We start from the raw sequence: 144,179 nt of genomic DNA on the forward strand, positions 1-144,179 counted from the left end.
GGCGGGTCGCGCCGTATGAGCAGTCAGAAATGACCGAGCGAAGTTACCATCCAAATACTGATGCAATTTTACACCCCCCACTCTTAAACACACAGTATGCCAATCCAGAAATGCAATGCAAATTCAAAACATGGGAATAAATGCAAATACTTTACTCAAAATCAAGGAAAAAACACAGGGTACAACACCAAGGAAAAGATAAATCACAAGGAAAAGAAATCCCGCTGATATGCAGCGGCAAAGATCAAGTAATTAAAGGACAGACAGGCGCCAAGACAAAACAGACAAGACAATTAAACGACCCACCCGGTATCCCTAGCTAGTCCCAAAGGGGAGGGAGGGAAGCAAAATAACAAAGAAATATTCGCCAGGATATAAAGAAAATAAAAGGTAAAATAAAACCGGGAGAGGTGGAGGGAAATTCAGGCCCGTTAAAGATGGCGTCCTGGCTGCCTTGCCCCAGCCAAGTGTTCCGAGGGTGGCACCTCCCCTCCACTGTTCTCTTTCTCAGTGGGTGTTGTTACGTGTTCCTTCCCGACCTCCTAGTCTCGGTATACCTCCTAACCCCGGGAGGAATCACGGCAGAAAAATATATATTTCCGTGTCGAAATCAATAAGGAAACAACACCAATGATGACGAACAAACCAATAATATCTATCTATAATTCCAGTAATCTCTGTGTGTCTGTGTGTCTGTGACCGCTGTTTCTCGACAACCACGGGTCCGATCTAATTGAAACTTGCCAGATATATTGCTGGGGACCTGAGGATGTGCCTTTTCAAGGTTTCATATTAATCGGAGAAGTAGTTACCGAGCTATGTCCAAAAAACGATTCAACCAATCAGAGAGCAGCGAGCTATCACGTGTGCCGAACGTGGCGAACAGACTCTGCCTCGGACGGCACATTTGAGAGCGTATTCATTTATTTCACGTTGGCAAACTATTTTGGTGCTATGTTGGCGTTAAACTATGTTTTAAAACTAATTAAAACTAATTTGCGATTCATCGTAACTGCGATATGCGACCCTCCGGACAGTCAAATGAGGACGTCACTTCCGGACTTACGGATAGTCATAGTGACGACGTACTGAATGCTGAACGTGGCGAGCAGACGCTGCCTCGGACGGCACATTTGAGAGCGTATTCATTTATTTCAAGTTGCAATCTGTGTTGATTGTTGTAAGGTACGATCGATTGTAGTACACGTTTATAATAATTCTGCCGATACAGGCCCGATTAACTGCAGCGCCATCCGAGCTGCGGCGTCGGGAGGATACATTCATTGTACGGTCACATCACGCACTTACGGTATTACAGGTTATTACAGGTTACAGGTATTACAGGTATATTGCTGGGGACCCGAGGATGTGCCTTTTCAAGGTTTGAAATTAATCGGACAAGTGGTTCCCAAGGTATGGTCACCGTACTCGCAAGCCGTTCGCTTTGGCTTTGCGAATGGACCAAACCATTTCATGTAAATAGAGGGGGGGTTCTACCGTACTCGCAAGCCGTTCGCTTTGGCTTTGCGAATGGACCAAACCATTTCATGTAAATAGAGGGGGGGGGGGTTCTGTGGTCGTTACTGCCACGTGGTTTCAAAGTTTTTTTTTGTTGTTGTTGTTTGCACGCATGTTTTTTTGCACCCACGTACGGGCACGCCCTAGTATTATAAATTACACAGGAATAGCATTACCACCAATGGCAATTAAGAGTGCACTCTCTATTCCATCAGCTAGCATGCATAAAGTAACTCACAGTGTTCCAAATGAGTGGAAAGAACCTTCCCCAATGTCTCTATATTCCCGTCTTCGAGGTCAGAGTTGGTCCCCTCCAATGATCAACGGAACGATGTCGACTCTAAACCAGAGTCTCGTTCCGAGGGCAGGCACAGACACGCCACCCAAAACGGCACCAAGGCGCATGCGACCCAAAGCGGAGAAAAGGGTCACGTGGTTAAAGTGGCACAAAGGCGCACTCACGGCGACTGGGAAATTCAAAGGCCCCCTCCAGGTACGAACTTTCACTGTTCATGGTCGGCGAGCCGCAAAGTAATCGTCAGAAGCCTCGGTGCACACACACACCACAGATACGTCTGAACGCGGTGGAAACGGTTGACGAAGCAAGGAAAGCCTGCTCGCCGTGCAAAGCGCACGAGTGAAAATGGCGGACGGCTCGTACTTGAGAAGTAATCACACGATGATGGTTCCTCCAAATCCAATGCCAACCTGACACGCAGGTTTGATCAGTCACAGCGATAACAACTCTATCACGGAATCCCTTTCCAGGAAACCCCAAAGTTCACTCGTCTCTTGCTCGACAACGGTCGATCCAGAATGCAAAGCAACCAGCTTCTTCTCTGACTTTTTCCACCACCTTCTCCTCCTCGCTCGTCGTTTTCTGGTGCACGATTTCCTGTGTCATTTTAAGTTAACCTTTTTAACTTTAGATAGCTGTTCCTGAATAATAAACCTTTTGAGAATAATAATAATACCTAATATCAGAAACATGTCAAGTGCGTGAAAACCCCAATAACGGAAGTTACGAATCCTTAACAGTGTCCTCAAACTCCACGAACGACTTGCCCAGAGCAGTTTATGCAAAACCATTAAGCCGCACATTGCCTCCGGTCTGCTCAGATGGTACTTGAAGAGGAGCAAACGCTTTGGCTCCCTCTCCCACTTTTCCTCACGATCCCACATGCACCAACAAACCCCTCCTCCACCCCATTCTCTCCTGCACCGACTGTCCCTCCAGCAGGCAGCCCTCAGCGAGATTAATCAAAGCCTCAAAAAGCCCACACAGGCCGAGTTTCTCATCAAACTTGGACCGCACGAGCTGCATTCGTTTTCGCCTTTTTCACCCACATGACGCACGCTTCTTCCTCCTCTCCTTTTCTTTCTTTTTCCCAGAGGTTCTTTCTCGAGGCAATTATGTAGAGTCGACATGGAGGATCTTTGTTTGTTTTTTAACAAAAGAATAAAAATAAAGTCGAAAGGGGAGGGAGAAAGAAAAGAGCAAATCTGGTTTCACAGCCGGCCCAGAATTTCACAAAAGATACACCCCAAACAATCACAGCTTCTCGTCATTGCAAGCCCAGCCCCACGAGTGTACCATCATTAAACAATCAACCCCACGAGTGTGATAGTATCCACTGATAAACCACATCTGGATTCGGACCTGAACCAAAATCGGACAGAGGCATTCAATTATTTAATTACATTTTAGACAAATTGGATCCATTTTTGGAAGCACACTGTTGTCTGATTATGACGTCACAACCATGCACATGGTGACGCGGCTAGCGGGATTCCCGTTGTCCCCCTTCACTCCCTTTGTCATTAGAGTAATGCAATATGAGTCGGGGAGACCGGGGCTATGTGTTATAGGGGTAATTTGTTACATCAGTGAGATCATCCCGGAATGTTTCCACCACAGTCACATCAAATACCCCGGACCCACGTGAGGTAATTTGTTACATCAGCGAGATCAGCCCAGAGTGTTTCCACCACAGTCACATGAAATACCCCAGAACCACCTGGGGTCATTTGTTACATTCTAAGCCTGTATGAAAGTTTTATTTCCTAAATTACCATAAAGAATGTGTCTTACTGCCAGATCAATGTGTCAATGTCGTTCAAACGTTCCAGAAAAGAACGAAAATGACACAAATTATGAAGGGGCTGACAATGCTTACCAAGAGCCATGAATTCCAGAACAAACCGGAAATCAATGTCCCGTGTTTAGACCAATTACCGGACCAAGTGAAGACTGCCCCAATGGGAGACCCTCCTCCCCAATTCCGAGTCCAAGCGAAGACTGCCCAAATGGGCGCCCCTCCTTCCCAATTCCCGGTACAAGTGGAATCCGCTCCAATGGAGACAACTCATTCTCCCAAATCCCAGTGAATGACTCGTCGAAGGATGGACCCAGTTGCACATCAACAACAATAACATCCACCTCCACCTCTGACAATTGCTACTCGTCCTGGAGGATGTCCAGTTGGCGACTTGGAAATGTGCTTTCACAGGAAAGATAATGGTAGTTACTGAGACCCAAAAGCTTGACTGACTGAACTTCTTCAACAGGATTGTTGAGAAAGTAGATAGCCTGGCATTGCCCCGGTATTGGATACGGCATTGCCCGGTATATCCAATGAAATATTTATTTCAATATTTCCTGCACGACAAATTGGGGAATGTTGTACCAAGGGAATACACAGTTTCTGTTATCAGCTTGCGCACATATGACCTCAACATACGATCATCACAATACATATTACTCGATCGTTCCCAAGAAAATATCAGGTAGCTGTTTGGGCACTTCGATTGTTGTTGTCAGGCGATGGCTTCAGATGACGGCGGTTCCAGGGTAGCGTGGTTCCCTACATGGTCGATATGTGGTATGAGCAGTGTTCCAGGCATATACCCACCAATTCGGACATATTCGGACATCCGGACATATACCCACCAATGAGCATTCCATATTTCTCAAGATTATATAATATTGTTATGTCTCTAATTACTTATACAAAGCAATATTCATGTTTCTGTGTTTTCCTGAAATAGGAAGAGGGTACGAACAGAATTGAAATTAGCTGCAAGTAAACTCACTCACAGGGATGGTCTCATCGTTTGAATTTTTTTTAGAAGTTGTACTTCTACACAGAGAACTGTTATGAAACAACAGAGATGGCTGTATCTTGTGGCTATTCTCCATTATTGAGAGAAGGTGCCATTCCCATGATAAAGTGGAAGAAGCAGCCGTCGCACTAATATCTAACACCTTCTTTGTGGAGCTACCAGCACATGAACACGAGTGATTTGAGTGGTGAATTGAACACCTGTGTTGGTCTGCCGGCGACCTGACTCACCTCGCTGGATGGTCTGCCTAACATCACCGCCACCTTGCACATCTGAAATTACACATCTGAAGAACTCAAAAGCCTACACACCATTGTCTCAGTCGCCATTACTCAACTCCGATATCCAATAAATACCACCCAAGGAAGATTTGAATTCAGTACGATCAGCATTCAATAAAAGAGAGATAATGAGGGTTATGTCAAAGAAATTCAGTTCTTCAAGTTCGGAGTTTGAAACATTTATTTATGCGTTAGGAGAAGAGGCTTAAACAATACAAAGTACGAGCAAATATCGCATGTGGTCCTCTTTCTGGTGTTATGCTTTGATCAGGATTTTGTACCAAAACATGAAGGGGTAGGGTGAAGTGGTGAGACATCTGGCAATAAAATAATCAATTACTGTGGGTTTGACAGATGTGAGATAAGAAACTGCACCATGGCCAGCTTTGGAGTGAAGGGAGGATGAGCACTCAATGCATTTCCCAGTGGTTATCCAAAAGTCAACCATTCAGGAGAGCCTGAAAACAACTTTACAACCAGAAGTAGGATAAGGGTGAAGGAAAACATGTGCACCTGTTACGGAGTCCTCTGCAATCTCCTGGTCTCGGTCACCTCTGAACTACGAAAGGAGCCCCGGCAGAAAGATATATTACCCTGTGTTGAAAATCAATTGTGAAACCACACCAATGATTAAAAATGAACAAAATTGTATTAGAAATCACACACAGGAATAACGGTATAACAGATGGCCATTAAGAGTGCACTATATATATATATATATATATAGATATATAGATATATAGATAAATATATATATCTCTACATGTATATATATATATATATATATATATATATATATATATATATATATATATATATATATAGTTACGGACCGTGGATAAGATGTTAATTTGCCGAGCGGATGGCACGAACCGTTGACAATTACTGGACCCGATTCTGAACGTTGGCCAAATCGTGCCACAGATATTCAATTGGGAAGAGACAACGACGACGCGGATGTGAAGAAGAAGAAGGACAAAAAAAAGGTTTTAAATACGATTATTATTTATTACTATTTACAGGACCAAAGAAACCAAGGAAGAAGGAAGGATAATAAAATAAAGACAGAAAGAGGGACGGACCAGAAGGACACAGTGAAAATTCTAGCTTACCTATTACAGTCTTAATTAATACCCTGGACAGAACAAACAAAGACGGACTCACACAAATGGGGAATTGGCAGGCAGGAATGGAAGGACTGGAATGGTTTGGGACGGCAGAGAAGGGGAGGAAGGCACGGAGCTGGCTGGAGCTTGACGGCCACCGATGCCACTGCAATCTGGTTCCCGCGGGGTAACGGGTCGAAGCTCCTGGTGGAGTCAAAATGGCTGGTGGAGCCGAACTGCTGGTGGAGCCAAACTGCTGGTGGAGCCAAACTGCTGGTGGAGCCAAACTGCTGGTGGAGCCAAACTGCTGGTGGAGCCAAACTGCTGGTGGAGCCAAACTGCTGGTGGAGCTGAACTGCTGGTGGAGCCAACCTGCTGGTGGAGCGCAACTCTTTCTTGACACTTCTCTTTAACGCAACCCTCCTTCGACTCTTTCTCATCACTCTCGCGCACTTCTGTCCACCGACAACACTCCCTTCTGACGCATGCGCACGCGTTTTATAGCGCGCCTCGCCCTCTCCCCGCGAGCTCTCTCGGCACGCCTACCGGGTCGCTTACTGCCGTGCCGGTTGGTTCGCACGGCCTCCTTTGGCTCCGCCCTTGATGACGATGGGCGGGCACGCCCAGGATCCGGCGGCTCCTCCCCCTTCTTCTCCAAGCCTACCTCGTGGCTCATGGAGTCGCGGTGAAAACAACAACCCACAGCTGCAGCAAATGCGGTTGGCAGGAAAGGCTTTCGGAATGGGAATGAAAGGGGATCTATTTATTTGAATTCGGTGCAATGGAGTGTCAATTAATGGAAAACAAATCCTTAGCCTACTACACAGAATAAGGAAATAACTGTCAACAAGGAGGAAATCTATTATTGGCTACGTGGGTGCTTGTGAAATAACTACGGGCACGACCTTTGACCTTCATACAACAACAAATGGAGGAAAGGAGGGTCCACAATAAAACAATTTTAAAAACACCATTCTCATATCCACAACAATATATATATATATATATATATATATATATATATATATATATATATATATATATACACATATATACATATATACATATATATATATACATATATATATATACATATATATATATACATATATATATATATATATATATATATATATATATATATATATTGTTACGGACCGCGGATAAGATGTTCGTTTTGCCGAGCGGAGGCCCCGCGGCCCTAACAGTTACCCCGACTAACCCAATTCCCGAACGTTGGCCGGATCGCGCCACAGATATTCAATATGGAAAAGACAAAAGCGACACGGATGTGAAGAAGAAGAAGACGAAAAAAAAGGTTGAAAATACTACTAAATTTATTCCTACTATATACAGGCTCAAAAAACCCAAGGAGAAGGAAAGATAATAAAATAATATACAGAAGATATTAGAGACACAGTGCAAATTCCTTATACAAGCTTAATTAAATACCCAGGACAGAACAAACAAAACAAACTCACGTACACAAGAGGATGGAAAGGCAGGAGATGGATGGCTGGAGGGAGAGGAAGGTCCAAGGGTACTGCAGCATGATCGGTGCGTTTGACCGCCGCCGTTCCTTTGCGGCCCTGCTCCGGAACTGCCATCAAGGCCCCACGCTGCTGTCGTTGCTGCTGTGGCTGCGGCTGCTCTGGGGACGTCGCGTGCTTTGCCAGGACTCGTCTGGTCCAACCACACAACTGAACAACGTGCTTGCTTCTTGCCCAACTCTCTTGCTTGGTCCAACTTTGGCGAGCAAGGCGACGAATAGCAGGCTTTGTGCTTCCCTGGACGGTCTCTTTTGGACAAGAATCGCTGCTGGATGATCTCTTTTGGACAAGAATCGCTGCTGGATGATCTCTTTTGGACAAGAATCGCTGCTGGATGATCTCTTTTGGACAAGAATCGCTGCTGGATGATCTCCCTTGGACAAGAATCGCTGCTGGATGATCTCCCCTCTCTTTATGCAGGACCTTGCACGCGTGCTTTTTATAGCGCCTCCGGCGATCATGCCGCCGGCCTTTAGGACACGCCCATCGGTGTGCTCACCTCGGCCCTGATTGGTCGGCACGGCCCTCTAGCTCTGCCCTTGAGGACGATGGGCGGGCACGCCTTTCTTCCCCGACCCGAGCACATGTTCAATGGTGGTTTTGGAGGGGATGTAATTGGCAATCGAGGCTTGGCAATGATGAAAGGGGAAAGTGAAAGGAATCTACTCTGTTTCACTTGGTGCAATGGAGTGTCATCTTAATGGGAGACAAGGCCTTACCCTAATACACATAATAAAGATATAGCTATCAACCAGGGGGAAATCTATGATTGGCTGACGTGTATGCTTTATGGACTAATTATGGGACGCCCTTTGACCTTTACACAACACTGGAGGCAGGAGGGTCCAGAATCAAGCAATATTAATAAAACACACAATAAAAAAAATACAATCCTCATATCCATAACAATATATATGTGTATATATATGTATATATATATAAATAAATAAAAAAATATATATATATCTTATATAAAGTCAAGTAACTCACTGCGTGGCCCGCGAGTGAAAGGACACTCCTCAATGTCTCTATAACTTTTCCCAAGGCGAATGTGATTCACTCCAGCGGTCGAAGCCCGAATCTCGCTCTCCAGTCGATATCCAAAGCGCATACAGTTGACAATGGGGTTCGCCCCGCCGAAACTGTACAACGGCGCCCTTCAGAGGAGCACCTTCACCGCTCACTCAGCGAACCGCAACGTAATTGGAGACAAAGCGGTCTCACCCACTCATCCCCGACAAACGGTAGGATGTTGGGGCGAAGATGACACGAGGCAAAACCTCTGTAGGTGTCCGAAGCGCGGGGTTCACAATGACTGATGGCCCTTACTTGAGCCGATGCGACCAGGCGCGGATTCGTCGAAATCTCAGTGCCCGAATCTGACGACGCAGATTTTCCCCTCCAGCGATAATTCCTGTCACCGGATGTCCCTTCAAGGAACTCAAAATTCCCTCGCCACTGTAGATAGACCTTGCTCGTTATGGAGCGCTGACGTCACGCCTTCTTCTCCGACTTTGCACGTGCCGCTTCTTCCTATTCAAGTCTTCCGGGTCGGTTTCCTGTATCATTTAAAGTTAGCCTTTTTAACTTTAGATAATCGTTCCTGAATAATAAACCCTTTTGAAAATAATAATAATACATAATATCAGAAACATGTCCAGTGGGTGAAAACCACCCCAGCGGAAGTGACGAATCCGTAACACACCGTAATCTAATCGCACATTCCATTGGCAGTGAAACAATGGCTTTTCAAAGCATCCAAGGTTCCAAGCCCCAGAATCTTTTAAACAAAGCCAGGCAGAGCTGGACACTGTCTCCATCCCAATAACAGAATCATTTAACATTGAAGTGATCCGCTGATATATATGGATGTACAGTCACGTCAAAAAGTAACCACACCCCATGTAAAGTTTTGACTTTTTCAACATATTTCAACATACAGCTATTTGATCTTCATTTCAACAATTTTTTTTTTTTTTTTTGGATACTGAATCGAGGCTCGTGAAAGAGCTGACATTTACCCCACAAACAAATCAACCAGACAAACAAAACATATAAAAAGAGGGAGCGGAAGACAAGATGGGGAGAGAAGGGGAAGCACACAAACACTTGAGAGCACACATTTGAGAGCAGGGAGATGTTTGGGAGGGAGAGGGCTTGGGGGGAGGAGGCGTGGGAAGGGTGGGGGGGGGGGGGGTTTGGGAGAAGTATAAAACACAAGGACACCAAGGACTTCCAGGACAGAGGTTGGTATTTCAAAAAAGTTGAATTGGGTTGAAATTAGCGGGGGAAGAAAAGATCAAGGTTTTGGATGGGGGAAGATAAGAGATGGTGGTGAACAGCTGTTTTAAAGACCTGGAGGGTGGAGTGGGATTGAAGAGAGTCAGGGAGTTTGTTCCAGAGGCGGGAGAAAAGAGGCATGAAGGAGTGAAGGTGAGCAGAGAGTCTTGATTTTGGCAGTTTAACCATAAGAGGGTTGCAGGCAGATCTTGCACGACCTGGAGGAATATTTGCGGGACAGAGCCCAGAAAGAGCTGGGGGGACAAGGCCAGAGAGGAGTCGGTAGAAGACGGAAAGACCACCAACCTGCCTGCGGTGAGTGAGTGAGAGGCCCTTGGAGTTAGCTTCATCACGGGAGATTCCAATGATTCTGAATGCTTTGGTTTCAACAGCGTGAAGACGAGCTAGGTGTGAGGCAGGAGCACCAGCCCAGAGGGGTGAGCAGTATTCCATTGAGCTGCGGATGAAAGCCTTGTATGTGGTGAGGAGATCAGGTGTGCCAAGGAAGGACTTCGCACGACAGAGGATGCCCAGTCGGCGACTGGCTTTGGAGGCCAGATTTGAAATGTGGTTTTCCCAGGAAAGATCATGGCAGATCGTGAGACCCAAAAGCTTGAGTGACAGAACTTCTTGGAGAGGATTATTCAGAAAGTGGATGGGAGGGTTGTCCAGTCGGTCTTTTCGGAGAGACATCGTAAGAGTGTGAGATTTGTCAGGATTGAAAGACATGTTCCACTTGTTTGACCAGTCTGTGATTTTGTCCAGGTCTGCAGAGAGTGAGGAGGCTGCAGACTGCCGAGCTGAGGGATGAAGAATGGAGCGACAGAGAGTTGAGTCATCAGCAAAGAGATAGAGAGGATTTTCAAGAGAGTCAGAGAGATCATTGATGAAGACCAGAAAAAGCATGGGGCCCAGAACACTGTCTTGGGGAACTCCAGCCTGAACAGGAAGAGGAGTTGAGAGAAACCCATTCAGGGCCACACGTTGACTATGACTAGAGAGGAAGTCCGCCAGCCATGCGTGGAGATTTCCATGGATACAAAAAGAGGAGAGTTTGCTGAGCAGAGCGGGGTGCCAGACCGTATCGAAGGCACGTGATATGTCAAGGGAGACAGCTCTAATTTCCTGTTTGGCATTGAGGACCTCCATCCATTGTTGAGAAAGCAGAAGCAGCATGTCCAGAGTAGAGTGACCAGGTCTGAAACCAAATTGATGATCAGAGATCAAGCCATTGGAGAAGAGGAAAGATTTCATATCTGAAGCAATGATGGATTCCATGACTTTGCTGATAATTGGGAGAAGGCTGATTGGTCTGTAGTTGCTGGGATCTGTTTTTGCACGTTTTTGTGCAAAGCGGTGATGTTGGCAGATTTCCAAGCAGATGGCAGATGACCATGAGCAAAAGAGAGGGTGAAGAGAACAGAGAGAGGGAGTGAAAGAGCGGCAGAACAGGATTTTAGGACCCGGGGGCTGATGCCGTCAGGTCCAGTTGCAGAATCAGACGAGGGTTTTTTTTTTTTTTTTTTTTTTTTTTTTTTTGTATACAACATCGAGGCTCGTGAAAGAGCGAACATTAATCACACAGAAAGACAAACCGACACATAAAACATATAACATCGGGAGCGGTAGACAAGATGGGGAGAGAGGGGGAAGGACACAAACACAACATTTGAGAGCAGGGACCGAGAGACATGGAGACATCGAGAGATCTGAGAGAGGGCGAGGGCTTTGGGGGGGTGGGGCATGGGAAGGGGGCAGTGGGAGAGGTATAAAACATATGGACACTGCCAGGACTTCCAGGAAAGAAGTTGGAATTTCAAACAAGGTGGATCTGGGGTGAATTAGCGGGGGTAGAAAAGATCAAGGTTTTGGATGGGGGAAGATAAGAGATGGTGGTGAACAGCTGTTTTAAAGACCTGGAGGGAGGAGTGGGATTGAAGGGAGTGAGGGAGTTTGTTCCAGAGGCGGGAGAAAAGAGGAATGAAAGAGTGAAGGTGAGCAGAGAGCCGAGATTTCGGCAGTTTAACCATCAGAGGGTTGCTGGCAGATCTTGTGCGACCTGTAGGAATATTTGGGGGACAGAGCACAGAGAGAGCAGGGGGTGCAAGGCCGGAGAGGAGTCGGTAGAAGACAGAAAGACCACCTACCTGCCTGCGGTGAGTTAACAGTTAACAGTAACAGTTAACAGAAAGACCACCTACCTGCCTGCGGTGAGTTAATTTCGGGTTAACAGAAACTTTTCCACCTTGTCATGAGGGAAGGACACAGAGTCCAGGAGCACCTGGGTACGACTGGGTACGGTGGGTACAGAGAGGGATGGGTTTTGGACACAAGGTTTAATTGGCAAACACAGAGTTGAGGCATTCAGGTTTTTAACGTGCGGAGTCAGCCGTGTGGCCGTTTGAGGTGAGGGAGGGGAGGGGGAATCCAGGAGGGGGAACAAACACCAGAAACAGATTTGACCAGATGCCACCAGGATTTGGGAGAGGGAGACAGATAAGAGAGTTCTGTCCTGAGAACGGAGAGATATTGTTTCCTGGCTCTCCTGAGGGTGGACACACACTTGTTTCGGGCTTTGTGGAAGGAAATGAGATTTCCTTCCGTTGGATTTGCTTTCCAGGAGACGAAAGCAAGTTGTTTCTGGGCAATAGCCTCACCACAAGATTCCGTGTACCATGGACGGGAGGAAGGGAATGACAACTGAAGACGAGATGGGATAAATCTGTGCATGAGAGAGAGAGAGCAATATACTTTGGAAGAATTCCCAGGATGAGTTGATGTCAGAGGCGGTAGAGATGGGAGAACAGTCCAGATGATTGATGGCTGCTTGAAGACCGTGCCAGTTGGCCTGAGTGAAATGCCAGACTCGTCGACGCTGAGGAGGCTCTCTGAGAATGGTCAGAGAGATGTCCACTTTAACAAGCACATGATCAGATGAGCCGATTGGAGCAGGAGAAGAGCAGCAGACATTTTCAGGGAAGTTAGTCATAACCAAGTCCAGAAGTGAAGATGCTCCGTTGACTGAGATCCGGGTCTGGAAATTGACAGATTGTGTCAGTCACAGTGAGTCACAGAAGTCCTTCGCTGAAGAGCCATGGCTGGTGAGAGAGGTACCCACACCCAGCCAACTGGCATGGTGACAATTGAAATCACCACATATGAGGAAGAGAGAGTTGGGATGGGTAGATAGAAGTTGGTCCATATTATCAGACAGCGAGATGTAGATGGAGTCATCACTGTTTGGTGGACGGTACAACACACATATGAACAAAAGGTGGGAGCGAAGGGGAAGCCATAGCCAAAGGTATTCCTGGGGGTGAGGTGGAGAGAGGGCAGTGCAGGGCGAGTGAGGAAGAGAGTTTTTTAAAATAAAGATAGCAACCTTTATATCACCTTTATATCAACATTATATCACCTTTATATTGATAGATAAAGGTGATATAATATAACAAATATCATGAAACATTTACATTTTGTAGTCCATTCTTGGGTGGTATTTATGGGATATCAGAGTTGAGTAATGGCAACTGAGACAATGGTGTGTTGGTTTTTGAGCTCTTCAGATGTGTAATTTCAGATGTGCAAGGTGGCGGTGATGTTAGGCAGACCATCCAGCGAGGTGAGTCAGGGCGCCGGCAGACCAACACAGATGTTCAATTCACCACTCAAATCACCCGTGTTCATGTGCTGGTAGCTCCACAAAGAAGGTGTTTGATATTAGTGTGACGGCTGCTTCTTCCACTTTATCACGGGAATGGCACCTTCTCTCAATAATGGAGAATAGCCACAAGGTACAGCCATCTCTGTTGTTTCATAATAGTTCTCTGTGTAGAAGTACAACTTCTAAAAATTAATCAAACGATGAGACCATCCCTGTGAGTGAGTTTACTTGCAGCTAATTTCAATTCTGTTCGTACCCTCTTCCTATTTCAGGAAAACACAGAAACATGAATATTGCTTTGTATAAGTAATTAGAGACATAACAATATTATATAATCTTTAGAAATATGGAATGCTAATAAAGATTAAGCTATAACACTTGGAGCAAACTGCATTTGAATCATAGAACATGTGTGCCCATTAAGCTAGAAATAATAATGTGAAAAGAGCTGTATTAATTCCAAAGTCCTGTGGAGTGAAAAATGCAATACTCTCTGTGGAGCTGGAAACTGCATACTCAGCGATTTCTTCCGAAGTAAGAATCTCCCCTCTGCGATTAAAACCAGATGTACTTCATCTACTTTGACTCTACTCCCCGCTGGGATCTGCAAATAAAATGATTGCCAGATGCTGCCAGATCAACACTTTACCCAAGAGAATGCATACCTCAGCTCAAAGCGGTAACCCCTCTGACCCACATCTTTCAGTTTGACATCTCAAAGCATACCTACCGGTTCTCATGGCTTGCATAATGTGAGACACATGTTCTGGCGCTAGGCTGACTGTGACCTTAGCGACCAATTAATTTCCCTTGCCCCCTTCTTCCCAACATCAAAGAGAAACCCAGCAAAAAAAGAACTGAACTCTCCAGGATCGAGAAGAGACTCACCCAATCTGTTGTTTTGCTGTGTATCTTGTATTGTAACTTGGTTTCAATCGAGTGAGCTCTTCCAGTGATATTAAATCTTTGCAAGTGGTCAAAATGTGTGGACATCTTGTTTATGGACACAAATATTTCTCTAACATCTGTAAAATGTTCTGACCACTTTGGAGGCCCCATCCACACTCAGGTATTTTGAGCAAACCTTGTCCAATTTCTGTCAACCCTGGAATCTTTTAGCCATTGGTGCAGCATTAAACCATCTCGGTGTGCATGACTACAACCACCAAGGACGCATCGACAACATATCTTTGTCGAAATTTGAAAATTATTCACCATTTGAGTTAAATCATATGTTGTTATTCGAAGACAATATGGAAGTGATGGTCGCTTTCACGAGGTGGCACCAATGTGAAGAAGAAGATTGACTTTTAATCACAAATATACCCACTTCAAAAATAGCAAATCAGAAAAAGACATCACATCTATTATGCAGGGTTTCAAGGGATAGATTAGCGTCGAGGTGGTCTGAGAGTCTGAGTTCCCCTTTCAGTGCTATAGAAACCTGAAATTCATGGGGGATATGGTTCTGAAAAATGCTGCGAATGTCGAATCTGCATTCTTTCAATGGTCGGGGCATTCTTTCAATGGGGAAAAAGGGGATAGATTCCCGGGGTTTGAGATTCATCAGGCAAAATTTCATGAACACGAATGCACATGGTTACAGTTTCATTTTAAATGCTTGCAGATAAAAGAACAACAGCATGTACTGTTTTCAATTTTTATTGAAGATACGGCACAGAACAGTGTGATGTAACGTTTTATGATGATGATTATTGAGAATGTATTAAACTCAAAGAACTCCTCTGAAGAGGACACAGGTGAAGGTGCTGATGAGTCCTCAATCAAAGGAAATGCAGGCGAAATGCAGGTGTTGAGGTGTAGGGGCCAGGGCGCAAAAAAAATGGGCCATTGTGAGCTATTTTGCCGAGTGCTGCAGGAATCTGTGCACCTCTTTGCATGGCAGTAGAACATCATCCAACACCCTCTTAAACTGGAGGTACCGCTCCATCATTGGGTCGGCATCTTGCAACCTGTCAGCGACTGACTTCATATCCTGCAGAACATGAGCGAAGAACTTGATGGTCAGGTTGGGCCTCGCCATCTCTTCCTGCTCTTCTCTGCCAGCCTCCTTCTCAGGAGCCTTAATTATGGCCTCCAAACTCCTCCTGTCAGCTCCTCACTATGCGAGGTGATGATCCCCTCCAATTCCTCAGGATGCATGTCGTCAAAGCCATTGCCTCCCATCTCCCATGCCAATCCAGCAATTGTCCTCCTCCGTTCCATGATGTCGGGAAAGACTCTGAAGTCTTTCACTGCCTGTGGCAATAAATTGTGCCAATAAGCAATGATGGTGGAGGCTTTGACCTCGTCCAAGGAGTCCTTGATGGTGCTGATACAGTGCACGATGTTGAAATCCTTCCAACATTTCCTGACGCCAAGTTCAGGGGGTGAGCTCAATAGCATCCAAGATGCGATGGAAAGTGTGGAATTCGGAAACGATACATCATAATCAGTTTAACCCTGCAGTCCCCTTTGGCATTGGAGCATAGGAGAAGAGATATCCAGTTCTTGGCAACCTTGAAGCCTCATGCTGTCCTCTCTCTCGCTTCGAGATGAGCTCCCTCATGGTCCGCTGAAGCCCACTCGCCTGTGAGCTTTACATTGCCGAAACCGTAGCACTGCTTAAAGTGGGTAAACCATCCCCTGCTGGCTTGGAAGGGCCTGGAGCCACTCGTACCTACATCACTCGTGTTTGCAACACAGCCCATGCCAGCCAGACGATCGTACATTTATTTGGCTTTTCACAAATCAGAGGTCTGCTTAAAAGAATGTTCCTCTGGGCATTGTCCTCTATCCACACAATTATTGCCTTCTCCATTTCTTTGATGTGAACATCCTTGGTCATGACTTTTGCTGCCTTTGGGGGCCTCCTGCACAACTCATAGGCTTCGGACCCATGAGCGAACGATGTGCACAAAAGTTCACGAGTGTTCGTAATCGCAGCATGTCAAAGGCAGCAGAATGAAAAGAAAAAAATGAAACACAGGACAAGCTGCACATTAGTAGTCGTGCAGGGGTTGTGGGTAGATTGGGGATGGGTGGGTCTTGTGACCATTGTTTATGGGCGTTGGTGGCAGGGCATGGTTAATGTGCAGTGCAGCTGCTTCAAGCACAACACATTTGTGGTTTATTGAAGATGCTTTTTAAACTGTTATGTGCATCGCTGGTGGGAGATGTTTTTGTGGTCACAAAAAACTGAATACGCGAAGCAGAGGACCGCAAATGTGTAAGCAGGTCAGTTTGCAAACCATAAATACGCAGATTCCGTGAATGTCGAACCCACAAATATCGGGGTTTTTACTGCACTCAGAAAGGGTTTTCCTTATAATTCATGTTGTCCTGAGGGGGCGTTCTTATATTTTGAAGTATTTGTGGGATGCTTAGTTTTCTGTTCCTGTGTTCTTGTACTCTGATAAATTGTGATGTTGTATGTGCCTTTTTATTTATGTCATATAAATGTGGATTTGACACATTTGTCGAGACCAAATTGATTTTGAATGTCCCCAGGGTACTGCTTTTCTAGTTTTAGTTGATTTCTTCCGGTTCCAGTCTCGAAGCTCTGGCCGTGCGATTTTCGTCTGTGCAAACGTCCTCAAAGACAAGCAAGTCTTCCTGGTCGTTTTTGCTGTGCTTTTGCTGTTTATTTTGTCCTCTCCGTGTTTGTTGTGTGCTCCGAGTTTGGCTTTGTTTTAAAATTTGTGCCAATTTGCGAGTATTCGTCGTACTTTTTGAACCAGATTATTTGAGGCATAACTTTTCCTAGTTAGACTCCACAATCGCTTTTTATTGTCTTTTCTGTCTACCACCTTCAGCCCTTTTGTTTTCTCCTCAATCCCCTTCTCCAATTCCTCTCAATTGTACCCCCTGTTTTGTGCCGTTAAAAAAAAAATTCAATAAAAAACTAAATTCCTGACCTTCAAACCTTACACCTTCCAGACCACCCCACTTCCTGCTCTCTTCAATCTTTGCAATTTTTAACTTTGCATTTAACTTTAACTTTGCAAAACCTACGAGAATTCACTCTTCTTCCTCTTCAAAAGTATGCTTTCAAATAAATCCTTCGATCATTCTAACCCTTACAGCTTTTCCTTTCGACATTCTCCACACACGCCTTTATTCCACCCCTCCTCCAGCGTGTTCAAACGTATCTCATATTTCATTATGGATATTCATATTTCATTAATTGTTCCTTTTGTACATTTTCTGTTCCCTCCTTCCTTCCACTTGCCTGTATCATACCAACCCTTTCTTTTACCAGCATCCCATTCCATATCCCCTTCCTCCACTCCCTCACATTCCATCATTACCTTCCCCCTACCCCTCCTCAACAAAACTCTCCCCTCACTGCTCCACTTCAAATCTCCCCCTCACCCTTGTGGATGTGACAAAATGCTGGCTTGGAAGGGCCTGGAGCCACTCCCCCTTCATATTATCTCCCCCTTTCAAATCTCCCTCTCAAATCTCAAATCTCCCCCTTTATATTATAGTAGAGGTATTGAAGTGTAATATGTGTGCAAAATTTCAAGATGATTGGATGTGCGGTCTGGAAGCTGGAAGTTATTATTGCGTGAAGCAGAAGAGTCTTCCAGAGTAGTAATGGAATTAATTATCACACTGCACAGGATGAGCAGTCAAAGTACGGAGCGACCTCACTGGGTCATTTTGACCTCAAATGAAATTCTGATTTCAGATTTGTCAATCGCTGAGGTGTATTAACACATGACCAAAACAGATTTGGCGAAATCCCAACGGTTTTTGATGAAAATATAACATTTGTGTCTGCATTTCAGTAAAGTAAAGTGTGTGCCGTCAGCATTTTAAAAATTGAAACGTGGCTCATTGTAAAGAACTCCATATGGGGAATAGGTGTTGTTAACGATGATGTCATTGGTGCCATAATTAGGCCATCATAATTCGACAGGGACAACGCTTAGTCTGATCAGTTTGAAATTTATTGAGCATGATCTATGCAACAATTATTTCGAGAATATAAATTTATGATGTCACCGCTCACGTGGTCTGGCAGCTATATTGGATAAAAACAAAAGAAACGTTCAAAAATAGAAGAGTTGGCTCACACCAAGGTGACTGCGCAGGGTAAGTATTCCATGAACACCATCTCGTGCCCTTCATGCAACCAATCCCACTTAGCTCCTCCCTGTCCCCCTCAGCCCCCATCCCCATTTCTCTCTTCTTCACAAGTATAAAAAAGGATGCTCTGGACTGCAGAGTAGTATTTTCACTTTAGGATTTTGACTTAAGATTTTGTTGTGTATCTTGCAGTGTGCCCTTCTTGATTTGCAGTGTGTTCTTCTTGGTTTGGAAAGGGTTTATTGTTTCTTACTGTGTATCTTCTTGTAAACAAAAGTGAGATCCTCTTCGGGAATTAAAATTTGTCAATCCTTCTTCTGACAAAAGGTTTGGACATTGAATTCTTGATTCATCAATTACTTCAGGTCTAAAAGCTACAACCGCGTCCACCACCCTTGGTTGCTACATTTCGCTCGTATGATTTACCAGCTAATTGTTTGTTATTCTGATGCTCGCCTTTGGGCACCTGCGGTTTGCATAAGATATCCGTTCTATGCTCGTTCTATACTTGCTCGAAATAATAATATGAAAACAAATTTGACGAAATTCATGATTGCAAAAGTTGTAGCGGTGACAGATTTTTCCCAGCTCGTATCTGGAGAACCACATCATCTTTTCAATGATGTTTTGTGGATTTGGACTTGATATGGGGACTCAATTTGGACTAATTCCTTTTTGGATTTGTTGGACTGCCGAAAACCTTCCTGGGTATGGGTGTGTCGAGTTGTCCCCGCCCACTTCACACCTGCTTCTTGTGAACCTTGGCCCAGTTCACACACGTTTGAGCTCCCGCTTTTCTTGAGGGGCACAAGAAGGCAGACAGAAAGACTAATCCACGATTTGATTTGAATTTGAGTTTTCTGCATAAAGCATGGGAATGTGGAGTCCACCACTATGCTCAACCCCAACTACTTCCGACTCACTCCCAATGCTTCCCGCATCTTCCATTCTTTCTTCCTCCATATAGCTCATCTCCTCCTCCATCGAGAGAAGATCGCTACTATGCGCGGATTTTATTTTCAGAATAAAATTTAAATTTTAACTGACGCGCTGTTCGCGTCCCACGCACCAATCGACTATTCAAATTTATCGCCTCCGACTAAAAAAAATTTGTTTCCAGGATGTCCACTCTTGACACCAATTTTTTTTTTAGGGTTCTATCTCACTCCTTGACAACAGTTGTCACACGGACCCTTCGGTTAAGACCAGGGACCCCGGATGGACCAGAACAGATTTACTGGAGGCGACGACCAAACACGGATTGTGCTATCAAATGCGGGAAGAGAAGAAGCGAAGAGGAAGAAGCGGGAGCGCGTAACTGTGGAAGGGTAACGAACTCAAACGGCACAAGATTTGCAGGGAACGGAAAATAATACAAGGGTTTATTTGCAATAAGGATCGGAACAGGGATACGCGACGATAAATCGAATTCCTAAATTGGATTCCCACACACCAGACTCAACAACAGGACACAGAGATGAATGAACAAAAGAAACGCCGTGTAATGGTGATGTGGTGTGCGGTCGTATCTGTCCGTCGGTTGCAGTGCAGCACGGCTCCAAACTCCGGCATGGAGGAACCCTCCATCCACCTCGCACGCTTCGCTAGGACCGAGCCAACGCCCTCGCCATTTGCACACAAGGTCCCGTTCACCACTCTAAGCTCCAGAAGCACCGAGCACCGCTCCAAGCACCACGAGCGAACTGTCAGCTGATGAAGAGAAGCGCAGGGACCAACATATCTCGTACAGTGCCAATAGATTCGCGAAGAAAAACGGCAAAAGGGGAGAGAGGGCCAAAGGAGTGCAATTGCGACTGCATGCTATGAAAACCCAAGAGAGCTGCTGCTCCGAGCCAAGCACGTGAATGTCGTGCAGCACCCCCTTTTATGACCTGGCCTGTGACGCCGGTCTCGGCGTGCCCTCCGATTGGTCGAGTGCTTCCCGCACCGGAACTGCTCGACCCCCTCCCTGCTCAGCCAACCGTCCTCCCATGCGTGGCCCCCGGCCTTGCCACGAGGCCGTTCCAGGCCAGCTGGAGGTGTAGCCGGCTGCGGCCCATGCGGCGGTGCCCCAAACTCGCCCCCTGCCCGTTTTCTTCTGAAGTCCGAGCGCCAAACTGTGTACGTTCTTCTATCTGTGTGTGGTAAAACCTTTGATCCACTGACATAATCCAACACATTGTATCCACATTAGGCCTTGATCATGACGTAATCGGCTGTGTGCTGGAGTATAAAAGCGAGACTGACTGGAGCATCCAGTGAGAGAGCATCCCAGCAAATTCCTTCATTGGCTCAATCGTGATTGGCAAAATGTAACTTAATGTGTGAGGTGTTTTCTCCTGCTTGTAGAAATTAACATTGAAATCTGTAACATCTCTTTGCAAGTATTAATAAAATCTGTTATGCTTGGAACTTGATTGGTGAAGACTAATTTATTTTAATGATTGAACTCTGGAATACTTTGAACCTGACAGAAGTGAGGGAAAATTCCCCCACAATGATCTTCAATTGTGGCCAGTTCATATTTACCCCACCATACTGGAATACCGGTACTGCAAGTTGGTCTATAGCTTTGATATTGTTCATCGGAAAGAGGGATTACTGCACAATTAGTGTTATTCTGCGAAATAACATTTTGCTGATTATTATACGCTTTTTTTTTTTTTGTTGCACCTGGGGACCTTCTGGGCTAACTCCCGCTCTAGTAGGGAAAATGGCCTTCAAAATGCATGTTGTGTTGTTGTTGTTGGGGACCTTCTTATATTCCAAGGTATTTTTGGGATGCTTCATTTTCTAGTTCCTGTATTGTTGTCCATCCATCGATTGAGAAATTGTGTGTTCTTTCTGTTTTACCATCTAGAAATGTGCATTTGACACATTTGTCAAGACCAAATTACATTTGAATGTCCTCTGAGTGGCGCTTTACTTGTTTGAGTTGATCTGCCAATTTATCATTTGGTGAAAACAGTTTTAGATCAACCATGTGCAGAAGATGTGTCACCTCTACAGGTTCTTTGGTCATTTATCTTTTGGATGTTAGATCGTATTTGTGTCCTTGCTCATTGATGACGATATTCAGTGGGTCCAGAGCTAGGCAAAGCAGGAGGAGGAAAGGCTGCAAGATATCGTGTAAGATTTGTCGTCTGTGTATTCTGTGATGTTGAGAAAAATATGACGAAGAAGCAAATAGCTCGCTGTGCACAAACACATTTAAAGCTTCTCTCCTGCATGTATTATTTTATGTCTCCTTAACTCTGATGATTGAGTAAAGGCTTGAGGACACAAAGAACACCTGTGTGGCTTCTCTCCTGTGTGTATTCTTTGATGATTCCTTAAATATGATGATTGAGTAAAGGCTTTAGGACACACTGAACATTTGTGAGGCTTCTCTCCTGTGTGTATTCTTTGATGATTCCTTAAAGCTGATGATTGAGTAAAGGCTTTAGGACACACAGAACACTTGTATGGCTTCTCTCCCGTGTGCAGTCTTTGATGAATGTGTAAATTTGATGATTGAGAAAAGGCTTTAGGACACACTGAACATTTGTGAGGCTTCTCACCTGTGTGTGTTCTTTGATGATCCCTTAAATTTGATGATCGAGTGAAGGCCTTATCACACAAAGAACATTTGTGTGGGTTCTCTCTTGCATGTATCATTTGATGATCCCTCAAATGTGATGAACGAATAAAGGCTTTTGGACACAAAGAACACTTGTGAGGCTTCTCTCCCGTGTGCCATCTTTGATGAATGTGTAAATCTGATGATTGAATAAAGGCTTTAGGACACAGTGAACACTTATGTGGCTCCTCACCTGTGTGTGTTCTTTGATGAATGTGTAAATTTGATGATCGAGTAAAGGCTTCAGGACACAAAGAACACTTGTGAGGCTTCTCTCCCGTGTGCCATCTTTGATGAATGTGGAAACCTGATGATTGAATAAAGCCCTTAGGGCACAGAGAACACTTGTGTAGTATCTCTCCCATGTGCAGTCTTTGATGATTCCTCAAATCTGATGATCGAGTAAAGGCTTTAGGACACAGTGAACAGTTGTGAGGCTTCTCAACTGTGTGTGTTCTTTGATGAATGTTTAAATTTGATGATTGAGTGAAGGCTTCAGGACACAAAGAACACTTGTGAGGCTTCTCACCTGTGTGTGTTCTTTGATGAATGTGTAAATTTGATGATTGAGTGAAGGCTTTAGGACACAAAGTACACTTGTGAGGCTTCTCACCTGTGTGTGTTCTTTGATGAATGTGTAAATTTGATGATTGACTAAAGGCCTTCGGACACAAAGAACACTTGTGAGGCTTCTCTCCTGTGTGTATTCTTTGATGAATGCGTAAAGTTGCTGACTGACGAAAGGCTTTAGGACACAAAGAACACTTGTGTGGCTTCTCTCCAGTGTGCTGTCTTTGATGAATGTGTAAATCTGATGACCAAGTAAAGGCTTTCGGACAGAAAGAACACTTGTGTGGTTTCCCACTTCCTTGTATATTATTGAGAATCTCTGTGCAACATTTACGAGACATGCTGCGAAATGTACCAGCATCTTGAGTAACTGTCTGTGTCATGTTATGATTGAAAACTTGTGCGTTGACCAACTGGGAACAGTTGGAACAAGAATCCAGTTTCATTTGGTTCTCTGTGAAGACAAGTCACAAAACGCAATCATTCACACAAATTTGTCCATAATTGATAAGTATTTTTCAAGAGCAGATATTATTCAAGTAAATTTGAATGTCATCCTTTTTTAAACATTTATTTTGGAGGGAGAGGGTCGAGTTAAGATTCAAAAAAGGAGGAGTTTTAGAACTGGCCAAATTAATCAAAAAGTTAATGAGGACACACAAACTACCTTCATAAAGGTTGTTCCGTCATTCTGGACAGCTTATAACAATCAGAGGTTTTTCGCTTTCGCTTTCACTCTCATTCTCATTCCACGAGCTCCAGCTCGTTCCGCTCCCCATCGCTCGCTCACCTGCTCGATGTCTTATCTCTGAACCCCCCTTTTTATACTACTCGTGGGGGAAAGGGGGTGGAGGAGGGGAAGGGAAAGGAGAGGGGTCGATTATTACAATGGTCTTTCACATTATTCACACCTATCATATTTTCATTATACTCGAACAGCAAATGAACGAATATTTGTTGATATTCTATTTTAGGGAATAGCTTAATTTTCTCATGGCTTTCGTTGCCGTCAATTATATTTACAAAACATGTGTTGAAACTTGGCTCTTGGTTTAAATATCGTTCCTGAGCAGAGATGATATCATAAACATCTTTCGATGTTCTGCTCTGAGAGCTTCCTCAGCCACATATCATTTCAAGATTGTCGTAAATTATTTTTCCATCGATCTCTTGACATCCATTAAATATTTTAAACTCCTCAATCTGTGTGGTTTATTCAGGCTTGTTTTGGTTATCTGTTCAATAAGATTTTTTTGATAATTACCACATTTGTTATGTTTTCAATTTCAATACCAAGACTGTGATTTTCTCCACTCTTTGGTTTGGTTATTGCTTGTTTGTTTGGTTGTGCTTGGTGGTTTGAATACCATGGGTTAAATTCATTTGGTTTGTGAAATCCCTTCAGTCTGGAAAAATAAAATGCTGCACACACCCTGCCAGTATAGTATTGTTCTCAGTTTTTTTTTTTTGTTTGTTTTTTTTACCAAAAAACCGCACACAGATTTCCCACAAACGAAGTCAGCGACAGAGCAGGCAGAGAGCGTGCCATTTCTCAAAAAAAGCATTTGCAGTCACGTGAAAAATTAAATACACCCCATGTAAAGTTTTGACTTTTTCAACATATTTCAACATACAGCTATTTGATCTTCATTTCAACAATATTGATAGATAAAGGTGATATACAAGAAACAAGATGCATTTTAAGGCCATTTTCCCTGCTAGAGCAGGGGTTAGCCTGAAATAACATAACATAACAAATAATATTGATATAATATAACGATAATATTGATATAATATAAAAATATCATGAAACATTTACATTTTGTAGTCCATTGTATAATATAAATAAACATAAATGCAAATTTCGCATGTGGAAAAAGTAAGTACACCCCAACATTTATCACTACTTCAAACACGTAAAATTTGAATCAGCTGCACCAGCTCAGGTGCAAATGATTAGAACATCATTAGAGAGGATCTTGGTGGAACCTGTCTCATTTAAACCTCAGACATTTAGTTTGGTTTGCTCTTTGTTGTTGAAGTGTGTGGCGTCACCATGCCGAGATCAAAAGAGCTCTCTGAGGCCTTCAGAAAGAAGGTTATAGATGCCTACGAGTCTGGGAATGGATTTAAAAAGATCTCCAAACAATTTGAAATCAATCATTCGACTGTCCGGAAGATCATCTACAAGTGGAGAAGATTCCAAACAACTGCCAACTTGTTCAGGCCAGGCCGCCCCAGCAAGTTCAGCCCGAGAGCAGACCGCAAGATGCTGAAAGAAGTCTCAAAGAACCCCAGAATGTCATCACAGGACCTACAGGTAGCTCTTGCCACTGTTGATGTCAAAGTGCACGAGTTTACCATTAGAAAGAGGCTGCACAAATTTGACCTACATGGGAGGTGTGCCAGAACGAAACCTTTGCTGTCCAGAAAGAACATCAGGGCAAGACTAAAGTTTGCCAATGAACACCTCGGTAAAGACCAGCACTTCTGGAACAATGTGCTCTGGACAGATGAGTCAAAGGTAGAGCTATTTGGCCACAGTACCAGAAGACATGTTTGGCCAAAACCAAAGACAGCATTTGACCACAAGAACCTGATACCAACTGTAAAGCATGGTGGTGGAAATAGTATGGTTTGGGGCAGCTTTGCTGCATCAGGGCCTGGGCAGCTCACCATCATTGAATCCACCATGAAATCTTCATTGTACCAGACGGTGCTTCAGGATAATGTGAGGCCATCTGTCGGAAAGTTGAAGCTCAACTGAAGGTGGACCTTGCAACATGACAATGACCCAAGACATACCAGTAAATCCACCAAGGAATGGCTGAAAAGAAAGAAATGGAGGGTTCTGGAATGGCCAAGTCAAAGCCTGGATCTAAATCCCATCGAGATGTTGTGGGGGGGGTTTGAAACGAGCTGTGCGTGCAAGAAACCCCTCAAACATCGCACAGCTGAAAGAATTCTGCATGGAGGAGTTCGGCAAAAATTTCTCCCAGTCCATGTCAGAGACTGGTAGACAGTTATAGGAAACGCCCACTTGAGGTTGTTTCTGCCAAAGGGGGCCAATACCACCTTTTGGAGCCATGGGTGTACTTACTTTTTCCACATGCGAAATTTGCATTTATGCTTATTTAAATTAAACAATGGACTACAAAATGTAAATGTTTCATGATATTTGTTATTTTATATCACCTTTATCTATCAATATTGTTGAAATGAAGATCAAATAGCTGTATGTTGAAATATGTTGAAAAAGTCAAAACTTTACATGGGGTGTACTTACTTTTTCATGTGACTGTAAATTCCTATTTAAACCCAGAGCCAGAGCCCAGAGCAAATAAGCATATTAAACCCAGAACCCAGAGCAGTTAAGCACATTTTGAGCATCGACAAACTCGCAATGATCCTGATTAAGGATTAACCTCTCTGATGAAGAAGATAATGATTTTATCTCTCAACAACAATATTGGTAAGTTTAATGTTCCTAATATGAGTCTCATACATCATTAATTGTGAAATGATAAACCTTGTACAGCAATACCCCGGTCTACGTCATTAATTGGTTTCATAAGCCGTGACGTAACTCGGTTTTTGACGTGAACCGGGCGTAATGCCTTAAAAATGCCTTAAAATGAAGACAAACACCATAACCATGCAGCATTGATGTTAAGCACTGCCTGATAGATGTTATAGTTTTTCCAAAACTGCCGGATGTTGATGCCTACCTCCTCAGACATTGCATCGACAGCCTGACGAAGAGTGCGGCGGAGATAGTAGCGCTTAAAAAGCGCTATCACACCCTGGTCCATAGGCTGGATGAGCGATGTGGTGTTGGGTGGCAAGTCCACCACCTTTGCATTGGGGTCGAAATCACCGAGGTTATTGGGATGGCCAGGTGCATTGTCCAAAATCAGCAGCAATTTAAATTGAATTTTCTTCTCTCGACAATAGCTCTTGACAGTCGGGATGAAATGATTGATGAACCATTCTTCAAAAATTATGACGGTTCCCCATGCCTTCATATTATTCATCCAAATGACGGGAAGAGACGCCTTCGGGATGTTCTTAAGTGCCCGGGGGTTCGCCGCATGATACACCAAAAGCGGCTTCACCTTGAAGTCACCGGTGCAATTACCCTCAAGCATTAGCGTTAGCCGCTCCTTTGCGACTTTGTAGCCTGGCATGGTCTTCTTCTCCTTCGTGATAAAGGATCTGTCGGGCATCCTCTTCCAAAAAAGGCCCGTTTCGTCGACGTTGAAGATCTGCTCGGGCAAGAATCCCTCGTCCTCAATGATCTTCAATGTGGCAGGAAATTCCTCAGCGGCTACGGTGTCGGCAGCTGCGGCTTCGCCCTGAATCTTGACGTTGTGCAAGCTGAAGCGCCGTTTAAAGCGTGCAAATCATCCAGAGCGTGCAACGAAGGTTGTGTCCTTATCCTCCGGGTACTTTTTCAGAAGATCCTGAAACAAAGACTTCGCCTTCTCCTGTATCAGCAGCTGGCTCGTTGGTATGCGTTCGTATTGGTATGTGTTGGTATTATGATGTTTGAGTGACGTAAAGTTGCACATAATGACGTTCGCTGAACTGAAATTTACCCTAGAAGAGTGGCGTAAAGTCGGATTTGACGTAGGTCGAAATGGCGTAAAACGGGGTATTGCTGTATATCAACAACTATTTGTATTTCTTTTTATTTACAGCATATCAAACTCACTTGAACAAGAGGTGAACTGCAAAGCCAACCAACCTCAAAAGCAATGCAGACATTTGAATGAGCTTCGAAAGGAATTCCATTCAATGTGTCAAAACCTACACAAGGATTTGAATGAGTGTGTTAATGAATGACCACCGAAATGGAAGCCTCAGGTTATCATACTAAAATATGCAAATTGGTGTCTGTCTGTCTGTCTGATGATTTTTTGACCCCGATACATTTTGTCGTTACTTGTCCATTCTCAACCAAATTTGACAGGATGACTAAGGGTTACATAATGAAGGTTCCAGAGCATTCATTTGTCCCCCTCCCTGAGGGGGTTTTCTCCACCATTTCCGTCAATGGGGTTGCGTGTTGAGGTGTATGTCGATGTTAAGTTAGCTTTATCATGGCGTTTTTCCAAACCCGCTTCTGATAACAAAACTAACGATTAGAGCATAGCATTAATGTTATTATAAAACAATATTAATACCAATAATATCCCACCTCCCCAGGAGGTTTTTCCTCCTCGAACAAACATCGAATCAACATTTATAAATAGCTTATCATGGCGTTTTCATGGGAGCAACGGCCTCTACCAGAAGTAAAAAAATATTATAAACCACAAGCACGTATGATTAGCTTTTTAAACAGTTGCTAATGCTGTTTATAACACCAAATGAAGAAATTTGGAGGAATCCCGACATCTGTGAGGTAAGTTTTACTTGCAGAACTGAGCGAAGATCTACAGTACTCTATATACCCCACAAGGGTTGGGTTAATAACATGACCCTTTCTGCCGCTACGGTGGCGTTTTTCGTTGTGAATTTTTGATTTGCGAAATTGCGAAACACGAAACTGAAATGGAGGAAGCCTGGGGTGTGGTCATTTGCCAAGCAGCTCGCTTGCGCTTGCCAAGCCAGCCGTTCCTTTATGGTTTTGAATGGAGTGCTTGGTCGAATGCTTAAACCACTTGGCGATCTCTCCACAAGAAACTTGGGAAATGAACACACTCCCAATGTTCTTGAGACCCCATCATCGATCGTCTGTAATCTATTTTCCCCAAAGAGGAATGACCCTTCCTGCCACGAGCGGGTGTACTGGTAAGTACAAATAAGGATTAACTAGAGAGGTTCCAGGGAACCTGAACTCAACTGGTCTATATCAATATGGTTAGAATATGCATAATAGAACCACAAACTATATCTCTGTATATAAAGGAGGAGTGTCTGTCTGTCTCTCTGGATGTCCGCTTATAACTCAAGAACTACACATCGGAGAAAAGTTTTAGACACAGATTCGGAATCAGCATAAAATTCCGGTGGTTATAGGCTACTTTTTATTTTAATATCGATGGTTTTAAAAACCGGGCCAGCTGCAATTCCATGGTGTAGTTTGTGGCGGCACTATTGCCCCTTTCCGATCCCATGACGCATTGCGGTTCCGATTCGCGATAAGGTCTGTGCGCTACTCACCGACACTTTTCCACCTTTTCCATACCTTTTAATCAGATTTACCTTATCGTCCATCGTAACCACATTACGCTTGGAAACACTAGCATTATCCATCTTCGGATCCATGGCTAACACAGACACAGTAAAGGAATACTGTACGTCGCCTGTTTTGAATGCGAATCAGCGGTTGTACAGTATACTGTACGTACATATTTATATATTTTTAATGTGCTTTTTATTGTATTTTAAATTGTTTTTTAGCTTATTTTATTGTTAATTTATGTACTATTTTATTTATTTTAAATATGTTTTTAAGGAAAACAAATGTTTTCACGTCCGTAGGAGTGACGTAAAGTCACACATAATGACGTTCGCTGCCCGGTCATGAAAGAAATTATGATTCTCTTGACAAAGTGACATGAAGATCAGGCAGTAAACCTCCCAACTGAGTTTCTCAACAGTCGTCAGCCTCAATTCTAAAATCCTTAATTTTCATCCTATTGACTTGAACTTTGAATAGGATTTACATATCGGCTTACTGAATTAAACCACCAACTATTTTTGAGATCGGCGTCGGCCAAAAGGTCAACGTAGGCCAAAGGTAAACCACTTTTTTTTAGTTTCTAAAATTCTCAATTTTCATCCGATTCACTTGAAATTTGAATGGGATTTACATATCAGCAAACTTAATTCAACCAACAACTATTTTTAAGATCACCAGAGGCCAAAAGAGCAACATAGGCCAAAAGTCAACAACAATTTCAAATTTCTAAAATCCTTAATTTTCATCCTATTGACTTGAAATGTGAAGAGGATTTGCACATCAGGTCACTGAAATTGAACCACCAATTATTTTTGAGGTCAGCATAGGCCAAAAAGTAAACATAGGCCAAAGGTCAACAACTTAAGGTGAAGTTTTTAAAATCCTACATTTTCAACCAATTGACTTGAAATTTGGATAGGATTTGCATATCGGGTCACCGAATTCAACCACCAATTATTTTTGAGGTCTAAAGGTGAAAATATCAATATGGGCCAAATTTCTAAAATCGTCAATTTTCATCTAATTGACTTGAAATTTGAAGAGGATTTGCATATCAGATCACTGAATTAAACCACCAATTATTTTTGAGGTTAACATAGGCCAAAAGGTCAACAACTTATTTCAGGAATATTTCAAGACATATTTCTGGCGCAGGGGCAATCAATGAAGGTTGTAGGCCTGAACTTCACAGAACAAGTGTTTGCCCATGGCCAGCTGTACGTGGGCTGCTCGAGGGTTGGAAAACCAAGCAATCTTTATGTCTTGGCACCAAGTAAGAAAACCAGAAATGTTGTATACCCAGAGGTTTTGAGAAATTGAAAATTGAAAAAACGTCATGTAGGAAATGTACTGTGATATTGCTCTAAAATATACATGTTCTTGGCACCAAGTAAGAAAACCAGAAATGTATACCCAGAGGTTTTGAGAAATTGAAAATTGAAAAAACGTCATGTAGGAAATGTACTGTGATATTGCTCTAAAATATACATGTTCTTTTCATCATATATTTGTATTATTCTTATAGCCCAGCAGATATGTGAAAAAATTGTGCTTTTGGTGATACAAGCATGAAATTTTGAACACTGATAGAGCATACTACTAGGAAGATTTTTGGATATAGGGGCATTCAAATCTTTTCCTAGGGACAAAATGGCGGCCATTTTAAAAATGGCCGTTTACGGATAATAAGATACACAGTACCGATGTCTCTAAAACTAGATTTACTTATTGCTCAAGCACACCTATGATGTTTTTTTCACGTAAACAGGTTGTAAGATTATAATTAAATGTCAACAAACTCACATAACATTTATTTGGTCCTTATTCTTTACAAAAATAATTACTTTTTGAGCTATTTTGAGCAAACTCCAGAAACACAATGGAAATGAAGTGAAAATGCCACATTAACGCTGTGGAAGTGACTTTCACTATAAAACAGTCTACAAAACAGTCTTCCACATGTTTGTGTATATGTAACAGGTGTGTTATTCCTCCTGTATACTATCGTGTGCACTCCCCTGCACAGTGACACAGAGCTGAGCACTGGAGTGCGGCCTTAACACACTTGCACTGTTTCCTGCAACCCTTCTTGCATCCACATCTAATCAATTGTCGGCATGCCTCAGTTGCCTCTGTGAGGGTTGTCCAATATATCCCCCAGCCGTTATTACTCTGTTTCCAACCCCATTCACTTGGCGATGGGAGCTCAGGTGCGCAAATCATCATCTGGCCCCAACAAAAGCCGGCTTGGTAGGCAGCTCTCTTGATGTGTTGTCTGAGGGCTTCTTGCGTTGGTGGGATAGCCTCTATTGATCTACCAGTCTGGGTGACGAGATGCTTGCGGGCATCGTTAACATGTTCCTGGCTGCTTGTTCGATCGTAGAGCAGAACAACAAAACGCTCCAGTGGATCCATGTTGTCATTTGCAGTTGAAATGGTTGGTGTGGCAGCCAGTGCGCAGAAAGCTGAGGTGACCTCATCATAGGCTTTCCATGTTTCCCATGCTGTTTTCTTCCCCCTTCCGCCGAAGCAGGACACGGTGTCACACCCAGTGAAGGCGTGGAAGAATGGCAACCCTCGGCACTTGTTTGGTCCCAGTGCCACAGCCATCTCGTGAGCTGCCAAGTGCCTGAAATTCTTCCCTGTGCCAAAAGCAACCCAGAGTTCATCGATGTCAAGATATCCAGTTGCTGCCACTGCAAGGATCAAAACATCTGTGTCCACTGTGCGGATTGACACCTTGGTATAGCCCTGTCTGACTGCATCTTGGACATGGAGTAGTATCCTTGTATCTGCCTCCTCGTGACTACACGGGGAAAGACCAGTAACATCTCGTGGCTGTGTACAAAAAACTTCTTTGTGGTTTGTGGTGACGATTTGCTTGTCAGTCTCAATGTTTGCTATCCTCGTTGCTAGAAAGTCAAACAACTCCACCTTGTTCTCGTCTATGCGAAGGAAGGCCTGCCAGTTTCGAGGGATGGAACTAGATGGCTCAACTCGTCTCCTGGTGCCTTTACCCCTCGTCTTCCTGGTGTCGGCTTTCAAACTGTCTGGGAAATATTCATCCCAGATAATATCAACCCTGCTCTTATTTTGTATCTGAGATGTGATGTATGGCAAGAATACTAGTGATGCATACTCAGAGAAGGTCTTCGCATTACGAGGTGCCAGCATGTTCACGATGGCTGCTCCATCCAGGATCATGACTTCAACAGGGGGGCTTACATCATCATTTTCCCGTGAGGTGATCAGATCTTCTAAGCACCCAACCAGATCAGACTTGGTTCCAAGCCGGATTTTGCCCATTTGTGACAATGCAGGGGGACAAGCTTGGTTTTCATGTGCAAAGAATTCATCAAGATCTCCATTCCGTGTCTGGGATGCAATAAACAGCCTGGAGAACAGAACGCAGTCATTCGTCAGAGATACCACCTTCAACTCTGTTCTTGACTTCTCTCTGACTGGGGGTCGGCTGAAGAGAGGGAGATTGTTTCTTTTTATTGGGTCAGTGATAGGCTTTGTCTGATGTACAAGCCTCTCGTTCACATATGTGTCATACTGTTCTTTTCCCAGCTTCTCGATCTGGTAAAGGGTGTTGATGACTGCTGGGTCTGCCAGGTCTCTGCTGTCTAGCACCAAGAGATCTTTGCTGTCGTCACAGAATGGGTTCCCCATCTCTCCTATGACACGGGTGAGTGCTCTCACATCTCGAGCAAAGGCTACCTGCGTGTGCTTTGTCTGTTCATGGTGTTTTAGTTCAGTTTTCCTAATTCTTTTTTCTGTTGTGGCCTCGAACTTATAGATCAGTTTGGCCATCTCTGGACCAGACACCATCCATCGGCGCAAAGCTGCAGCATTCTCCGTAAGACCTACAGCCCCTCCATCACCTTTCACCAATGCATTATTTTGCTTGTGTGCCTGGTCTAAGGCTATGGCAGAGAATGCACGTGTAGTCTTCTTCATGGTGAAGTTTCCTGCCAGAAACTGTGCGTATACAGTTGGATGCTTTGTTGCAAGTGTCACCATGTCGCGCAAGTGAACTGGGATCCACCTGGCATAGTTTGTATGTCCCAAGGCGAAGAACCATGGTACAAGCTTGGTCAGAGCATCAGTGTACAGTTGGAAGTTTCCTTCACGGACGGATCTCACATAGATCAGGACTGCCAGTTCTAGCTGCATAATTAGGAACCAGAACTGAAACTGTGGACTTGCATTGGCTTGTTCACCGCACCAGTCATCTAGTGGTATCGTATCCTGTCCCTCATCTAGTCCACTGGTGTACTGGCTGTAGGCTTCCTTCAGGAGAAGATAGAGAGTACTGGCTGTGACTTGGTGTGCTCGTCGTGTGCGTGTCACATGGGTCACTTTCAGGAAGGAATCAGCAGTACCACTTGTAGCAACCCCTGCAAGCATCAGAACGCCTGTCCACCCACTGCTATCCAGAAGGTCACCGAGGGTTTTCCATGCTGCCATCTCAATATGGAGTCCACCAAAGACCATGACGAAGTGATCTTCTCCGTGTGTTTCTGGCCATCTCCATTGGATCTGTTTGGCAAGTGTGTACAGTGGCTGATCAAGTGTGATTACAGGGATCTGACCTGGATTCAGAATATCGATTGCTTTCTTGATGACATCCATGGAGTGACGAATCATTGCCACAGATTTTGCCTGGTCATAGAAGAGAGGCAGCAATGAAGTTAAGGCCACACTACACTCTGGTTCTTCTGGAATAGACTGCTTGCTGGCATGGTATCCAGCCCATGATACTGTCTCGTCTCCCTTAAGTGGTGTGTCAGATAGCACTGTCTTCTCCATCTGCTCCAGCCACCTGTCAAAATGCAAGATAATGAACACAATTAAGAACAAACAAGTCCACACAAGTTAACAAGTCTTGGTTATTTAGGTACACATATAACTGTCCACAGTTCAAACACAATAATCAGTTACCTGTACTCAATCTGCATTGCTTCAGGGATGAGTTGGCAGTTGCTTTTGTTGGGACCCGCTAGCTTGGGTACAGGTGGGTCACATTTACCCAGAACAACAGGAGGTACGATGGTGTATGACTGTGGCAGGTGTGCATCTGTTGTTGATGTGTCATCTGGGTTTACCCGTTGAACTCCACGGCTATCGCTATTTGGGTGCTGGAAAAGTGAAATGCCAGTGCCATGGAAGGAGTCGTGGGCACTTGTTGAACTGGGGTTATGATCAATGTTATCCACTGCCCCAGTTGTGAAGAGGTCACTTTTTAGCTCAGGGGGGCAAACTGTACCCTCATTTTGGAAGAAACGGCAGATTCTGTTCCCCAAGTCCGTGGAGATGCTAAGCACCCTGTCATAGGAGATCGAGAGACCCAGGTTGAACATAGTATCAACCAGGTCTCTTTTTCGAGTCTTTGTGTGGATAAGGGTGCCCAGGTACACAGGCAGGGGAGTCTCCCGATTGTGACTGTGCCTCGTGGACGTGGTAGTACTGCTACTCTCTCTGCGGCGTGAGTAACTGTTGAACATAAGGAGTTGTGAGATTGTGAGAGTAGGTGTTGATACCGACGAGTGGCTTGACTGCTCTTGGATGTTAGGACCATTCAAGATCATAGAAACTAGTGATACAAGCGAATTAGGTACCGAATGTTCTTGGCAGTGGGCTTCAAATGAACCACTAAATGTTGAGTTCATTTTCAACATGTCTCTACGAACTATATTTGCGGCTCTAGCAAGACAAACTCCATCACTGTCAGTGTCGTGATCACATGCCTTCTGAAGGGCTGAGCCAACATCCTGGTTGAAAGCAAGCAGAATATCTCGACCGGACATGTGCTCCTCTAGGTCTGGAAAATATGTCATGATTCGATCTTTGAGTTTGGCGGAGTGGACACGCCTGGTCAAGACTGTTCCAAGCTGTTCCAGCCTGGTGGTGTATAGTCTTGCTAGGTCCACCACCTTGAACACTGGTGTCACAAGAGCATCTGTGCGGGCATCATCGATGTAGGACACTAGCTCTCCAAGTGCTATACCGTGATTGATATCATCTTGTTCATTCAGTGTTGTGCTTGTGGCCCTTGCTTTGTTATAAAGTGACACCAGACACTTCACGTGGTACTGTGCATCTTGTGCTATAAGGTCACCTGCACTCAGTTTAGCAAGAAGTGCCTGATCTCCTAGTTTCAGGGCAGCTGTCCTGACATGTTTATCGAGGTCGAAGGTGGAAGCTTTTCGCAGAGAATTAGTACCCGCTGGTTTGTCACAAAAGAAACACTTTTCAGGCTGTGGCTGTGTGTGGTCTACATGTACTCTGTGACGGGTGTACTTTCTTGAGACACTTGCGGTTTCTTCACTAGACGTTTCTCTTTTTTGTGCCCGATGCAGTTCAGTTTTGTTGTATTTCAGTCTGCATGAATCATGCCACTTAGCCTTGTGGCTCTGGAAGGTTGACTGGATACCTTCACCATCGTCCAGGCGGGACAGTTCTAGATATTTTGGCAGGCAGCCCATCTGGCTGAAGGTGAGGAGATAATCTGCAAGAGTTTGGTATCCGGACCCTGTGGTTCGCTTGGAATCAGCTGGACAGGCAAGGGCCTCATCGGTGACCTCCTGACATAACACACACTTCTCCCAATCTGTCAGATAAGGCATGTTTGTTCCAGATGTACTAGGGCTTTGGGGGTCTAATAGCTTGAAATTTTTGTTGGCCATTGTCAATTAAGCATTATCCACCACCACCATCCAATCAATATACAAATTGGGAACCAAATCTAGGTAGCTACTACAGTCAATGAGCGAAGGTGCAGTGCAGTCGAGTTATCATCTGAAAAAGAAATACATACATTATTATCATAAATATAGTAATTCGCTTTCGTAACTTTTCACTAGCCTTGCATTGTTCCTTATAGTCACCTAGTCTATGATAGGAAAGTTCATAAAGCTACATCAAAGTTGTTCATATAAAGGTATTGAACCAAAATTACACCCAGGAGAAATCAGATAGTCATGCAAAGTTAAATAATTAAACCGCTAGACCAGTCCTGTCTATTGCAATGGTAAACCATTTGTTCTGCCCCTTATAGGCCACCGTAGATTCCAATTTTGAACCCAGTATGAAGGTATTGCATAGCATGTACATGACAATTTATAATATGCTCATTACATTGTGTTTCAATAGCAGCACAAAAAACAAGTCTGAAATAATAGGTAAATATGTCCTTCTTAGCCGCCATTTTGTAAAATGGCCGCCATTTTGGACCAAGGAGAAATCTGGAATGCCCCTACATCCAAATTTCACTAAGGGTATGCCCTAACTGTGTGCCAAGTTTCATGCTTGTATCATCAAAGGCACAATTCTACCACAATTCTTCACATATCTGCCGGACTATTATTCAACCCCGGGCGAAGCCGGGTACCTCAGCTAGTAGTTTATATGGGCTAAAGGCAAAAATTGATTTTTCAATATGGCCGCCCTGCCGCGCCCATTTTTGGGCGTACAACGCCCAAATGCAATCCCAAACTAGTTTGTCTTAAAGATGCTGCATAACAAGTTTCATCAAATTTAATCAATATTTGTGACTTTTAGAGCGCAGACGTCGAATTGTTGACAGACAGACGTACGACGGACACTGGGTGTCGACAAAAACTCAGCTGGACATAGTCCAGTTGAGTTAATAAAAAAGGTGAGGGGTTGTGTTGCTATATAAAGGTTAGAACCAAGCAATAACCAAACTAAAGAGTGGATAAAATCACAGCCTTGGTATTTAAATGGAAAACATAATGAATGTGGTAAATATCAAAGAAATCAAATTGAAGAGATAACAAAAACAAGCCTAAGTAAAGCATACAGATTGAGGGGTTTAAAAAGATTTAATGGATGTCAAGAGATCAATGGGAAAATAATTTACTTCAATCTTAAAATGATATGTTATGTGGCTCGGGAGGCTCTCAGAGCAGAACATCGAGAGATGTTTATAATAGTGTTGCGGTTCTGAGAATGTACATATTTGATTAATAAAGGTTAAAGGTTTGCCCCCAAAGTTAGTCCACATGCAACACGTAGGCCACCTTAGAACATTAGTTATGTCATAGTATATTTGTAGAATAAGGCCATTCCCAATAGTGATACCTGCATTGTGTAAAAGAAATAAGAGTAGGTCCCATTCATTTTGCAGCCCACCCTCCAATCGACCTCGTTGGGCACCATCCAGTCTGCTCCCCATTCCCCATTGCGCCCATCCAGTCTGTGCCCTATTGCCCCTCGCATTAGGATGCTCAAACCAGCCAAATGCCACGAGGTAGGCCTGAAAAGGGTACGGAGTGCGAGGTCGGGGGTGTGGCCACGTCAAGCAGTACGTCAATGGCGGAGCCGGTAAGAGCCAACGACCAACCAGGGCTCAGGTGGAATGGTGTGAGGGGCGTGGTCAGAGCGCGGCTGGCAGATTCGAGAGGGTTTGCTGGGCGGCGCTATATAAACGTGCACGCAAAGCCCTTCCAAAGGACTGGCACGATTCGTGCATTGTAAAAGGGATTATTGAGAGGACTGATGAGCGAGGGGCATTGTAACCGGACTTATGCGCTTTATCAAGGAGGACTGATGAGAGGATATACGCGCTTGGCAAGAGGACGATTGGGAGAGGCGCTTTTGTCTAAAGGACTCGTTGAGGATTGCCTGTGTAAAGAACTCGCTGGGGAGCTTTGACTGTGAAAGGTCTCGTTGAGAAATGGCTTTGAAGGGCTATTGGAAGCGGCGCATTGCAGAGGACTTGTGGGAGAGGCGCTTCGGCATTGAACTGCATTGGGAGCGCAAATAGCGCCGGTACTTCTATTACATACATGGCTGAGCCGCGAAGTAACCGCCAGCCAAGCACACCTTTCCCCCCGTAATTGTCCGGTCCGCGTCAACGACACGCGAGGAACGCCGCCGTTTGCTCAACCCTTTTCGTTAGGGTGGTCCAAAAATGCAAAAAAATCACTTTTTTATCTGGATTTTGATGCTCTATTGGATTATTGTTAGAAATGGTCTAAATCATTCACCCAAAAAATATTTTGCATCCGAGTCATCTATAAACTCATACACACTCAACATATAAATTTGTCATTTTGGTCAATTTTAATGACTTACAAAGACTTTAGAAATATTTTTTTCCTAAATAATGTCATTGATGGTACATACCCCTGTGAAGTCCTCATGGTCGAAACATGAGTCAGACATGTATGAACATGTTTCAAACAAGTTTCAAGCATTGTCAAACATGTTTCGACCATGATGATTTCACACTCGCAAGCGCATGCAAAAAGTCATGAACCACAAAATGGCTTAGTACAATAGTGCATGTACTTTTTCCACCTAGGTTGCTATTGGATTGTTCTCATTTAGCCAAATTTGGTGAAAAACGCCATATTTCAATTGAAGTGTGTATGAGTTTCTAGATGGAATTGAGCGAAAATATTTGGTGGGTGAATGTTTTAGACCATTTCTAACAATAATCCAGTAGAGCATCAAAATCGGAGAGATCGATGTTTTTTGGACCACCCTACTCTTCGTCCCACCATCTTCTACGCGGGGCGAGTCAGGTACCGAAACGAGCTGTGGACATCATCCCTGGACCATCAACCCCAACCTTCTACCTCCGTGTGTGTGTGTGTGTGTGTGCGTGTGCGTGTGTGTGTGTGTCTGGGCCCGTTTGTCTTGGGATAAGTTAAGATTGTCATTAAGATAAGTTAAGGTTCTCATTAAACCTACCTTCAGGACAATGTCGTGGAATTAATTGATTTCCATTACATTTACCATCTGTAATAATTAACACCTCTCCTTTCTCCTCCCTGCCCCACCTCCCCCGTGCCACCTCCACCCCCCCCCCCCCCCCCCCCCCCGTGCCACAAGTAGTACAAAAGCGGGGTTTCTGAGATAAGACAGAGTAGGTAAGCGAGCGATAGTGAGTGAAAATGAGGGGCATGAGCGAGAACAAGCGGAATGAGCGAGAGCGAGTGAATTGCACAAGCGAGTGGAACGAGTGTAAGCGAGTGGTTCTGTGGAGATGTTTTCCCTCAGAACCCCCTTTTTGTACTACTAATGGCACTTGGTAGTGAGTTTCACTCCTCCACACTGAACGGTTTACGTTTTGTATTCCACTGATAGGCCGGATGTGCAGCTGGACTTCAACCACATGTAATTGGCTTGTACTTGTCACCGACCAAGCACATCCACCAAGTATTTTCAAAACCCATCCATAACTTCTTTAAATTTTGGGCCAATATCTCAATTATGAATGTAAATGCAGATTCAAAAATCAATTCAAACATTCTCAGATCTGAATCTGGATCCAGGTCTAATTTATTCTGGGCACACACACAACCTCTACACAAAGTTTAGTCCAAATCCGTCCATAAATCTGAGAAATCCTGACATCCAGAGGGGTGCAAATTGGTTGTGATCGACTTGTCTGATGTGATGAAACGACCTTGAACATGTGTATTTTATGTGCGACCTGTATTTTAAATGAAACAGGTATCCCTGTCTCGTTCACAAAGCAAGACAATTGAGTCAAAACAATTTAAATGGACGTCATTCTGCAAGGTTTGAAAGAAAATTATTTCATCGTGAAAGAATGAACGAAACAAGTAAACACAATGTGATGTGATCTCTTGAGAGTCCAGTTTACCTTCGAGCAGCTGAGTAGATTTGCTTGGCTCCATGGGTTGAGAATCACACTGTTCCTGCTTCACATGATCATTGCTCAAATAATCCTTGGATGTCTGAAGAAGCTTGTTTTTGTAAGTTTCTGACTTAACTACTTGAGCTTCACCTGCAAACCATGTGACAACAGTTCATCACAATAGAGGAAAGGATAAACAAGCAAATTGAAACCCAAACAATCATTCCAAGTAGTGAGGAGAAATGCATGGGGTCTCCAACAGAAAAACATATTTTCCGACTTAACAAAAGAGGTCAACAAAGGAGGGGTAATGAAAAAAAAAAACTCGTGAATCTGAAAAGGCAGAGTAGTCTGGAAATAGAGGAAGTACATGCTGAAATGACACTTTTGGTGTTCTCGCTGATGCAGAATAGCTGGCTGCATTCCTTTGCCTTATAAAGATAATTCTCTGAAACCTAAATTAGTGACCTGGGATTATTAATCTCAAAAAATTAAAGTCAAATTAAAGTTAAATTTAAAAAAATAAATCACCAGAACAATGCGACTGTCGCCAATATGCCTCCGCATTGTCCCACAATGGGCAGATGCCCTCGTTCACTGTCCTAAAATTAAACAAGGTTGATTTAAATCCCTTCAGCTGTTTTCAAGTATCACATTTTCACCAGCCATGACAGGTTTCACATCGATCGGTGAAGCGGTTTCAGAGAAGGGATTAAAAAAAAATATCGGCTTTCAAGCTGATGTGGCTGCCACACCACATGACATATGACCGTAAGAAAATATTTTCTCTGCATATGTATGGGCAGTGGATCACGTTTGTGAAGTTTTGTGTTGATTGGATAACGTTCGTTCAAAGATGGCTGCCAAACCACATGACCTACGGTCATCATTTTCAAACTACATGCAACAATGGTGTAAGATGATATTTGTAAAATTTCGCATCGATAGGGTAAGTGGTTTCAGAGATATAATTATTTAATATTTTCCTTCAATCTAATATGGCTGCCACACCATGTGACCAATGATGTTTTTGTGATCATCTTTTAATCACCATGCCTAGTCAATGACACGTAAAGTTTCAAATCAATCGATTTGGTGGTTTGGGAGAAAACGTTTTTTTAAAGGTTTCAGGTTAAATCCAACATGGCTGCCAAACCATGTGACTGATGTCATAAATTTAATATTTCAATAGAAATGGGTCAAAGATCATGCCCATGCAATTTCAGATTTTTAGGATAAATAATTTGATTAAAACATTTTTGGCTGGCATACCACTTCACCGATGATGTCATCATTATCATGCTTTTGTTCCCCATTGGGAGTACTTGACAATGTGCCAAGTTTAAAATTTTTCCATTCAGCAGTTTGAGAAATTTTTTTTATTATTATTTGCATTTATTCCAAGATGGCTGCCATACCACGTGACCTTTAATGTCACAATGAGGATAAAAACATTCTGCATGGATGTCACTCCCACCCTGAAAGTTTCGTCTCAATCAGACATGTGGTTGCTGAGAAAAACGAGGTTTAGCCCGTATGGGCGGACGGATGGACAACCCGAAAACATAATGGCTCCGGCCACCTTCGGGGAGCAGTGGCATAAAAATAAATTAAAGTCTCAAACATTAGCCACGGCCTGGTGAAACAAGGGGCCACTTTTGATCATCACCTTTTGACTTCTTCTGCAGGTGGTTACACCCTAAAACCCACCCAACAACCACATGTATTTTCTTCAACCGCTGCTGGATTATAGTCATTGCCAAGAAATTTCTCAAGAGCGTTGGGCAAAAAAGGTGGGAAAAATAATTGTCGCTCCTTTTTGCTTTGTTCATGGAAAGTCAGCCTTTCAATTTTTGTTACACTCAATTCCTCTCATACACCAATATTGCTTACCTCAAGTTATCATTGCATTATGATGTGGAAAGGTGGGGGTGAGGGGCGGTGAGCATGGGATGGGGTGAAATTCCACAGCAAAAATGTGGTAAGACAAGTCAGGAGACGACGATGGTTCACGAGCGAGCGGTATTCAATGACAAAGGACGGACGATACCCGAAACAGGCCCTGACAGGCCAGGCCAGGCCCGGAAATGTCAAAATGAAGGTTACTGACCTTGAAATGAGATAGAAAATAATATATAATCAGTTATGAGGTTAGTTAGCGACACAATACCGAAAATTCGGTGAAAAATGAAATGAAAAAAAATATGAAAAAAAATGAAAAAAAGGAAAAAGGAAAATCGAGCTCGATCGGGCAAGACATGTGACATTGGCCGAGCCAAATATCAAAACCCCTGTCAGATTCCACCAAACCCCTCGGAGAAGATATAGCTTGAACTCGATTACCCCCTAAAAAGACATATTTTTCGGGCGTCGCTCCGCCCACAATGGGCGCAATTTGCCCACTCGAGGCAGGACACAACTCGATCATGAGATCAACCTCCCACCCAAGTTTCATCAAGATCGGATGATATATCGGGTAGTTATGCTGCGGACAGACAGACACACAGACGCACACACATGACGAATATAGTGGCCACTTGATAACTCATGAACCAAATAGTATGGATTGCATGTTTGAGTGAGATAGAATTACACTTGCACGAGGAATCTGGCTGGGGTGCACTGTCAGCAATATGTTCACAGGCGGGGCAGTGATTTTAAACAATATAGCAGAATATGGTGAGGGGGTATGGTGAGGGTGTATCTTGCAAAACCTCCTGCAGAGGCGAGGCCAGGTGGAGAACTTGGGCACAATCGCATCAAGAAAGAGTTACTGTACGTGCTTTCAAAAGGCATTGCCGCAGCATCATTTTGCTTTGCTTTCCTTAAGTGAATACCCTTTAGCTTTGGTTTTATGGGGGTGTTTTCCGGTGCCGAGTTTCCTGGCAAAGGGCTTTTGTCAAGGTTTTATTGTTTTATAAGGACGTGTCTCAAAATCCCAAGCTCTCGGATCTCATTTCTTCCACGCTGAATTGGTGACACCAACGTGATTCAAAGGAACAGGTACTCAATGAGTCGCCGTGAAAAAACACTAAGTCATGCCCTTTACATACACTCAACAAGCTTCATTGTTGGCAGCGCTTTCCTTGAAGCTGCCGCACTTCTGGTCCAATAACTCGCAGCTGTGGTTTATGCAAGTCGAAGCCCAATTCGACACCGAAAACATTACCACTAAGTTGTTGCGGTTCAAATACATTGTTGGCTCCATGTCACTAAAGTATGCAATGATGTTGAGTTGAGACGTATTTTACTACATACAGCCTCCAATTAATGACCAGCACATGACTTTGAAAACTGTGCTCAAAGCATATGACTCTCTCTCTCTCGCTCTGAGCACTGCTGCTTTCAACAACTTCTTAGATCTTAGGATTGAGGAGATCGAAGACCCGCAACTACTATGTCACCTGCAGCAGCTTCTCGGTGACTGCCCTGCTACATTTGACCAGTCACTCCTTCCTGAGTTTTCTTGCAAATTTTATCAACACACATCCACATAAGAAATGCAGCGAAAGCAAAGCTCGAACAACCCACCGCTGTGGATCTCGCTGATCATCTCGACTGTGGCTAATGCAACACCTCCAGCAGAGCACATCACACAACTACAATCTGAAATAGCAGACCTCAAGAAGCTCTCCCTGGAGCTCCATGCTGCGAAACACCAGTCATGCCCAGCATCGTGTACCTCTTCAAAGGATGGAGAGAAACGCCATACATTGCGCCAACATTTCCCTTCACCTTCCGTAAACACTCCGGATTGGTGTTGTTGCCACGTGATCTTCAGTGCAAATGCTCATCAGAGGAGAGCACAGTGCTCGTACCGTCTGCAGAGAAATGATGACACCCTCAACCAAAGGTGACGAATTCACCTGTGCCACATGTCAGTCGCCTCCTCTTCCTCATGGACCATACGAGGGTGCCTTGTTTTCTTGTGGATACAGGGACAGAGGTGAGTATTGTTCCACTATCTGCCACTGAACGGACGTAGATGGAAGTCAAAGAATACTTACCCTACGCTATCAACTTGGTGCGAGGCAATTCTTCAGTCTTTGAACGTTTTTTTTTTGTTTGTTTTTCTTTGATCCAATATGGCTGCCAGACTACGTGAGCGATGACGTCATACATTTATATCCTCCAATATAATTGTTGCATAGATCACGCTCAATAAATTTCAAACTGATCAGACTAAATGCTGTCGCTGTTGTGGAAGTGTAAATTTATGAAGCAAGTAATTTCTCTGAGCCACAAACCTGCTTTCCTAGTCTGCAAGTTTTTTTTGTGGTTTCCATGCAAAATTTTGGATCTCATACAGTTGGCAAGTTATCTCCGACACTGACAAAATTCGTTCTGCATTCCACGTCATTCCATGCAGAATTTGGGATTTACTACAGTTGGCAAGTTATCTCCGACACTGACCAAGTTCGTTTGCTCGAGAAAAGTAAATTCTTAGTGGAGGCAATGGTGAACCACATATTGTCATGGCAAATGGTAATGTAATGTTAGATCGATCATGGTAATGTTAGATCGAGTACCGTATTTTCCAGTGTATCAACCACACCCGTGTATCAACCGCACCCCCGATTTTCGACTTCAAAAAAAATTAAAAATAAAAATCTGATTTTCGAGGAAAAAAAACAAAAAAAAAATCAGGAAAATTTAAAAAAGAGAAGAGAAGAAATAAATAAGATGGAAAGCGAAATATGATGAAAGGAAAGAGAGAAAATACATGAAATGAGTTGAAAGAGAATTTTTAAAAACATTATAATTATTCTTTCTTGCCAATGTGGGGCCCTGAAAAGGGCCGTTGGGTTTTGGCTCTTGCCAATGTGGGGCCCTGAAAAGGGCCGTTGGGTTTACCGGTAGTCTCTAAAATCCGAAGAAGTCCTCGTCATCAATTTCTTCAGTCCAATCCGAGTCGGGGTAGGCGAGATCCTCGTCGTCGTTATCCTCTTCTCCATCGTCGGAAAAGGGCCGTTGGGTTTAGTCTCTAAAATCCGAAGAAGTCCTCGTCATCTGTTTCTTCAGTGAAGACATTACGAAGATCATCATCCAAGTCTGGGTAGGCGAGATCATCGTTGTCATTATCCTCTTCTCCATCGTCGGTCACTGCCACTTCATCCTCCCAGATGATGTCATCTTGAGTGCCATCAAGGGCATTAGATATGCAGCACTTGAGGAAGGCCCGCTCCATGATGGCTGCCAGCAACTCCTCCCAGACCTTCAGTATCCAGCTACAGATCGTTGGGAGGTCCACCTTCCTCATCCTCCCAGTCTTGGTGAAGGTCTTGTCCCCGACAGCATCCACTCCGACCAACAGCGCCGCAGACCGTCTTTGAACGGCTTGTTGACTGAAACGTCTAGCGGCTGCAGCAGCGACGTCATGCCACCCGGGATAATCACCAGATCAGTGTTGAGCCCCCTCAGCGTTGACTTGGTCTCCTCTGTCTTGTGACAACAGAAGGCGTCGAGGACGAGCATGCTCCGTTGCCACGAAAGCCCACCAACTCGTCTCCCCCACACGACGCGGAGCCAGTCATCTACCAGTGCTTGGTCCATCCACCCCTTGGCCTGGGCACGAACGATTACACCCGGAGGAAATTTATCCTTTGGTGGCGTCTTCCTCGTGAAGATGATATACGGCGGCAGCTTTCCCCCATCAGCGGTGCACGCTAGCATAACCATAAAACGATCTTTCTCATGACCCGTTGTAGTGATGGACACCGACTTGTCACCTTTGGCCGAGATGGTGGTCCCTCGAGGCACATCGAAGGTCAGCGGCGTCTGATCTGCGTTGCCGATGCGGCTTAGGGGATAGTCGTGCTGCTTGCGGAACTTGATCGCGAACTTCTGAAAATTAGCAGTCTTCTCTGCTATGTCATCAGGGAGACTCTGTGCGATGTGGGTTCGCCGGCGAATGGAAAGGCCATGACGACCCATGAACCTGTATGCCCAAGACGTACTGGCCGTGAAGTCATCGACCCCTGTTTCGCTGGCGATGAGTCGGGCCTGGAGTCGCAACGCTAGTGTCGCGATGGCATGTCCCTCGGCTCGCTTCCCTCTCACCCACATTAGCAGTCTCTCCTCCAAGGCCGGCCACTGGGCTGCTTTGCCCCTCATCGCCTTCTTCTTCTTCGGCATCGTCTCCAGCGTCTGCTTGTTAGTCCGCCAGCGTCTAATGACAGACTCGTCGATTCCAAAGTGTCGGCCGGACGCCCGATTACTAAACTCTTCTGCAAACCTGCAGGCACTGAGCTTGAAAGCTGCTGTGAATGATCGCGGTGCCATCTCGTGGTCTTGGTCAGGATAGAAGCGAATGGTGAAGCTTGGTCTTGGTCAGGATAGAAGCGAATGGTGAATCTTGGTCTTGATAGCTCGAACAGGATAGAACGAATGGTGAAACTCCCCGTTGACCTCTCCGTTTTATACATTCGCCCAGCCCATGCGGCGGCATCAAAGCCGACTTCAATAGGTTAGGCCAGATTTAAAAAAAAAAAGAGTTGTTGATCGTCCCCGCCCGCCCCTACGAAACACACCCGACCCGAAACTTTTTTTATTTTTTATTTTGAAAAAAATCATAAAAAACGATCTTTTCACATTCAAATTTGGCGCCGTTCTGCACCGCATGCGCAGTGCGTGCTGCGCAGAGCGTCGCAAGTGTCTCAGGCAACTTCACCCATTTTACGTTGGCCATTCATGGCGGCTATTGTGTGAGATTTTTCCCGCTGAAATCTGTATTGATTCGTGCTAGAATCGGCTTGAAATGCCTATTGTGATCGCATCAATAGCCTGTGAGGGCTCTTCCAAGACGGTGAAGGACTGGTTTGCGTGCAATATCGAGTTGGATGTTACAATCTCGGACTTCTATGCAGAGTTCTCAGACGGCAAGTATGATGGGGATTGGGAGCCATTACCCGACGATACACGCGGTACTTTTGTCAAAGTATTCGCCGGCCCCAGTAAAACTGACATGACGAAAGTTTCACCAGCTTGCAAAGTTTCTGATGTGACAAAGACTCTTGGCTCATTTCTCAAATTTGTGTTGGCTGCAGACACGGCCACGGATCACAGGATGGAACCCGATGAATGAAGAAATAAAATCATTTTGAGGAGAAAGGAGTCTTTATTTCATATTTTTCCATGTCAACAAAACTCAATGGAAAGTAGGGGAAAAAAACCAAAAAAAAAACCTCCCTCCCTACCCGAACTTTTGAGAAAAAGGACGCTCAACAACTTTTTATTTTTATGTGGCCTTACCGCGGCGTTGGTTGGACAATAGGTACGGTACGTCATAATGTCCCATGCAAAACATCCTGTTTACCATGTTGACGCTTTTGTTTTGTGACTTAATCCTGTCTTTATTTAGCACACTCCATTCACTATGTGACCTGTCATTCAAAGAGGACTAGTGAAAGTACACATTTTCACAAACACGCATAGAAAAATCAAATATTACAAACTTCAAACTTTCTTGTATTTTGACTGGCAGCAGTAATCGGCGTTGAACCTACCTTAGTAACGTAATTGACGATCATTCATCATTGTATCCCCGCAACCCCAAAGTAATATAAAGATTACGTCCCGTTTATATGACAGTTTTTCAATGCACAAATTTTTCTGTTACTGTGTATCAACTGCACCCTCTTTTTTAGGGTTTTCCCGTCGGTAAAAAACCGCGGTTGATACACCGGAAAATACGGTATGTCTTATGGAGTTATATAAGCAAATTAGAGAAAAAGATATTGTTTTCTTGGTTAATAAATAAATAATACAACTGATGCCACAATGTCTACCCAGACTCTTTGAAGTAATTTCCTGGTTTATCAAGGCTTGCTTACCAATGCGCTCGGTAAACAAGCTTTCTTTGTGACTGAATAATCGACTTAGTACGAATGCAAGTACTTGGTAATTATTTTGCAGAGTCGAACAATGGGAGTGGATGAATCACTCTTCGCTGACCGTTGTTAAGATAAGCTCAGCGCAGGCTTTTTTCTTTTTCACTTGTAGTTTATTTAATAAATAGTTTTATGGAATTGTCAGTGTTCTCAGTGGAATCTTTCAAAAGAACGATAATAATTAAACACTGAATCAAATAGCTTATTAGTATTTGATGAAGGTTAGTCTAAAATATAAAAATCCTATAGAAAATCCATGTAGGCTAGCTCTCTCTGGCTCTCTGGTATGGGTTCATACCTCTTACTTATGAGGAAAAGATGAGTTTGCAGATTGGAAAAGGATGTGATTGTCATAGCTACTGAGTGACCTTTTATTAAATAATGACTTTCTTATTTAATGCCTGTTTGTATATTTTCTAAATATTAAATCATAAATGTCCCTGCAATGGCATTATAAAACGTTGCTGCAAAGTTATAATAAAGTTAAACGTAACGTTATGATTTATAGGGTCTTGGCGCCGAGAAGTCTCAACCAGACACATTCTTCTCATTAAAGGATTTGTAAATGCAGATCTGCTCCCAGCGGGGGGCACTCCCATCCCAAGATTTCACTCGACCGATCACATTGTATCCCCCGATCCTTGCTCCCTCCCACCCAAACTTTGCCCAACCAATCCTATTGCTCTCCTCCCCTCTCTTCGCTCCTCCCCCCTCCACTTGCTCCTCCCACTTGAAAATGGATAAAAATCAGAATGGATGTCCAAATAGCCACGATACTTCACGTGGCTGGTCGATTCTGTATGTTCATACTGTATGTTAACTGTATTCTATGCATGCTGGTGTTTGGTATGATATTTCTTTGTGCACCCCTACTGTACCAGGATTTTCACTTCGGACTTTGATCTAGGATTTGTTGTAAATCTTCCTTGTGTGCTTTCGTGAATTGCAGTGTGCTCTCCTTGGTTTGATAAAGGTTATTGTTTCCTTGCCCTGTATTTCCTTGTGTGCTTTTGTGAATTGCAGCATGCTCTCCTTGGTTTGATAAGGGTTATTGTTTTCTTGCTGTGTATTTCTTTGAAGACAGAAAGTGTTGTCCTCCTCGGGAATTGAAATTTGTGACTCTCTTCTGACAAGTTTATGGACATTGAATTTTTGGTTCATCTATTACATACCACTGTAGGAAAATATCCCCAACACTGTCAAATTATGACGTCATAATTACGACATCAATGACATTATCAACAACACCTATTTCCCATGCGGAGTTCTTTACAATGAACCACGCTTCAAAATCTTTCCATGGAGCAGTTTTGGAGATATAGAGGTGTAATGTTTATCAGTTTTTCCAAGATTGCGCCTGTACCACGTGACATATGACGTCATAATTATCATTAAAATAATCTACAGGAAGAGGTGCTCCTATGGTCAAAATTTTGTGCCAATCGGACCAAGAATTGCAGAGAAAAAAAAATTCATACTGATCGAATCAACTGTTGTGCTTGTCGAATTATGGTGTCATAAATAAGGTACTGATGACATCATCATTAACATATTTTATTCCCCATGGAGAGTTCTTTACAATGAGCCATGTTTCATTTTTTTCCATGGAGCGGTTTCAGAGATATGGAGGTGCAACGTTTTTTGATTTTGCCAAGATGGCGCCTGTACCACATGACTTATGATGTCATAATTATCATTAAAATATTCTACCAGAGGAGGGGCTCCTATGGTACAAATTTTGTGTCTATCAGACTAACAGTTGCAGAGGAAATATTTTTTTTCATACTGATCAGATCAAGCATTGTACTTGTCAAATTATGATGTCATAAGGAAGGCACCGCTGAAGTCATCATCAGCATATCTTATTTCCCATGGTGAGTAGTTGACAATGAGCCTTGTTTCAACTTTTTCCATTGAGCGGTTTGGGAATTACAGAGGTGTAACATTTTTCCAAGATGGCGTCCGTACCACGTGACCAATGACGTCATAATTATGAATAAAAAAATTTGCACAGGCAGAGGTGCTCCCATGGTAACATTTCAAATTTCATGTCAATCAGACCAACAGTTGACGAGAAAATGAATTTTAAAAATGCAGACACACCACACATGCGTACGCACGTATGGATCCAGCCGAATGGCTAAACCCGCTTTTCGCTTCGCAAGTGCAGGGTAAAAAAACAACAACAATATTCATTGCATGCCACCAACAACAGTGCCATGGCTACTTATGGAGATCTCCTCCACCTCAATTTGAGTTCACGTGTGTTATTTCTGTGGGTGTTTAATATTGTCCACAGGTGACCAACGGTTGCAGAGAAAACCCTTGGTACGGATGCATTGTGTTATTTCAATCTCCTCATAAATGTCAAACATTGCCATCTATTCGGTTCCCCCAACACAGCTTAGTGTCCTCGGTAAAGTTGTCGCATCCACTGTGTTGTCGCTAAATATGTCGCGCCTTCCATCCACACTGATGTGCCCTTTACAGAAAGTACCTGACTTCCCTTCTATTTATTATATTTTCCTGCTGCACTCCATGGTGCCAGATTATTCTCCAAAGTTGACCTCGTTCTGGCATACCATCATATTTAGATAACATCGCGAAGCCAGCAGGCACCATGCCTTTCAAGTTCTTTGAATGCCGTTCGGCCTACGCAATGGCCTTCAAAGCTTTCAATGTTTTATCGATCAGGGGCCCTGGGGATTACATTTCCACTGTGTGGAGATTTGTGCTGAGCGGATATCGGAACCGTTAATCGGAATAGGCAGATATCGGACATTTTTCGGTAATCTGTATTGGCAGATTGGAGTCAGTGCAGAATGCAAATTACCAATTACAGTTGTACCGCATGCAACCAAAAACCGAGTAGCTTTCACCCTTGTTTCGGGTGAATTTCAATAAACAAATAAAAGAAGAAGACGTCATGCAGAACACATTACTTGCAAAATCCATCCCTCCCCAAAATAAAAAGTTGCCATGGATAAATCAAATCGTCCATTTCTTCAAGGTTAAAATTGACGATATTAATCAAAGCTCGGGTCAATCGGATTAAAATTGATGATTTTTCAGATGAAAATTGATATTTAAAAGTTTGACCATGAGTTGGCCTTTGACCTTTTGACATGAAAAATATGTGGTTTCCCAATTCAGTAATGCACCTTGTAATTGCTGTTTAATTTTCAAGTCAATTGGATGAAAATTGATGATTTTGGAGGTTTGACCTCGAGTTGACCTTTGACCTTTTGACCTCAAAAAATACTTGGTTCCCCAATTCAGTGATGGACTGTGCAATTGCTGTTTAATCTTCAAGTTAATAGGATGAAATGGACAATTTTCCAGATGAAAATGGATTTTACAAGTTTGACCTTGAGTTGACCTTCGACGTTTTGACCTTAAAGTATTTGGTTTCCCAATTCAGTGATGTACGATGCAATTGCTGTTTAATTTTCAAGTCAATCGGATGAAAATTGATGATTTTGGAAGTTTGACCTTGAGTTGACCTTTGACCTTTTGACCTCTACAATAGTTGGTTTTTCAATTTAGTGACTCCATATGCAAATGGCATTCAATTTTAAAGTCAATCAGATGAAAAATGAAAATTTTAGAAATTTGAACTCAATGTGACAACGCAAAATGCCGATGCTAAAATACCAGAGAATAACCTCAGTCGATACAATGTATATAAACACAAAAACGTCTGTAACTGGAACACGCAAAATGTTCATTTGGTTCAGACCTTTCTCTTGAGACGTTGAATCATCCTCAAAGTCAGATTCAACCTTCACTTTCACAATCAAATCTGAAAAGAAAAACGTCCTTCGATGAGGAGACTCGGCAACGGTTGCTGGAGTGAGATGTGCATGGAAGAAGTTTCGGGAACTGAGTGGCGTGCTGATGAGGAGGGGCGTGTCGTTGAAGCTGAAGGGAAAGGTGTATGCTGCATGTGTGAGAAGTGTCATGATTTATGGGAGCGAGACATGGGTCATGAATGCAGAGCAGCAACGAAGGCTGGAAAGGGTGGAAATGCGAATGGTCCGGTGGATGTGCGGAGTATCGTTGAGAGAGAGGAAGACAAATGATGAATTGCGAAAGATGATGGGAATAGAGCCTGTGATTGATGCTGTGAAGAGGAACAGGTTGAGATGGTTTGGTCATGTGTTGAGGAAGGATGAAAGTGACTGGTTGAGAAGAGTGATGGAAATGAATGCAGAAGGAAGTAGAGGACGGGGAAGACGGAGAAATACTTGGCCAAAGATGGTGGAAGAAGAAATGCAGGCAAGGGGGTTAACAAGGGGAGATGCAGAAAATAGGGCAAAATGGAGAAGATTGTCATGGGGTCCGCAAGGCTAACCCCCGCTCGAGCAGGGAAAATGGCCTTAAAATGCATGTTGTTGTGTGTTGTTGATGAGGAGAAAAAAACAAAACAAACAAGGTTCAAAGCTTGGGCATTGTATGGATAGGAAAATTTGTCCTTCTTTTATGTCCAATTTTTGTAAAGCTTTTCCTTCCAGTTGCCTTGCATCACATAACTGCTTGGACACAGCAGGATAACATACCAGGGATTTTCATTTACAGTGATACTAAATCAAGTGGACAGTTACATGAACATTGGGAAACATAATAACTACCCGATTAACTGTCATAAAATCCAAGGTTTGCTGATTGATTGATGTCTAACTGTCAGATTGTTGGAGTCCAAACTTGAGTTTAATACAAAGATAAAATACAAGCCACAAGTAAACCCACCTGAATGACTCGGCACTGTGCTGCATCCTGATTTACTCAACTCAACTCCACTGCATTCTCCTCTTCTCTATTCTACGATACTGCACTCTGTTCTATACACGACACTATGCTACACTACACAATGCTACACTACACTGCACTGCACTGCACTACACTACAACACAAATGGTGACTGGCTCTCGTCTCTGCTCAGCTCTGTGTTTTAATTTCTGTCATTGATGAACAATCTTAAAAGTTCTTCCCTCGCAGAAACCACTTATTGATGCGAGGCGGTTTTATGTCGAGAAAGAACGAGAAACCGCTCAATGCTGAAAGATTGTTCCATATCCGCATCTTGCCATAACAATCACGATTTTTCGATGGGTTGGAAAACGAAATATAACAAGAAAGAGCAATCAGAGATTGCAGACCCTCACCCTGATGTGTTTATAGTGGTTTTTAAGGCTTTTGCGTTAAAACAAATATGGCGGCCGTACCACATGATTGGTTTTTTTTTCTCCACCAATTTATAACTACAGACTTGGCATTTAATATGGAATATTTTTTTGTGGGGGTGAACTTACTTTTCAAGATGACTTGGAACCAAAAGTTCATTGGAATTATGTTGAAATTATTCTAGATTTTGTTAATGTGAACTTTAAAAGAAACAAAAACCAGATTTGACATTTCGAGGCAAATGAATTGATCCTTGAAAGTGATGTCAACTGATATCGAACTCAATTCATGGACAGTACTGTGTTAAACTTCTGTGCGTTTCCCAGAAGTATCTCTTTATTTTGCACATTAGCCAAAAAAAATTTTAACAAAAACAAAAGTGAAAATTACGACCGATTACGGACAGTAAATTTACAGTTCAGTACTTCGTGTAACCCCCACGAGCATTCAGGAGAGCACATACACGTTGAGGCATGCTGTTCATGAGTTTTGCCAAGGTTTGGACAGGAATCGCTTGCCATGCAGTTACAATAGCCTGCTGCAATTCACGGGCAGAGGCAGGCTGCTGGTCCAAGTTGTCGATTTGACGTGTTAATTCTGCCCACAAGTCCTCTATCGGATTCATATCTGGGGACATGGCAGGCCACTCCATATGCTCTACACCACGGTCAGCAAGAAAGTGTTGGATCATGCGAGCACGATGAGGCAAATGTCATCCTGGAAGACAAAGTTTCCTCGAAAGGCTGCACGAACAAATGGAAGCAATGTTTCTTCCAGAATGGCCCTGTGCTTGAACTGGTTCAGGTTTCCATTCAGAACAACCAGGTCAGTTTTGCCCCCTGCATGAAAAGCAGCCCAAACGGTCACCCCGCCACCTCCAGCTTGGACTCTTGGCACTATACAATCTTCGTTGTCGGCTTCATGCACTTGTCTGTGCACTCGGACGTGGCCATTTTGACGATAGACCTGAAATCTAGACTCGTCACTGAAGATCACGTGATTCCAGTGTCCTGGCTGCCATTGACGGTGCTCTCTGGCCCACTGCAATCGGCGCTGGCGGTGTTGTCTGGTCAGACATGGCTTTCTCAGGGGACGCCTGGCACGATAGCCTGCTTGAACCAGTCGTTGGTTGACTAGCCTTCTGGATACAAGCACATTTGTCAGTTGCTGCCTCTCAGCCCCAAGCCGATTATCTGACTTGGTATGGCCATTGCGGACCAACCGGTGCAGCTGGCGATCATCCCTCCTTGTGGTTCTGCGGGGACGTCCTGGCCTCGGTATTGGAGTAGGGACACCCCTCTGAGCATTTCGTTTCAGGATATTTGACACCTGACCTTGTGATGCCATACTGCCAAGCAATAGCACGCTGTTTCATGCCGGAATTTCGTAAAGCCACCACTAAATGACAAACAGCATTGTCGAGTTGACGGACCATCTCCAGGGGAAGCGGCAATAACCTTTGTGGACGTGCAGCAGTTGTTTTCCACGAATATAGAACGCAACAACCCTTATATACCCGATTGTGAAGCCAATCGTCAAATGTACCTGTCCGTACATTTTGTCACGCCACCTGTGATACAATCCTGTTATTGACTTCTTGCTGCGACAGACAATCAGTGACATGGTTATTTTAACAAAGAAATCACCGAAGCGTAAAAGAAACTCACCAGATTGATATACCGAGTTCAGAAAGTAAACCGAAGTCAAGAAAAAAAAAATATTCCATATTAAATGTCAAGTCTGTAGAAGACGCTCAAGAAATTTCATCTTGATCGGATGAACTTTTGTACTTGTCGAATTATGACATCATAATGGAGGCACCTATGACATCATCATTAACATATTATATTCCCCATGGAGAATTCTTTGCAATGAGCCATGTCTCAATTTGTTCGATGCACTTCTTTCGGAGATATAGAGGTGCAACTTTTTCGGTTTTTCCAAGATGGTACCCACACCACGTGACGTCATAATTATCTTTTTTTTTTAATTATACAGGAGATGGTGCACCTATGGTGAAAATTCCTGTCAATCAGACCAACGGTTGCAGAGAAAATCATATGTATTCTGTGCAGACAAACAGACAGACAAACAAACAAACAAATGCACAAAGGGACTCAAATGCAATAACTCTCCTCTGGCGATGGTAATAATAATACTTGTCACTTTTAATCCTCCATCCAAATTTTAGAATCAAACAATTTGACTCAACAATATTCATATACAGCTTTCCCTTCTTTAAATGGGTTCAGTTTACGCTGTTTCAAGGTTACACATGTAATTTTTTTGTATACCGTTCTGTGTTGACGCGGGTCCGTTCTCGGCATAGATTTTCTCCCCATCCTTCCCCCCTTGTGTGGGTCGGCATTCTTCTTCCTCTGCCGTGGTAACTGAGACACACGGTACAACAAAGTACTGCACTGCACCTATCTCACTATCTCACTCTCTCTGGAACAATAATAAATTCCTTTATTTTCGGTTATTATTGCCTTTAATGATTTGTACCATAGCTCCCAAGACAAAAACTGTTGCTGGTGTGGAACCAAGTGCATAAAGGTCGAGGAAAGTCATGTCTTTGCGACAGAGAGTGGAGGTTTTGGATAAGCTTGGTTGGGGCGAGAGTGCTGCCTCATTGGGCAGACATTATGGTGTTAACGAGTCCATTATCCACCAAATAAAGATATTATGGTGTTAACAAGTTGTCTTACCCTTCCTCCCGTCCATGGTACACTGAATCTTGTGGTGAGGCAGTTGCCCTGAAACAACTTGCCTTTGCCTCTTGGAAGGCAAATCCAACTGAAGGCAATCTCAGTTCCTTCCACCAAGCTCGGAACAAGTGTGTGTCTACCCTCAGGAGTGCCAGGAAGCACTATCTCTCCACACTCAAGATTGAACTCTCAAACCTGTCTCCTTCCTCCAAATCCTGGTGGCGTCTGGTCAAATCCGTTTCTGGTGTTTGTTCCCCCTCCATCCCCTCCCTTACCTCAAATGGCAACACAGTTGACACCGCACGTGACGAAGCCGAATGCCTCAACTCTGTGTTTGCCTCAAAATCTTGTGTCCAAAACCCATCTCTCTCTGTTCCCACCTTACCCAGTCGAACCCAACTGCTCCTGGACTCTGTGTCCTTCTCTCCTGACAAGGTGGAGAAGTTTTTGTCAAACCTCGACTCTGATTCTGCAACTGGACTAGACGGTATCAGCCCACTGGTCCTAAAATCCTGCTCTCCCGCTCTATCTCACCCTCTCTCTGTTCTTTTCACCCTCTCTTCTGCTCAAGGTCATCTGCCAGTATCTTGGAAATCAGCAAACATTACCGCTTTACACAAAAAAGGTGCAAAAACAGATCCTTGCAACTCCAGACCAATCAACCTGCTTCCAATTATCAGTAAAGTCATGGAATCCATCATTGCTTCGGATATCAAATCCTTCCTCTTCTCCAATGGCTTGATCTCTGATCATCAATTTGGATTCAGACCAGGTCATTCTACTCTTGACATGTTGCTTCTGCTGTCTCAAAAATGGATGGAGGTCCTCAATGCCAAACAGGAAATCAGAGCTGTCTCACTTGACATATCACGTGCCTTCGATACAGTCTGGCACCCAGCTCTGCTCACCAAACACTCCTCCTATGGTATCCATGGAAATCTCCACTCATGGCTTGCGGACTTCCTCTCTGGTCGTCGGCAACGTGTGGCCCTGAATAGATTTCTCTCATCTCCCCTTCCTGTTCTTGCTGGAGTTCCAAGGTAGTGTTCTGGGCCCTATGCAAATTCTGGTCTTCATCAATGGTCTCTCCGACTCTCTGGAAAATCCTCTATCTCTTTGCTGATGACTCCACTATCTGCCGCACCATTCCTCATCCCTCAGATCGGCAGTCTGCAGCCTCCTCACTCTCTGCAGACCTGGACAAAATCACAGACTGGTCAAACAAGTGGAACATGTCTTTCAATCCTGACAAATCTCACACCCTTACCATGTCTCTCCGAAAAGACCGACTGGAAAACCCTCCCATCTACTCTCTCAACAATCCTCTCCAAGAAGTTCTGTCGCTCAAGCTGTTGGGTCTCACTATCTGCCATGATCTTTCTTGGGAAAACCACATTTCCAAGCTGGCCTCGAAAGCCAGTCGCCGACTGGGCATCCTCCATCGTGCGAAGTCCTTCCTTGGCACACCTGAGCTCCTCACCACACACAAGGCTTTCATCCACAGCTCAATGGAATACTGTTCCCCCCTCTGGGCCGGTGCTCCTGCCTCACACCTAGCTCCGCTTTACGCTGTTGAAACCAAAGCTTTCAGAATCATTGGAATCTCCTGCGATGAAGCTAACTCCGAGGGCTTTTCACTCCCTCACTGCAGGCAGGTTGGTGGTCTTTCTGGCTTCTACCGACTCCTCTCCGGCCTTGCTCACCCAGCTCTCTCGGTGCTCTGTCCCCCCAATATTCCTTCAGGTCGCTCAACATCTGCCTGCAACCCTCTTATGGTTAAACTACCAAAATCTCAGCTCTCTGCTCACCTTCACTCTTTCATTCCCCTTTTCCCCCACCTCTGGAACAAACTCCCATCAATCCCACTCCTCCCTCCAGGTCTTTAAAACAGCTGTTCACCACCATTTCTTATCTTCCCCCATCCAAAACCTTGATCTTTTCTACCCCGCTAATTCACCCCAGATACACTTTTTTGGAAATTCCAACTTCTTTCCTGGAAGTCCTTGCAGTGTTCATATGTTTTATACCTCTCCCACCCCCATCCCCTCCCACATTTCTCCTGATGTCCCTACTCTCAAATGTTGTGTTTGTGTGCTTCCCCCTATCTCCACATCTTGTCTACCACTCCCCTTATTTTTGTGTTTTATGTGTCGGATTGACTTTTTGGGTGATTAATGTTACCTCTTTCACGAGCCTCGAAATTGTGTTCAAAAAAAAAAAGAAAAGAAAAAAAGTCTATTGTCCACAAAATCAAGACATTATGGTGTTAAGTCCAGTGTCCACGAAATAAAGACATTATGGTGTTATGGAGTTCATTATCCACCAAATAAATGCATTATGGTGTAAACGAGTCTATGAACCACCACATAGACATTATGGTGTTAACCAAGTCTATTATCCACCAAATAAAGGCAATATGGTGTTAATGAGTCCATTCTCCACCAAATCAAGACATTATGGTGTTAACGAGTCCATTCTCCACCAAATAAAGGCATTATGGTGTGAACGAGTCCATTCTCCACCAAATCAAGACATTATGGTGTTAACGAGTCTATTCTCCACCAAATAACGGCATTATGGTGTTAACGAGTCCATTATCCACCAAAGACATTATCGTGTCAACGAGTCTATTCTCCTCCAAATAACGGCATTATGGTGTTAACGAGTCCATTATCCACCAAATAGACATTATTGTGTTGTCTATTCTCCACCAAACAAGCGTTACGCCTAGGTCCCGTCGTTGAAGTGATGCGAGTTGACAAAGTGGAAGACGCAAGGTGGCCATCTTGGATTTTGACGTGGCGACCAAATTTTCAATAGCGTTCTCCCTTATGCGTAGATACACCGACACACCAGATTAGAAGTTAGTAGTTCGTTAATTTTTCCAAGATATTTCGCTCATGAGGTTCAGACATATATATGGTGGTGGCCATCTTGGATTTTGACCTGGCGACCCAATTTTCAATAGCGGTCTCCCTTACGCGGAGATACGCCCACACACCCGATTAGAATTTAGTAGTTCGTTTATTTTTCAAGATAATTTCGCTCACAAGGCTCAGACATATATATGGTGGCGGCCATCTTGGAGTTTGACGTGACGACCCAATTTTCAATAGTGTTCTTCCTTATGCCTGGATACACCCACACACCAGATTAGAAGTTGGTACTACACTTATTTTTCAAGATATTCTGCTCACAAGGTTCAGACATACATGGCATCAGGCATACATGGCGGCCGCCATCTTGGATTTTGATGTGGGTTGCACCCACACATCAAATTAGAATTCGGTCCTTCGCTTACGCATGCACGCATGGATGCACGCATGCACGTTCGCACGCACGGGAAAACCATAGTCCCCCTTTCACTCCGCGGTGTGACGGGTGACAATAAAGGCATTATGGTTTTAACGTGTCTATTATCCACCAAATAGACATTATGGTGTTAACGAGTCCATTATCCACAAAAGAAAGCCATGCGCAGAAAACATATGGGTTAATGAATGCTCTGGTTTTACGACGAGTGACAGGGTGACTCTGGTAAACCGTTCCAGTACAGGGTGGCCCAACACCTTGCCCCCCCCCCCCCCGCCCCCTGCCCAGCTCTACTGGGTTGCCACTGTACAATGGCGGGCATATAGCGGGAAGGATCATTCATTTGACATCTCAAATACCAAATTTCATAATGATCTAATGAGCCTTTCTTGTTCTGTTGCAGATTTTGTGAAGTGATGTCGTGGTCGGGTGATTCCGAGAAGAAAAGGTGGATATGCCGCATCATGGCTATCGAGTTCCGAGTCGCCAGAGATCAGATCCCGATCCTGGGTTGCCAAGTACCGGAACAGTTCTGAGGACTTCGTCAAATGCAATTGGAACCGTGATCCCTTCGATTGCGAGATGGACAGCCGGCCCGAACAGACAGCACAATGTTTGTCTCAGGAAAGCAGGGATACCATCATTGAATCGCTTGCCAAGGAGACGAAAAGCATTCGAGGGCTCCAAAAGGAGATTGAACGGGTTCGAGGGAAGAAGAAGAGCTTATCAAGTATCCACAGGTTCCTTCAGTCCATTGGCGCAAAGGCTTTTCACCAAATTCCAGCACCGAAGCTGACGGAGAAGAACGTTGAGGATCGAATGAGGTTTTGTGAGTTTTTGAGCGAGTGGACCTCTGATGATTTTCTTTTCCTGGCCCCTTCTGATGAATTTTTCATTTATAAGGCTCGACTTCCCAACTTCCAGAACGACAGAATTTGGGCTCTTCACAATGATGACATTCCACAAGAACTCAAGATTCGAGAGGAATCGAAGACAGCACGGTGCGTTGGCATCTTCTTGATGTTCACAGCAAAAAGACTGATGTGGGTCATCAAAGAGCAAGGACAATCATGGGACGGCAAATACCTCCGAGACGTTGTGCTGACCCGGCATGTTATTCCGTTCTTACGAACCCAGAAAATGTCCTCAGCATCAAGGAGACCACGTTTCTGCATGACCGAGCCCCGTGCATGAGCGCACTGGCGACCCAGAATCTTCTGAAGGCGAACAAGGTCGATTTTTTTCGGAAACGATGAGTGGCCGGGAGCATCGCCTGACCTCAACGCCTGTGAACATTTGGGGGCGATACTCAAGGACAGAGTTGAACAACGCCTCCAGAACACCAGGGAAGAGCTTCTCACTGCTTTGACTAATGTCCTCGAAGAAATGGAGTTCGATCGTGACTTGTTTGTGTCTCTCTTGGAATCCTACCCCATGCGTTTGGGGCAGTTCGGTCAGCGGGCGGTGGGCACACCAAATATTGAAGCAAAGCTTTGAAACTGTGCACACGAGATGGCGAATAATAACGCTTTTTCCCCCTATTCGTGGTTTCTCCCTACCTCTCCTACGTTGGGCTGGGCAGGGGGGGGGGGGGCTAAGGTGTTGGGACAACCTGTACATGACTCAGAACCTAACTACCATGTTTCCAGGATCGTAGCGACGTGCGTGTAAAACAAGGATGTACTGTATCATAAAAAACTAATTCCACATCGAATCGCTGGAATAATTCGCATGAACATAGCATCAAAGTAATACATCGGCCAACAGTCTCTCATGAAGAAGTTATGATTGTCGTTTGGTCAAGACCGATAAGAAAGCTCAGTTCACAAAACAAATAAGCATATCATTCCCATTTTACAGTGGAGAACAATCAAGTAGAAATATAACATGGAGATTGTTGTCATTCACACCTTTGTCAAGCGATGAGGACTCGGCCAAGAACTCGGACTCCACCTTCACAGCCACAATAAAATCTGAAAATTAAATATCGCACAAAACATAAAACAGAGTGGCTGTTCAGATAGTAATCTGGATTAGTGAAAGAACGCACAGTATCAGTTCAGGTAGCTGACTAGATTGAAAACTGGATTAATGACAGGAAGCAGAGTGGTTGCGAGTGGGAGTATGTCAGGCCGGTAGGGTGTAAGTAATGGTGTACCTCAGCGATCAGTGAAGGGACCATAATTATTACTCCTTCTCAGAGGGGACTAAAGGTTTTCTCTCTGTTTGTCCATCCCACCTGTGATTTTCTGCACTTTTTTTTTTTTTTTTTATACAAGATCGAGGCTCATGAAAGAGCGAACATTAATCACACAGAAAGACAAACCGACACATAAAACATATAACATCGGGAGCGGTAGACAAGATGGGGAGAGAGGGGGAAGGACACAAACACAACATTTGAGAGCAGGGACCGAGAGACATGGAGACATCGAGAGATCTGAGAGAGGGCGAGGGCTTTGGGGGGGGGGGCATGGGAAGGGGGCGGTGGGAGAGGTATAAAACATATGGACACTGCCAGGACTTCCAGGAAAGAAGTTGGAATTTCAAACAAGGTGGATCTGGGGTGAATTAGCGGGGGTAGAAAAGATCAAGGTTTTGGATGGGGGAAGATAAGAGATGGTGGTGAACAGCTGTTTTAAAGACCTGGAGGGAGGAGTGGGATTGAAGGGAGTGAGGGAGTTTGTTCCAGAGGCGGGAGAAAAGAGGAATGAAAGAGTGAAGGTGAGCAGAGAGCCGAGATTTCGGCAGTTTAACCATCAGAGGGTTGCTGGCAGATCTTGTGCGACCTGTAGGAATATTTGGGGGACAGAGCACAGAGAGAGCTGGGGGTGCAAGGCCGGAGAGGAGTCGGTAGAAGACAGAAAGACCACCTACCTGCCTGCGGTGAGTGAGTGAAAGGCCCTCAGAGATAGCTTCATCGCGGGAGATTCCAATAATTCTGAAAGCTTTGGTTTCAACAGCGTGAAGCCGAGCTAGGTGTGAGGCAGGAGCACCGGCCCATAGGGGAGAACAGTATTCCATTGAGCTGCGGATGAAAGCCTTGTATGTGGTGAGGAGCTCAGGTGTGCCGAGGAAGGACTTCGCACGACGGAGGATGCCCAGTCGGCGACTGGCTTTGGAGGCCAGCTTGGAAATGTGGTTTTCCCAAGAAAGATCATGGCAGATAGTGAGACCCAAAATCTTGAGCGACAGAACTTCTTGGAGAGGATTGTTGAGAAAGTAGATGGGAGGGTTGTCCAGTCGATCTTTTCGGAGAGACATAGTAAGAGTGTGAGATTTGTCAGGATTGAAAGACATGTTCCACTTGTTTGACCAGTCTGTGATTTTGTCCAGGTCTTCAGAGAGTGAGGAGGCAGCAGACTGCCGATCTGAGGGAAGAGGAATGGAGCGGCAGAGAGTGGAGTCATCAGCAAAGAGATAGAGAGGATTTTCGAGAGAGTCAGAGAGATCATTGATGAAGACCAGAAAAAGCACGGGGCCCAGAACACTGCCTTGGGGAACTCCAGCCTGAACAGGAAGAGGAGATGAGAGAAACCCATTCAGGGCCACACGTTGACGACGACTAGAGAGGAAGTCCGCCAGCCATGCGTGGAGATTTCCATGGATACCAAAGGAGGAGAGTTTGGTGAGCAGAGCGGGGTGCCAGACCGTGTCGAAGGCACGTGATATGTCGAGGGAGACAGCTCTAATTTCCTGTTTGGCATTGAGGACCTCCATCCATTGTTGAGACAGCAGAAGCAGCATGTCCAGAGTAGAGTGACCTGGTCTGAAACCAAATTGATGATCAGAGATCAAGCCATTGGAGAAGAGGAAAGATTTCATATCCGAAGCAATGATGGATTCCATGACTTTGCTGATAATTGGGAGAAGGCTGATTGGTCTGTAGTTGCTAGGATCTGTTTTTGCACCTTTTTTGTGCAAAGCGGTGATGTTGGCTGATTTCCAAGCAGATGGCAGTTGACCTTGAGCAAAAGAGAGGGTGAAGAGAACAGAGAGAGGGTGAGATAGAGCAGCAGAGCAGGATTTTAGGACCCGTGGGCTGATGCCGTCGGGTCCAGTTGCAGAATCAGAGTCGAGGGTTGACAGAAACTTTTCCACCTTGTCAGGAGGAAAGGACACGGAGTCCAGGAGCAGCAGGGTACGACTGGGTATGGTGGGTACAGAGAGGGATGGGTTTGGGACACAAGATTTAGAGGCAAACACAGAGTTGAGGCATTCAGCTTTTTCACGTGCGGAGTCAGCTGTGTAGCCGTTTGAGGTAAGGGAGGGGATGGAGGGGGAACAAACACCAGAAACGGATTTGACCAGACGCCACCAGGATTTGGAAGAGGGAGACAGATAAGAGAGTTCGGTCTTGAGAACGGAGAGATATTGTTTCCTGGCTCTCCTGAGGGTGGACACACACTTGTTTCGGGCTTTGTGAAAGGAAATGAGATTTCCTTCCGTTGGATTTGCTTTCCAGGAGACGAAGGCAAGTTGTTTCTGGGCAACAGCCTCACCACAAGATTCCGTGTACCATGGACGGGAGGAAGGGTATGACAACTGAAGACGAGATGGGATAAATCTGTGCATGAGAGAGAGCAATTTACTTTGGAAGAATTCCCAGGATGAGTTGATGTCAGAGGTGGTAGAGATGGGAGACCAGTCCAGATGATTGATGGCTGCTTGAAGACCGTGCCAGTTGGCCTGAGTGAAATGCCAGACTCGTCGACGCTGAGCAGGCTCCCTGAGGATGGTCAGAGAGATGTCCACTTTAACAAGGACATGATCAGATGATCCGATCGGAGCAGAAGAAGAGCAGCAGACATTTTCAGGGAAGTTAGTCATAACCAAGTCCAGAAGAGAAGATGTTCCGTTGACTGAGATCCGAGTCGGGAAATTGACAGATTGTGTCAGTCCCAGTGAGTCGCAGAAGTCCTTTGCTGAAGAGCCATGGCTGGTGAGAGAGGTACCCACACCCAGCCAACTGGCATGGTGACAATTGAAATCACCACATATGAGGAAGAGAGAGTTGGGATGAGTAGATAGAAGTTGGTCCATATCATCAGACAGCGAGATGTAGATGGAGTCATCACTGTTTGGTGGACGGTACAACACACATATGAACAAGAGGTGGGAGCGAAGGGGAAGCCGTAGCCAGAGGTATTCCTGGGGGTGAGGTGGAGAGAGTGCAGTGCAGGGCGAGTGAGGAAGAGAGTTTTTGATAAAGATAGCAACCCCGCCTCCAGGACGAGGCTCAGGTCTATCATACCGGAGGAGGGAGTAGCCCGGGAGAGATACTATGGAATCAGAGACATCATAAAGGAGGAAAGTTTCTGTTAAGCAGATCACGTCTGGTTTGACAGAAGCAACCTGTATGGAGAGATCAGTTAAGTTTGAACGAAGGCCCCGGATGTTTGAGGTCCATACCGTTAATGAAGAGGAAGGGGGAGCATCAGATACAGAACAGGGGGGAGGAGGGGTAGGGTAAGATGTGGAAGAGGTGGAAGAGATAGGGAGAGCTGTTGAAGGTGTGTCAGAGATTTCAGAATAGCTCGGAGAAAGGGAAGGATGGGGCGGACAAAAGGTTTGATGGTGATTGGGTGAGCCACAATGAGGTGTTATTTGAGGAGGGGGAAGAGCGAGGCAGAAGGTTGGGGGAGATGGAGGTGAGAGTTTGAAGGGGGAAGAAGCGGGGAGGACGCTTTGAGGAGGGGGAGTGAGAGGGGGGAAATTGAGAAGCAATGAGGGTGGGGAGATTTGAAGGGGAGGGGTGAGGGGGGAGTTTGGGAGGGAAGGGACAAGGGGAGGGATTTGAAAGGGATGGGATATGGGGAAGATTTGGAGGGGAGGGGTGAGGCAGGAGTCTAGGAGGGGAGGGGCGAGGGGGTGTCTTGGCGGGGAGGGGTGAGGGGGTAGTTTAGGAGGGAGGGGGCAAGGGGGGAGATTTGAAAGGGATGGGTGATGGGGAAGATTTGGAGGGGAGGGGTGATGGGGAAGATTTGGAGGGGAGGGGTTATGGGGAAGATTTGGAGGGGAGGGGTGAGATTGGATTTTTGAAAGTGTATGATTTATGGGAAACGAACATTTATTGCAAAATGAGTTTCTTGTGACCTTCGAGTTAAAAATACGTTTAAGGACGCTGGATGGAGGATGGAGTGCAGGAGAGTTTAGGGAATGTAGAAAAAAGGCACTATAGGAGATGGATATTTTTTTGGGGATGAATTGATTTGGTGAGCAAGTCGAAAGCAGCCTTTTAAAGAAGAAGAAGAAAAAGGTGTTATAAAATATGACGGAATACATAACTTGAGGGGAAAGTGTAAACATTGAAGGTTAATGAGTGAAAACTATCTGGGGAAATGGGGGAGAAACACGTGGTCGAAGAACGAACGAACGAATAAGAATGAATAAACGAATGAGAACAGAGAAGGAAATGTTGTTGTTGTTTTTTTTTGTTTTTTTTTTTTTTGAGTTGAGATTTACACAAGGAAGTAGGCTATGGGTGAAAAGCCTGGGAATACAGAGAACGAAAGTTATTGGATCACAAACGACGGACCACTGAGAGAAAAACAAAGCCTCAAGGTTGTACAGTGCACACTGTACAAGGCCTCAAGACACGACACGGCAAACAGACGATCAATTTATGAAAGATAAACACCGAGAAACAACCAAAGTTGCACACAATAACTTCACACACCGAAAGATAAATACAGTTTCGACAAAATACAATTGTGAACAGACTTAACTTCGAAAAACGTAGAGACCGTGTGGAGCTTCGAAAATCCCTCCCACCGTCTCCGAGATCTCGCGAGATCTCACTTTTTTTCTATACTCAACATATTTAACTGAAAGGTAGTACATGGCTTTATTATCATAAGTTATTTATAAGTTAATATCATATATCATAAGTTAATATCACAAGTTATTATCATAAGTTATCAACTTACTATAATTCACCAAATGTCCGTCCGTCCATTCGAAGGTACTGCAAAAACGGCTGAAATGATCGCAACGATATTTTGGGTGGGTATTCCTGGGACCCCTTGGAGTAAAATAGGCTGTATTGTTTTTCCAAATTTTTTCCCCAATTTTCGAAGTTTTCCAATTTTCCAGTTTTTCCAAACACGATGGAATAATATTGTTACGGTTTTAGAACCCTCACTTTTTAAGTACTTGTAAATAATTCTCATCATTAAAAGGTCAAAGGTAGCAACCATAGATAGGCCACAGCAACACGTAGGTCACCTTAGAAATCTCAGTTATTTCCTTATTATGTGTCTAGTTAAGGCTGTGTTCCCAATAGTTGAATCTGCGCTGCATCAATTAAATAAGAATAGGTCCCAATCCATTCTGGCCATTTTGCCAACCTCTCTCTCCCAATTCTGTTACGCGCCTTGGTTAGCGTGCGCACAGGCGCCGCCATTAACCACGCGGTCAAGCTCGAGGAAGAAGGGGGCGGAGCGCCGGGAACAAGGTCTGGCTTGTCAACGAGCCATCAAAGGCGGAGCCGGTAAGCCCCGACCAGCCAACCAGGGCTGATGAAACATCACTGGCGGGCGTGGCCTTTGTGGAGTGCGTAGTGATCTGAAATAAAGCGCGTTATATAAGCGCGAGCGAAAAGCCCTTTTACGGACTTCTTTCGGGGACTTCTTTCCACGGACTGCGTGAGGGAGCTCGATTGTAAAGGACTGTGCTGGGGGACTCCTTTTTGCACGGACTGTGCGGAAACGTCTGATCGTGGAAAAGCCTTTTCATACGGACTGCGCCACGAACTGCCTTTTTAATACGAACATTGATCGAGAGAGAGAGCGCGTTTGGCACGATATACGTTTATTATGTACGCAGCCTCCCGTTCCCCCCCCCCCCCCCCCCCCCCCGATATATGTAAGGTCCGCTTGCGGTCAATGACACGCGGCGCGCTGCCGGCCTGCTGCCTTTTTCCATCACCACCACGGCACGAGTCGGGACCGGACGAGGAGCCTGGACATCTACCTGGACCTTCCACCCTACCACGACAATCCCGTGTGAGTGTGTTGTGTTTGTCTGGAGTCGTTTAGTTAAGACTGTATAGTTAAGCCTGCCCTGTGTCCTGCTCCTTCTTCTTCTTCCTTGTATATTCCTTTCGTTTCCTCTTCTTCTTGATTGTAAATAAACCACCTAGTTATTTCTTGGTTTTTCCCTAATACGATCGCCTCCGTCCTTTCTTTCCATCGAGTACCTGTGGCACGATTTCGGAACCGCGATAATCGGGTTTAGTCTCCTGGTTAATGGCTCGGGCCGCAGATTGCTAACCGCTCGGCAATTTCCATCTTATCCGTGGTTCGAGCGGGAGTTATTTCCCTGCTCGCGGTCGGTGTTGGTAATTAGGTATTTGGGACCCAAATTGACCAATCACCCGACCCAAGACCGACCGGGAGGAGCGTTGTAGCTTCCAGGACTCCGGACGGCCAGCTTAAAAAGACAAGGGGATTAACCCCCCCCCCCCTTGATAAGGGGAGAGCCGACCCCCGAATCCGCAACAATATTTACCGATATGAACAGTGATGTGGCTTTTGTTGAAATTCTACATACCAGGAGAGAGTAGATCGACTCCTCACGAACTCTTCTGATATAAACGTGCGGCTCAGAAGTAACATGGCAGCGTGTGCAAAGCGACTGAGAAACAGGTGTCGCGGCCACCTCCGTGTTACAGATTTGGCGTGCACTCTTCACACAAACGTGCGACTGAGAAAGACGTGTAGCGGCCGCTTCCGTTTTGCAGAATTCAATCTTTTTTCAAAATGGGCACCATGTACTGTTTAGATTTTGATGATTTGCGTGTGATATGATTCAACGGATGTTTATATGAATCGTTTAATAATAAAAAAAGCCTTCAATTGCTGATATTTTGCCTTTTCATTTGGGCTTCCCAATTGAAGCCCCGCCCATAGGACCGGTACGTTGCTAGTTAGTTTAATTGGCGCTTTGCCAATTTTCCATCGAGTTAGCCCTTTTTGCTTAGACATTCATTGGGAGCAGAAGGGGACATGTAATACAAAGCAATTCTCACTCTTATCATTGTAGATTATGTGGGACAAATTCATTTGTTTTGATCATTTTGTCATTTGTTTCATTATATGCAATGTCTAATTTTCACTCCATTGGATTTCTATGATGAGACAATCATTAAAACTAGAGCAATGCAACTGTCGCAAATATGCCACCACATAGTCCCACAACGGGTATATGCCCTCGTTCACTGTCCCAAAAAGAAACAAGGTTGATTTCAATCCCTTCATTTGTTTTCATGTATCACATTTTCACCAACCATGACAGGTTTCACATCGATCAGTGAAGCGGTTTCAGAGAAGGTTTAAAAAAAAAATATCGGCTTTCAAGCTAACATGGCTGCCATACCACATGACATATGACCTTCAAAAATACAGACTCTGCATATGTATGGGTAGGGATCACGTTTGTGAAGTTTCGTTTTGATCAGACAAGGTTCATCATTCTATCCAAGATGAATGCCAAACCACGTGACCCACGACATCATCATTTTCAAATTATTAGCAACAATGGTGTCAGACGATATTTGTGAAATTTCGTATCTTGCCCATTCTGATTTGGAACGAGCGGCCATGTTGGGACAACTTGCTGGTGGTTGTGCAGAGGCACAACCGCAGCCCGGGAACTGCGGTTTTTCGTGCAGAGGACGGGTGGATAAGCACGGTGTGGAAGAGCAGGCTGCATGCCTGTCGTACCCTTCGCGAGTAAGGCCTGTTTCGCGCCAGCGAGTGTGGCCTCGTGAATGAAGGCGGACTGAGGCCAAGCAGCGCGGGAGTGAACGGATTTCCCACCAACACCAGAGCCGCGTCCAGACTGCACGTGTTGTGGGTTTTCCTGAATCCCTTCAACCAGGATTCTCAAAGACTATTGAATAACCAAACACGTTTATTTTCAGTTATCTTTCCCTTTGTCTGTGCACTGCATCTGTGAGCGGGACGTCCCATTTAGGATGTTATTTACCGTGCATTATTTTGTATCACCGGCATTTCTTTTAATAAAGCCGGCATTTATTCTTGTACATTTTAAACGTGTCCGTTGAGATTATTTATCCAGGTGTGAAGACGTCAGGTGGAAGCAGTTCAAATAAGGCTCCAGTTTTTTCCCTCACTCTTGTTCCCCCACGCGCATTAACTCCGCTCTATTTTTTGAACTTAACGCCTCGGAGTAACAGCTTGTTTGGTCATCCGAGCTACCCTGAGGTGTTCACCAAGGGTAGTCACATGACATTTGGTGATAGGAGTGAGGGATTCGAACCTCGCAGACATTTTGTGTTTGAGGGTTGCGAGTTCAACACCTGCTGAGGACAAATTGCGCTCAGCTCTCGGAATCGAATTTTCATTGACGATTTTCTTTCTCTCATCGAGGGGGCGGTAATGGTAGTGCCGGGGTGTCCAAATTCAATAATAAATTGGTGTACGAAGTACAACATCGTGTTTTTCGGGACATTTTCTTTTATTTTCGGGAAAAAAAAAATCTTTTTCCTGTCTGAGGTAAAAAAAATATGTGCACGGAAGAACTGCTTTCTCACGAGTGAGCTAGCCGAGTGGGTTTGGGAGCACGGAGACTATGGAAGTAAGCCGGAGAAAGGGGGATCAGAGGTTAGGAGTGAAACCTCCCTGTCCCGAGCATGAGCCCATCTCCCTCCCCTATGGGGGAGCCGGGAACAATGGGAATGGCTGGGTGGTGAAAAACCAACTAGCAGTACCATTTTTCCAGTCCAGCTGTGGAATAGTAAACTGGCTTCAAGCTAAAATCAAAAAAACTAGACATCAAAACAAGGAAACTCCTCATGATCCGCAAAATGTTTCACAAAAATCAGTGCATCCCAATAATGTACCTGCCAAGGAAAGGAGGAGGTGGCAGCCTGATGGAACTCAATCAAGTGCACAGAGCAACGACTGTAGGACTAGCAGAGCACGTGAAAACAACTGACTACTGATTACAATTTGTGTACAAACATGAACACAACAAACCAGAAAAGGCATCTCTCAGGCACCTTGCAAAAAGCCTCCAAACACAAGTGTGTTTAGACTTTAGATGATGTCACATACCTAACCGAAACTGCAACAAATAAAGCCCCAACAATTGCAAAATAGACAAAAAAAAACACAAGATAAAATATCAGCTGATATAAAACGACAACTGGGAGAAAGACAACGGAGCAGGAAAATATATATATTTGGTGTTACATCACACTCCATACAGTCACGTGAAAAAGTAAGTACACCCCATGTAAAGTTTTGACTTTTTCAACATATTTCAACATACTTCTATTTGATCTTCATTTCAACAATATTGATAGATAAAGGTGATATTGAAGCGCGGTGCTACGCGTGCTACTTGTATAACAAGGAGGGAGCGGACAACGCGGTAAGTTCAAGAGTCTTTATTATAAGAGCTCAACTGTAGCACTGGATCGCACATGTGGTCGACGAAGGCCGTGAACGCATGGCCCTCGAACAGATGGCGGAAGTGCCTGACCGCCAGGTGAAGCCCGAGCAACTCGCGGTCGAAGGTACTATAGCGGCATTCGGGCGGGCGAAGCTGCCGGCTGAAGAACGCCAGCGGTTGCCAAGCACCACGCACCCATTGCTCGTGCACCGCGCCCACCGCGTAGTCCAAGGCATCGGTGGTGAGGGCGATCGGTGCATCGGGCGCCGGGTGCGCGAGCATGGTGGCGTTAGCCAAGGCGAGCTTCGCACCCACGAACGCCGCGTCCATCTGCTCGGTCCAGGTAACGTCACCTTTGCCCGGCTTGCCTCGGAGGGCCTCGTGCAAGGGGCGCAGGAGCTGGGCGATGCGGGGCAGGAACCGATGGTAAAAGTTTACCATGCCCAGGAACTCCTGGAGCCCCTTGATCGTGCGGGGGCACGGAAACCCCTTCACCGCCTCCACCTTGGCCGGTAGGGGGATGGCCCCATGCCTGGTGACGCGGTGCCCCAAAAAGTCAATGTCGGCGATGCCGAACCGGCACTTGGCGGGGTTCACGATGAGGCCATGCTGGCCCAGACATTTGAAGAGCGTGCGGAGATTGTGTCGGTGCTCTTCGCGGGACGCGCTGGCGACGAGGATGTCGTCCAGGTAGACGAAGACGAAATCCAAGTCGCGCAAGATGCTGTCCATTAGTCGCTGGAACGCCTGAGCCGCATTCTTCAAACCGACGGGCATCCGAAGAAATTCGAAAAGTCCGAATGGCGTGATGACTGCAGTCTTTGGGATGTCCTCCGGCCTGACGGGGACCTGATGGTAGCCGCGTATGAGGTCCACCTTCGAAAAGAAGGACATGCCCGCCAACCGGGCGGAGAAGTCCTGAATGTGGGGGACGGGGTAGCGGTCGGGGGTGGTGGCGTCGTTGAGGCGCCGGTAGTTCCCGCACGGTCGCCATCCCCCGCCGGGCTTTGGCACGATGTGAAGCGGCGACGTCTAAGCACTCTCGGAGTGCCGCACGATGCCGAGCCGCTCCAGCGTAGCGAACTCCGCTTTCGCCATGGCGAGCTTCGTCGGCTCGAGGCGGCGTGCCCGGGCGTAGACCGGTGGCCCGGCGGTGGGGATGTGGTGTTCCACCCTGTGCTTGATGGCCCCCGCAGAGAAGATGACAGCGTGAGGGCCGGGAAACCGGCGAGGAGGCGGGTGAATTTGTTCGCTGCCAGAAGCGTACAGATGAACCTGGCCGGAACCGAACCGCTCAGCAAGCCGCTCGGCGAGCCGCTCGATGAGCCGCTCCGGGAGCTGCTCAACGAGGCGGGCAGCGCGCACACGAGCGAGCTGAACGTCTCAGCCTGGACAAGCCTTCTGTGGTTTACGTCCACCAGCAGACCATTGGCACACAGGAAGTCCGCACCGAGCAGTGCCATAGGCACGTCGGCAGTGACGAACAACCACCGGAAAACCTGCCCTCCGAACCGCAGAGAAAGGCAGCGTTTTCCGTACGTGCGAATGGACGTACTGTTGGCAGCAAGCAGCGCGGGGCCCTGGCCCGCGGACTGCTTGTCAGACGTACCGGCGGGAATGACACTCACCTGCACTCCCGTGTCGCACAGGTAACGGCACCCGGATAAGGTGTCCGTGATGAACAGTAGGCTGTTTGAACGGCCGGCGCTCAGTGCCACTACCGAGGGCCGGCCCGGGCGTTTCCCGACCTGCCGAATGAGCACGGCGGGCGACATTGCCGAGCCTCGTGGCCGAACTTGGCGTGGAAAAAACACCAGGTTTGCGGCGAAGGCGGAGGAGGCCGCGGTTTTCTCCGCGGCGGCGGTGGTGGGCGGGGCGTGGCGGCGGACACGAAGTGCGCATCAGCCTCGAGATCCATGAGGTGTGGTGCATCAGCATCAGGGTCAGCCCCGAGAGCCGCGCCAAAACTCGCCTGGGTGTCCAAAGCCGCGAAGAACCTGTCGGCCTCGCCAGCGAGAGCTCGGGGTTCCGTCGTCGCAGAACCAGCCAACGCGAGGCGGACTCGTGCCGGCAGCTGGCATCGAAATAACGCCCGGAATAGAGCGTTCGGGGTTTCGTCGCCCATCAACGACAGCATATGGTCCATGCGGACCGACGGTCGTGTGTCACCGAGCTCGGGGAGGTCCAGGAGGCGGTCGGCCCGAGCGTCCACCGTGAGGCCGAACGTGGCGAGGAGGAGACGCTTGATCGCCTCGTACCTGCCGTCGGCCGGTGGGTTCCTCAGGACCGACACGACGCGGGCGGCCGTGCCGGGCCTGAGGGAGGCGACCACGTGGCAGTACCTGGTCTCGTCCACCGTGATGCCTCGAAGTCGGAACTGGCTTCTGCCTGCAGGAACCAAACTTCGGCTTGAGCCTCCCAGAACTCGGGGAGTTTGATTTGGACCGCGTTGGTTGCCATTGCTGTGGCGGGTTCGGGTGGTCAGCGAAGGCTGACCAGAACGTCGGAGGATCACCAATGAAGCGCGGTGCTACGCGCGCTACTTGTATAACAAGGAGGAAGCGGACAACGCGGTAAGTTCAAGAGTCTTTATTATAAGAGCTCAACTGTAGCACTGGAGCGCTCTGGGCTCCACGCCCGGTGTATATCCCGCGGCCACGCCTACCCCTCGGGCGTGGCCGCCGCCCACTTGGTGCGCGGAATGATGTCCTCACGCCAGTGAGCTTTCGTGTCCGCCACAATATAATATAACAAATATCATGAAACATTTACATTTTGTCGTCCATTGTATAATTTAAATGAACATAAATGCAAATTTCGCATGTGGAAAAAGTAGGTACACACCTACATTTATCACTACTTAAAATACCTACAATTAGAATCAGGTGCACCAGCTCAGGTGCAAATGATTAGAACATCGTCAGAGAGGATCTTGGAGGAACCTGTCTTATTTAAACCTCAGACATTTAGTTTGGTTTGCTCTTTGTTGTTAAAGTGTGCGGCGTCACCATGCCTAGATCAAAAGAGCTCCCCGAGGCCTTCAGAAAGAAGGTTATAGATGCCTACGAGTCGGGGAAGGGATTTAAAAAGATCTCCAAACAATTTGAAATCAATCATTCGACTGTCCGGAAGATCATCTACAAGTGGAGAAGATTCCAAACAACTGCCAACTTGTTCAGGCCAGGCCGCCCCAACAAAGTCAGCCCGAGAGCAGACCGCAAGATGCTGAAAGAAGTCTCTAAGAACCCCAGAATGTCATCACGGGACCTACAGGTAGCTCTTGCCACTGTTGATGTCAAAGTGCACGAGTCTCCCATTAGAAAGAGGCTGCACAAATTTGATCTACATGGGAGGTTTGCCAGTAGGAAACCTTTGCTGTCCAGAAAGAACATCAGGGCAAGACTAAAGTTTGCCAATGAACACCTCGGAAAAGACCAGCACTTATGGAACAATGTGCTCTGGACAGATGAGTCAAAGGTAGAGCTATTTGGCCCCAGTACCAGAAGACATGTTTGGCTAAAACCAAAGACAGCATTTGACCACAAGAACCTGATACTAACTGTAAAGCATGGTGGTGGAAATATTATGGTCTGGGGCAGGTTTGCTGCATCAGGGCCTGGACAGCTCACCACCATGAATTCTTCATTGTACCAGAGAGTGTTTGAGGATAATGTGAGGCCACCTGTCGGAGAGTTGAAGCTCAACCGAAGGTGGACCTTGCAACATGACAATGACCCTAAACATACTAGTAAATCCACAAAGGAATGCCTGAAAAGAAAGAAATGGAGGGTTCTGGAATGGCCAAGTCAAAGCCCGGATCTAAATCCCATCGAGATGTTGTGGGGGGGATTTGAAACGAGCTGTGCCTGCAAGAAACCCCTCAAACCTTGCACAGCTGAAATAATTCTGCATGGAGTGGGCAAAAATTTCTCCCAGTCGATGTCAGAGACTGGTAGACAGTTATAAGAAACGCCTACTTGAAGTTGTTTCTGCCAAAGGGGGCAAATACCACCGATTCGAGCCAAGGGTGTACTTACTTTTTCCACATGCGAAATTTGCATTTATATTTATTTAAATTATACAATGGACTACAAAATGTAAATGTTTCATGATATTTGTTATATTATATCACCTTTATCTATCAATATTGTTGAAATGAAGATCAAATAGCTGTATGTTGAAATATGTTGATAAAGTCAAAACTTTACATGGGGTGTACTTACTTTTTCACGTGACTGTATATCTTATTATCGATATTATAATTGGCGAAGGTGATTCTGTCTGTCTGTCTGTCTGTCTGGGGGTGTGGCTTACTCCGTTTACAGAGTAGCTCCACCCATTCTGGGAAAGGCTTCATGTAAACAAATATCCACCATTTTATTACCTCGAATAGCTTTGAGGCCTGTTTAGTTCGGCCCGTGCTGTCTTTCTCTCTCACACAGGTTCATTTCAACTCTAATTCGATATAACATTTCATTTTTAACAGTCGTTAACATAGTTTTAGACTCGGTTGAAAAAAATGGGAAGAGAATCCTATGAAAGTTTCCATTTATGGAACGAAATGATTTCTCAAAGGCCTGTAAAATAAAGCCCATTCCTTGAGTCACCCTCACGATTTTATCTCGAATTCACCATCCGATTTCCTTTTTATCGATTGTTTTTGACTCGGTGTCAGAAATAATTGAGAACATTCACGCACACATGGGAAAATGCAGAGATATATATTGTTGCGAATATGGAATTTGGCCTCCATATCCGCTTGTAAATATTCCCCTATTTTCTCCAATACTCCCCAACTTTCCCCAGTCCCCCATTCCCTAGTCCCATTGCATGTAAATAACAATCAGTAGAGCCGACCTTCCCCTTATTCCCCCATTAAATGTCGTGCCCAGGTCCACCGCACCACACGTAGACAACTTTCGGACATCTTCCTAGTTATTCTTAATCTATGTCAGTTAAGGCCTCGTTTCCATTAATTATGACTCTTCGTTGCACCAGAATGTGATTATATGGCACCAGTAGTGAGTTTAGGACCTTCCCATACCTCCTCCCATCTTCTTCCCCAAACAACAACAACAACAACAACTACAGCTACAACAACAACAACAACAACTACAGCTACAACAACAACAACAACAACTACAGCTACAACAACAACAACAACAACTACAGCAACAACAACAACAACTACAGCTACAACAACAACAACAACAACTACAGCTACAACAACAACTACAACAACGGCGCGCGCGGGGAGTGTGCGTCCTCCCTCCGGCTCGGTTAGCCGCCATTATCCATGCGCCCCACGGGGTTACCACGAAGGGGCTGGCTGTCAGCTCCTCGTCAAGGGCGGAGCCTGGTAAACCCCCCCCCGCACCCAATAAGAAGGGCGGACCGATTCCATCTGGGCGGAGCTAACGAGCCGAGGGCGTGTCACTCCCCGCCGGATATACGCAGCCGCTTGCCGGACGTGACGTCAGATGCGCCCCCAGCTTGAGACGACAAGACGCCACCTCGAGCGCTGAGAGACCTCCTGCATCTTTTGGGCCGCGCCATCCTGTCCCTGAGCACAAGGTGCACCTTGTGCTGGCCATCGAATACCCGCTTTCCTTGCCATCAATCCCCGTGTGAGTCAGTTTTTGTCCTGTTTCTCTGTGGTCTGTCGGGAATAATATAAGGTTGTGTCTAAGTGCCTGTCTTCCTATGATGTACCTCTTGTAGTTGTAATCTAACCTTCCGCCTTAATATAACCTCCTCCGGAGGTCTTGAGAACTGAACCCCTGGTGTCGTATTGTGTCATTATAACCCAGCCGGGTGTCTTCTCTTTCCTATTGAGCCAGCGTAGCGCGGCTTCGTCGACGTTCGAGTACAATCGGGTAATTTGTGCGGACACGACGGCCATTCCGCTCGGCCCACCTTAACATCAAAGTCGTGTCTGTAACAATTGGTGTCGAGGAGTGGAATTCGAACCCGGGACTAAATTAGTTAGGCCCAAATTTTGGGAGGGAAAATCGATTCGGAGCGCGTTTCCCGCGCGAAATTATAACGGCGAAATTTCAATTTGTTTTACGAAAATAAAAAATAATAACCGAATTTTGAAAGTCGCGCTATGGCGGATCAAGACAGCTGGGGTCCGGTAAAGGAGAGTGAGGTAGGGTCGATCCAGGACCAAAATGAGGGACAGGAGGAGAGCGAAGCAGTGAGGGCGGCAGGTTCGCAAAATAGCGCCGTCACGCACGAAGAAGCGGGCGCGCAAAATGGCGCCTCGCTGGTCACCGTGCCCGCGACCGAAGTAGCGCCGCTGGGAAGATTGGAACTTTTTTTTATACAAATGACGGCCCTTATGGAAAAGAATAGTGAGCGATTGGAAAACCAAATGGGGGTAATGGGGAACCGGATGGATGCTCAGAGTGAGCAATTGGGAGTAATGAGGGACGAAGCGAGGGGTACTGGTGAGAAGGTAGACAAAAATTTTGAGGGGTTAGACAATGGGATAAAAGAGGTGAGAAATGGGTTAATGGGGGTAGAAAACAGAATGGCCGCTCAAGAGAATCAAATGGAAGGGATGCAAAAGGGGTTAGAGGGGGTAGAAAATAGAATGGCTGCCCAGGAGAATCAGATAGAGGGAGTGAAAAATGGGTTAGAGGGGTTAGAAAACAGTATGGAAGGCAAATTGAGGGACATGAGGGACCAAGCGGAAAGGGAAGTTAAACAAATGGAGCAGCAGATAGAGGGGGTCAGAATGGGGGTAGAAACCAAACTGGATGCTCACAGGGAGGAAATGGAGCAGATGAGGGTGGCATCTGGGCAGGAGATGCAAGTGATGGGAGAGGAGATCAGAAGAGGAGTGAGTGAGGAGGTCGGAGGAGTGCGCGAGGAGGTGAGGCACTGTGAGGAGCACATGGAAAAGGAGGTGAGAAAGGGGACTGTAAAGTTACAAGGGGGCATAGAGGACCTGACGCAGGAGGTGGAGCAGCTGACGGTGGGACAGACGGAGTTAGTGGAGCAGGTTCAAAGGAACACTGCGGTATTAGGAGGGTTAAAAGCGACACAAAACGACATAAAAAACGACTTGATAGCGACAAAGAGGGAATGTCAGATGGTACGTGAGGGACTGACAACGAGGTTGGACGAGGTGATAGAGGTAATGGAGACGAAGGACCGGCAGGTGAGGACGCACCTGGAAACGGTCAAGGTAGCCTTAGAGGATGAGCTTGAGGAGACGTACCGGGGAATAAAAGAGGTGAAGCACAAATTAGAAGAAGTGGAAGAAGGGATGAGCGAAATTAAGAAGCGACGGAGAGGGGATAAGAAAGAGATAAAAGAGGAGATAAAAGAATTGGTCCAAAGTCTGTGTTTGGATCGTGATGATGTGCTCATTAACCGGATGAGGGATTCGCAGGTGATGGAGGAGAAGCGAAGAGGAAGAGGACCCGGTGTAAGTGGTGACCAATATGGTCGTGCGTATGATGCGCCAGGGGATTTAAGAAGCTTGGGGGTCGAGATAGACCCGGGTGTTCGTGAGAGGCCGTTGGTGAAGTGTGCGACAGGTCTGGTGTGCGAAAAAGGAGGTGTGCAAGAAAGTCCGACTCTGGGGTGTGTGAGGAAAAAGTGTGTGCCAAGGAGTGAGGGTGCTGGCGAGAATGAGTCGGTCGTAGCGTGTGTGCGAGGGAGCACATGGAAGCGCGGTGTGGTGAGTGTTACAGAGGGTGTAACGGGAGAGTGTGCGCGAGAAAGGTGTGTGACGGACAGGTGCATGAGGAAAGAGTGCGCTGTCAGAAGTAAGGAAGAGTGTCCACCTGTGGTGAGTGTTACAGAGGGTGTAACGGGAGAGTGTGCGCGAGAAAGGTGTGTGACGGGCAGGTGCACGGGGAAAGAGTGCGCTGTCAAAGGCAAGGAAGAATGCACAGCTGTGGTGAGTGTTACGGAGGGTGTGACGGGAGAGTGTGCGCGAGAAAGGTGTGTGACGGACAGGTGCATGGGGAAAGAGTGTGCTGTCAAAAGTAAGGGTGAGTGCGTTGTCAGGAATGGAGGTGGAAGTAGTGAGAGTGACATGGAGCGTGAGTTAGTTGTGACAGGTGAGCGAGGATGTACACCTGGGATGGAAGGATGCACACCTGGAATGGTAGAGCGTGAGTGGGAATGCACGCTGGAGTTGGTGGTGAGGCACGTGGTTGGGTGTGCGAATGAGAGCACACCTGTGATTGTCACAGAGGAGGTGACAGAGGAGGGGGCGCGAAGCGGTGTTTTGGTGAGGTGTGCGACCAACGAATGTGTGCCAAAGTGTTCGGTGGTCAGGTGTGTGACCAAGGCTGTGAGTGGAATGGGTGTACCTGGGTGTGTAAGGAAAGGTACGAGGAGCATGGGCACGGCTGGATGTGTGAGCAAGGAACGGGCTGCGGGGTGTAAGCGTCCAGGTGAAGCATCGACGTTAGACGGGGTAGAGTTTAGAACGACTTATAGCCGAGTCGGGCCCTCGGTGCGTGCCGGGCCTCGCTTTGAACGGCCGCGTCCAGGCTCCACTAGGCGGAGCTGGCAGCCCAATAGAAAGGGTCGTCATGGCGACCACTTTTTGGTGAGACGTGCCGGCAGGTCTAGATCGGGGCATTGGATGGCTCCACGCCGAGGTGGTGTGTGGGATCTCGGCACGGGTAAGCCCCCGTCCCTGCACCGAGTGCCGGACGTATCCAGCCGCTGGCACAAAACAACCAGCATCCATTGCTTGGCTTCACGAAGCCGGGCTTTGGACAGGGATTGGCGCACCGAGAGGTATTAGTGAGTAGACTGGGTGATGAGGTTAGTGTTTTGGACCCAAAATTAGAGAAAAGCAAAATTTGATGATTGGCAAGGGATTGGCAGTAGTGATTGGCAGATGATGGGCAGTGATTGGCAAATTTTTGATTTATTGAAATTTGATGTGCAAAATTGGTAGTGAGAGACCCCCGATGTGGTGGGATGGCAAATCCACCATCCTTCCCATGTGGGGGCAAAGGAGCACTAGATTATGGGGTGTATGGCAGTGAAAACTAGCCCGGGTGGGTTAGGATATGGTGTGTAGGGATCTAGCGAAGATTGACATTAGGTAACGTTAAGATTAGTTAGTGACTGATACCTGTAGTGGGGACGCAGGTAGATTAGTGTGGATTATAATGACGAGGGAGCGCAATAGTTAAAGGGACGACTGGGAAGCGCAAGTTTCAGAAGGGAGTAGTTAGCTGAGATGATGCCGTGTGTGTGAGAATTGAACAGGTGTGATTGCACAGGTGTGCAACTGGACAGGTGTGTGGAGCCGTGTATGAGTAGTGAGTGTGTGGATCAGCGCGAATGCGCTTGGGGAGAGAAGGGTGCAGGTGGCACCAGGTGTGAGAGCACAGGGTGCAAGTACAGGTGTGTGGAGAGAGTTGGAGTAAGTGGTATGGAGTGGTGTGCGTGGTGCGAAGGTGTGGATGGGGGAAGAGTGGACCCCTTTCACGAGTACCCGGGGCGGGTAGTGTAAGTGTTAGGTAGAGGATACAGGTAAATTGTGGTTGGATATTGGCATTTGTGGTGCGGTTGCAGAATGGTGTTGTGGATGGGTGCATTAGTGTTGTGGAAATGGCTGGGCGTGTAGCCTGTTAGTGTGTGTAGTTGGTTGGGCACTCCACCACTGTGAGGATGTCGGCCAGGTGAGGCCGCAGGTGGGCTCTGGGAGCCGGTAGAGTTGTGGATGGGGCCCGAGGATCCGGAGGATGGACCCGGGTAGCCCAGTGCCAGAGAGGGCACCGAGTGGGGAGAGTGCCAGAGGGCCTTCCCCAGGTAGTTAGGTTAGGGCAAGGAGCAGGTAAGCTCGGAGGCAACTGCAGTGGTGGAGGTGTGCAGGTGGGTAGACCCACTGGGAGAGGTACACGCCGCAGCCCAGAAATTGTGCGAGGGCACCGGGAGAGGAATCGGGGGAGTGAGACCCCAAATTGAAGAGCACCACAGTTTGGCCAATGGGAATTGGTTTTTAGAACCCATAGAGTAAGAGGGCCAATGGTTTGGCCGGAGAAAGACCCCGGGTAGTGTAAAGTTGTTAAAGTCATTTAGGAAATAGTTAGGATTGAAGAACCTGTCGCACCATACGCAGCCACTTACCTGTGGTGATGATGATGACTCCACACCTGTGTTTTCTTTGTTTTGTTGCAGGAGATGAATCGCTGTGTGGATTTGTGAGACGCATCACGACGTGGATGAGACATTGGGGTGATTCCATCTCTCCCTCCCTAGGAGGGACTGATGATGAATTGGTAATGGCAAATTATGATGTTGAGTTGGAGATGGCAAATTTTGATGAGAGTTGAAAATGGCAAATTTGATTGGTTAGGAGGGAGAGAAGACGAATTTGGTTTATGGGAGGAACGGGGAAGACAGTAGGGATGTTTGTTGATTTGTAAAGTAGATGTTTATGGGTAGTGTTGTGTTTTGTGGATACAGTAAGGGGTAAGGGAGGGGCCATGTAGGTTACCTGGTGGGGGGGGGGGCGTACGATAGGAACGTACCTGTCTCACCTGGTTCCCATGTGCCCCCAGTGTGCATTACCTTATATTGCGTGCACTTTTGCGCCCTTACCACCTTACTCACTTGTTTCTTCTTTTGTCTCCCACCTCCGAGGATCTGGCTTTGGGGTAGAGAGAGAGGAGAGAGAGGTGCTGGCTACGCAGTTGTGGGCCTGCACTTTCGCTGTTGGCTGCCTGGATCGATACACCATATGGACCGCAATGTTTGTGGCCACCCACAATGGACCGCAGCTCTTTTGCGGCCAAGCACCACCCGTGGAAGGACCTATGGGTCAACGTGGCACCTATGCCATAAAGGTGAACCACTGTTAATTAACACCAAGTGCACCACAAGAAGAGCAAGAGACACCTGCAGGGTTAGGGGTTGTCGAATTTATTTTTATTCCAATGAACAATGGTGACTGCACCGATTGGTGGTGGGGTGGTGCTTTTGATGCTCGGGAAGGGTGCTCTGCACGTTATTAAAGGCCGTCGGCCACAGAGCACTCGTGGGTTGGTGTATCGATGCTGGCAAGCGCGCTCTCTCTATGCATAACATCTGCATGTGTTCCTCCAAAAACAGGTCCTGGATCGTAGTGTAAATAGCAGCATAGTCTTGTAAATAATGCTCCCTACCGGCTGTATGTTTAGTTTGAGAATTCTTTCCGGATTCGGTTATCCTGTGGGTGTGTTTCTGTGAGGAGAAGGGTGCAACGTCGCAGGGGGACATATTTACTCATTTGTGAATATCTGTAAAACTGTCGCACTCAGGGTAGAGTTAATAGTAGAGGGAACTACATTGCGTGCCACACTAAAGTAGGTAAAAATTTATCGGGTCGGGACGCCCCGAGGGTAGAGAAGGGTGCAATGTTGCGAATATGGAATTTGGCCTCCATATCCGCTTGTAAATATTCCCCTATTTTCTCCAATACTCCCCAACTTTCCCCAGTCCCCCATTCCCTAGTCCCATTGCATGTAAATAACAATCAGTAGAGCCGACCTTCCCCTTATTCCCCCATTAAATGTCGTGCCCAGGTCCACCGCACCACACGTAGACAACTTTCGGACATCTTCCTAGTTATTCTTAATCTATGTCAGTTAAGGCCTCGTTTCCATTAATTATGACTCTTCGTTGCACCAGAATGTGATTATATGGCACCAGTAGTGAGTTTAGGACCTTCCCATACCTCCTCCCATCTTCTTCCCCAAACAACAACAACAACAACAACTACAGCTACAACAACAACAACAACAACTACAGCTACAACAACAACAACAACAACTACAGCTACAACAACAACAACAACAACTACAGCAACAACAACAACAACTACAGCTACAACAACAACAACAACAACTACAGCTACAACAACAACTACAACAACGGCGCGCGCGGGGAGTGTGCGTCCTCCCTCCGGCTCGGTTAGCCGCCATTATCCATGCGCCCCACGGGGTTACCACGAAGGGGCTGGCTGTCAGCTCCTCGTCAAGGGCGGAGCCTGGTAAACCCCCCCCGCACCCAATAAGAAGGGCGGACCGATTCCATCTGGGCGGAGCTAACGAGCCGAGGGCGTGTCACTCCCCGCCGGATATACGCAGCCGCTTGCCGGACGTGACGTCAGATGCGCCCCCAGCTTGAGACAAGACGCCACCTCGAGCGCTGAGAGACCTCCTGCATCTTTTGGGCCGCGCCATCCTGTCCCTGAGCACAAGGTGCACCTTGTGCTGGCCATCGAATACCCGCTTTCCTTGCCATCAATCCCCGTGTGAGTCAGTTTTTGTCCTGTTTCTCTGTGGTCTGTCGGGAATAATATAAGGTTGTGTCTAAGTGCCTGTCTTCCTATGATGTACCTCTTGTAGTTGTAATCTAACCTTCCGCCTTAATATAACCTCCTCCGGAGGTCTTGAGAACTGAACCCCTGGTGTCGTATTGTGTCATTATAACCCAGCCGGGTGTCTTCTCTTTCCTATTGAGCCAGCGTAGCGCGGCTTCGTCGACGTTCGAGTACAATCGGGTAATTTGTGCGGACACGACGGCCATTCCGCTCGGCCCACCTTAACATCAAAGTCGTGTCTGTAACAATATATTTAAATCGCGCCACGATGATACACGAAAATACACCGCCTAAAATAACAGTCGGGGAAAATGTAGACATATATTAAAAATTCGCTTTTTCTTTTCCGTTAAGATATATTACTTTTACTTTTGATGGCAGTCGTCACAAAACGTCAAATATTTATTCGTTCTTATTTCATTCAACATTATTATCCGGAAGTAAAAACGAAAATATGTTTCAGGAAATTACCGAGAGATTTTTCTTCGTTTTTTTTTATTAGTTATGTGTGCATACACTTTAAATAGGTTTATTTGAAACCTTTAATTTTCACAATGTAATTTACTTGCCATTTGATGATTACGAGACACTTCCTCTTGAAGATCGTGACAATTCATGCGTTGCGTGGAAACTTCCATTTTCAAAATGAATGAGATGGGAGAGGAGCGAGGAGCGAGGTGTTGGAGAGCGAGGAGCGAGGGGTTGGAGAGCGAGGAGCGAGGGGTTGGAGAGCGAGGAGCGAGGGGTTGGAGTGTGAGGAGCGAGGGGTTGGAGTGCGAGGAGCTAGGGGTTGGAGAGCGAGGAGCTAGGGGTTGGAGAGCGAGGAGCTAGGGGTTGGAGAGCGAGGAGCGAGGGGTTGGAAAGCGAGGAGCGAGGGGTTGGAAAGCGAGGAGCGGGGGGTTGGAGAGCGAGGAGTTGGAGAGCGAGGAGCGAGGGGTTGGAGAGCGAGGAGCGAGGGGATGGAGAGCGAGGAGCGAGGGGTTGGAGAGTGAAGAGCTAGGGGTTGGAGAGCGAAGAGCGAGGAGTTGGAGAGCGAAGAGCGAGGGGTTCGAGAGCTGAGGGCTAGGGGTTGGAGAGCGAGGAGCTAGGGGTTGGAGAGCGAGGAGCTAGGGGTTGGAGAGCGAGGAGCTAGGGGTTGGAGAGCGAGGAGCTAGGGGTTGGAGAGCAAGGAGCGAGGAGTTGGAGAGTGAGGGCCGATTGGAGCGGAGAGTGAGGAGCGATTGGAGGGGAGTGTGAGGAGCGATTGGAGGGGAGTGTGAGGAGCGATTGGAGGGGAGGGTGAGGAGCGATTGGAGGGGAGTGTGAGGAGCGATTGGAGGGGAGTGTGAGGAATTGGAGAGGAGTGTGAGGAATTGGAGAGGAGTGTGAGGATTTGGAGAGAGGAGAGTGTCAGGTGGAGAGGAGTGAGGAGTCACATATTTTGTGAAATAAATAAATTGTGTGCATTGCACCATTTCTGGATCTGATGAATTGCCAGTAACCATTTTGTAAAATTTATAAAGTGCAGTATCTAAATCAAGATGTCCAAATGTCACACACGTCCACGCCCGTGAGATTTCCACGGGTGACCCCACGATACTGCAGCAAGAAAAAGACCGAGACGGGAGAACGAGACCCTCGACGAACGTGATCACAGACTCGCACAGGATGCTGCTGCAACAACGATGAGGAGGGTTGGAGAGGAGCGAGGAGTTGAAGAGGAGTTAGGGGTTGGAGAGTGAGGAGCTAGGGGTTGGAGAGTGAGGAGCTAGGGGTTGGAGAGTGAGGAGCTAGGGGTTGGAGAGTGAGGATCTAGGAGTTGGAGAGTGAGGAGCCGGGGGTTGGAGAGTGAGGAGCCAGGGGTTGGAGAGTGAGGGGCCAGGGGTTGGAGCGTGAGGCGCGAGGGGTTGCAGAGCGAGGAGTTGGAGAGTGAGGAGCTAGGGGTTGGAGAGTGAGGGGCGTGGGGTTGGAGAGTGAGGGGCGAGGGGTTGGAGAGCGAGGGGCGAGGGGTTGGAGAGCGAGGGGCGAGGGGTTGGAGAGCGAGGGGCGAGGGGTTGGAGAGCGAGGGGCGAGGGGTTGGAGAGCGAGGGGCGAGGGGTTGGAGAGCGAGGGGCGAGAGGTTGGAGAGCAAGCCGCGAGGGGTCGGAGAGCGAGGAGCGAGGGGTGCGAGAGCGAGGAGTTGGAGAGCGAGGAGCGAGGGGTTGGAGAGCGGGGAGCGAGGGGTTGGAGAGCGGGGAGCGAGGGGTTGGGGAGCGGGGAGCGAGGGGTTGGGGAGCGGGGAGCGAGGGGTTGGGGAGCGAGGAGCTAGGGGTTGGGGAGCGAGGAGCATGGGGTTGGAGAGCGAGGGGCTTGGGGTTGGAGAGCGAGGGGCTTGGGGTTGGAGAGGAGCGAGAAATTGGAGAGTGAGGAGTGAGGAGTTGGAGAGTGAGGGGCTAGGTGTTGGAGAGTGAGGAGCTAGGGGTTGGAGAGTGATGAGCTCGGGGTTGGAGAGAGATGAGATAGGGGTTGGAGAGCGAGGAGCGAGGGGTTGGAGAGTGAGCAGCGAGGAGTTGGAGAGCGAGGAGCGATGGGTTCAAGAGCGAGGAGCGAGGGGTTGGAGAGCGAGGAGCTAGGGGTTGGAGAGCGAGGAGCGAGGGGTTGGAGAGCGAGGAGCGAGGGGTTGGAGAGCGAAGAGCTAGGGGTTGGGGAGCGAGGGGCTAGGGGTTGGAGAGCGAGGGGCTAGGGGTTGGAGAGCGAGGATCTAGGGGTTGGGGAGCGAGGATCTAGGGGTTGGAGAGCGAGGATCTAGGGGTTGGAGTGCGAGGATCTAGGGGTTGGAGAGCGAGGATCCAGGGGTTGGAGAGCGAGGATCTAGGGGTTGGAGAGCGAGGATCTAGGGGTTGGAGTGCGAGGATCTAGGGGTTGGAGAGCGAGGATCCAGGGGTTGGAGAGCGAGGATCTAGGGGTTGGAGAGCGAGGAGCTGGGGGTAGGAGAGTGAGGAGCAAGGAGTTGGAGAGTGAGGAGCAAGGAGTTGGAGAGTGAGGGCCGATTGGAGAGGAGAGTGAGGAGCGATTGGAGAGGAGAGTGAGGAGCGATTGGAGAGGAGAGTGAGGAGCGATTGGAGAGGAGAGTGAGGAGCGATTGGAGAGGGGAGTGAGGAGCGATTGGAGAGGAGAGTGAGGAGCGATTGGAGGGGAGTGTGAGGGATTGGAGAGGAGTGTGAGGGATTGGAGAGGAGTGTGAGGGATTGGAGAGGAGTGTGAGGGATTGGAGGGGAGTGTGAGGGATTGGAGAGGAGTGTGAGGGATTGGAGAGGAGTGTGAGGGATTGGAGAGGAGTGTGAGGGATTGGAGAGGAGTGTGAGGAGGTATTGGAAGGGAGTGTGAGGAGGAGTGAGATTGGAGAGGCGTGAGAGTGGAGAGAGGAGAGTGTCAGGTGGAGAGGGGTGAGGCGTCACATAAGTGTTCATTGCACCATTTCTGGATCTGATGAATCGCCAGTAACCATTTTGTAAAATTTAATGTGCAGCATCTAAATCAAGATATCCAGATGTCACACACGTCCATGCCGTGGGATTCCCATTGGTGACCCCACTAGTCTTTTTGTAAAAGATCAAATGTATATGGTCATGCCGTTATGTCGTTATGTATATATGCGACTAAAAGGTATTCTTCTTCTTCTTCACATAAAATTAACACCCTCTTAATTACGTTAAGACTGCTGAGACCCCTCAGACCTTTGACGACCCTTTAATTCCCCCAAGAACCTTCAAACCACCAAGACCTCTGAAGAACCCAAAACGCCCCGAAGAACCCAAAACGCCCCGAAGAACCCAAAACGCCCCGAAGAACCCAAAACGCCCCGAAGAACCCAAAACGCCCCGAAGAACCCAAAACGCCCCGAAGAACCCAAAACGCCCCGAAGAACCCAAAACGCCCCGAAGAACCCAAAACGCCCCGAAGAACCCAAAACGCCCCGAAGAACCCAAAACGCCCCGAAGAACCCAAAACGCCCCGAAGAACCCAAAACGCCCCGAAGAACCCAAAACGCCCCGAAGAACCCAAAACGCCCCGAAGAACCCAAAACGCCCCGAAGAACCCAAAACGCCCCGAAGAACCCAAAACGCCCCGAAGAACCCAAAACGCCCCGAAGAACCCAAAACGCCCCGAAGAACCCAAAACGCCCCGAAGAACCCAAAACGCCCCGAAGAACCCAAAACGCCCCGAAGAACCCAAAACGCCCCGAAGAACCCAAAACGCCCCGAAGAACCCAAAACGCCCCGAAGAACCCAAAACGCCCCGAAGAACCCAAAACGCCCCGAAGAACCCAAAACGCCCCGAAGAACCCAAAACGCCCCGAAGACCCAATGCACCCCGAAGACCCAATGCACCCCGAAGACCCAAAGCACCCCGAAGACCCCCGAAGACCGAAAGCGCCCCGAACACCCAAAACGCCCCGAAGACCCAAAACGCCCCGAAGACCCAAAACGCCCCGAAGACCCAAAACGCCCCGAAGACCCAAAGCGCCCCGAAGACCCAAAGCGCCCCGAAGACCCAAAGCGCCCCGAAGACCCAAAGCGCCCCGAAGACCCAAAGCGCCCCGAAGACCCAAAGCGCCCCGAAGACCCAAAGCGCCCCGAAGACCCAAAGCACCCCGAAGACCCAAAGCGCCCCGAAGACCCAAAGCGCCCCGAAGACCCAAAGCGCCCCGAAGATCCAAAACGCCCCGAAGACCCAAAACGCCCCGAAGACCCAAAACGCCCCGAAGACCCAAAGCACCCCGAAGACCCAAAGCACCCGAAGACCCAAAGCACCCCGAAGACCCAAAGCACCCCGAAGACCCAAAGCGCCCCGAAGACCCAAAGCGCCCCGAAGACCCAAAACGCCCCGAAGATCCAAAACGCCCCGAAGACCCAAAACGCCCCGAAGACCCAAAACGCCCCGAAGACCCAAAACGCCCCGAAGACCCAAAACGCCCCAAAGACCCAAAACGCCCCAAAGACCCAAAACGCCCCAAAGACCCAAAACACCCCGAAGACTCAAAACACCCCGAAGACCAAAAGCACCCCGAAGACCAAAAGCACCCCTAAGACCAAAAGTACCCCGAAGACCCAAAGCACCCCGAAGACCGAAAGCACCCCGAAGACCCAAAACACCCCAAAACACCCTGAAGACCCCAAAGACCATTTCGACCCAAAATACCCTTAAATACCCTGAAGAACCAAAATACCCCAAATACTCGACAAGACCCAGAGGAAACAAAAGAGCTTTAAGACCCAAAAGACCCAAAAATACCCTTAAAGGCCCTGAAGACCCAAAACATTATGAAGATCCAAAAGACCCAAAAGACATTGAAATGGTCAAAGATGCCGATCCCTCGAAGGCACGCTCGTTATATTTATATATTTAAAAAAAAAAAAAGAGTTGGAGAGATTGGGGATAGACAAAAGAAGGATCACTGGAAAGGATAAGAGGTCAACTCAACGGGGATGGAGAACGAATCATTATTAATGCTCAAGAACAAGGACACGACACCAATGGATTTTAAAAGATGGCAGGACTGAATCAATCGGACAAGTGTAGGTTCTGCAAGGTGGAAACAGAAAGCACGAGCCACCTCCCATGGAGGTGTAAAAAACTCATGTCAGAACAGCTGTACACCCAAAGGGACAACAAGGTAAGTCGAGCAATCCACTGGCTCATCTGCAGAAATTTCGATATCCCAGTTCCACAAAGCTCATGGAAAGATGAACTAAAAACATTCATTGAAAACAAGGACATAATGTTCACGTATGTCCTGATGATCCCATCCAGCATAAACATGGAAAACAGAAAACAAAGCACTGCGACCGGACATCGTACTCAGGAACAAAAAGGAAAAGACAACATTGCTGATTGAAATATCAGTCCCCAGCGAGTTTGGCCCAAGTTATGCAGAAATCAAGAAAATTACCAAATACCAAGACCACAACGATGGTGAAACCTGGAAGAACCTGGAAGCTGAAGAGTGCTGAATTGTACCAGTGATAATTGGAGCAACGGGAATGATAAAGAAGAACCTCACGGGGATCTTAAAAACCATCCCTGGGAATATTACCACAAACAAAGTACAGTTGGAGGCGGCTGTTTGGGGCTCAGTGACGATCCTGAAAAGAGCCCTCGGAACAAAACCCTGAGAACAACAAAACTTCACAACTTTGTCCATGAATCAAAATTCTTCACCGAACCGGGGGAGGGGGGAAGGATACTTCGAGTCCTGGAAGAGCTTCGTTCAACCTTCCAAAACCGGCACTCTCCGGCACTCTCCGACACTCTCCGGCACTCTCCGGCACTCTCCGACACTCTCCGGCACTCTCCGGCATACGTCTGTTCCGCGGGCTCAACTCGTACGACTCCAATAATGACTTCAACCATCTCAATAACGACTCCAATTAATCGTTAAAGTGATTAATAAAATCAAACACGATAATAAACTCGTTGTATTGAAGTTTTAAAACGATTCAAGAACGAGAAGAACGAGAACTGGCGCTTCTGGAATAAATTTTACTTGGAAACAGCGAAACTCGTCCATTAATAACGAATCTGCTCTAAGGAATAAAAATGGCTGTTCGAGCTCCGATTACAACGAACTGGATCGATTCACTGGTTGAGGAGATCGACACGATCTTGTCCGTGGGAACCCAATCAGGACATCGACACGATCTTGTACGAGGGAACCCAATCACGACATCGACACGATCTTGTTCGAGGGAACCAGATCAGGACATCGACACGATCTTGTACGAGGGAACCAGATCAGGACATCGACACGATCTTGTACGAGGGAACCAGATCAGGACATCGACACGATCTTGTACGAGAGAACCCTATCAGGACATCGAAACGATCTTGTTCGAGGGAACCAGATCAGGACATCGACACAATGTTGTACGAGGGAACCAGATCAGGACATCGATTGGATATTGTACGAGGGAACCAGATCAGGACATCGACACGATCTTGTACGAGGGAACCCAATCACGACATCGACACGATCTTGTTCGAGGGAACCAGATCAGGACATCGACACGATCTTGTACGAGGGAACCAGATCAGGACATCGACACGATCTTGTACGAGGGAACCCTATCAGGACATCGAAACGATCTTGTTCGAGGGAACCAGATCAGGACATCGACACAATGTTGTACGAGGGAACCAGATCAGGACATCGATACGATATTGTACGAGGGAACCAGATCAGGACATCGCCACAATCTTGTATGAGGGAACCTGATCAGGACATCGACACGATCTTGTACGAGGGAACCAGATCAGGACATCGACACGATCTTGTACGAGGGAACCAGATCAGGACATCGACACGATCTTGTACGAGGGAACCAGATCAGGACATCGACACGATCTTGTACGAAGGAACCAGATCAGGACATCGACACGATCTTGTAATTGTATGAGGGAACCCGATCAGGACATCAACACGATCTTGTACGAGGGAACCAGATCAGGACATCGACACGATCTTATCCGAGGGAACCCGATCACGACATCGACACGATCTTGTACGAGGGAACCCGATCACAACATCGAAACGATCTTGTTCGAGGGAACCAGATCAGGACATCGACACAATTTTGTACGAGGAGAACCAGACCCGTACATGGTTTGATTCCCACATAAACTATGAACGTACATAGTGCACAGCACGGAACCGCACGGGAACAAGAACGTCACGTACCGGGTCCGAACTCCTTATCCGCGGCAGATTCTCCCGGCCCGAGCAGGTTCCTCCCATCGGACACCCTCGTGGATCCCGGAGGGTTCACCTTGTGTTCCTCATCTGAGATATCTCCGTTCATCAGACACAGCTCCGTGTTAGTAACTTCGGGACAATTCATTCCGGTATACCATAACTGACTGAGGGACAACGAAACAGAGAAACACGTGCTCTCTTCCGTTCTCGCCTCTTCCTCTTCTTTAACTGTGACGGAGTTTTCACCGTTTCTCGGATCTCCGTAGACCACGCCCCAAATGTAACCTGGACGACTCGTGAGTGACGATGTTCGTTCTCGAGATTTTAAAACAAGTTTAACAACGACCTTGCGGTTTCTGTCCTCGCACTGTACAAGTTTAAAAGTTGGACATTCGGACCATTTCGTCCTGTTTCATATTAGTAATAGTTACCAAAGAGGTTCCGCCATGTTTTCTTGTTTACGTGAATCCCAGCTGTCACGTGATTAGGAGGAACCCAGGTTCAAATCTCGTGTTCCACATGTGTCTATTTCTCTAAGTCCTCCTGTCCTTTTAATTATCGATGTCCTCCTGTCCTTGTAATTCATGTAAATGTACACTCATGTCTCCTAACCTTCTGCACACAATGGAAGTGTAATTAATTAATATACGGAGCACACAGGTGGTGGGGGTTGGGGGTTCAGGTGTAAAAAAAATCGACGATATTTCCATGCCTAACAAGAACGGATCTCGATAGAGCGCATACCTCCACCTCGCTGAACCGTTTACCTTTTGTATTGTTCCGACCTGGCCCCTGCGTGAAGGGCTCGGGGTACTGCCTATTGCTCCGGAGATCCTAATCCATGTGCTCGGGAGACCAATACGTTCCCCATAGGCGGGTCGCGCCGTATGAGCAGTCAGAAATGACCGAGCGAAGTTACCATCCAAATACTGATGCAATTTTACACCCCCCACTCTTAAACACACAGTATGCCAATCCAGAAATGCAATGCAAATTCAAAACATGGGAATAAATGCAAATACTTTACTCAAAATCAAGGAAAAAACACAGGGTACAACACCAAGGAAAAGATAAATCACAAGGAAAAGAAATCCCGCTGATATGCAGCGGCAAAGATCAAGTAATTAAAGGACAGACAGGCGCCAAGACAAAACAGACAAGACAATTAAACGACCCACCCGGTATCCCTAGCTAGTCCCAAAGGGGAGGGAGGGAAGCAAAATAACAAAGAAATATTCGCCAGGATATAAAGAAAATAAAAGGTAAAATAAAACCGGGAGAGGTGGAGGGAAATTCAGGCCCGTTAAAGATGGCGTCCTGGCTGCCTTGCCCCAGCCAAGTGTTCCGAGGGTGGCACCTCCCCTCCACTGTTCTCTTTCTCAGTGGGTGTTGTTACGTGTTCCTCCCCGACCTCCTAGTCTTGGTATACCTCCTAACCCCGGGAGGAATCACGGCAGAAAAATATATATTTCCGTGTCGAAATCAATAAGGAAACAACACCAATGATGACGAACAAACCAATAATATCTATCTATAATTCCAGTAATCTCTGTGTGTCTGTGTGTCTGTGACCGCTGTTTCTCGACAACCACGGGTCCGATCTAATTGAAACTTGCCAGATATATTGCTGGGGACCTGAGGATGTGCCTTTTCAAGGTTTCATATTAATCGGAGAAGTAGTTACCGAGCTATGTCCAAAAAACGATTCAACCAATCAGAGAGCAGCGAGCTATCACGTGTGCCGAACGTGGCGAACAGACTCTGCCTCGGACGGCACATTTGAGAGCGTATTCATTTATTTCACGTTGGCAAACTATTTTGGTGCTATGTTGGCGTTAAACTATGTTTTAAAACTAATTAAAACTAATTTGCGATTCATCGTAACTGCGATATGCGACCCTCCGGACAGTCAAATGAGGACGTCACTTCCGGACTTACGGATAGTCATAGTGACGACGTACTGAATGCTGAACGTGGCGAGCAGACGCTGCCTCGGACGGCACATTTGAGAGCGTATTCATTTATTTCAAGTTGCAATCTGTGTTGATTGTTGTAAGGTACGATGGATTGTAGTACACGTTTATAATAACTCTGCCGATACAGGCCCGATTAACTGCAGCGCCATCCGAGCTGCGGCGTCGGGAGGATACATTCATTGTACGGTCACATCACGCACTTACGGTATTACAGGTTATTACAGGTTACAGGTATTACAGGTATATTGCTGGGGACCCGAGGATGTGCCTTTTCAAGGTTTGAAATTAATCGGACAAGTGGTTCCCAAGGTATGGTCACCGTTCTCGCAAGCCGTTCGCTTTGGCTTTGCGAATGGACCAAACCATTTCATGTAAATAATAATAATAATAATAATAATTCATTTATTTTGTATAGCGCTTTTCCAGAAGCCCAAAGGCGCTTTGACAGAGTGGAAAACATAATGCATAACAATACATGAAAACAACAATTGCAAAAAGACAAGAATCAAGAAAACAAACAGCAGCGATATACGGCATATATATAAGACAAGAATCAAAAAGACAAGACAAGAATCAATAGGGAAATATTTAAAGCAAAAGGAGGGAGAAGGAGAAGAGATAGTCAGGGGTTAAATGCTGTGGGTTGAATGTTGAATGCAGCGTTGAACAGGTGGGTCTTTAGTGATGTTTTGAATGTGGTGAGTGAGGAGGAGTCTCTGATGGTGTGAGGTAGTGAGTTCCAGAGGGTGGGAGCAGCGATGGAGAAGGCCCTGTCCCCCCAGGATCTGAATTTGGTCCGGATGGAGGGGGTCAGGAGGTTGGTACCAGCAGAGCGGAGGTTGCGGGTGGGAGTGTGTCTGGAGAGGAGGTCAGCCAGGTAGGATGGGGCCAGGTTATGGAGGGCTTTGTATGTCAAGAGGAGGATTTTGTACTGGATTCTCTGGGGGATGGGGAGCCAGTGAAGCTTGTAAAGGACGGGGGTGATGTGGTCACGGGTCCGGGAATGAGTGAGTAGACGGGCAGCGGAGTTCTGAATGTATTGGAGTTTATTGGTGATTTTTGAGGGTGAACCATAGAGGAGGCTATTGCAGTAGTCCAGACGGGAGGTGATGAAGGCGTGGATGAGGGTTTCTGCAGCCGTGGAGGAGAGGGATGAGCGGAGACGGGCAATGTTTTTCAGGTGAAAGAAGGCTGACTTTGTGATCTGTTTAGTGTATTTGTCGAAGGAAAGGGTTTGGTCAAAGATGACGCCAAGATTCCGGATGTGAGGGGAGGTGGATACTGGGATACCGTCGATGTTGAGGGCAAAGTTATGGGTGGATTTTGTGAGCGTTTTTGGGCCAATGATGATTATTTCAGATTTATCACAGTTAAGCTTGAGGAAGTTGATTTGAAGCCAGGATTTTATTTCAGTGATGCAGTTTGTCAGGATAGAGTGGGTGTCGGTGGAGACGGACTTGGTGGAGATGAAAAGCTGGATGTCATCGGCGAAGCAGTGGAATTGGAGACCATGACGGCGGATTAAGTGACCGAGCGGGGACAGGTAAAGGATGAAGAGGAGGGGGCCAAGAACTGAACCTTGGGGGACACCTTGGGGGAGGGGAGCAGTGGGGGATTTGCAGTTATTGATGGAGATGAATTGGCATCTGTCAGAGAGGTATGATTTAATCCAAGAGAGGGCAGTGCCGGTGACGTTAAAGGTGGATTCAAGTCGGGTGAGGAGGATAGTGTGATCGATGGTGTCAAAGGCAGCGCTGAGGTCGAGGAGGACGAGAATGTTGAGGTTGCCAGCGTCAGAGGAGAGGAGAAGGTCGTTGGTGATTTTGAGGAGAGCAGTTTCAGTACTGTGGTTGGAGCGGAATCCGGATTGGAATGTTTCATACAAGTTATTGGCAGAGAGATGATGTTTGAGTTGAGTGGCTACAGCGCGTTCCAAAACTTTTGACAGAAAGGGTAGGTTGGAGATGGGTCTGAAGTTGTTTAGGGTGTCAGGGTTTAGACCAGGTTTTTTTAGAATGGGGGTAACAGCAGCAATTTTGAGGGAAGGTGGGACGATGCCTGTAGACAGGGAGGAGTTTATTGTTGCAATGATAAGTGGAGAGAGAGCAGGGAGGGAGGCTTTGACAAAGCTGGAGGGGATGGGGTCAAGAGTGCAGGTGGCAGTTTTCATTCCTATGAGGAGTTCAGAGAGGTCAGTAGGAGAGATTGGGGAGAACCGAGACAGGGGATGGCAGGACAAGGGGGGGCAGGTGGTTGGAGGGGGAGCGGGTGCGGCGGTGGTCAAGCTGTTGTAGATGTTGTCAATTTTGCGTTGGAAGAAAGAGAGGAAGGAGATGCAGTTGAATAGAGGGGGGGGGGGGGGTTCTACCGTACTCGCAAGCCGTTCGCTTTGGCTTTGCGAATGAACCAAACCATTTCATGTAAATAGAGGGGGGGGGGGGTTCTGTGGTCGTTACTGCCACGTGGTTTCAAAGTTTTTTTTTGTTGTTGTTGTTTGCACGCATGTTTTTTTGCACCCACGTACGGGCACGCCCTAGTATTATAAATTACACAGGAATAGCATTAACACCAATGGCAATTAAGAGTGCACTCTCTATTCCATCAGCTTGCATGCATAAAGTAACTCACAGTGTTCCAAATGAGTGGAAAGAACCTTCCCCAATGTCTCTATATTCCCGTCTTCGAGGTCAGAGTTGGTCCCCTCCAATGATCAACGGAACGATGTCGACTCTAAACCAGAGTCTCGTTCCGAGGGCAGGCACAGACACGCCACCCAAAACGGCACCAAGGCGCATGCGACCCAAAGCGGAGAAAAGGGTCACGTGGTTAAAGTGGCACAAAGGCGCACTCACGGCGACTGGGAAATCCAAAGGCCCCCTCCAGGTACGAACTTTCACTGTTCATGGTCGGCGAGCCGCAAAGTAATCGTCAGAAGCCTCGGTGCACACACACACCACAGATACGTCTGAACGCGGTGGAAACGGTTGACGAAGCAAGGAAAGCCTGCTCGCCGTGCAAAGCGCACGAGTGAAAATGGCGGACGGCTCGTACTTGAGAAGTAATCACACGATGATGGTTCCTCCAAATCCAATGCCAACCTGACACGCAGGTTTGATCAGTCACAGCGATAACAACTCTATCACGGAATCCCTTTCCAGGAAACCCCAAAGTTCACTCGTCTCTTGCTCGACAATGGTCGATCCAGAATGCAAAGCAACCAGCTTCTTCTCTGACTTTTTCCACCACCTTCTCCTCCTCGCTCGTCGTTTTCTGGTGCACGATTTCCTGTGTCATTTTAAGTTAACCTTTTTAACTTTAGATAGCTGTTCCTGAATAATAAACCTTTTGAGAATAATAATAATACCTAATATCAGAAACATGTCAAGTGCGTGAAAACCCCAATAACGGAAGTTACGAATCCGTAACAGTGTCCTCAAACTCCACGAACGACTTGCCCAGAGCAGTTTATGCAAAACCATTAAGCCGCACATTGCCTCCGGTCTGCTCAGATGGTACTTGAAGAGGAGCAAACGCTTTGGCTCCCTCTCCCACTTTTCCTCACGATCCCACATGCACCAACAAACCCCTCCTCCACCCCATTCTCTCCTGCACCGACTGTCCCTCCAGCAGGCAGCCCTCAGCGAGATTAATCAAAGCCTCAAAAAGCCCACACAGGCCGAGTTTCTCATCAAACTTGGACCGCACGAGCTGCATTCGTTTTCGCCTTTTTCACCCACATGACGCACGCTTCTTCCTCCTCTCCTTTTCTTTCTTTTTCCCAGAGGTTCTTTCTCGAGGCAATTATGTAGAGTCGACATGGAGGATCTTTGTTTGTTTTTTAACAAAAGAATAAAAATAAAGTCGAAAGGGGAGGGAGAAAGAAAAGAGCAAATCTGGTTTCACAGCCGGCCCAGAATTTCACAAAAGATACACCCCAAACAATCACAGCTTCTCGTCATTGCAAGCCCAGCCCCACGAGTGTACCATCATTAAACAATCAACCCCACGAGTGTGATAGTATCCACTGATAAACCACATCTGGATTCGGACCTGAACCAAAACCGGACAGAGGCATTCAATTATTTAATTACATTTTAGACAAATTGGATCCATTTTTGGAAGCACACTGTTGTCTGATTATGACGTCACAACCATGCACATGGTGACGCGGCTAGCGGGATTCCCGTTGTCCCCCTTCACTCCCTTTGTCATTAGAGTAATGCAATATGAGTCGGGGAGACCGGGGCTATGTGTTATAGGGGTAATTTGTTACATCAGTGAGATCATCCCGGAATGTTTCCACCACAGTCACATCAAATACCCCGGACCCACGTGAGGTAATTTGTTACATCAGCGAGATCAGCCCAGAGTGTTTCCACCACAGTCACATGAAATACCCCAGAACCACCTGGGGTCATTTGTTACATTCTAAGCCTGTATGAAAGTTTTATTTCCTAAATTACCATAAAGAATGTGTCTTACTGCCAGATCAATGTGTCAATGTCGTTCAAACGTTCCAGAAAAGAACGAAAATGACACAAATTATGAAGGGGCTGACAATGCTTACCAAGAGCCATCAATTCCAGAACAAACCGGAAATCAATGTCCCGTGTTTAGACCAATTACCGGACCAAGTGAAGACTGCCCCAATGGGAGACCCTCCTCCCCAATTCCGAGTCCAAGCGAAGACTGCCCAAATGGGAGCCCCTCCTTCCCAATTCCCGGTACAAGTGGAATCCGCTCCAATGGAGACAACTCATTCTCCCAAATCCCAGTGAATGACTCGTCGAAGGATGGACCCAGTTGCACATCAACAACAATAACATCCACCTCCACCTCTGACAATTGCTACTCGTCCTGGAGGATGTCCAGTTGGCGACTTGGAAATGTGCTTTCACAGGAAAGATAATGGTAGTTACTGAGACCCAAAAGCTTGACTGACTGAACTTCTTCAACAGGATTGTTGAGAAAGTAGATAGCCTGGCATTGCCCCGGTATTGGATACGGCATTGCCCGGTATATCCAATGAAATATTTATTTCAATATTTCCTGCACGACAAATTGGGGAATGTTGTACCAAGGGAATACACAGTTTCCGTTATCAGCTTGCGCACATATGACCTCAACATACGATCATCACAATACATATTACTCGATCGTTCCCAAGAAAATATCAGGTAGCTGTTTGGGCACTTCGATTGTTGTTGTCAGGCGATGGCTTCAGATGACGGCGGTTCCAGGGTAGCGTGGTTCCCTACATGGTCGATATGTGGTATGAGCAGTGTTCCAGGCATATACCCACCAATTCGGACATATTCGGACATCCGGACATATACCCACCAATGAGCATTCCATATTTCTCAAGATTATATAATACTAGGGCATGCCCGTACTATATCTATATCTAAAATTATATCCCCCCCTCTATTTACATGAAATGGTTTGGTCCATGAAATGTTTTGGTCCATTCGCAACGCCAAAGCGAACGGCGAACGCTTTACATGAAATGGTTTGGTCCATGAAATGTTTTGGTCCATTCGCAACGCCAAAGCGAACGGCGAACGGCTTGCGAGTACAGTGACAATCCCCCCGGGGTTTTAATTAGTTTTAAAACATCGTTTAACGCCAACATAGCGCCAACATAGTTTGCCGACGGGAAATAAATGAATACGCTCTCAAATGTGCCATCCGAGGCAGAGTGTGTTCGCCACGTTCGGCACACGCGATAGCTCGCTGCTCTCTGATTGGTTGAATCGTTTTTTGGACATAGCTCGGTAAGTAATTGTCCGATTAATATGAAACCTTGAAAAGGCACATCCTCGGGTCCCCAGCAATATACCTGGCAAGTTTAAAGTATATCGGACCCGTGGTTGTCGAGAAACAGCGGTCACAGACAAACAAACAAACGTACAAACAAACAAACGTACAAACAAACAAACACACAGAGATTACTGGAATTATAGATAGATTGTTATGTCTCTAATTACTTATACAAAGCAATATTCATGTTTCTGTGTTTTCCTGAAATAGGAAGAGGGTACGAACAGAATTGAAATTAGCTGCAAGTAAACTCACTCACAGGGATGGTCTCATCGTTTGAATTTTTTTTAGAAGTTGTACTTCTACACAGAGAACTGTTATGAAACAACAGAGATGGCTGTATCTTGTGGCTATTCTCCATTATTGAGAGAAGGTGCCATTCCCGTGATAAAGTGGAAGAAGCAGCCGTCGCACTAATATCTAACACCTTCTTTGTGGAGCTACCAGCACATGAACACGGGTGATTTGAGTGGTGAATTGAACACCTGTGTTGGTCTGCCGGCGACCTGACTCACCTCGCTGGATGGTCTGCCTAACATCACCGCCACCTTGCACATCTGAAATTACACATCTGAAGAACTCAAAAGCCTACACACCATTGTCTCAGTTGCCATTACTAAACTCCGATATCCAATAAATACCACCCAAGGAAGATTTGAATTCAGTACGATCAGCATTCAATAAAAGAGAGATAATGAGGGTTATGTCAAAGAAATTCAGTTCTTCAAGTTCGGAGTTTGAAACATTTATTTATGCGTTAGGAGAAGAGGCTTAAACAATACAAAGTACGAGCAAATATCGCATGTGGTCCTCTTTCTGGTGTTATGCTTTGATCAGGATTTTGTACCAAAACATGAAGGGGTAGGGTGAAGTGGTGAGACATCTGGCAATAAAATAATCAATTACTGTGGGTTTGACAGATGTGAGATAAGAAACTGCACCATGGCCAGCTTTGGAGTGAAGGGAGGATGAGCACTCAATGCATTTCCCAGTGGTTATCCAAAAGTCAACCATTCAGGAGAGCCTGAAAACAACTTTACAACCAGAAGTAGGATAAGGGTGAAGGAAAACATGTGCACCTGTTACGGAGTCCTCTGCAATCTCCTGGTCTCGGTCACCTCTGAACTACGAAAGGAGCCCCGGCAGAAAGATATATTACCCTGTGTTGAAAATCAATTGTGAAACCACACCAATGATTAAAAATGAACAAAATTGTATTAGAAATCACACACAGGAATAACGGTATAACAGATGGCCATTAAGAGTGCACTATATATATATATATATAGATATATAGATATATAGATAAATATATATATCTCTACATGTATGTATATATATATATATATATATATATATATATATATATATATATATATATATATATATATATATATATATATAGTTACGGACCGTGGATAAGATGTTAATTTGCCGAGCGGATGGCACGAACCGTTGACAATTACTGGACCCGATTCTGAACGTTGGCCAAATCGTGCCACAGATATTCAATTGGGAAGAGACAACGACGACGCGGATGTGAAGAAGAAGAAGGACAAAAAAAAAGGTTTTAAATACGATTATTATTTATTACTATTTACAGGACCAAAGAAACCAAGGAAGAAGGAAGGATAATAAAATAAAGACAGAAAGAGGGACGGACCAGAAGGACACAGTGAAAATTCTAGCTTACCTATTACAGTCTTAATTAATACCCTGGACAGAACAAACAAAGACGGACTCACACAAATGGGGAATTGGCAGGCAGGAATGGAAGGACTGGAATGGTTTGGGACGGCAGAGAAGGGGAGGAAGGCACGGAGCTGGCTGGAGCTTGACGGCCACCGATGCCACTGCAATCTGGTTCCCGCGGGGTAACGGGTCGAAGCTCCTGGTGGAGTCAAAATGGCTGGTGGAGCCGAACTGCTGGTGGAGCCAAACTGCTGGTGGAGCCAAACTGCTGGTGGAGCCAAACTGCTGGTGGAGCCAAACTGCTGGTGGAGCCAAACTGCTGGTGGAGCCAAACTGCTGGTGGAGCCGAACTGCTGGTGGAGCCAACCTGCTGGTGGAGCGCAACTCTTTCTTGACACTTCTCTTTAACGCAACCCTCCTTCGACTCTTTCTCATCACTCTCGCGCACTTCTGTCCACCGACAACACTCCCTTCTGACGCATGCGCACGCGTTTTATAGCGCGCCTCGCCCTCTCCCCGCGAGCTCTCTCGGCACGCCTACCGGGTCGCTTACTGCCGTGCCGGTTGGTTCGCACGGCCTCCTTTGGCTCCGCCCTTGATGACGATGGGCGGGCACGCCCAGGATCCGGCGGCTCCTCCCCCTTCTTCTCCAAGCCTACCTCGTGGCTCATGGAGTCGCGGTGAAAACAACAACCCACAGCTGCAGCAAATGCGGTTGGCAGGAAAGGCTTTCGGAATGGGAATGAAAGGGGATCTATTTATTTGAATTCGGTGCAATGGAGTGTCAATTAATGGAAAACAAATCCTTAGCCTACTACACAGAATAAGGAAATAACTGTCAACAAGGAGGAAATCTATTATTGGCTACGTGGGTGCTTGTGAAATAACTACGGGCACGACCTTTGACCTTCATACAACAACAAATGGAGGAAAGGAGGGTCAACAATAAAACAATTTTAAAAACACCATTCTCATATCCACAACAATATATATATATATATATATATATATATATATATATATATATATATATATATATATATATATATATATATATATATATACATATACACATATATATATATATATATACATATACACATATATACATATACATATACACATATATACATATATACATATATACATATATACATATGTCAAGTCGTAGATTCGTTATTGCTTAGAATTCTGTATAAGACGTCGGTCGAATAATATGTTATGATTTAAAATGTTGCTTAATGTTTTTCATAAGTAAATAAAGGTGTTTTCGCTTTGCTGTGGATAAATGGGAAAGTACTCGATGCATTTCGTGCTGGACGGATGGCTCGTCCTCCGTGTGCCCTCTCGATGCAAGATAAGCCCGGTCATAAACTCTCTCCATTCGGTCCGCAGACGGCGCCTCGAGCCGCGGATGGAAGGCGCTTGGAATGTGTAGCTTCATGTAAAATGCTCGGATTGTATACATAAACCTTTGAATAATGGTCTTATCTGGGCCAAGCATGCACTCTTCTCTCTGTGAGTTACATTTTCTGTCACCTCAGAGCTTTGAAACTACATCTGGTCCGAATGATAAGGTGCGTGCTGCACTCCCCCGAATGACAGAGCGGATAACGGTGGGGGCTAGGGATAACGGTGGGAGGAACTCTCGCCAGTTCCTTTGTTCTCTCGGAGATTTTCTGATAAACGTGTTCCTATTTAAGTGAACTGTGAATCAATGCATTTTAGGAAGGGCTGAACGTGGCATGAGGGCAAGTCGTGCTGTAGAAAGTTCGCTTCCTCCGGATCTGTATAAGTTGGTATTAATAAAGATCGTCATTCTCAGGCTGTTGGTGGAACTTCTTTTAAGAGCCAAGAGTTGTTTCTTGACAATTGGTACCAGGAGTGGGGTGCAGCAAGACAGTGACAGTCGAGGTGAATCCTGAACGACCCGAGGGGGGCTGCCTGAGGCCGGGACGCCGGTACGCTGATTTGTTTAAGGTGAGCATTGTTTTTTTATCAGAGGGCAATCCAAATTCGTACCCCCCTCCTCGAACAGGCACAGTTCGTCCCCCCTGTCACCTGTATTGCCTGCACTCCGAACAGAAATTGTAAGTAGAGGCTAATTTTCAGGCCTCAGAATGACGTGTCTTTGTTAAAATCACCAGGATAAACATTAAGGGTAAAGCTAAGGATAGATTTTGCGCAGGATATCAGTAAGGATTTAACAGTAAACTTAACGTTACAGTTAGCACCAGGAGGGGAAAGTGAGGTCGGACAGCCATATAGGTTGAAGCCAAGTGGCCAAGATCTTTCCAGGAAGGAACAGCCCAGAGACAAGATGGGGTATGCCATTGCATGCCAGGGAACGAAGGGCTGTGGCTAACTTAGAGGGCCATAAGAACATGGCCAGTAAAAGGATAACGCGCAGGTACTAGGTAGGCTTGACAAGAAGGAAGCAAGCAACAGAGGTCCAGATAGAAACAGGCCAGGACCAGGTGAAAAAGAGAAAGGGGCCAGGTAACCACAGGTAATAAGGACAGGAGTGGTTTTTGAAATATTGAAATTTTAAGCATTGCAGCTATGGTTATTGAAGCTACAAGGACAGAGGACAATTAAGTAAGCAGTTAAGCAAGTAAATCAGCGGTTGATGCCGCTGGACCAGATGCCAGACCAAGACCCCCCACCCCCCCAAGACCTGAGCTCAGTCCCGGGGCTCTAGGCAACACCCCCCACCCCCCCAAGACCTGAGCTCAGTCCCGGGGCTCTAGGCAACACCCCAACACCCCCGCCCTGCCTTCCCTTTTTTACCTCAACCCACCCCGTCCAACCCGTCCCAAGAGAAAATCCTTTTCCTTGAATGAGAGACGTAACATGAATGAGCAAAGATTGTACATGGGAGTGGCTGGAGAAAGGCATGATTTGAGTCGATCTGATTTTCGCGCGAAGTCTGGGAGACTCACTGGTATATGAATGAGGAATGAATGTATATTGGGATATTAATTGACGTGTGTATCTGGCCAATGTATTTGTCTGTATGACATATGCAAAGCAGAGGGTTTCGGTGTGAAGCATTGTAAGTGGTCTGCTTGACGTGCGGGAAATTCAGGCCGGGAATGTCCATTTTAGCGTCTATCCGAGGGAACAGGTGAGGTCCTGAACCGAGTCCGGATTTTCATCTGTTTGGGAGTTGTTTGGGAAGCGAATTGATATAAATCGGGTCAGGAAAGCACTCGGAGTGCCCTTGTCGACCTACTGTTGATATGAAGCGGTTTCTTGGAGATGGTTACAAGATGGGCTGCTTTTGTCTTTCGAGCGGCAGTCGGGCAGAAATTTGGATTTGAATCGAAATGTGTGTTTGACTTGAATCGAAGAGTTCATTCAATGGCAGATATTGTGGATTGTATGTGTGGGATATATCCCTGAGGCAGCTCACCTTTAGGATGATGATGTCATGTAGTGCATTTTGGGTCAGAGAGGCAAAGCGTCAGAGATCCTTTTTTTTTGCGATGTTTACGAGCTAGGGATGAGTTCTGACAGCTCAATGTTCTGACAGCTCACTGTTATGACAGCTCAACAAGCCGACTGCATGACAACAATCTGTTATGACAGCCGACTGCATGTCCCGACGTGAGGTAAACCCCGCCGTGAACGCGAATAGGGCGGCGTGCAGTCTGGTGTTGGGATTCGTGTGGAGGCACGAGGGTGCGCGCCGGGACGGAGGGCGGCGTGGCGTCGCCGCGTTGAGATGGTTGTGCCAGGTCGATCGGCGATCTCTGAATTTAAATCGGATTTTTGTCGTGTGTGTTGTGAAATTAACGTCTATCCGAGAATCCTGGCGATGTTCGTTTAATTAAAGTGTGGTACGAACCTGTGGTTTCCGCCGTGCGGCTCCGTGGAAGTTTGGGTAGAGTTATTGTGCGTTCGGGCAGGAGCCGAGCGAACCGCGAGTCACGTGTGCGCTGTATGGGGGGGGCTCTCGGTTTTGGGCAGTTGTGGTTGAGTTTGTTGAATTGGGTTCAGAGCATGAGATTTGCTCAGAGTGCCGGCGATAACTCGCCCACTCTCAGAGGGGATGTGTCCCGCACAGGGGGAGAATACTGCTATGAGGTTGCTCGGAGGATGTGTGCCCAAATGCATTGTGGGTCATTTCGACTTTGCTGGATGTCGGACGTTCATGTCAGACGTTCGTGTCAGACGTTCGTGTGTTTCAGGTAGAGTGCTGTGAGCCATTTGCCCAGCACATTCATGTCAGAATCAGACATGAGTCATGAGCCATGTCAGAATAGTGGGCGCCTGCGACATACATGCCATGCAATGTCACAGGAGGAATACGTTATTTAAGATGGATTTATATAAGGGGAATGCTAAACAAACGGTGATGGTACGCGAAGTATATAAAGGAGGTGATTGTCGTAGTCAAATGAAGGATTTCAAGACAGAGTAATTAATTTCCGGTGCCAACAGGAAGTCTTGTCCATACAGTAAGTAAGGTACAGTGCGAATGATGAGATTCAGAGAGATCTCTGATTGAGGTAGATTAGGTTGTCTAGAGCAGTGAGCAGATGAAATATATATATTGTTGCAAGATCAAGGTGCGGAGTGGCGGCTGGAAGGTGCATCGATGCATTTGTGTTGATCGATGCGCCGGACAAAGGGTTTGCTGGCGAGCGATGCTGATAAGGTTAAGTTATTAAAGTGCATATGGGTCTGGGGGCAGATAATGTGAGACAAGCTGCCTCACGGGCGCTGCAGGGAGAGTATTGGAAATTCAATAATTCGAGCAGAAATGTCACGTTTTCAACATAACGCTTATCCGAGGAAGGAGGACGGTCGAGGTTTCAACTGTCGGTATGTGGTGTGGCTTGTGCCAAGGTATGGGCGCGAGGAGGTTGTGGTTGTGTTTGTCTGTCTGTGGAGTTATACGGTTGTTGGATTCGTAGAAGCTAGCATTTTGCGATGTGGAGCCACGATAATGGTCGTGTGTCTGTCCGGATGTGGAGTTCTTGCAAGGACGGGAATGTCGCCGGACTTGTATTAGTTGTGGAATGAAAACGCTGGTTACCCCAATTCGACGTTTGTACCACCTCTCTCCGTTTGAAGTTTGACCTTTTAAAGTTCATTTGACCTTTGTTCGAGATTTGTAAGGGAAAGAGGTCGGAGATAATTCACTAACCTTGGAAGAACGACAGGCTGTCAGTCTACTGGAGGTTGCTTTAACGGCAGGATATATAGGACTTAAATCTGGAGAATATCGGGACATTATATTGTGGGTTAAAACTGAAATCATGTACGTAATTAGTGAACAGAGAATATCGGGACATTATATTGTGGGTAAAACTGAAATCATGTATGTAATTAGTGAACAGAGAATATCGAGTTCTGTTTGTCGTTGTAATTGTCGTTGATGTCCCGATTCAGGGGTCTCAAGAAATAAACAGACTTCCGGTGCCGACCGGAAGCGTCAGGTACAGTACGCTTGAATTTAATTTAACCGGGCCGAGCACAGTGACGTGTGTGATCGAGCAATGGGGATAGTCATGGTAAATGGAGGATATTTGGGGTGATGAAAAGTTATTTGTTTTAGTGTGAAGTAGGTTGATTGCTTATTTGTCACAGTAAGGTGAGAGTTGTGTTTTTAAGCTTGGTTGCTGATATCGAGCTGGACTTGGTGTCAGTGAACTGCTAAAGGGCATAAAATCGTGTTGTGTGCATGGTAAATTGCATTTTCCCTGAGTTGATTTATCTGGTATGATTTATCTGGTACATTGGTGTTGAAATAATTGTGGCTTTGAATGAATTGTTGTTTGGAATGTGTTGATTGGAAAGTGATTTCTGATCGCTGATCCGATCTGGTTTTGAATTGTTTGATTTAATTTTGAGTTGATTGGAGGTAATAAGGATTTGTGTTGATTTCTTGATTTGAGTTGATCTGGAAATGTACAAATTCTGGTTGGGTTTACAGTTTGCGTTTTGGTTATGCGATTTACTGGTTCTGGTATGTGTATTATTGGTCATAGATTTGCGATTCGTGGAATTGTTTGCACGGCATTGGTTGCATTGTTGTAAGTAATTGCGTGCGTGTCTTGAATTGTCATAGGAAGAGTGGTTTCAACAGTAATGGTGAAAATGGCGTGCTTTGAAAATGGTGTGTAAGTCATGGGTAAATGAGAATTGATATGTGTGAAATACATTCGACGTGATTGATGTTTGCAGACGGGCTGACAGATACAATCCACGCGGATTGTGACCGACGCAAACAAATGTATATAAAGCATGGGTTTATGTAAAGTGACGGTGCAGCTGCCTCAGTGGGATGGTATGTTTAGTAAACAAAGACAGATGGGATTAATGTGTATATCAGGAACATTTTGGAAAAGAAATATGGATATATGACATTACTAAAATATAACCAAGCAATTGAGAGTTCTTGGGTTAATGGGATATAAATAAATGCATCTACAAGTTGATGGTTTATAAAAATTTAGTTCTGGATGATACTTAAACGATGAACAATGTTGGCAATATACAAAGAAGGTGACTTGGTTTTTGGGGGGAAAACATGTGGTTTAAAAATGGTTGGCTAAGTTTTAAAGATGGAGATGTTTCGCAGAACTCTTATGATTATTTATATGAGTGGTGGACTATTCCATGGTGAGAGAAAATGGTTGATATTAATAGAAAGGAGGGTATAAATGTAATGAATTTGAGGATAGTTTTAGCCCCAAAAAGGACTGGTTTGCTATTTCGACCTCTAAATCGTGAAAATTGTAGGAAATACCTGAGGTAAGTCTATTATGAAATTTATTTTCACCATTCTAAATGGTTCCTGACATGGAGTGGAAGTACGAAACGTGTGTGTTCACAAATTCAAAAGCAATGAAAGATATGTCTTTGGGAAGTTTGCAAAATTTGTGATGAATCTTGCATGGGTCCAGCAAAGCATTTTTCAGTTTATTGAAAGTTGGATTTTGTAAAATAATGGTTTAATATAACCACAGTAGAAAATAATATACAGATTTGGGACATTTTGTAAACTTTCGAATAATGAGAAGATTCATAAAATTCATTTTATTTATTTCATGGAAAATATTTGGGTTGCAAGTGGAGAAGCATGGTTGAAATTACGATCCAGTGGATGATATATATCCCAACACCATACATTTTGATAACGCGTGACATCTTCATACCGGTGCCATTTGTATTCACTGGTGAGAGTGGAAATATGAAAATTGTAAATGTGATGATAAAACGAGGTTATTTTTATTGTAAAAAATAATAAAAATAAAAATAAAAATAAAGAGGGAGTATCCAGGAAAAGGATGTTCAAGTGAACTTTGTGCTGTGAAAAGAATGTCGAGTTAATGGAAGTGTTTTGTTCAATTTGTGTTCAAATGATCAGTTTATCACAATTCATAAAAAAAATGCATCGTGCTCCAATTAATTGAATAAAATGAGTAATCTTGAACCAGAAAGGAAAGGGATGGACAGAGACGGGCAATGTTTTAAGGTGAAAGTAGGCTGTCTTTATGATCTGTTTAGTGTATTTTTCAAAGGAGAGGGTTTTGGTCAATGAGGATGCCAAGATTCCGGATGCGAGGGAAGGTGGATACTGAGAAACCATCGATGTTGGGGGCAAAGTTATGGGTGGATTTGGTGAGTGGTTTTGGGTAAACGAAGATTAATTTAGATTTATCATAGTTAAGTTCGAGGAAGTTGATTTGAAGCCAGAATTTTATGTCAGTGATGCAGTTTGTCAGGATAGAGCGAATTGTGGTGATTAAGCTGTTGTAGATGCTGTCAATTTTGCTTTGGATGAATGAAAGGAAGGAGATGCTGTTGTCTACTCTGAATGACAGGTGGTGGTATCCAGGGCGCTGAGGAGTTTGTTCGCGTTGTAAAGTTTGTTTATTTATTTGTTTATTTAGTTTGTTTATTGTAGAGAAGAGTGCTTTTGGGATTCCGGAGCCAGAGTGGATAATTTGAGAGTAGTAGGCGGAGTAGAGGGCATCTTTGTAGTGCTGTAGGTGGTCCTTGTGGGCTTGGGAGTGAACTGATTTGGGTTTAATAGGCACAAGCTGGTCTAAGCAGGGTGAGGAGGATGGTGTGATTGATGATGTCAAAGGCGGCGTTGAGGTGAGGAGGATGAGAATGTTGAGGTTGCCGGCGTCAGAGGAGAGAAAAGGTCGCTGGTGATTTTGAGGAGAGCAGTTTCAGTACTGTGGCTGGAGCAGAATCCGGATTGGGATGTTTCATACAGGTTATTGGCAGAGTGGTGATGTTTGAGTTGAGTGGCCACAGCACGTTCCAAAACTTTTGACAGAAAGGGTAGGTTGGAGATGGGTCTGAAGTTATTTAGGGTGTCAGGGTTTAGTCCAGGGTTTTTCCAGAATGGGGGTGAAGTTTCACGAGTTTTTGGGGAAATCGGTATGTGAAGCTGGATTAAGTTGGAACTGCTTGATGAGCCATGGAGATGGATTGGGTTTTGTTGTTGGTTGTCTGGGAGTTCGGTTGTTGCATTGCCAAAGGTTTCTGTGTGGTGGACACACTCGTTGGCTGTTGTCTTGTGTGACGTGGGTGGAGATGTATGTGGCTGTGTGTGGCTGCCTGGAGTCGGGAAGGCGGCTACAGTGGTTGATATTGGTTGTGGATTGTCCGGGGTGCTTCGATTTGCATAGGGGGTGAAGATTGGGATATTACATTATTTTGAGTAAGTATTGGCATGAGTAATTACATACAGTGGGGAGAACAAGTATTTGATACACTGCCGATTTTGCAGGTTTTCCCACTTACAAAGCACGTAAAGGTCTGTAATTTTTATCATAGGTACACTTCAACTGTGGAAGACGGAATCTAAAACAAAAATCCTGAAAATCACATTGTATGATTTTAAAGTAATTAATTTGCATTTTATTGCATGAAATAAGTATTTGATCACCTACCAACCAGTAAGAATTCCGGCTCTCACAGACCTGTTAGTTTTTTCTTTAAGAAGCCCTCCCATTCTCCACTCATTACCTGTATTAACTGCACCTGTTTGAACTCGTTATCTGCATAAAAGACGTCTCCAGACCGTCTCCGACCACAAAGACCGCAAAGACCGACCGCAAAGCCGTCTCCAGACCTGTCCACACTCAATCAGACTCCAACCTCTCCACAATGGGCAAGACCAGAGAGCTGTCTAAGGACATCAGGGACAAATTTGTAGACTTGCACAAGGCTGGGATGGGCTACAGGACAATAGGCAAGCAGCTTGGTGAGAAGGCAACAACTGTTGGCGCAATTATTAGAAAATGGAAGAAGTTCAAGATGACAGTCAATCTCCCTCGGTCTGGGGCTCCATGCAAGATCTCACCTCGTGGAGCCTCAATGATCATGAGAAAGGTGAGGGATCAGCCCAGAACTACACGGCAGGACCTGGTCAATGACCTGAAGAGAGCTGGGACCACAGTATCAAAGAAAACCATAAGTAACACACTACGCCGTCATGGATTAAAATCCTGCAGCGCACGCAAGGTCCCTCTGCTCAAGCCAGCGCATGTCCAGGCCCGTCTGAAGTTTGCCAATGACCATCTGGATGATCCAGAGGAGGAATGGGAGAAGGTCATGTGGTCTGATGAGACCAAAATAGAGCTTTTTGGTTTAAACTCCACTCGCCGTGTTTGGAGGAAGAAGAAGGATGAGTACAACCCCAAGAACACCATCCCAACCGTGAAGCATGGAGGTGGAAACATCATTCTTTGGGGATGCTTTTCTGCAAAGGGGACAGGACGACTGCACCGTATTGAGGGGAGGATGGATGGGGCCATGTATCGCGAGATCTTGGCCAACAATCTCCTTCCCTCAATAAGAGCATTGAAGATGGGGCGTGGCTGGGTCTTCCAGCATGACAACGACCCGAAACACACAGCCAGGGCAACTAAGGAGTGGCTCCGTACGAAGCATCTCAAGGTCCTGGAGTGGCCTAGCCAGTCTCCAGACCTGAACCCAATAGAAAATCTTTGGAGGGAGCTGAAAGTCTGTGTTGCGCAGCGACAGCCCCGAAACCTGAAGGATCTGGTGAAGATCTGTATGGAGGAGTGGGCCAAAATCCCTGCTGCAGTGTGTGCAAACCTGGTTAAGAACTACAGGAAACGTCTGATCTCTGTAATTGCAAACAAAGGTTTCTGTACCAAATATTAAGTTCTGTTTTTCTGATGTATCAAATACTTATTTCATGCAATAAAATGCAAATTAATTACTTAAAAATCATACAATGTGATTTTCAGGATTTTTGTTTTAGATTCCGTCTTCCACAGTTGAAGTGTACCTATGATAAAAATTACAGACCTTGTCGTGCTTTGTAAGTGGGAAAACCTGCAAAATCGGCAGTGTATCAAATACTTGTTCTCCCCACTGTAAGTAATTATGAGTTATTATGAGTATTAGTTATGAGTAAGTGATTATTTTAGTAAAGTTACATGTTTCGCTGTGTTGTGGATCTGGGGACTAGCTAGTTTGATGGGTACCCTGGGGTCTTCGGCGTGTCTATGTGTTTGTCTGTCTGTTACACCGGACTCTTGAGTGGGTTTTCATGAGACGAATTTCAGACATAACAGTGAGAATCTATTTTGAGCGAATCACAGTGGGTGAGGAAAACATTGTGTGTGACCAGACACCAGAACGGACCATAATTGGAATTGGAATTAGACCAGGTTATTTCTATTATTTGTTTATTCGTGAAAATAAATAAATAATAGGGGGAGGTTCATGGAGGTTAATGGTGGTTTGTTTGTGTTAATGGAGGTTAATGGTGGCTTGTTTGTGTTAATGGAGGTTAACGGTGGTTTGTTTGTGTTAATTCTAGTTGAAACTCTAGCTGAAGTAATTTTCGTTTATTTTTTATTTTTATTTATTATTGATGTTGGAAACAGGTAATGGGATGCTGAGAGATGGATTGAATTTAAAATTGAATATTGGATAAAATTGGATCCACTGGGAAAAAGTGGATTAGGAAATTGGAGACAAGGTGTTCTATGAAACTATGAATTGAATGAATTGAATCTATGAATTGGAGACCTGTAGACCAGGTGTTCCCAGGGCGCTTGTGGACCAGGTGTTAGTAGTGTAATAATGTTGCTTCTGGGACACCTCCGTTTAACATGGGAAATCCCTATCTAATGTCATTTACCCCCTTGTCTTTTTCAAAAATCATAAACACCTCTATTTCTCCCACCCTCATCTTTATGAACCTTTTGTCTGTAGTACCTATCCTTAATGTTGTTCATTAGACCACTCAAACACTACAAATATTTGTTTTCTCTTATAGACCTATCATCCTTCTTCTACATATCATCTGGCAGATTAATCTTTGACCCACTCAAACATTGACCCATTCACTTCCATATTAATTCTTTCCCTCCCTCATTGCCCCTAAACACCTATATTTCTCTCACCCTGTTCTTTACGAACCTTCTAACCTTTTGACATGTTATCCTTATTCATTAGACCACTTAAACACCTGTGATCCTTCTGACCTTATGGACCTTTTAACCTTTTACTCTTAATATCATCTGGTGAATATAACCCACTCAAACAACGACCCTACAAATATTTGTTTATGCGTGGGAAATAATTTAATTCTCCTACAACTCTCTTCACCATCTAATATATTAACAAAAAATATGTTTGAGTTTGGTTCTTTATTAAGATATTTTAACTGAGCTAAGATAAAATGGTAAACCTCCCTCAATGTTCTTGCTTGAGCGCCTCCAGTGCCACATACCATTTTTAAATTAAAGTATATATTTTCCTGACAACCATCAAAGTTTTCCGTCCACTCAAAAATATTTCCATCTTTTTTACCCAATTCACCGGTATTTAAATTAATTCTCTTATTTGTTTTGTGAACTTTTTTACCAGTTGCCTTTTCAATTATACCTATTTGATATTTTTCACATTCATTATGTTTTCCATTTATATACCAAGGTTGATTACACCTCCACTCTTTAGTCTGGTTGATACTTGGTTCTATCATTTATATGATAGTAAAAAAGGCGGCGGTAGCCCGTTAAAATCCCCAACCCCCCCCTTTTTAACTTATCACTTATATATATCTTATCACTTATATATATCTTATCACTTATGTATATCTTATCACTTATATATATCTTATCACTTATATATATATCTTATCACTTATATACTTATATAACCATAAGGGAGACTATCAATTCCATTTTCTAAAATAAACCTCTTATCATCAAAAGCCCCCAATGCTTTCTTATTTATCTCTTCTGAATATAATTGATGTTTATAACTTCTTATTCCATTAATCTTTCTAAACTCTTCTTTCTTTGTTGTTAAACAGTTATAATAATCCTTAAAGTTTATTGTTTCTTTAATAACATTTTTCTTTACACCTTTTAACTTCTTATCAGTCTTTTCAACGTTATTCACAATGTATTTATAAGCATAAGCCTTTGACCTCAATCCCACAAATTCACTCATAACATTTCCTCCTAATTCATCCTTGAACTTTCCAATCACCTTTTTATTTTTAGAAGAGAACAACTCACTCTCTGGACTGTAATTACTCGTGTCATAGATATTAATGTCTCTTTTCATGTCTGAATAAACATCGTTGGTATTAATTTTCAAAATAAAACTATCTGTATCCATATAAAGTAGATTAACATCATTTTGATATTTCTTCCTCAAGTTATTATAAAAGTAATCATACATTAATGACTTTGATAAATCAAGAATTGTTGTTCCAATATAAATAGGTTTGTTCATTTCAATACTCTCTTTAATCAAATGGATCGCACAAAAGTTCTCAGTAAAGACCTCAGCTCGAGTAAAACTCGGTCTATTAATTAATTTTGATGCTTGTTCCCAAGATGTTGATAGTCTGATATTTTGTCTTTTCCTCACATTCTCCATAGTCTTACCAAAGACCGCATTATTCATCAATTTATAAAAGTCTTTCTCAAAATCTGTTTTTGACTCTGTTCTTCTTTGTGTATTAAAATCAATGTACCCCTTTAACCAATGACTTTGATTGAACTTTAGAACCCTATGGATCTTCTCTACTCTTAGACCTTTTGATAAATATTGTCGCAAATTTCTTTGGTGTAGAACATAATTTTTCTTGTTATATAATGTAGTAAGTAATTTTTCTGTTGATTCACCTATATCAAACGATCGTTGATAATCACTCAACCATTCTTTCTTTGGACTTGCTTTCTCACAAGCAAATGGGAGATCTTTGTGTAGGTTATGGAGTTCCTCTGGATATTTTAAATCAATTTCAAAATAATAACCAACTTTTTCTTCATCCAATTCTTTTTGTGTAGAGATACATACATCTTGTAAAACGTTTTTGTAGTCTTTTTCCTTTACCCATCTAAGTTTTCCATAAGGAAGAGCCTGAGACATTGCCCAGCCATACAGGTTGTTCGCGTCATAGTACATCAAGTAAGAACTCTCTTTTGTTGGATCATAATTTGGAAGATATTTGTTATTTGCTTTTGCGTATCTACTCGAGCAGACTTGTGAAATTCCACCTCTTTTTGCCTTTTCAATCATCAAAAGCATATCAACATCGGTTATCAAATCCAAATCTTGTTTTGTCATTTTCAACATCGCACTCCAGGCCAATCCAGGTGCTGTGTAGTAGTGAGCAGGATCCAATCCATATCCAGTGCGACAAACAGATCTAAAGGCTTCAAATACATCGGCCAATAAAAGCACATCAGTTTTGAGATACAAATCGTGATACTCGCCAAGATTCTTGATGTTATATTTTTCCCAAACATTTTGTGCGTGTACATAATCTTTATCAGATATATGACTATTATTTAATTTGTTATAGAAATTTTCTTTTGAAGGAAGTTGTGTTTCATTGAATCTCTCAAATGAGTCCATATAGTCATAGGGGTAAATTCCCTTTTGTGTTAGAAAATCTTTATCTAAAAAATACTCTGAAAGACATGGAAACTCTTTTAGATTTTGAACCAAGTTAACCAATGGACTTGCCATGAATTTAAATGTATCAAGAAATCTGATATGAGTAATAGGAGATGTGTGAATTGTTTTTGTGAATGAAATGTATTTCTGATCCGTGTTTGGAATTGCTGAGATACTTCCAGAAGTCTTTGAGAGTTCCTTGATAAATAGATGTGTATCATAATGAGCGTTGTTATGAAGAAAGACAGGAATGAAAGAGGGGAGTTGATAATTAATATTACAACTTTGATGAGCCAGACCTCTATATTTACCAGTGAGATGACAATGGTCTCTAACCTTTAGACCTTTACCAATTTTCTCCTCACAAATATGACAGACATTGTTTTTTATAAATTCCCTTTTTTCTTTACTTGTTAAGGACATTGGTTTATTGGTTTCTCTCATTATCTTGGTTAATCGAACACAGTCTTTTTCTAGTCGTTTCACAAACTCCTCTGGGGTATTTGAGCCTCTATACATCTCTAACTTGTTATATTTATCACCAACGGATGATTTGATATAATAACAAAAACCACAAGGAGTATGTTTTTGATATTTATTTGTGTATGATTCTTTTGGATCTGGAGAAGCAGTATCAATTTTTTCTAAAATACTTTCAAAATCAGCATATATAACAAATGGATGTTTGATCTTTTTATTTTCATCTTTGAATGTGATCTTTGAGCCTTCTTTAGGCATATTGATTACCGTTGATTTATGTTCGCCACAATAATTTGAATGTTTATCTAATCTTTCTTGTGAATTGAAGAAGTTAAGACAACGCAAACAAATATATATTTTATTTGTTCTCTTACAGACTTGTGGTTTTATTAATTTAGCAATATCTTTGATGTATGTATAATGTGAATTTTCGTCTGAATTAAAATATAGAAGATTAATATGAGTTTGTTTACAATTGTCAGAAAGCTTTAAAACCTGAATGTTGTTTGTTTCTGTTAGACCATAAACATTAACTGATAAATTATTCATCTTTTCAAATTTAGGAATATCATTTAAAGTCATCGGAAACTTTAGATCTTTCGTATTTAATGTATTCTCATATTTTTTATAATGAGATACTCTTTCATCATGAAAATGTGGAGGATGTAAGTGTGCTAAAATAGACCAGAGAAAACATTTATTGTCTTTATTTTTGATATTGATAACTGCTTTTCTATTTTTGATAACACTGGGTAAATCAATGTAAGAAGAAGCTTTTAGAGGATCTGATTTAAGAATATGAATGTCTATGTAAATAATTTTTCCTATATTGAATCCACTTCCTACGATTGAATTATCCACATCTTGCTCTTGTTTAATAAGTTCATCATAGACTCCTGATGTTTTAAAATCTTGATATGAAGATATAAAGTGTGGCTCAGTTCTCATGTATGGTGCATCTATAACTCCTTCATCCTTTGTCATTTCTAATTTTACTCCCATATAAAATTTAAGTGGTTTCATTTCCTTTAGTGTTTTTTCAATCAACGTTTGAACAGCAGGTTTAACTATTTCTACAGCATCAACTATAGACTCTGGTTCAGGAGGTTGGAAGTTAAAGACTCTTATTTTAATATGTCCTTTGAATGCTCCATCAGAGTTTTTAGTTGTGATAAAATTTGATAAATGTAGATTTGTTTTAAGATGTATTTTGAAGCCTTTCTTGAGGATATTTTTATTACATGTAGAACAGTGTTTTGTTTCAGGTGGAAGAGGGGAAAGTTTGTTTAAAATGTTGTATGTATGTTTTGCGGTGAGAATATGTTGTTTATAATATTTTACTTCCTTCTCGCAAGTATCACAATAAACCATATTTATAGCGTGAGAAAACGTGGTGTTTTATATATATCACTGTGCTTAAAATAAAACACTTTTGAGCTTTACAGCTCCGTTTTATATATATCGCTGTGCTTAAACTAAAACACTTTTTCACTCAGAATCATCTAAGTCATAACTATCACATGAATACTCAGAATCATACTCAGAGTCATCAATAAAGCTACTCTCATAACTATCATTTGAGCACAAACTATTAGTATCATAACTATCATCACCATCGTCCAAGTTCAATGAAATACTATCATCACTATCGTCCGAGTTCAATGAAATAGTAAAATCTTCACTGCTGTATTGACTCATATTTAATTAGCAAGAAAAATATTCCCATCAATATCTATATACTTTCTTTCATTAACAGATTCAATCTCTACAATTTTTATATCAAAAGTTATCTTTAAATAATCTCTAACTATCATAGAACGAAATGACATTTCACCAGAAATATTAACATCATTCATTTTACTTAGATCTACACCCTTTGGATTATTAAAGAAAATACAAATGTCTCCTCTAGAATTATTAATGGTCTTATCATTCTTTTTCAAAGTATCGTGGTCAATCACTTTTTCAAGCTTTGAATAAATTGCCAGGAGTAGAGGAGAAACTTTTGTTAGATTTACTTTAATGGATGTCTTTCCAGGTATAGTTAGAGCTCTTCCTTTAAATGAAATAGAGGGGCTCATGTTATTTTCCATAACTGGTTTTACCCAAAAATTTCCATATTTATCTTTGTTCAATTTAACATCTTTGACAAATTTTTCTATATCTTCCACCGAAGTAGAGATTGATTGAAATTTGTCTTTTGTGCTTTGAAACATTGTATTTATTAATGAATAAACTTGCGTTTAGTTTAAGTAAAAATTTACCACATAAATATGATAAGTTCTGAAGGATATTTAGAATTTCCAGACTCTCCATATGATAAATTAGAGAATTGTCCGGCTTGTGATAGAGTGGGGCTTAATGATGAGGATTCATATAAACAATGTTTATTCTGTGATTATATTCTAATTAATGATAATAAGAAATATAAAAAAACATATAACTCTTTTAAATTAGAACCAAAAATGAATTACTTTACAAGATTAATAAGAGAGATGAATGTTAAGCATTATGGTGATAATACACCATTTCTTACAAGGAAAGAGACTCTTTGTATTGAGGAAATGTATAAGGGTTTAATGATATTTATTATTCAAAATAATTTTAATGGAAATGTTAATACAAGATACTACATAAATAAAATAATGAATTATTTTGAAATTAAACCCGAACTCAGGATAAAATATAGAGTTTCTAAAATAGCTCAAAAAAAGTTGGATGACTTGTTTTCCAAATATATAAATGAATGATTTTTTACCCGTTTGGGAAAATAAGATAAAATTTAATAACCATAAAAACATTCCAAATTCATTGAGATGTCTAATAGTTGGTTCAAGCGGATGTGGAAAAACCTGTTTGCTTTTAAAGATGCTCCTTACCCCCAACTTTTTAGATTATGATAATTTAATAATTTTTACGAAGTCAAGTTTTCAACCCGAGTATCAACTACTCTCACAGGGTTTTAATGCAGGTCTTAAAAAGGAAGACATTATCGGTTTATTTAAACTTCAAAACAAACTGAATGATTATAATATTGAAGATATAATACAATTATTTTGTGATACACAGAAATCAAAATCGAAACCCATAACTTGTATTCTCAGTGATAATACGGATGATATACCTTCACCTCAAGATTTAGATAAATCAAAAAAGAACCTCGTCATCTTTGATGATTGTGTTAATGAGAGAAACCAAACAGTAATGGATAGCTACTATACAAGAGGGAGACATTCTTCTTGTAATTGTATATATCTTAGTCAATCATATTTTCAACTCCCTCGACGCTCAATAAGAAACAATGCCAATACTTTTATTTTATTTAAGTTAAATTCAATAGATGTAAATAATTTTTGGAGAGATAATTGCTCTACGTTATGTAGTAAAAAAGAATTTGAAAATTATATGAAACACACGATTGGAAAATATAAATATATTGTTGTGAAACAAGATGAGATACTAAATGATATTTTTCAATAAATAAATACAGAAAATGAATACCGAAGAAAGAGAAAGAAAGTTTAAGGAACATCAACAATTAGTTTCAAAAGTTGTTAAACAACAGGAAGAGATAAAGAAGAAACGGAGACAGAAACTAACTGGTGAAGAAGCCTTTGAAAGAAAACAAGAGAAATTCTTTAAACCACTTTTGAAAACTCAACACTCACCTACAGTTCCCACGGTAGAATTTACTCCGAAAAAACTTCAAATGCTCAAAGATTTTAGTCAGATAACAAAACAAGAACTTGGTGAATTAGAATATGATGACGAGGGATTATTTCGGAAACTTGAGGAGGTAAATCAACCCCCTAATTATGTTGTGGAAGCTCTTCAAAACAATGAATATTCGGCGGGTTCAAAAACCAGAGCAGGTCTCATTCCAACAGAAGAACCAGCAGTGTTTCATCTTGTGGAAGAAAAGGTATTGATATTTAATGATGAATTGATGTTCTTGAGTTCTACTCAACCAAATGTTAAATTAACTCCAAGATTAATGTTTCTTCTAACAAACCCCGGATTCAGCGGTTCAAAATATTTTGAGGAACCACTTGATATGGAAAGAGAGGAAGATAGGGTATATATTGAGTTGCTAAATGCACTTGATTATGGAGTTTCTGTTGCTGGTAAAAGTAAGAAGAATGAGAAGGAGAAACATATTATTGATGCTTTAAGTAAGCTTGGTTCGGGTGTTAGTTTTCTTCCAAATGACCCATCACAATTAGTTAATAGGCTATTATTGTTGTTAGGTAGTAAGAAGGCTGGAAACAACAATTGTTTTAATGAATCCTCAGCCATTTTAGATCAGTTGATGAACATGAAAATAATTAATAAATGTCAATACAAAGATATTTTATTAGATATTAAATAAGATGAGAAGCACAATTCTTAGTTTTAATTTCACAACGAGCGATTACACAGCTTCATTCCCTTACCCACTACAACTTGACCCCCTTACCTCATATGAGGCATCTTTGTTGTCAATGGAAACTTACAATACCCTTTTTAATATCACAGAGAAAAACAACAAGTTTAGTTATAATCCAGGAAGTGGATATAAAACTATAACCGTTTCACCTGGAGCTTACGAGATTTCTCAAATATCTTCAGAAGTCTCTCGCCTTATGAAAGAAAAAGGTGATGAACCAAAAAATATTGTAATAGATATTCAAACACACACTTCAAAATCAACTATTAAACTTAAAAATAATTATAAAGTTGATTTCACGATTGAAAATTCGTTTAGAGAGCTATTGGGTTTCTCTTCAAAAAAGATTGAAACTAACGGGACGTTTTACAGTGATAATGTTATCCAAATATCCTCCGGTATAAATTCAGTATTAATTCATTGTGATTTGATTGATGGTGCTTATAACGATGGAATAAGAACAAATACAATATTTTCATTCAGTGCATACTCAACCCCGATTGGTTATAAATTTAATATGGAACCAAAAAATCTTGTCTATTTACCTGTGTCAGGAAAAACCATATACAGAGTAAGTTTTAGGATAACCGACCAAGATAATCGTATGATATCCTTTAATGATGAAATTATATCCATCAGAATTCACCTACGTGAAGTTTTTCAATAAATAAATAATGGTTATTGTGAGAAAACACGAGTTGGGAAAATATAAAATAATTACAGGGGAGGGCATGTTCCTTTCACCAGACTATACAAGGTATGTGGGTAGAGGATACTATAAACCTAAGAGACAACGAGGTGTAGGTCATCAATTTCGAAATAAAGGAGATGGGATAATTGATACTCTAATGGGTATTGGTTCAACCATCGTTAAACATAAAGACCTAATTGATTCAACTGCTTCTGCCGTGGGCTCCGTTGCGGGTGCTATAAAGAGTATAAAAGATGCTCAAAAGGAGTCTCATAAATTACAAGCAATCAAAGAAATAAAAAAAGGTAAAACTCAACTATCTTCACAAGAACGACAAAAAATCATTAAAATACTTGGGTCAGGGTTTCAACAATTTTAATGCTATATAAATACAAGTATGGAAGCGATTGATAGTATCTATGATTTGGATGATACGATTATCATTTCAAACTCCACTAAAAAGGAAGACTATTTTAAGGTAAATGCTATAACAGGAACAGACTGGAATTCAAACGGAACAAAAAGTTTTGAAATAAATAATCAACAAACTTACTTGAATCTAGCTGATAGTTTCTTGCTGTGTAAATTTAAATTCACTAAGGCTGCGAATAATACTAATGCTACACTCGTAAATGATTTCTTCTGGAAAATGTTTGACAGTGTCCGCCTGTATATTGGAACACAAGAGGTTGAAGCGGTTGATTATGTCTCTGCTACATCTGAAATGATGAAATTTACACTATATTCGTTTAGTGATAGAATGGGTAAGGGAGCTGTTGAAGGTTTTATTCCTGATATGTCAACGGGTACAAACGCAGACCCTGGTTATAGTCAAAGGAAGTCAATGTATAATGATGACGCAAAAGCTGAGAATAGTTTTACCGTAGCAGTACCTCTGAAAGGTATATTTGGATTTTGTGATTATGATAAAGTTTTGTATGGGCTTAAAATTAGATTTCAACTACAAAGGAATGATAATGTAAATAGATTGCTTTTTGGGGTTGAAAATGCTTTTGGAGAAAATAATAAATTTGTTATTAATGATTTGTGTTGGTATATCAGTGAATATACTCCTAATCTTAAAACGGAAGAGATGTTAAATAGAAGACTTAACTCAAAGAAACCGCTAAATGTATCATACCTTAAAAGAAGATGTCAACACGTTAAACTGGAACACACTACCTACACTTGGAATTTGGGTGTTCTTCAAGGAAAGCCACGATACCTCTGGCTCATTTTTAAAAAACCAGATGGAGAGGACGGTACTAATAAGAATAATGCGCTGAGTGATAATGCTAAGGTGAAACAACTTCGGGTTTCTCTTGATGGCACATTTTATCCGCGAGATAGATTGGAAATTGATTGGGAAAAAAATGATTATGCGGAAGCCTACAAGTCCTACCAAAAGGTGTGTGAAAGTAATGGTAATAATGATCCTATTTTGGATATGGTTGCGTTTCAAAAACTTTATACAATCTACACAATTGACCTGAGTTCTCAAAAGGAAACTATAAAGTCTAATCGAGTGGATACTTCTCTATACATTGAAAGAGGGGAGAGTGAAGAGGTTAATGCATATTGTTTGCTTTTGGAGGAAACAGAATTACAGATTAATACAGATAATGGTGTTATGATTAATATCACATAGGTTTTTTCTCATAAATAAATGGTTGGGGTATATGTTAATCAAATCAATCTTAATAAATTAACATCTTGTATTCAAAATCAAAAGCCTTGTATTATTAATGTTAATACAATTCAAAGAAAAGGAGCTGTAAGAATTGATGTTTTACTCACACACACACAAGTAAAAACACTAAATGATGTTGGATCACTTAAAATTAAAATGACGAAACCTATGTTAAAGAAATATTCAATAGACGAGTCAAGAGGAGGATTTCTCCCGTTTCTAATTCCTTTATTTGCTGGTTTAAGTGCGGCGGGAGCATTGACTGGTGGTATTTCAGCAGCGGTAAAAACTGCTAACGAAAGGAAGGCACAACTAAAAGCTCAAAAAGAATTGGAAAGACATAACAAGGAGTTGGAGAAACAAATTAGTGGAAGTGGTGTAATTGTAGATTTTGCTCAAAAACTTGAAAGTCTACCTGATAAAGCTAGATTGTTGGTTGGAGATATGCTTTCCTCTATCGCTCAAGCGGGTGTTAAACTAACTAAACGGGGTAATGGATTGTATCTTTCTCATAAATAAATGGATAAATGGTTTAAACAATTTGGAAAGAATACAACGTCAAATATAGAACTAGCTAAGTATTGTAAAACACTAAAAATTGATAATGTGGTTATTTGTATGAGAGATGAATTAATACATATAAATAAGAATACAAAGAATATTATTATGAATTTAGACACACAGAATGGTTCTCATTGGGTTTGTATTCATAATAGTCAGGATAAATATTATTTTGATAGTTATGGTATGCCACCACCTGTTGAAGTAATACAATTCTTACAGAATGGTGTTTATCAAACATTTCAAGTTCAAGAAATTAATTCTAAATGTTGTGGTCAATTATGTTTATATGTATTATTTCAACTCAACAATAATGAAAATTTTTATGATATCATTTTTAATCTAATATAAATGACTTATGTTGGAAAAGATGGTTCTATCTTTGGAAAATCCTCTCAGGATATTGATTTATCAAATTATTATACAAAGGCACAGGCTGAACGACAAAAATATAGTGTAAGTAAAAATATTAATATGAAGAATACTTATAAATTAATCAATTATCCAAACCCTACAGATGCGAATGACTTAATTAGATTAAGTGATTTATCACAATATATATTTTTAAAGAAAACAGCACGTTTTGTGAAAGAAGTAAAATTTACAACCACAACACCTGGTTATACTGACCATACACCTTTCCTCATTGAATTTAACTACCTGCTTACAATTGAATTTTATAAAGAAGGACATTTAGTTAATATGCGAATTAATAAATGGGGGTATGATATGCCTGATTTAGGGTATAATTGGTCTTTTTCAATAAACATAGAAGACCTACATGATTTAAATCAGTCTCGTAAAGAAGAATATTATCCACTTGGTGAGGATAAGGATTTATGTGGAAGTACAATTAGTAAACAACAAATACGTGATTTTAAGAAAAGAAAAATATATGATAGTATAGCGATGGTTCGCATGACAAAGAAGGAAGGTAATGAGATAAGGATAGAAAGCCGAGGAATACAAACCGATTTGGTAGTGGGAAGATGGGGTGGTATTACCTGTCATAATATTAATCTCACATATATTTCTGATACATAAATGGCAGGAAGAAGACTACAAGAGAATTATAATTTTTGTATTCAAGGATACCTACAAGAAAAGGGTGCTCGGTATTACATACCTTATGATTTGGAGCATATACATGGGAATTTTGTCATTAAAAACTGGCCTTATACTGATATTGTTAAACCCACAAATAGAGACTTGTTTAAAATATTAAATAAAAATGAACTTCTCAAAGTTATGAAATATAAAACTCTTTTAGAAATCGTCAACAAATCTTATTGGTATCCTATTATGAGAAAAATAATTATAGATACAAGAATATCTCAAAATCCAGATGAGTATATGTATAATATTCTTTGGGGTTCAAACTCAAGGGTAGCAAGGGATGAGGAAGGAGTTGAAGAAGAGAAGGAGGAAAGAGAGAAAAAGGAGAAGGAGGAAAGGGAGAGGGAGGAGAAGGAGGAGAGGGAGAAAAAGGAGGAGAAGGAGGAGAGGGAGAAAAAGGAGAAGGAGGAAAGGGAGAAAAAGGAGAAGGAGGAAAGGGAGAAAAGGGAGAAAAAGGAGAAGGAGGAGAGGGAGAAAATGGAGGAGGAGGAGAGGGAGCAAAGAGAGAGGGAGGAAAAATATAAAAAGATGGAAATCACTGAGATTCATAAAAGATTGAGTGTATTAAAGCAAATAAATCAATCTCAACGCACCGAAGAGGAAATTAAAGAATTAACAACTCTTATGAAGATAATGGTTTCAAAAATAAGAACGTCAATGTCTTCAATTTCAGAGATTTAAACGAGAAAGTGGTGAAGAAGAAGAAGAAGAAGAAGGAAAAGATTATGTGATTGATGATGTTGGTGTCATTGACTTTAGTTAGTTTTTATTTGTAAATAAATGGAGGAGAGAGTGAAGGCATTCCTTAGGATTCTTTATGTTTTAAAAATAAAGATTGAAATGTATATGTTGAAAACCAAAAAGGTTTTGATACTCTGTCGGAATTTTTCTGATAAATAAATATGAGTTATTGTCTCAAATGTAAAAAGAAAACTAAATCTAAAAATATCTCTTATGTTAAAGCTAAAAATAATAGAGTTTATCAAAAAGGAATATGTCAAGTATGTGGCTCTAAAAAGTGCCAATTCATCTCTCCTAAAAGAGGAGGAGACATACAAAAGTTTCTGTCAGGAAGTAAATTTACAACAACTGGAATTCCAGGGGAATTACACCTTCCAGGGTATTCTTTCTGTGGTCCAGGAACAAACTTGGATAAAAGATTAGATGAGGCTGACAATCCTAAACCTTGGTCTAAACCTACAAATAGGGTTGACGAAGTGTGTATGAAGCATGATATTGCTTATGGGAAAACCACTACGTTGACTGAAAAACATAAAGCCGACAGCGAAATGTTGTATAATTTGTCTTTGATACAAAATCCAACGTTGAGAGAGAAAGTTGATAGGTTTATTGTGAGAAATTTGATAAATGCTAAATTGAAACTTGGTCTTGGTTATTCCTCAAAAAACTATTAGGCTCTAATGATGCCATCAAGACTGAGGAGCTTTTGGCTGAAGAATTACACAAACCTATAATCACAAAGTTTAAAAGAAGGAAGGTTTATTCTAAATACACTGACCACATATGGTCCGCTGATTTAATTGAATTGAATAATGACAGGGGATACAGGTATGCTTTAACCGTTATTGATTTGAGGAGTAGATTTGCCTGGGTTGTCCCTTTAAAAAATAAAAGGGGTGATACTTTAATGTTAGCCTTTAAGCTAATATTTGATCGGGATAAAAGGAAACCAAAGAAGTTATGGACTGATGAGGGAACAGAGTTCTATAACAAAATATTCATGAAATTTCTTAAGGGGAAGGGTATTAAATTATACAGCACCTTTAATGAAGGAAAGGCAGTTGTTATTGAGCGTTTTAATCGTACTTTAAAAGAGAAATTATATAAAAAATTCACACAACTCGGTTCTCAAAAATGGGTGTATTTAATTCAGGATATTGTAGATAATTACAATAATACAGTTCATTCATCAACACAATCAAAACCATCAGAAACATTTACAAAATTAGAATATGAAAAGGAGATTAATTTGAGAAAGCCCAAGTTTAAAGTTGGTGATATTGTAAGAATATACAAATGGAAAAGTCATTTTGAGAAAGGTTATACACAAAAATGGACTCGTGAATTATTTAAAATCATTGATGTAATGGATACAGTCCCTTGGACCTACAAATTATATGATTTAAATGGAGAAGAAATCTTGGGTTCATTTTACTCACAAGAATTACAAAAAACACAAGTAAGCAGATAATACCCTTGAAAATAATAAATAAATAAATAAAATGTAATGGGGATACGTTTTTAAATCTGTGAACCACAAACACAGAATCCCTCAACTTTTCAGTTGGGGCTTAACTTTTGTTTGTGTGTACAATGGGGATACGTTTTTAAATCTGTGAACCCCAAACACAGAATCCCTCAACTTTTCAGTTGGGGCTTAACTTTTGTGTGTGTATAATGGGGATACGTTTTTAAACCTGTGAACCCCAAACACAGAATCCCTCAACTTTTCAGTTGGGGCTTAACTTTTGTGTGTGTATAATGGGGATACGTTTTTAAACCTGTGAACCCCAAACACAGAATCCCTCAACTTTTCAGTTGGGGCTTAACTTTTGTATGTGTATAATGGGGATACGTTTTTAAATCTGTGAACCCCAAACACAGAATCCCTCAACTTTTCAGTTGGGGCTTAACTTTTGTGTGTGTGTATGTGTGAGTGAGTCATAATAATATACAAACCCTAACCCAACCCCATCCCTAACCCAACCCCATCCCTAACCCAAACCCATCCCTAACCCAACCCATCCCTAACCCAACCCCATCCCTAACCCAACCCCATCCCCAACCCAACCCCATCCCTAACCCAACCCCATCCCTAACCCAACCCCATCCCTAACCCAACCCCATCCCCAACCCAACCCCATCCCTAACCCAACCCCATCCCTAACCCAACCCCATCCCTAACCCAACCCCATCCCTAACCCAACCCCATCCCTAACCCAACCCCATCCCTAACCCAACCCCATCCCTAACCCAACCCCAACCCTAACCCTCACATTCAAAATCCCAACCCTAACCCAACCCCATCCCTAACCCAATCCCAACCCTAACCCTCACATTCAAAATCCCAACCCTAACCCAACCCCATCCCTAACCCAACTCCATCCCTAACCCAACCTAATCCCTAACCCTCACATTCAAAATCCCACCCTAACCCTAACATAATCTTTTTTTTTCTTCTTTTTTAAAAATACGTATTTCTTTTTTTTTCTTCTTTTTTTAAATACGTATTTCATTTTTATTTTTTTTCCTCTTCCTCCAATTCTGTCTTTCAAGGCTTTCAAGTTTGAAGAAGTAGAAATGGGAAGAAAGAATTTTCCAGCATTTTCTTCCTCGAACTTTCTTGATATTGCTTAAATCAAGCGTCATTAAACAAAGAACATTGTTCATTGCTTTAGAATGCAAAGAGTCTCCAAGATGTACCCCACAGGTAGAGTCTCCAAAATAAAACCAACTTTCCAAGTTCCCAAGGTATAACCACAATCCTGTTGAGTCTCCAAGATAGGTATCACATTCCGAGTTATCAAAACAAAACCCCCATTCAGAGTCTCCAAAACGAAACCAGTTTTCAAAGTCTCCAAGGTAAAACTCTTTTCCTAATTTTATGAAATTTAGTGAGTCTCCAAGGTAGGCTCCACAGTTAGAACCATCTAGGCAGACCTCATAATTTGTTTTTCCCAAATTTAGTGAGTCTCCAAGGTAGGCTCCACAGTTAGAACCATCTAGGCAGACCTCATAATTTGTTTTTCCCAAATTTAGTGAGTCTCCAAGGTAGGCTCCACAGTTAGAACCATCTAGGCAAACCTCATAATTTGTTTTTCCCAAATTTAGTGAGTCTCCAAGGTAGGCTCCACAGTTAGAACCATCTAGGCAGACCTCATAATTAGTTTTTCCCAAATTTAGTGAGTCTCCAAGGTAGGCTCCACAGTTAGAACCATCTAGGCAAACCTCATAATTTGTTTTTCCCAAATTTAGTGAGTCTCCAAGGTAGGCTCCACAGTTAGAACCATCTAGGCAGACCTCATAATTAGTTTTTCCCAAATTTAGTGAGTCTCCAAGGTAGGCTCCACAGTTAGAACCATCTAGGCAGACCTCATAATTAGTTTTTCCCAAATTTAGTGAGTCTCCAAGGTAGGCTCCACAGTTAGAACCATCTAGGCAAACCTCATAATTTGTTTTTCCCAAATTTAGTGAGTCTCCAAGGTAGGCTCCACAGTTAGAACCATCTAGGCAGACCTCATAATTTGTTTTTCCCAAATTTAGTGAGTCTCCAAGGTAGGCTCCACAGTTAGAACCATCTAGGCAAACCTCATAATTTGTTTTTCCCAAATTTAGTGAGTCTCCAAGGTAGGCTCCACAGTTAGAACCATCTAGGCAGACCTCATAATTTGTTTTTCCCAAATTTAGTGAGTCTCCAAGGTATAACTCTTTGGCTGGGTCATCAAGGTAGAACTCGTTCAGTGGGTTTTGTTTTGAGAACTCACAATAAGTATCATCATGGTAGAACTCTTTTTCAGGATTTTGTGGATCTCCAAGGTATAACTCTTTGGCTGGGTCATCAAGGTAGAACTCGTTCTGTGGGTCTTGGTTGTTCAAAAGATCTTCAAACAAAAAAATAACTTTATCCCAAGTTGTGTTAAAAGTAGAATTTTCATTTCGTAGCTCAGATACAATTTCCTCCATCGACAAGAGGTTCGAGTCCAGTTCATCAATCTGAAGGTTGAGCGCTACACAGGTAGTAGGACTCCAAGGAATAGCAAAGTTATCCCATTCCATTTCGGCATAGGAGTCCATTCTCAAGTGAAGCAGAAAGCGTGTTTGAAAAAGCCTGTGTGGTCGGTGCCTTTTATAAGAAGGGCTGGGTGTGTGTCATTTCCTGTGGAAATTCCCTGGGCGTGTCTTAACTGGAAATGATGTGATGGAAATTCCCTGAAAATGATGTTATGTATTACCTGGAAATGATACAATGCTGAAGAGTTTATAAAGTGGGTGGGACTTAGCAAAAGTGGGCGGAGCTTAGCAAAAGTGGGCGGGGCATAGCAAAAAGTGGGCGTGGCTTAACAAAAAGTGGGCGGGGCTTAGTAAAAGGTGGGCGTGGCTTACCAAAAAGTGGGCGGGGTTTTTCCAAAAAGTGGACGGAGCTTAACAAAAGGTGGGCAGAGCCTACCAAAAAGTGTGTGGCACTGGAGGCGCTCAAATAAGAACATTGAGGGAGGTTTACCATTTTATCTTAGCTCAGTTAAAATATCTTAATAAAGAACCAAACTCAAACATATTTTTTGTTAATATATTAGATGGTGAAGAGAGTTGTAGGAGAATTAAATTATTTCCCACGCATAAACAAATATTTGTAGGGTCGTTGTTTGAGTGGGTTATATTCACCAGATGATATTAAGAGTAAAAGGTTAAAAGGTCCATAAGGTCAGAAGGATCACAGGTGTTTAAGTGGTCTAATGAATAAGGATAACATGTCAAAAGGTTAGAAGGTTCGTAAAGAACAGGGTGAGAGAAATATAGGTGTTTAGGGGCAATGAGGGAGGGAAAGAATTAATATGGAAGTGAATGGGTCAATGTTTGAGTGGGTCAAAGATTAATCTGCCAGATGATATGTAGAAGAAGGATGATAGGTCTATAAGAGAAAACAAATATTTGTAGTGTTTGAGTGGTCTAATGAACAACATTAAGGATAGGTACTACAGACAAAAGGTTCATAAAGATGAGGGTGGGAGAAATAGAGGTGTTTATGATTTTTGAAAAAGACAAGGGGGTAAATGACATTAGATAGGGATTTCCCATGTTAAACGGAGGTGTCCCAGAAGCAACATTATTACACTACTGGTGTTCCACCAGAGGAAAAAGACCAGGTGTTCGTGGAGCACTTCACCTGCAAGAACGCCTTGGAACCAAGGTGGAAGGGACCAGTCCAGGTGTTGCTGACTACACCAACGGCAGTCTTTTGCGAGGGCAAGACCTCGTGGATCCACGCCACGCACTGTAAGTTGGTCATACAAGCACCAGACACTACACCACAGCAACCACAGTAAGGATGGGCCTAATCATAGGTACAATACTATTGATAGCGACAGCAGCTAGGGGAAGCTCCGATTTCAATAGATGCGAAAACGAAACCCGACACCTCACCGTAACATGGGGACAAAGAGTATCACTACCATGTTTCGAACAGAAAGCCCTGCACACAAATTGGGTAAGCGCAAAATGGCTAGCACTGTCGGCAGGGCCTGGACGCGCTGGCATTGTACTACAAAAGCAACGAGAGTTCCGGGAAAACGGGCAAGCTAGCATTGAGACCTTGGCCCAACCAGGATACAAATGGGGAACCCCTGATTTTAAGCTGCAAACACGCACGCGCCTAGAGAAAGGCATGACTATGCAGGTCCGGTGCAGCGTCTGGACCCCAGGAGCGGCCAGTGGCGAAACTAAACACACACCATGCATCGAATACATACTCACGCCACACCCCCAGGATAAGGCCCCAAAGAGGGGGGAAAACACATATTGGAAAGTGGCCAGGGAGGTGGCAACAATTCAAAATAGGACACACTGCTGGTCGTGCATGCACTTTCCCCAAGCAGGCACCACAGGAATACACATGATAGTGCTACCTCTGTCCCTCAATGACCTCTGCTCACAACCTATCGATTCCCCATGTTTAGTCACCACGCTGGAAAGAGAAGGGGTTGACAACGGCAAGAGTTGCAATCGACAATTTAATTATCGCCCGTCAATGATTGCCCATGTGGCCGAGAGGCCTGCCCCCGTCTGGGTCAAACCACAGAAAGGGAGGGTCTGCCTCCAGGGTTCCGGCCACTTGCGTATGGGAGAATCAGAATGCGCCTACACTCTCCCCGGGAAGCTGGGACAAGGGAGCTCAGGGATTACATTACGAATAGTACTGCAAGATAAACACAACCACAACATAACGGCTATAACATTCTCTAGGGGGGTTAGTAGGATTAATGGGGTGGTAAAGGGACTCCGGTGCTTATCCACCCACCTGGTCCCACCCCATGGGACAATGTTTATATGCGGCGACAAGGCTTACCCCTATTTACCAAATAATTGGGGGGGCACATGTTATCTGGGTTCAGTCCTTCCTGACGTTGAGATACTGGATGAGCTAGACCCAAAGTCCTTGGACAGGCGTTATAAGAGGTCAGTCATGAACGAAGATGGAACCACTAAACTACACGGGAGCCTATGGGAAAAGGTGTTTGGTTTCTTCTTCCCAGGAGCGGGCACAGTCATGGATAGTTTCCGGATAGATAAATTGGCTTTGGCCCTAGAAAAGGTGGCAAACGACACCGCTACGGCTCATGACATACTATTGGATACGGTGATTCACATGCGTACAATGGTGATGCAGAATCGGGTGGCTTTGGACATGCTCTTGGCAGAGAAAGGAGGGGTATGCGGAATAATAGAGGGAAAATGTTGCACTTACATACCTGATCCGTCTGAAGGAGTGTCAGCCGCAATAGTGAGACTAAGGGAAACTAGCCACGCCCTGACGATCGATCGGATCGCGCGCGAAAATTCTTATAAATTTAGCTGGCTCACTGACTGGTTCCGGGGATGGACGGGCACCATAGTGAAGTGGTTATTGACCGCACTGGCTGTGATACTTGGGGTAGTAATTTGGGGGGCACTAATGCAATCTCTAGTCCTCCTCTGTATGAGAAAGTATTTTACAGGATGGAAATTGAAGAAGCCGCCGACAACGACTATGGTTCTGACCACAGAGGCCGTCGACCTGAACGGGTCCTTCAACAAGGCAGTTGCGACCAGCGCTCCAGAAAATTGTATTGAATTTTGTGACGATTGTGATACTTGTGTGGATCCCATGTGGGAACTGGCTGCTGCCTGTAACGGTGTATGTGATGACTGTGATACTTGTGCTATAAACCCCTTGCGTGTACTGGCTAACGCTGCTTATGTATTACAAGCTGACAGCTGCACGCCCCCTTCCGACCCAACTATGGATCTGATTGCGACGCTGGGCCTGGCGGTCGAGGGACCCGACGTGGATATCCTAGACCCGCAAGCCGACCAGGCGCCCATGGGAGACTTTGACATAAAGGAAGTTCCTCTCTTTGCTTCATATGTTTTAAGTTCAAATGCTTCAAGTGAATCGGATTTTTACGCTCTGTACCCTGACCAGGAAATTGAGACACAAGATACTGACAATATTATGTATTCCCCAGAACAGCAGCACGTGAGGGACCTCATGGGCATGATCGTTGATTAACTTCGAAGATCTGCAAGGACTGAGTCTGCAAAGGGTGGGGGGAGCAAGTTCCGCAGGGGAGGTGATGGGCCCCCTGGCGGAGCAGAACCTCATCTGGACCAGACGCCTTCGTTGTGGATCCGAAACGTTAATGGACTTTCATGTTCTGAGCCCTCAGGCTCCAAGCACGCACCACACGACACGTTCGCCAAATGCACGGGCGAGGCGCTTTGGGCGCACGATATGCCCTTGGGAGATACCCGCATTACACAATTATTTTTCAATAAAGCCCGATGTGGCACGTTGTCTCTTAAGATACTTTGTCTCGACGAGACAAGAGGAAGGAATGTCAAGTCGTAGATTCGTTATTGCTTAGAATTCTGTATAAGACGTCGGTCGAATAATATTGTTGCGAATATGGAATTTGACCTCCATATCCGCTTGTAAATATTCCCCTATCTTCTCCGATACTCCCCAACTCTCCCCTTACCCCATTCCCTAGTCCCATTGTCTGTAAACAACACCCATTAGAGCCGATCTTCCCCTTCATTCCCCCATTAAATGTCGTGCCCAGGTCCCCCGCACCACACGTAGACAATTATAGGACATCTTGCTAGTTATTCTTAATCTATGTCAGTTAAGGACTTGTTTCCATTAATTATGACTCTTCGTTGCACCAGAATGTGATGATATGGCACCAGTAGGAGTTTAGGACCTTCCCATACCTCCCCGCATCTCTTCCCATCATCTCAAGCTCCAACAACAACCACAACAACAGCGGCTATGCGTCCTCACTCCGGCTCGGTTGGCCGCCATTGAACATGTGCTCGACGGGGTTACCCAGAAGGGGGCTCCCTGTCGGCCCCTCGTCAAGGGCGGAGCCGGTAACCCCCGCACCCAATGAGAAGCCATGGGCCGATGCCATATGGGGCGGAGCTAACGAGCGAGGGCGTGACTCCCCGCCGGATATACGCGGCCCCGCGCCGGACGTGACGTCAGATGCGCCCCGAGCTTGGAAGGACAAGACGCCACCCTCCCGAGCGCTGAGCGACCTCCCCGGCATCTCCACCAAAGTCGCGACCCACGAGCGCTGAGCGACCTCCCCGCATCTGCTGGACACCACCGTACGTGATTCTGTCCCTGAGCCAGGTGCACCTGAGCCATCGACTGCCGCTTTCCTCGCCATCAAATCCCGTGTGAGTCAGCGTTGTCCCGTTTATCTGTGGTCTGTCTAGGGTTAATATAAGGTTGTGTCTAAGTGCCCACCTTCCTATGTTTCCCTCTTGTCCCTGTAATCTAACCTTTTCCGCCTTAATATAACCTCCTCCGGAGGTCTTGAGAACTGAACCCCTGGTGTCGTATTGTGTGATTGTAACCCAGCCGGGTGTCTTCTCTTTCCTATTGAGCCAGCGTAGCGCGATTAGTTAACATTCGGGCACAATCGGGTAACTTGTACGGATACGGCGGCCATCCCGCTCGGCCCACCATACCATCAAAGTCGTATCTGTAACAATTGGTGTCGAGGAGTGAGATTGGACCCGGAGCGCGTTTACGCGCTCGAAATTATAACAGCGAAATTTGATTGTGTTTTACAAAAAAAAAAAAAATAATAAAAACCCGAATTTTGAAAGTCGCGCTATGGCGGATCAAGACGGCTGGGGTCCGGTAGGGGAGAGTGAGGTAGGGTCGATCCAGGACCAAAATGAGGGACGTGAGGAGAGCGAAACAGCGAGGGTAGCAGGCGCGCAAAATGGCGCCTCGCTGGTCACCGCGCCGGCGACCGTGACAGCGCCCCTGGTGGATCCGAACCTTTTCCTCCTGCAAATGGGGGCCCTTATGGACAGGCTAGAAGCCAAAATGGGACAAATGGGGAACCGGATGGATGCTCAGGGTGAGCGATTGGAGGGCCAAATGGGGGTAATGAGGGACGAAGCGAGGGCTCGGAGTGAGCAATTGGGGGTAATGAGGGACGAAGCGAGGGGTACCGGTGAGAAGTTAGACAATAATTTTGAGGAGTTAGACAAGAAAATTGGGAAGTTAGACAATAATTTTGAGGAGTTAGACAAGAAAATTGGGAAGTTAGACAATAATTTTGAGGGGTTAGACAACGGGATAAAAGAAGTGAAAAATGGGTTAACGGGGGTAGAAAACAGAATGGCCGCTCAAGAGAATCAAATGGAAGGGATGCAAAAAGGGTTAGAGGGGTTAGAAAACAGGATGGAAGGCAAATTGAGGGACATGAGGGACCAAGCGGAAAGGGAAGTTAAACAAATGGGGCAGCAGATAGAGGGGGTCAGAATGGGGGTAGAAACCAAACTGGATGCTCACAGGGAGGAAATGGAGCAGATGAGGGTGGCATCTGGGCAGGAGATGCAAGTGATGGGAGAGGAGATCAGAAGAGGAGTGAGTGAGGAGGTCGGAGGAGTGCGCGAGGAGGTGAGGCACTGTGAGGAGCACATGGAAAAGGAGGTGAGAAAGGGGACTGTAAAGTTACAAGGGGGCATAGAGGTCCTGACGCAGGAGGTGGAACAGCTGACGGAGGGACAAAAAGGACTAACGGAGCAGGTTCAAAGGAACACTGCGGTATTAGGAGGTTTAAAGGCGACACAGAAAGAACTAAAAGATGACTTGGTAGCGACGAAGAGGGAATGTCAGATGGTACGTGAGGGACTGACAACGAGGTTGGACGAGGTGATAGAGGTAATGGAGACGAAGGACCGGCAGGTGAGGACGCACATGGAAACGGTCAAGGTAGCCTTAGAGGATGAGCTTGAGGAGACGTACCGGGGAATAAAAGAGGTGAGGCACAAATTAGAAGAAGTGGAAGAAGGGGTGAGCGAAATTAAGAAGCGACGGAGAGGGGATAACAAAGAGATAAAAGAGGAGATAAAAGAATTGGTCCAAAGTCTGTGTTTGGATCGTGATGATGTGCTCATTAACCGGATGAGGGATTCGCAGGTGATGGAGGAGAAGCGAAGAGGAAGAAGACCTGGTGTAAGTGGTGACCAATATGGTCGTGCGTATGATGCGCCAGGGGATTTAATAAGCTTGGGGGTCGAGATAGACCCGGGTGTTCGTGAGAGGCCGTTGGTGAAGTGTGCGACAGGTCTGGTGTGCGAAAATGGAGGTGTGCAAGAAAGTCCGACTCTGGGGTGTGTGAGGAAAAAGTGCGTGCCAAGGAGTGAGTGTGCTGGCGAGAGTGAGTCGGTCGTAGCGCGTGTGCGAGGGAGCACATGGAAGCGTGGTGTGGTGAGTGTTACAGAGGGTGTGACGGGAGAGTGTGCGCAGGAGTGTGCGCGAGAAAGGTGTGTGACAGACAGGTGCATGAGGAAAGAGTGCGCTGTCAGAAGTAAGGAAGAGTGTCCACCTGTGGTGAGTGTTACAGAGGGTGTAACGGGAGAGTGTGCGCGAGAAAGGTGTGTGACGGACAGGTGCATGGGGAAAGAGTGTGCTGTCAAGAGTAAGGGTGAGTGCGCTGTCAGGAATGGAGGTGAAAGTAGTGAGAGTGACATGGAGCGTGAGTTAGTTGTGACAGGTGAGCGAGGATGTACACCTGGGATGGAAGGATGCACACCTGGAATGGTAGAGCGTGAGTGGGAATGCACGCTGGAGTTGGTGGTGAGGCACGTGGTTGGGTGTGCGAATGAGGGCACACCTGTGATTGTCACAGAGGAGGTGACCGAGGAGGGGGTGCGAAGCGGTGTATTGGTGAGGTGTGCGAGCGACGAATGTGTGCCAAAGTGTTCGGTGGTCAGGTGTGTGACCAAGGCTGTGAGTGGAATGAGGGTACCTGGGTGTGTAAGGAAGGGTACGAGGAGCATGGGCACAGCTGGATGTGTGAGCAAGGAACGGGCTGCGGGATGTAAGCATGCAGGTGAAGCATCGACGTTAGACGGGGTAGAGTTTAGAACGACTTATAGCCGAATCGGGCCCTCGGTGCGTGCCGGGCCTCGCTTTGAACGGCCGCGTCCAGGCTCCACTAGGCGGAGCTGGCAGCCCGATAGAAAGGGTCGTCATGGCGACCACTTTTTGGTGAGACGTGCCGGCAGGTCGAGATCGGGGCATTGGATGGCTCCACGCCGAGGTGGTGCGTGGGATCTCGGCACGGGTAAGCCCCCGTCCCTGCACCGAGTGCCGGACGCATCCAGCCGCTGGCACAAAACAACCAGCATCCATTGCTTGGCTTTACGAAGCCAGGCTTTGGACAGGAATTGGCGCACCGAGAGGCAGTAGTGAGTAGACTGGGTGATGAGGTTAGTGTTTTGGACCCAAAATTAGAGAAAAACAAAATTTGATGATTGGCAAGGGATTGGCAGTAGTGATTGGCAGATGATGGGCAGTGATTGGCAAATTTTTAATTTGTTGAAATTTGACGTGCAAAATTGATAGTGAGAGACCCCCGATGTGGTGGGATGGCAAATCCACCATCCTTCCCATGGGGGGGCAAAGGAGCAATAGCTTATGGGGTGTATGGCAGTGAAAACTAGCCCGGGTGGGTTAGGATATATGGTGTGTAGGGATCTAGAAGAGATTGACATTAGGTAACGTTAAGATTAGTTAGTGACTGATACCTGTAGTGGGGACGCAGGTAGATTAGTATGGATGATAATGACGAGGGAGCGCAATAGTTTAAAGGGACGACTGGGAAGCGCAAGTTTCAGAAGGGAGTAGTTAGCTGAGATGATGCTGTGTGTGTGAGGATTGAACAGGTGTGATTGCACAGGTGTGCAACTGGACAGGTGTGTGGAGTAGTGTATGAGTAGTGAGTGTTGTGGATCAGCGCGAATGCGCTTGGGGAGAGAAGGGTGCAGGTGGCACCAGGTGTGAGAGCACAGGTGTGCAAGTACAGGTGTGTGGAGAGAGTTGGAGTAAGTGGTACGGAGTGGTGTGCATGGTGCGAAGGTGTGGATGGGGGAAGAGTGGACCCCCTTTCACGAGTACCCGGGGCGGGTAGTGTAAGTGTTAGGTAGAGGGTGCAGGTAAATTGTGGTTGGATATTGGCATTTGTGGTGCGGTTGCAGAATGGTGTTGTGAATGGGTGCATTAGTGTTGTGGAAATGGCTGGGCGTGTAGCCTGTTAGTGTGTGTAGTTGGTTGGGCACTCCACCACTGTGAGGATGTCGGCCAGGTGAGGCCGCAGGTGGGCTCTGGGAGCCGGTAGTTGTGAGTGGGTGCCTGAGGATCCCGGGTGTGGATCGGGCAGCCCAGTGCCAGAGAGGGCACGGAGTGGGGAGAGAGCCAGAGGGCCTTCCCCTGGTAGTTAGGTTAGGGTAAGGAGCAGGTAAGCTCGGAGGCAACTGCAGTGGTGGAGGTGTGCAGGTGGGTAGACCCACTGGGAGAGGTACACGCCACAGCCCAGAAATTGTGCGAGGGCACCGGGAGATGAATCGGGGGAGTGAGACCCCAAATTGAAGAGCACCACAGTTTGGCCAATGGGAATTGGTTTTTAGAACCCATAGTGTAAGAGGGCCAATGGTTTGGCCGGAGAAAGACCCCGGGTAGTGTAAAGTTGTTAAAGTCATTTAGGAGATAGTTAGGATTGATGAACCTGTCGCACCATACGCAGCCACTTGCCTGTGGTGATGATGATGACTCCACACCTGTGTTTTCTTTGTTTGTTGCAGGAAATGAGATTGCTGTGAGGATTTGTGAGACGCATCACGACGTGGATGAGACATTGGGGTGATTCCATCTCTCCCTCCCTAGGAGGGACTGATGATGAATTGGTAATGGCAAATTTTGATGTTGAGTTGAAAATGGCAAATTTTGATGAGAGTTGAAAATGGCAAATTTGATTGGTTAGGAGGGAGAGAAGACGAATTTGGTATATGGGAGGAACGGGGAAGACAGTAGGGATGTTTGTTGATTTGTAAAGTAGATGTTTATGAGTAGTGTTGTGTTGTGTGGATGCAGTAAGGGGTAAGGGAGGGGCCATGTAGGTTACCTGGTGGGGGGGGGGCGTACGATAGGAACGTACCTGTCTCACCTGGTTCCCATGTGCCCCCAGTGTGCATTACCTTACATTGCGTGCACTTTTGCGCCCTTACCACCTTACTCACTTGTTTGCTTCTTTTGTCTCCCACCTCCGAGGATCTGGCTTTGGGGTAGAGAGAGAGGAGAGAGAGGTGCTGGCTGCGCAGTTGTGGGCCTGCACTTTCGCTGTTCGCTGCCTGGATCGGTACACCATATGGACCGCAATGTTTGTGGCCACCCACAATGGACCGCAGTTCGTTTGCGGCCAAGCACCACCCGGGGATGGACCTATGGATCAACGTGGCACCTATGCCATACAGGTGAACCACTAATAGTTAACACCACCAAGTGCACCACAAGAAGAGCAAGAGACACCTGCAGGGTTAGGGGTTGTTGAATTTATTTTTATTTCATTGAACAATGGTGACTGCACCGATTGGTGGTGGGGTGGTGCTGTTGATGCTCGGAAAGGGTGCTCTGCACGTTATTAAAGGCCGTCGGCCACAGAGCACTCGTGGGTTGGTGTATCGATGTTGGCAAGCGCGCTCTCTCTATGCATAACATCTGCATGTGTTCCTCCAAAGACAGGTCCTGGATCGTAGTGTAAATATCAGCGTAGTCTTGTAAATAATGCTCCCTACCGGCTGTATGTTTAGTTTGAGAATTCTTTCCGGATTCGGTTATCCTGTGGGTGTGTTTCTGAGAGGAGAAGGGTGCAACGTCGCAGGGGGACATATTTACTCATTTGTGAATATCTATAAAACTGTCGCACTCAGGGTAGAGTTAATAGTAGAGGGAACTACATTGCGTGCCACACTAAAGTAGGTAAAAATTTATCGGGTCGGGACGCCCCGAGGGTAGAGAAGGGTGCAATGTTGCGAATATGGAATTTGACCTCCATATCCGCTTGTAAATATTCCCCTATCTTCTCCGATACTCCCCAACTCTCCCCTTACCCCATTCCCTAGTCCCATTGTCTGTAAACAACACCCATTAGAGCCGATCTTCCCCTTCATTCCCCCATTAAATGTCGTGCCCAGGTCCCCCGCACCACACGTAGACAATTATAGGACATCTTGCTAGTTATTCTTAATCTATGTCAGTTAAGGACTTGTTTCCATTAATTATGACTCTTCGTTGCACCAGAATGTGATGATATGGCACCAGTAGGAGTTTAGGACCTTCCCATACCTCCCCGCATCTCTTCCCATCATCTCAAGCTCCAACAACAACCACAACAACAGCGGCTATGCGTCCTCACTCCGGCTCGGTTGGCCGCCATTGAACATGTGCTCGACGGGGTTACCCAGAAGGGGGCTCCCTGTCGGCCCCTCGTCAAGGGCGGAGCCGGTAACCCCCGCACCCAATGAGAAGCCATGGGCCGATGCCATATGGGGCGGAGCTAACGAGCGAGGGCGTGACTCCCCGCCGGATATACGCGGCCCCGCGCCGGACGTGACGTCAGATGCGCCCCGAGCTTGGAAGGACAAGACGCCACCCTCCCGAGCGCTGAGCGACCTCCCCGGCATCTCCACCAAAGTCGCGACCCACGAGCGCTGAGCGACCTCCCCGCATCTGCTGGACACCACCGTACGTGATTCTGTCCCTGAGCCAGGTGCACCTGAGCCATCGACTGCCGCTTTCCTCGCCATCAAATCCCGTGTGAGTCAGCGTTGTCCCGTTTATCTGTGGTCTGTCTAGGGTTAATATAAGGTTGTGTCTAAGTGCCCACCTTCCTATGTTTCCCTCTTGTCCCTGTAATCTAACCTTTTCCGCCTTAATATAACCTCCTCCGGAGGTCTTGAGAACTGAACCCCTGGTGTCGTATTGTGTGATTGTAACCCAGCCGGGTGTCTTCTCTTTCCTATTGAGCCAGCGTAGCGCGATTAGTTAACATTCAGGCACAATCGGGTAACTTGTACGGATACGGCGGCCATCCCGCTCGGCCCACCATACCATCAAAGTCGTATCTGTAACAATATGTTATGATTTAAAATGTTGCTTAATGTTTTTCATAAGTAAATAAAGGTGTTTTCGCTTTGCTGTGGATAAATGGGAAAGTACTCGATGCATTTCGTGCTGGACGGATGGCTCGTCCTCCGTGTGCCCTCTCGATGCAAGATAAGCCCGGTCATAAACTCTCTCCATTCGGTCCGCAGACGGCGCCTCGAGCCGCGGATGGAAGGCGCTTGGAATGTGTAGCTTCATGTAAAATGCTCGGATTGTATACATAAACCTTTGAATAATGGTCTTATCTGGGCCAAGCATGCACTCTTCTCTCTGTGAGTTACATTTTCTGTCACCTCAGAGCTTTGAAACTACATCTGGTCCGAATGATAAGGTGCGTGCTGCACTCCCCCGAATGACAGAGTGGATAACGGTGGGGGCTAGGGATAACGGTGGGAGGAACTCTCGCCAGTTCCTTTGTTCTCTCGGAGATTTTCTGATAAACGTGTTCCTATTTAAGTGAACTGTGAATCAATGCATTTTAGGAAGGGCTGAACGTGGCATGAGGGCAAGTCGTGCTGTAGAAAGTTCGCTTCCTCCGGATCTGTATAAGTTGGTATTAATAAAGATCGTCATTCTCAGGCTGTTGGTGGAACTTCTTTTAAGAGCCAAGAGTTGTTTCTTGACACATATACATATATATATATATATACATATATACATATATACATATATACATATATACATATATATATATATATATATATATATATATATATATATATATATATATATTGTTACGGACCGCGGATAAGATGTTCGTTTTGCCGAGCGGAGGCCCCGCGGCCCTAACAGTTACCCCGACTAACCCAATTCCCGAACGTTGGCCGGATCGCGCCACAGATATTCAATATGGAAAAGACAAAAGCGACACGGATGTGAAGAAGAAGAAGACGAAAAAAAAGGTTGAAAATACTACTAAATTTATTCCTACTATATACAGGCTCAAAAAACCCAAGGAGAAGGAAAGATAATAAAATAATATACAGAAGATATTAGAGACACAGTGCAAATTCCTTATACAAGCTTAATTAAATACCCAGGACAGAACAAACAAAACAAACTCACGTACACAAGAGGATGGAAAGGCAGGAGATGGATGGCTGGAGGGAGAGGAAGGTCCAAGGGTACTGCAGCATGATCGGTGCGTTTGACCGCCGCCGTTCCTTTGCGGCCCTGCTCCGGAACTGCCATCAAGGCCCCACGCTGCTGTCGTTGCTGCTGTGGCTGCGGCTGCTCTGGGGACGTCGCATGCTTTGCCAGGACTCGTCTGGTCCAACCACACAACTGAACAACGTGCTTGCTTCTTGCCCAACTCTCTTGCTTGGTCCAACTTTGGCGAGCAAGGCGACGAATAGCAGGCTTTGTGCTTCCCTGGACGGTCTCTTTTGGACAAGAATCGCTGCTGGATGATCTCTTTTGGACAAGAATCGCTGCTGGATGATCTCTTTTGGACAAGAATCGCTGCTGGATGATCTCCCTTGGACAAGAATTGCTGCTGGATGATCTCCCCTCTCTTTATGCAGGACCTTGCACGCGTGCTTTTTATAGCGCCTCCGGCGATCATGCCGCCGGCCTTTAGGACACGCCCATCGGTGTGCTCACCTCGGCCCTGATTGGTCGGCACGGCCCTCTAGCTCTGCCCTTGATGACGATGGGCGGGCACGCCTTTCTTCCCCGACCCGAGCACATGTTCAATGGTGGTTTTGGAGGGGATGTAATTGGCAATCGAGGCTTGGCAATGATGAAAGGGGAAAGTGAAAGGAATCTACTCTGTTTCACTTGGTGCAATGGAGTGTCATCTTAATGGGAGACAAGGCCTTACCGTAATACACATAATAAAGATATAGCTATCAACCAGGGGGAAATCTATGATTGGCTGACGTGTATGCTTTATGGACTAATTATGGGACGCCCTTTGACCTTTACACAACACTGGAGGCAGGAGGGTCCAGAATCAAGCAATATTAATAAAACACACAATAAAAAAAATACAATCCTCATATCCATAACAATATATATGTGTATATATATGTATATATATATAAATAAATAAAAAAATATATATATATCTTATATAAAGTCAAGTAACTCACTGCGTGGCCCGCGAGTGAAAGGACACTCCTCAATGTCTCTATAACTTTTCCCAAGGCGAATGTGATTCACTCCAGCGGTCGAAGCCCGAATCTCGCTCTCCAGTCGATATCCAAAGCGCATACAGTTGACAATGGGGTTCGCCCCGCCGAAACTGTACAACGGCGCCCTTCAGAGGAGCACCTTCACCGCTCACTCAGCGAACCGCAACGTAATTGGAGACAAAGCGGTCTCACCCACTCATCCCCGACAAACGGTAGGATGTTGGGGCGAAGATGACACGAGGCAAAACCTCTGTAGGTGTCCGAAGCGCGGGGTTCACAATGACCGATGGCCCTTACTTGAGCCGATGCGACCAGGCGCGGATTCGTCGAAATCTCAGTGCCCGAATCTGATGACGCAGATTTTCCCCTCCAGCGATAATTCCTGTCACCGGATGTCCCTTCAAGGAACTCAAAATTCCCTCGCCACTGTAGATAGACCTTGCTCGTTATGGAGCGCTGACGTCACGCCTTCTTCTCCGACTTTGCACGTGCCGCTTCTTCCTATTCAAGTCTTCCGGGTCGGTTTCCTGTATCATTTAAAGTTAGCCTTTTTAACTTTAGATAATCGTTCCTGAATAATAAACCCTTTTGAAAATAATAATAATACATAATATCAGAAACATGTCCAGTGGGTGAAAACCACCCCAGCGGAAGTGACGAATCCGTAACACACCGTAATCTAATCGCACATTCCATTGGCAGTGAAACAATGGCTTTTCAAAGCATCCAAGGTTCCAAGCCCCAGAATCTTTTAAACAAAACCAGGCAGAGCTGGACACTGTCTCCATCCCAATAACAGAATCATTTAACATTGAAGTGATCCGCTGATATATATGGATGTACAGTCACGTCAAAAAGTAACCACACCCCATGTAAAGTTTTGACTTTTTCAACATATTTCAACATACAGCTATTTGATCTTCATTTCAACAATTTTTTTTTTTTTTTTTGGATACTGAATCGAGGCTCGTGAAAGAGCTGACATTTACCCCACAAACAAATCAACCAGACAAACAAAACATATAAAAAGAGGGAGCGGAAGACAAGATGGGGAGAGAAGGGGAAGCACACAAACACTTGAGAGCACACATTTGAGAGCAGGGAGATGTTTGGGAGGGAGAGGGCTTGGGGGGAGGAGGCGTGGGAAGGGTGGGGGGGGGGGGGGTTGGGAGAAGTATAAAACACAAGGACACCAAGGACTTCCAGGACAGAGGTTGGTATTTCAAAAAAGTTGAATTGGGTTGAAATTAGCGGGGGAAGAAAAGATCAAGGTTTTGGATGGGGGAAGATAAGAGATGGTGGTGAACAGCTGTTTTAAAGACCTGGAGGGTGGAGTGGGATTGAAGAGAGTGAGGGAGTTTGTTCCAGAGGCGGGAGAAAAGAGGCATGAAGGAGTGAAGGTGAGCAGAGAGTCTTGATTTTGGCAGTTTAACCATAAGAGGGTTGCAGGCAGATCTTGCACGACCTGGAGGAATATTTGCGGGACAGAGCCCAGAAAGAGCTGGGGGGACAAGGCCAGAGAGGAGTCGGTAGAAGACGGAAAGACCACCAACCTGCCTGCGGTGAGTGAGTGAGAGGCCCTTGGAGTTAGCTTCATCACGGGAGATTCCAATGATTCTGAATGCTTTGGTTTCAACAGCGTGAAGACGAGCTAGGTGTGAGGCAGGAGCACCAGCCCAGAGGGGTGAGCAGTATTCCATTGAGCTGCGGATGAAAGCCTTGTATGTGGTGAGGAGATCAGGTGTGCCAAGGAAGGATTTCGCAAGACAGAGGATGCCCAGTCGGCGACTGGCTTTGGAGGCCAGATTTGAAATGTGGTTTTCCCAGGAAAGATCATGGCAGATCGTGAGACCCAAAAGCTTGAGTGACAGAACTTCTTGGAGAGGATTATTCAGAAAGTGGATGGGAGGGTTGTCCAGTCGGTCTTTTCGGAGAGACATCGTAAGAGTGTGAGATTTGTCAGGATTGAAAGACATGTTCCACTTGTTTGCGCAATCTGTGATTTTGTCCAGTTCTGCAGAGAGTGAGGAGGCTGCAGACTGCCGAGCTGAGGGATGAAGAATGGAGCGACAGAGAGTTGAGTCATCAGCAAAGAGATAGAGAGGATTTTCAAGAGAGTCAGAGAGATCATTGATGAAGACCAGAAAAAGCATGGGGCCCAGAACACTGTCTTGGGGAACTCCAGCCTGAACAGGAAGAGGAGTTGAGAGAAACCCATTCAGGGCCACACGTTGACTATGACTAGAGAGGAAGTCCGCCAGCCATGCGTGGAGATTTCCATGGATACAAAAAGAGGAGAGTTTGCTGAGCAGAGCGGGGTGCCAGACCGTATCGAAGGCACGTGATATGTCAAGGGAGACAGCTCTAATTTCCTGTTTGGCATTGAGGACCTCCATCCATTGTTGAGAAAGCAGAAGCAGCATGTCCAGAGTAGAGTGACCAGGTCTGAAACCAAATTGATGATCAGAGATCAAGCCATTGGAGAAGAGGAAAGATTTCATATCTGAAGCAATGATGGATTCCATGACTTTGCTGATAATTGGGAGAAGGCTGATTGGTCTGTAGTTGCTGGGATCTGTTTTTGCACGTTTTTGTGCAAAGCGGTGATGTTGGCAGATTTCCAAGCAGATGGCAGATGACCATGAGCAAAAGAGAGGGTGAAGAGAACAGAGAGAGGGAGTGAAAGAGCGGCAGAACAGGATTTTAGGACCCGTGGGCTGATGACGTCAGGTCCAGTTGCAGATTCAGACGAGGGTTTTTTTTTTTGTTTGTTTTTTTTTTTTTGTATACAAGATCGAGGCTCGTGAAAGAGCGAACATTAATCACACAGAAAGACAAACCGACACATAAAACATATAACATCGGGAGCAGTAGACAAGATGGGGAGAGAGGGGGAAGGACACAAACACAACATTTGAGAGCAGGGACCGAGAGACATGGAGACATCGAGAGATCTGAGAGAGGGCGAGGGCTTTGGGGGGGGGGGGGGGCATGGGAAGGGGGCGGTGGGAGAGGTATAAAACATATGGACACTGCCAGGACTTCCAGGAAAGAAGTTGGAATTTCAAACAAGGTGGATCTGGGGTGAATTAGCGGGGGTAGAAAAGATCAAGGTTTTGGATGGGGGAAGATAAGAGATGGTGGTGAACAGCTGTTTTAAAGACCTGGAGGGAGGAGTGGGATTGAAGGGAGTGAGGGAGTTTGTTCCA

At 44.8% G+C, this 144,179-nt stretch overlaps 1 protein-coding gene across 1 annotated transcript; it reads right to left on the reverse strand.

Annotated features, from left to right (window-relative positions):
* Positions 1-21,823: 21,823 nt before the first annotated feature.
* On the reverse strand, positions 21,824-90,403 carry LOC137427488 (uncharacterized). The gene is made up of 5 exons (XM_078777308.1): positions 90,191-90,403; positions 60,635-60,697; positions 54,999-55,094; positions 39,638-39,781; positions 21,824-23,256 (listed from the first exon to the last, which is right to left on the reverse strand). Exons 1-5 carry the CDS (start codon positions 90,348-90,350, stop codon positions 21,824-21,826), a joined length of 1,896 nt encoding a protein of 631 aa, XP_078633434.1. The 5' UTR covers positions 90,351-90,403.
* Positions 90,404-144,179: the final 53,776 nt, after the last annotated feature.

Source organism: Myxine glutinosa, chromosome 5 (genome assembly GCF_964187855.1).
Source record: "Myxine glutinosa chromosome 5, kmMyxGlut1.1, whole genome shotgun sequence".
In the NCBI taxonomy this organism is placed as follows: domain Eukaryota; kingdom Metazoa; phylum Chordata; class Myxini; order Myxiniformes; family Myxinidae; genus Myxine; species Myxine glutinosa.

Bases quoted from the DNA above. Each gene is read 5' to 3' on its own strand.
- LOC137427488 (XM_078777308.1), bottom strand. From the start codon at position 90,350: ATGAATTGTCCCGAAGTTACTAACACGGAGCTGTGTCTGATGAACGGA. The intron at 60,698-90,190 runs GTACGTGACGTT...TTTAATTTTCAG, and splicing joins GGATAAGGAGTTCGGACCCG to ATTTTATTGTGGCTGTGAAG. The intron at 23,257-39,637 runs GTAAACTGGACT...TTGTCTTCACAG, and splicing joins ATCTACTCAGCTGCTCGAAG to AGAACCAAATGAAACTGGAT.